Below are 144,179 nucleotides of genomic sequence, written 5' to 3'. Positions count from 1 at the left end.
CCTGAGGTGCAACAGTTATATGCCTACTGCCAGCTTTCATTGAAAGTATATAATAAAACCAAGTTCAAGAGCAACCCTGTGACACAATTATTAGATTAACTAGAATTATTATTCAAGAGGAATAATGACAGCCTCAGTGATACCATTAGCAGGAAGTTGTTCTGATTAGCCTATTTTAAACATTGTTTTCTGTAGCAGATTCTTCCAGTCAAGGAGAGAACTAACCTTAGTTTGCTTTAGAGTTTATTAGGAGAAAAATCCCCTGTCAGCCAAACAACTGTTGTTTAAGACAGAAGAGAAGTAAGGTGTGGCTACCGCTGCCGCCTCCTCTGCAGGAGATAAGCACACAGAACCCGCTGAGCTCTCTGCTCCAGAGAGTCCAACATTATATTTTGTTCTATTTTTAAAGAAATGTTCTGTGCACAGGTGAGACTCATGCTGGGATTCTGATGGATTTAAGGTCTTAGTATGCAGATTAGTATGGAAACAGGAAAAAGAGGAGGGAGCAAAATGTATTGTTCTCAACACTGCAGAAGTCTGCTCACATCGGGGGCTTCTCAAATTAGCATTGTTTAGAGATTAGTTTCCACTAACAAAGCTAAAAAGTGCATGCTACAGCACATCTCATATTTTTGAGAAAAATAGATACTTGACAATACATATCTGTTTATATTTACCATGGAGTAATTTTAAATATATTGAATGGGATTTACTGCCATTCAATCATGTATAGAATTGCAGCAAAAGTATGTAAGGAGGAAACATATTTGTCGAGTCCATTTTCTTCTTTGCCTAGACTTGGAGACTTTTTTCACATAATAAAAGCATTTTGAGATTAGCTGTTATTGGTCAAAGGTCATGCATTGCTTTATAGTAAAGCATTAGTAACACATTTCTCTTATGCTGTTTTGCCTTTATTTTTAACCAGCATTTGTATTTTTTAATTATTAGAAATAGCAGGATCCTAAATCTACTCCATATTAACATCCTAGAAGAGATTTTTTTTAAAAAAAAAATGGTTGTAAAAATGTTACTCATCTTGTTTAAAACTAGCCGCATTAAAGACTGTTCTGATACTTCACACACATATGACATGTTCTCATTGTCACAAAATGTAACACGTGAAGGTAGAATAATAACTTATGAATGATAGTTCCAGTTCTTTATTATGAAAGACACTCCCCTCTTGCAATGCCCTAGAATGATATAACATCCACTGCATTCTGAGAAAATAAAAGGGTGGTCACTAGCACTTTGGGTGAATTCGGTTGCCAAATATATATTATTTTGTTGTTACAATGTGGTATGTTACTTTCCTGATCTGAACTTGAAGCAGCAGTTTCTGGTGGTAAATTCTATTCTGTTACATTTCATACCCAAGAGCTCAGCATCCTCGCTCCAGCGCCGCCATGAGCAGCATGGCACAGCATGTAGGGATCCGTGCCAAGAATATTAGAAAGAAAGGGTGGGATTGTAGTTCCATGATTTGCATTTGTTTATATGTTTTATTTCAAAAGGCCCCCGGTGGTGCAGTGGGTTAAACCCCTGTGCCGGCAGGACTGAAGACCGACAGGTCACAGGTTCAAATCCGGGGAGAGGTGGATGAGCTTCCTCTATCAGCTCCAGCTCCTCATGCAGGAACCTGAGAGAAGCCTCCCACAAGGATGATAAAAACATCAAAAATCATCCGGGCGTCCCCTGGGCAACGTCCTTGCAGACGGCCAATTCTCTCACACCAGAAGTGACTTGCAGTTTCTCAAGTCGCTCCTGACACGACAAAAAAAAAATTCAAAAGGTAACCACATTTATTGCCTGTTTTTGAAAAGTAATAAATTTTATTTCCAATTTTTACTTTTTAATGTCTAGTGCTAGAAGACTCAGTGGTGCTACTTTTAGATGTCAGGCTCAGATTGGAATGTGATGAAAGAGGACATATGACATTACTGGATAGTAAAATGCCTCTGGCCACAAGCAAACCTGTCCTTGTTAATTTTATTTCAAACCCATTAGTGATTTGTCACTGCCTCTGAATTCTTCAATCCATAAAAATGCCGTAATGTCTCTTAAATTCATGTATGCCATTGGCTTTTATGACCTTCCTTGAAATCATACTTTTTCTTATTTTCTGGCCTGAGTGAAACAGCTCTCCCTCAACAAATTCCCAGCTTGCCCTTAATTTCCTAAATTTAGTTCTGTGGCTGTGTGTGCGTAGTTACCAATGGGAACTTTTAGTGCAATGGTTTTTTTTTTACCTGACTTGACACAAACTTTCTCTCCACTGTGTTGAAATCTTTTATCAATTCATTGTTTACCCCCAAAGGATTAAATCCAAAAACAAGACAACCCAATCACAGACTATAACAAAACTCAAACACAAGATCATTCCAGTTAATTTTCAAATGTCTGTTTAAACAGAAAGATAGTAAAAGTGAGAAGTCACCAAAAAATCCATCTCACATGTTCTCATCAGTTTGACTGTGAAAGTGGTGAAAGTGGGCAAAACTCCTCCCCTATAGATTTTAAAACTGAGAAAGGCTCTTATAGGGTGGTTCCACACACAAATTTAACCAGTGCGCAATTGGGATTCGTAAACCCGACTGGGCGCTGGTTAAAATCCAGACACCTCCCCTCAACATCCGTGCTTTCCTGGTGGAAGGGAGCTCTCCTGGTGTGTAGGAGAAGGGGGTGGGAATTATTTTCTTTCTCCCCCCTCCCATTATCCTAGTATGTCTTTTCTACACACCAGGAGAGCTTTGGAGAAGGGGGGATGGTGGCCAGGTAAGTTATTGTTGACTTTTATGGCTTCTTGGGTTTTTTGGGGGAGGGGGTTACAGCCCTCTGAGTTTTCTGGGCTAATTCAGCCTGGAAAATGCAAGAAAGCTTTGCGGACATTCCCCTTGGAAGTCCCAGAACTTCCAAGGGGGCAGCCCAGACACATCCCATATCCAAATCTTTACAGTATCAAATCACTACAGGATAAAGCAGGTTTTTCCTACTTTGTACCAATTGAATTCACTTTTACCTGAGGCATTATTTGGATGCCCCAGGCAAGAATCCAGGAGGGCACACATTTTCCACCCTGAGTGGATGTCCCCATAGAGAGACACAGTATTTAAGATAGTTTGAACTCAAACCTTTAGTATTCATTTCATAACACTTGTTGTATTGATCAACAACAACAACAACAGCAAAATCTTGTTCCTGGAATGGTATTCAACTTGGTTGTTACCCTCTCCTACATATTTTACTAGGATGTTCCACTGGCTGAGTCAAAATTCCTATAGTTGCTTAAGTTATGATCCAACAGATGTGGGAAAATAGTTTCTGAGTCTGTTCTACTGGACTAATAGTGAACTATCTAACATGAAGTCAAACAGTGTTTCAGGTTTAAACGCTAGTCACTTTTATCCTAGAACCTTTATATTCTTGGATTTTATTAACAGCAGCAGTCACCAGCCAATCCCTCTCTAATGCCAAAAATAAAGCTTAATGGTATAACATTAGAAAATGTTGACCATTTCTGCTACTTTGGCAGCCATTTCTCCACAAAAGTTAACATTGACACTGCAATACAACACCACCTGAGCTCTGTGAGTGCAGCAATTTTCCAAATGAAGCACAGAGTGTTTGAGGACCAGGACATCCGTAAGGAGGGATACCAAGGTGCTTGTTTATAAAGCTATTGTCCTCCTAATCCTGCTATACACCTGCAAGATGTGGACGGTCTACAGATGTCACATGCAACTCCTGGAATGATTCCATCAGCGCTGCCTCTGAAAAATCCTGCAAATCTCTTGGGAAGACAGGTGGACAAATGTAAGCATGCTAGAAGAAGCCAAGACTACCAGCATTGAAGTGATGGTCCTCCGCCATCAACTCTGCTGGGCAGGCCACATTGTCTGAATGACTGACCACCATCTCCCAAAGCAGTTGCTCTACTCCGAACTCAAGAATGGAAAATGGAATGTTGGAGGACAGGAAAAGAGATTTAAAGATGGGTTTAAAGCTAACCTTAAGAACGCTGGCATAGACACTGAGAACTGGGAAGCCCTGGCCCTTGAGTGCTCCAGCTGGAGGTCAGCTGTGACCAGCAGTGCTGCAGAATTTGAAGAGGCACGAATGGAGGGTGAAAGCGAGAAACATGCCAAAAGGAAGGCGCATCAAGTCAACCCCGACCAGGACAACCTTCCATCTGGAAACCAATGCCCTCACTGCGGGAGAACATGCAGGTCAAGAATAGGGCTCCACAGTCATCTTCGAACCCAACACCAGTACACCGACCCTGGAGGAGAATCTTACTCGGACAACAAGGGGTCACCTAAGTACGTAAGTTTATTAACTATTTGAAAGGACATATATTGTTGGACCAAAAATGCTAAAAATCAAAGTGAGATCAATTCACCAAGTCTTACTACCAGATCTAGGCATATCATATATAAAAACATATTTCAAAATTAATAAATGTCTTGAGATATCAAATCTGTAGACATGTCAGCTAAATTTTCAAATAATTGTTTGATACTTAATTGCTTGTTTGTTCATGATACACAGCATAAATCAAGGTTTTTCTGCACTCAATGAGACTTCTAAATGCAATAGCCATACTGCTGTAAATTAATGTCTGTGGTTATAAAGAAACAAATATAAATAAATTAAAGTTCAGAGCCAAGATACCCTGAGAAATAAATCAGCCTTTGAGTTCACTTTCTAAAATATACATATTTATATGAGTAAGGGAAACAAGTAGAATAAAAATAAAATTAAATACAAGACTCCATGGCTAATAATGTCAGGCAAATAATAAATTTACAAAACTAATCTGTTCTACACAAGCTGAGCTAATGAGTGTCATATGGGTCACATCCTCAAATTGCAAATAAATGTTATCATTTATCAAATGAACATGTTATTCAATAAATCTTCACCAACACTGTTTGCCCTTATCTTCTGTATCATTTCATATTCTTTCTGATTTAAGTAACCATTTCCTATGCCTGACCTCATATAATGGAAAAGTACAGAAATCAGACAGTAGCTTATTCATAAACTATATGATTTAAAGCAAAACAGAGCCAGAGACTACTGTTGATGTACCTCTTTTTTCATTGTGCTGCACATATGCACAGATCTTATGCTGTGAGTAATTCAGAAGACAAAACACTGCTCCTTTTTAAAGACTTCCAAATACACCCAGCTCACACAGAAAGGGCACAATGAGGGGTAATGCTCTGTTTCCCCTAAAGCAAGGTTATGCAAGTATAGGACACTTTTAATTTCTATTGTTATATAAACATTTAATTGGATCTACTGTGTTTTGTTTCATTTTAATGACTCTTAACCATTCTTGACGCTTAGTGTGGAAACAAGGAAATAAATGAAAGGGCTATCACACAAAGTCTGAGATAAAAGAACCAAGATCAAAAACAGTCTCCCACTGGGATCCCTCAGTTTTGCCTCAGACAGCATTTTGCCAAGGGTATTATTTGACAGCATCTATGGCGTGCACATTAGGGATGAACAAACCTGTCGTTTTTCCTCTGTCACTTTTTAAAAAAATGTCCAATTCTCTCCATGCTCTTTATGAAGACATCTGCAAATTTCAGGCAGTTTTTTTCAAAATTAATTAACCCATTTGCCTCGGCTAAAAGTGATACGAATATTCTATGGTTGATGCACAGAAAGGACACCATTATAGCTGCTAAAGATAACTAGGGAAGGGGGAAAATATTATATTCATATTTCCACACAGAGGTAACCACTTTTTAGGTCCTGTGACTAGAATGAAACAAAATTGTGAATAACTTTTGAAAACTTTGTGTGTGTGTTTTTTAAAACTTTCTCACAATGAAAAGAAAACTGATGAGAATACTCATTGCTGCCTTTGAGATGGAACTAAGTGAAGGATTGTATTCCTACCATGAAGCAGCCTTGTTTTCTTCAGGCTCCATGGGCTGCACCCTCAGAAGTGGAAAGCAATTTTGTAAAACTCTACAGTGTCAACAGAAAAAAAACTGTTTTTTATCTTTTGACACATAATGTAAGAACACATGTCAAAAGCACACATACATTTGTGAAGGTTAGAGGGTAATTCTGAAAAATAAAGTGTAGATTAAAAATGCACATAATTTAAAATATGAATGACTAAAATGCACAGAAACACAATTTACTCATATATCAGGGGAAACTGAACAAAGGGGAGTTTCCCACTCCTGTGCAGCTGGGGAGGAAAGCAATTTGCCTCCACCCCCACAGCCAGAGATGGAAGGTTCCATTGGAACCTTCCTGAAGAATGGGAGGAAGCAGCCTCCCAATTTGGCCTGCCTTCCTCCCTTATTTGGTTCCTGACCATCATCCCACCACACCCGCCCATTTCAACAGTATAATTATTGGTCACCAGTTGGGGCTGAGTAGGAATTTTTCCTCTTATGTTCTAGGAAGGTATTTGCCTACCCTATACTGTTTAGGGGCTAGATGGCCTGGTGGTTATAAATAAGTCTTAGCGAAAAATAGATAGGGAAAAAGATCAGAGTTGGTAAACACCCAAGGCACCCCCTTCAGGGGTGAAGGCCTTAACCAAATTACTCACCTGTCAACCTTTCTTCAAGGTGAGGGGAAATCAAATGGCCTTAAAAGGGAGAAAGTCAAGCCTCAATAAATTTGAGGGAGACTTCTCCACACTTTTCCCTTAGAGGTTGGCCCGGGTTTGGAGTGCCAGGGGACCCAGGTATTTTTGCCCAAACAGTCGAGGGGTAGGACAAATAAGGATGCTACCTCGGCTTAGACATCAAGTTCTATACACACATTAGTTAGAGATAGTTGCAAGTTAGGTAACAATTTAATAAAGTTGCCCTCAATTTAATCCAATTATACCTTTTTGTGTCTCATTATTTCGGGGGTTGGAAGGCAAAAGGTGCCATGCAAATAAATACACACTGGAAAAATGTGAAAATTTCATTGCAGAAATGAAACACAATGATGCACCTACATTGTAGAGGTAATGCAGTTTGACCACACATTCACTGCTATGGAATGATGGGAGTTGTAGTTTACAAGACATTTAACCTTACCTGTCAAAGAGTGCTGGTGCTCCAAACTACAAACCTCAAGATATTGAGCCATGGCATTTAAAATATCAAATTGCATTCATTCTACAGCACCCTTAGAGATCTGTAGCATTTATAAATGAAAAATTCCACTAGTATTCATAAAATATGTTCAGATATTATTAAGAAGGTGTAGCTATATGATTCTTAACTGCTGAGATGCGTAGATGAGAAAGTTAACACAGTTGGATATGCACGTTACCCAACATGTGAATGCAGACACTTATTTTTAAAGAAGTAAATACCAGATACATCCTAAGGTGGCATATTTTTATGTGAGGGAAGAGAACAGACTCTCAGAGGATGTCAAAGCACGGGCAAGCTAATTTTAGCTTCCTAAATACTAAATTCATTGGTAAGTAGACTTAAAGTAGTAAACACCTATCCCAGCATTTATCTAAATTTGTCTAGGTAGAGCCACTGCAAACTGTGAACAGCAATCAACGACAGAAAGTGCAACACATTACTTGTGCTGGTGGTGATAGTCTCAGCTCTCCACATATCCATAACTGGCAACTGGCTTCTTGCACCTTTTCACATCTTCATAGTATTGTCTGCAGCACTTCCCCACAACCAACCTATGGTATTTCTGTTTGGTGTTAGGGATGCAAATTTCTTCCCCTTTAGACATTGTGGTATAGCAGTTGATAGTGTTACTGTTATTACTGTTACTGCTTTCAAGTTGACTTCAACTTATGGCTACCCTGCCTTAGGGTTTTCTTGGCATGACTTAATCAGAGTGGGCTTGGCATTGCCTTGCTCTTCAGCTGAGAATGTGACTTGCCAAGGTCATCAAAGAAGTTTGTATAACTGAGAACGGACTTGAATCCTGGTCTCCTGGAGTCCTGGTGTTAACAAAATCACTCACATCTGCTCTAACCTGGATGCTGTAGTTGATTTATTCCCACTGGATGTGAACTTGACACTTACCTATCATGCACTATCAGAGACTTGTTTGTGAGGACATGGGAAATAACCTTTTTAGTGGCTTATCGCACCTTGTGAGATAAGCCACATCATTCTCTTCTATGGGAAGTCAGGCTGATCCACCCCATGCTCATTTTCTTTAGCCAAATTTGCTTTACTGTTTGTGAACCAAGCCCTCCATGGGAGAACAGCAACATAAAATGCAATAAATAAATAAATAGGACAAGACTCAAACTGCTACACAGTGCTGGCATTGGTCAGACTGTCTCATGACTATTGTACTTAGCTCAGATATTTGGGACTCCAAAATGTTATATTCAAGCTGAAGAATCTGTCTGCATACAATGTGAGTCACATTTATATTTTAGTTTGTTAAGCTTTGGAGTATTTGAGTGTTCTTATTATTATTCCAAAATTACTGAATAAAGGTTGCAGCATAAAATTTGCCATTACAATTATGATTTCCAGAATAATTCCCTATCATTCTACTAATATGTTGCTATCTGGCAGGAAAGATTCCCTAAAGAAAATGGAGTTGCCCTAGGTCTGGAAGAAGCCATTGGGATCCTGGTCGTACCCCAGGTTTTCTGAACATCTGGCTCTAAAAACTGTCCTATGGTGACAGTAATATATTTCCAGACTAAGACCCTCTTAGGACTAATGACATAATGTGTCTAGTGTGCTGTGTAGCAGTAATAATGCAGGACAGGCTAATAGCAATCTGCAATGTCACCTTCCTGAATGAAGCTTTCACATTACATCACAACCTCTGTTTCATAAAATATGCAACACTTGTTGACCAATCTCGGGTATGGATTGTTGATTGTGGTTCTGCAATGCAAATAATATTTTGCCCACTGGCATAAGAATGAAAGGGCAAAAGGGTATGAGAATGTAGTCATGCTAAGAAAATTGTTTTTAGGATGTATGCACTTTTTGTCTTCCAGTACAGGAAAAACAAAGTAGGTTTTCCAGCCAAGACTATTGGCCCAGTCACCCCATTAACTACACCTAATGAGGCTCAGTTTCAGAGCTTATTTATAATGAAGCAGTTAATTAGAATTTACTTGAAAGCAATCCAGCAGAATTATCATTTTGACTCCTGCATATGACAAAAATCTTTGGTTAAGGTAGAGAATTACAATTGTGCATCCTACATATGAATATATAGTCAGCTTTCCATAACCACAAATTCTGTATCCATTGATTCATCCACTGCTTGAAAATGCTAAAACAAAAACCTAAAAGGAAACTTTAATTTTGTATCAGGGAAAAATTGGTCCTAGAACCAAATGGCAGCAACCACCAAGGACACACTGTACAAAAATTACGATACTCACAGATGCTATAAGGCTAATTCCAGTGGAAGTAAAGGGTTAAACTGCATTACCTAATCAGTGCTTTGAATTGTGTGAAGCCACACTACACTATGATAGCTATTTGATATCACTTTAACTTCCGTGGCTTTTGTCTCATATAATCCAGAGATTTATAGTTTGGTGATGTACTCATACTGCTCTATTAAACTCCCCTAACTATAGCAGTAGAATTTTCTGACAGTCAATTTAAAGATTGCAAGGAAGAAAACTCTGGCAGTTAAAGTGGTATTGAAGCACTGTAATTGTGTAGTGTAGATACCACCCAAGGAAAAAAAGAGATGGGAGAGAACACTGGTGAATTAATGAGAGAAAAATTGTGTTCCAAATTGCAAGACTTCTTGGAGGTGGGTGAGAGAAGCTTAAAGAAGTGATAAATTATCTGGGGGGGGGGGGTGGTCTGGTTGCACTGAAACACTGTAGGGCATGTACCAGTACTTGGAAATCTTCCATACAACATGGGCAGCATGAGAATGAGCAATGATAAAACAAGAGTGGGCTCGTTCAAACAGTACCTTTATCCCAGGAGCTCCTGCAGAGGGTGGCCAGACACTGTTCCCTGTATACATAGAAGCAATCACTACAAACGTCAAAAAATGAGAGATTTTTAAGTGGAGGAATATCCTGGTTCTGAGCCAAAATTCCACATCTTTGAATGTCTGTATGTCCCTGCACTTGGAAATAATGGGAATTTTTTTGTCTAGGTTTGTTCCTAGGTTTGTTCCTGAATGGTTGGTTCCTTAAAAGAAGGTAGAAGTTGAATACAACATGAAAACTTTGTTTTTGTGCTGGAAACTTCATGAAACATGTGGAGGGCATATTTTCTCTGGCCAGGACAAAGTTGTGGCCCCCTAGTCAATGTTGTACATCTTTTCACAATAAGAGCAATCAAGAACAGACATGTATAACCCAGGAACAACACCCTGTCTGCACAGATGGCCCTACAGCTTATATAAACCAGGAATGGAGCTTATACAATGATTCACTTCTTTGTATGTTCACATCTTGATATTTTTAAAAAGCCAAAATTTCTGGCGGAAGTCCCATGGTGGCCATCTTGGGAGCCTCTAAGTCCCACAATGAAGCAGCAAGTGTGGACAATGGAGGCAGAAATCCCAGGACCAACAGGTCTGTATATGGACCTCTTCTGAAGTCCCAGGATTTTTGTCCCTGATTAAAATCCCATGATTTGCTGCTGTCTAGAAGCACCCTGGGTTCAATATTTGTACAGCAGCATGTCTACAGGACACCTCTGGAAGGAGCAATCCCATGGTTCATTACTTCTGTATTAAGTGTGATGTCCTTACAATTTGTACAATAAATTCTATATGGAAAGAACCTCTGACTTGGTAGAATTGTAGTTTTTGAATGAACCAGCAGTGTTCTGATTTGGAAGAGTTGCTTTCTAGTAAAAAGGAATGGGATAAGAATCGGGAATATTTGTTTGACTTAGTGTGGTAAGATGACAGAGTAACCCAGTGGTTCTCAACCTGGGGTCCCCAGATGTTTTTTGCCTACAACTCCCAGAAATCCCAGCCAATTTACCAGCTGCTAGGATTTCTGGGAGTTGAAGGCCAAAAACATCTGGGGACCCCAGGTTGAGAACCACTGGAGTAACCAGTCAACTTTCATCTGAGATGAGGGAGAAGATAATCCTCTGTTGTGAACACACCAGTTTAATATCATTCCCTGACTGGTAATAAATATTTTTCTTGGCACAGAAAAATCTGTGGCAGTCTTGCTTGGCATTTGTTTTATTTGCATCCAGCAACCCAAATTGCTCAAAAGGAGAAGCTGAGCTGAAGAGGCATAAGCGCTGGAAGACAAGCCTATGTGCAATCAGAAAAGTCGGTAGGATTGACAAAAACAGTACGCTTAGCAGGTTTTAATTAAGATAACTCTTTGAAAAGTACCTCTGTTTCACATTCCTGTCTGCTGGTCATTTTTTCACCCTTCTAATACTCTTCTTTCAGTTCATCTGGTTTTGTGAGTAAAAAACCTCTTCTACAAAAAAAAAATGGCAAGAATTTAAAATGGAATTATTCAAGTCTCTAAATAATTACTGGGGAAGGGGGACCTCTCTCCAAGATGAGATCATTGTGCTACTTTAGAACCTTAAAACTAACCATCCTTAAGAAATGGGATGTTGGAACTACATGACGGGTTAAGAATACTGTTTCCGGAGTTGTTATCACCTAGCCAAAACAGAATGGCGCCAGAGGAAAGATTTGGCCTTGCTTGCCAGATTTACTTATTAAATTGCTTAGCAACCATTGCTTAGCAACTGTCTGTCTACCAGTTGAAAGCTTATCTAATCTATTGGAAAAGACATACTAAAGTGACACCTGGTGTTTGACTGGATTAATACAGTATATTACGATTATTGGTAAGGACACACTTTAGAGACACCTAGTTTTTGACTGGATTGCTACAGCCTATATAATGTCGAGACAAATTATGTGTTGTGCCTCTGAAGATATGCCTAAGCCATTAGAACTAACACAAATTTTGAAGAAATGAAACTTATGAGATGATATTTCCTCTGAATTTAAGGAGTTAATAAATTGTATGGATAAAATGATAAGAGAACTAAATAAAGGAAATGAGAAAGCTGCTCAGTTGGATTCAGAAAGCTGGAAACTAGAATATTCTTCAGATAAGATGGATCAAGACAATGAGAAAATGTTAGATGTACTGGCCTTAACTGATTTTCAGCAGAGAGGAAATACAATAATAATCAGAGGTATTATGGAAGAACAGAATGAAGATGTCCATAATAAAATCATTAATACCCTTGCTGATTTTCTGAAAATTCTCTGCAAAAAAACACAGTGAAAATATGTATAAGATCTTTCATCAAGTCTTATATTGCAAGACAAATAAACCTCCCTAGAGATATGGTTATCACCTTTGCAAGATCCTATCTATGAGATGTACTCCTACAACATTATCAAACAACTTGATTATTGAGGGTCAAAGGGTGCTATTATTTAAAGATATTTTTCCTAAAATCCTTCAGAAAAGACAAGACTATGTATTTTTGACACAAAAGTTGAAAATCAAACTTATCACATTCAGATGCGAGAAGTTGGAAGGATCCAAAGAGGATCAAAACGAAAAACAGCTAATACAAGACAAAACTGCAAAATGTAAATAAATAAATAGCCAATGAAATTATAAACACACATTTTGAACAATTGTTAAAAGCAAATTTTAAAGGAGTCTTTTCTCTATACATTTAGACATTTGTTGAAGATTATTTATTTATTTATTTATTTATTTATTTATTTATTTATGGTATTTGTACCCTGTCTCTTCTCTACCCCCAAAGGGGGACTCAGGACGGCTCACATTAGTAATGGTACAAGGCCTCTACATCACAATTACAATAATATAATCACAATCAAATACATAAACAATCATTAAAACCAGTCCATATAGCATTAATTAATCAATAAAACAAAATCACAATGTCATCTGTCGCAACGCCGTTCGAGTCAATGTCCACTAAGGTGCAAATTACATCTGCTGCCCAAAGGCCTGGTCCCAAAACCAAGATTTTAATTTTTTTCTGAAAGCCAGGATGGATGGAGTCGAGCTTATCTCATTTCGGAGTGCATTCCATAGGCGGGGGGCCACAGCCAAGAAGGCCCTGTCTCTCGTCCCCGCCAAACACGTTTACAATGTTGACGGAACGAGAGCAGGCCTCCTCGGATGATCTTAGGTTGTGAGATGAGACATAGAGGCAGATGAGTTCAGACAAGTAAGCTGGGCCAGAACCGTATAGAGCTTTATAGGTCAAAACCAGCACTTTGAATTGGGCTCAGAGGTGGACCGGCAGCCAGTGGAGCTGACATAACAGGGGGGGTGGTATATTCCCTGTATGTCACCCCAGTTAGTAATCTGGCTGCTGCCCATTGAACTAGCTGTAATTTCCTAGCCATCTTCAAAGGCAGCCCCACGTAGAGCGTGTTGCAGTAAGCTATTCGGGATGTAACTAGAGCGTGGACGATCCACTTTGTACTCCAAAGCTCATCCCCATAGAGTATACTTTCTTATTTGCCAGTTCTTTGTAGACAAGTATCCTTTTTTGTATCTTGATCGGACCTAATATCCTGATTCCCACCATACAAAGCTAACAAGTGCATATCTGATGAAGTGCTTTCAGATCTCAGCCTCTTTCCTATTAAGACAATGATGTACTATAATGCTTTCCTCTAAAAACAAAATCTAGTAAAGTATAGATGTCTTACAAATAATTTACATATAATTGATGTCACAGAACCTTCACAGTGCAGAGCCCAATGGCTGAAAATGTATTTATCTAACATTAACTGTTGTGTTTTCTACTATAATAGCTTAGATATGTTTAGTCAGCTATTTCTAATGTAGCATGAACCATTAAAGAACAAGTAAATGTGTTTACGACTGCTGCCTGCTTAAACCAGCCTAATATACCATTCATAACAAGCAAGATGTACATAAGAAGGTTAAGCAGTTTTATAAATCATTGGTATAACTATCACATGGAATAAAACCCGGAAGATAGTGTGGTGTATGCTACCAAGGTTCATAATTTGTTTTTGTTTTTAAGGGTAGCCCCATGACTGGCTTGTGACCCACTCATAAAACTCAGTTTTGCCTGCCTTTCCAATGCATGTAGAATCAAAAACAACAGATAAAAAGAAAGGTATGAAACATAAACAAGCAAGATGGTCCTCTGTGCATGACAAACATCTAAAGGAGGATTTAAAAGCTAACTCATAGCAATAACTCTTAAATGGAAACAGATGGTTTGCCTTGGTTGCTTTACTGATCTGGACTGTAAACACACTGTTGTAAAGTGCTTTTAAAATCCAGATTTTATGAACCCAGTGAGACACAGCATTAGGGCATTATTACTGTACAGTTCTTCTGCATATGGACAAACAGATTTTATCTCTTAATATAGTTTGTCTGGCCTGTTGCAATGCTTATTCAGAATTAAATTGGAAACTAAGCTAACTATCAACAGACTATGCTGATGAACTAGCAGTGTGGAGATGGGAAAATTGCATAAAGCAATTAGAAAGAGGAAGCTCGCACAAAGCAATGTGCGTGCATATGTGCTTGAATGTAATGATATGCTTTTGGCCACTGAATGGGTCTCTGAATGCTCCTGCTGGATATAGTTACTTTGTTTGTTCTAACAAAATATTTGTGCAAGGGTTGGTTCTTGTATCATGTGGGACTTTTCACATCATATACAGTAGAGTCTTGCTTATCCAATATAAATGGGCCAGCAGTATGTTGGATAAGCAAAAAGGTTGGATAATAAGGAGGGATTTTTTAAAAGCCTATTAAACGTTAAATTACATTATGACTTTACAAATTAAGCGCCAAAACATCATGTTTTACAAGAAATCGACAGAAAAAACAGTTCAATACACTGTAATGTTATGTAGTAATTACTGTATTTACAAATTCAGCACCAAAACATCGCTATGTATTGAAAAGCTGTGGATCCGGGCAGGAAGCAGACTGCATTGGATAATACAGAATGCTGGGTGAGCAAAGGTTGAATAAACAAAACTCTACTGTATTTCCTAGCATTTGGAGATGGGTGTTCTCTGTGATATTTTCCATTCCTCACATGGTTGGTTATTTTATAATTTGACATGATCTGAAAATAGCTACTAATAATTAGCAATTGTCCAGAGGTGGTAACTTGTTTATCACATCACAAGAGTAGCTGTAGAGCATTTGCCAAATTAAGAACTGGACCTCTGTTGAAGAGGTCAGTACTTTGAACATTTTATCCTCGGAGAGAAAGAACTCATTTATTTCCATGTAAAAGGCAAAAATCATATCTGTATAAGTGTACATTATTTTTAACCCTAATTATCATTAGCTATTGAATCTACACAAGTGTGCTAAATATTTTTGGAACTTATATGCACCGAAGGGCCTCCTGGTGGTGCAGCAGCATTGAAAGCTAACGATGATTCCTTTTGGGCTATACCAGGAGTGGTGTCAAGGGTGGCACATGGTCTACAGGAACCTCAAGGGGATTTTTCTGCCCAGATCTCTCTCAAAACCATGACACTCCCTATTTTTTTAAAAAAGGCAGACACCTGCTCCTGGTGTAGATGTTTACCAGTAGTTTCGTATGATTCACACCCTTTAGACCCCATATGTGTGTGGCCTTTGGAGATAGAGAAAACCAGCTTTTCTAGAATTAAAAAGTTTTGAACCAAATGTTCCAATTCTGTTTCTCAGCCATTGCAGATTCCTGGAAGGGGGGGGGGGGGGAGGAGAAGATTGAAAAATTTGCCTGAATCACAGTTGCACACCCCAGCTCTTTGTCTGTTCATTTGTTTTCTGCACCCATTCTTTCTGAAACCATTCTGGATCCAATCTTTCAGCTCATTAAGCCATTGAAAGCTTTGTTGATTCTTCCCTTAAGTCTGATCTAAAGTCTTTTGGAAAGTTTCAAGAGTTCATCCCCATAGGGTACAAATGTCTATTTGCTCAAGGTAATTTGGCTCAAAGTGATGTAGCAAATGATGCTTTCCCCCATTTTAGTAGAGGTGCATAATTGATAGTGAACCATGAAATAATGAGACCAGATAAATAAATTGGATTAAGCAGAGACCATTTATTGCTCTATACCTTATGTAAATTGTCAACCTCTTGCCACTTCCTCAACCTTTTTTGTGTGTGTCAGAAGCAACTTGAGAAACTACAAGTTGCTTCTGGTGTAAGAGAATTGGTCGTCTGCCCAGGGAATGCCCAGAAGTTTTTGATGTTTTACCATCCTTGTGGGAGGCGTCTCTCATGTCCCCACATGAGGAACTGGAGCTGATAGAGGGAGCTCATCTGCGCTCTCCCCAGATTTGAACCTGCAACCTGTCGGTCTTCAGTCCTGCCAGTACAGGGGTTTAACCCACTGCAGCACCGGGGGCTCCACCTCCTCAACCTGATCTTGAGGATGATAAACCACAATGGATTGCTCATCTTGACCAGTCATTTTACTGGCAGACCAGACCAGAGCACTCTCTCCCAAGTCCCACAAGTTCACAGAAATGAATAAGACCCCAAGTCTTGCCCCAAAGGTTGGCTCCTTCATGACCCCCAGGTCACATGTCCCTGCTGGTCACTATTTGAGTTATGACACATTCCCAGTGCCAGCACTGCTTTGAATGAACATATGAAATTGTATGAATATAATCACAGACTTTTGAAGGGACCAGAAAATATTCAAACCATTAAACTACAATATCTCATTTGACCACTAATTGGACAAAGTGACATTTGGGTTGTCTATTTGAAGTTCAAATATCATCACCTATACAGGAAAATTACAAACAAGTTACAGTGTGACACCAGAATAAAGTTATTAATTAGCTCTCCATATGTGTGGGTTTCACTTTTTCACTTTTGCAGATTTCATCCAAATTAGATCAATATGCACACTCTAAGAATTTCTTGGTCCTTCAGTAGACGATATGATCTACTTCTGCCATAGAGTTACACTAAAGGAGCTAGAAATCCCTAGAGAGAACATTTTTTCTAGGAATGAGCACATCATGCCTGTACTACATTAACTCCACTGTTTGCCAGTTACTTTCCAGGCAAAATACAAATACCTCACAACTTCTAAGGATGCCTGCCATATATGTGGGCGAAATGTAAGGTGAGAATGCTTCTGGAACATGACCATATAGCCTTAAAGCTCTAAAGATTTGGGTCCAGGTTACCTACAGGATTGTCTTCTCCCGTATAATGCACTCAGGATACTTAGATCCCAGAGCTCAACTGGTCATTATCATGCATAGGACCATTCCATCAGCTGCCTGAAGAATATGGAATAACCTGCTTGAAGAGATTTGACAGCTAAATCAGCTATTGAAATTTAAGACACAATTTAAGATCCATCTCTTTCTGCTGGCCTACTCAGTCCATTTTAAGTCACAAATGTCAATCTACATTTCATCATTGGATGAAATTGGATTGTATGTTATTGTATGTGTTTTAATAGTGCTTTATATCTTGTTTGAATTATGTTTCATCCCTCCTTGAACTGCCAATGTTGAGAATAGACACTTTACACTATGAATTATTATTATTAGAGGTGTGCACAATGCCAAAAACCATACTGTTTTCAGCTGTCCCAACTCCTGATATTGGGAGTGGGGTGCTGTTCTCGTTCTGGTAAGAATTTGTCCATTGGCACCAATGGGGACACTTTAGAGATTCGTTTATTATCCCATTTTTCTCTCTGAAAGGATACTCAGTGAAGAAGCTAGGCCCGTGGCATTAACTTTTCCTCCAAAAGTGTATATGACTTTATAATTTTTAACACTGGTGAAGTTTTGTCTTGCTTATAGCAAGGGTGGGCAAGTATGACACATCTGGGGCCCACTGTTCTGTGGCCTTACAGGACTCATGCTGACCTCCCAAAATGCCCAACACAAAAGTGGAATTTCTGATTTTTGAAACTGGTGTTTTTTAACAGAGGAGCTTGCACAACCATACACGCACACACACTTTCTCCAGAGGCATCTCAAAGAGATACTTCACGTTTTGCTATAACATGAGCTATCTGGTGGAGCTAGAGGAGTAAAGGATAATAAGAGCCGCATTGGAGATGACATATGGCTCAACAGTCTCACCTTTTCTATCACTAACATAGAAAAAAGGATTCATTCGTGTAATATATATGTATATATACCTGATATACATATCAGGAGAAGAAACCACATGGGCCTATTTAATAATGCACCTCTGTCCAGTTTTTCATCATATTCTATCCTTGCACTTCAGAGTAAGATGTGTTCCAAAACAAGTAAGTGGAAACTAATCCAGTGCTGGATAGCTGGCATGATTCATCTGCACTTTTCCTATGCCCATTGGCATAGAAAGAGAGGAATGGGCTGTCTGCCTCTGTGTTTACTGGTAGGATGAACCGTGACTAAAATGGGAAGAAAGGTTACTCAACAGTACATCTCTGAACATAGCTCTGTTATCCTGTTTCCCTATACTTTCCTATCCATTCTCCTTAAAAGTGGCAGTTATTCTTTGTTTTCAGTTCTACATCATGGCAGCCATTGTTTGCATGTATTGTAATGAATCCTTTCCTGTATATTCTGCAGCTCCAGCATTTACCCGTGGCTAACAATAGCTATTATTTTCATTGGGCACAATTCAGAAATAGAAGAGTAGAATGCCAGCAATAGCCAGTCAAGCACATGTTCCCTTTGGCATACTATCTATGAATGACTGCCAGGCCTTTAAAAAAATTTCAATACCCCAAACATGTTAAGTGTACCGATTGCCAGTTCATTTTCATTCAGAGCTGACAATCCTACCCCTCGATAGAGAATTCTGGTCATGTCATTCTTTGCAACTAAATTGGACACAAGGTTGCCCAGATAATTAATCACACTCTGAGCTTATTGTATATCATCCTCATTACGATGTGTGGGCAGGTTTTGCACAGCTTGCGTTTTGCTCATATCTGATTGTGTGAAAGCAGCCAGTTATCTCTCCTCCCATATAATCATCTCATCAGCACCTCCAGCTTCCTTTCTCTCTTTATTCTCTCAAGAATGTGAAACATTACTGGAGATAATACCAAAGGGCCTGTTGGGAAACAGGGCTCTAAAGAACATGAAATAATGCTTCCGATTACCCGACCTTAGTTACCACTGTGTAGCATTGTGCTGTTAACAGCCACCCAATATTTCCCTTTTCTTTCAGGTGGAAAATAGAGATGTAGTATTGTATTGTCACATTTTAGATTGTGAGATCTTACTCAGCTATGTGCTGCCCTTGCTGATAATCATACAATTATAGTACAGTTAACAGAAGTTACAAGAAAAGGATTTGATTCACTAACACAGAGCCTCAACTTGTATAACCAATGTACATTGTATATGCCTCTACAAAGGTTATCTAGGCATACGAATACACATATATATTGTATTTTAAAAATATGCTTTCCACAACCCAGCATTTTGGTTTTTCTGTAAATTAAAGATTGAGGCAGTCTCTCCTTTGCATTACTTTTGTCTTCCATATTTTCTTTGGGCTTTTAACCATAACATAGCATTTTGCAATCAGCATTAATCATTTCCTCATAATCGAAGTTTAGCAATTGACATTAAGCCTGATTTCAAATTCTGTATAAACCACAAATCAGGTTAACAGTAATCATGCAGAAATTCAGGCATAATATTACACTGTATTGAACCAAAGTTGTTAAGTTTGAACTTTGATTCTGTTCTTAAGAAATGCAATTTGCATTGAACAAACTATATTCCTACAAATTGAGATGTCAATGCTCATTCAAAAACCAACAGAAATAGATTAGGCAAAATTAACGCACCTCATAATCCTCACCTAAATCCAATTATTACTCACAACTGAATTATATCTCCTGCGATTTACTTGCCATTCAGCAATTGATTGTTTGGATATACTCCAAAAGAGGAAGATGGAGGCTGGGGGATTCCAAGTTTAGAAGTCTATCATGATGCGTTTCAAATCCAAAGATTGTTGGAAATACAGTATACAGGGGGAAAGAGTAACTATGGAAAAGATAATAAATAATACTAAAGGAAAAGAAATAAGATTTAGGGAATAGATGAGGAGAGAGGAAACAGAATTTAAGGAACCCTTTAAAGGAACAATAAAAGTGTGGAAAAAGAAAGAAGAAGTGAAGTCCAGACAGTGGGAATAAGATGGCAACTATTTGACAAATTAATTATCATAATGAAGAAATTATAGGCAGAACATTGAGATTAATTGAAAGTAGAGGGAAAAGGTTAGTGGAGGATTGTATTCAGAAGATCGGAACTCTGTAGAACAAAAAGACATTCACAACTGGATAGGGCCAGGGAACTGGATTCAAAGCTGGGCTATAAGACAGGAAATCTTTAGACAGAGGAGCGAAATGGAGAACAGGATAGTCCATTTGAGAAGATGATTAGGAAATGTTTGAGAGAGGAGAAGAAGGTGGTAGGAGATCTGTACGAAAAAATCATAACAGTAAAAGAAGAAATAATAGAGGAAATTTTCCAAACATGGAGAATGGACATGGGAATTGAGAGGGAAAACATCCAAAGGGAAATAAGTAATATAGCAAAAGAAAAGTACAATGTATTAAGGGAAGCAAGAAGTCAAATGTTACAAAAACGGTACAGTACTCCGTATGTTGAGATGGTAAGTATCTCTCTCTCTGTGTTTCTAGCTATACGATGCAACAGTAACAAAATAAATCACTATGAATTTTCTACCCTCATTATGATATTCAAAATCTCTCTGAGACAACTGTCTTGCTTTGCCTTATATAGTCTAGCCACCCTCTTGATAATATGCTGGCTCTTGTCACAATAAGAATCCTTACCACTATGCTATACTTGTGCCCATATTTATTCAGGACTTTAATTTTTCTCCTCTCCTTTCTTATGTCTTCCTCATCTCTATTCCCCACCATTTCATCTGTTCCAGTCATAGCCTAAGGGGAAAAAGGTACAATTACTACTGAATAAACTGGTGTATTTTTAAAAATTCAAAATTAGGCACATAGGCTTCCATGTCTTGCTGGCTTGTTGGGAGATCCACAACTCCTGTGAACTTGGCCAAGTTGTTCAGTTATTTATATGGAGAAAGATAGATGGAAATGGGGGAAGTTAGTAAGTCATAACAACAACAATTCTTTATTGATTAGTCAATTTTGACCATATCAAAACATGCAAAACATACAAAACACACACATACAGTAAAACCATATATGAATACAAGGCATCATGGCCTACTGGCCTGTCGACCCACTCCTAAATAATTGAGCAATTACAAGATAAAGAGGTCAAAAGATTAAACTTTGATTAATTCCTTAAAATAGGGTTAGGGTGGGGGGCATGGGTAGGTAAAACTAGTGGCGTGTCCATATTAAGTTTTTAAGTTTGAGTTTTGTTGATGGCAGCAAGGTCGCCTCTCTCTGCTTCCATCTTCTCATGGATGGCCAGCGCTTTTTTGGGTAAAAAGGGTCAATTTTAAAATAGAGTTTTTATCTGAACCCTGAAGAAGGATGTGCAATTTCTCCTTATTCTCTGAATAAGTATGGTTCTCCAGCAGAGGCTCTAGGTAGTAAGACCGGATCCTGTTGTAGTAGCGACATTTTAAGAAAAAATGTTCGGAGTCCTCCACTTCTGCATCTACCTCACAGCACCCACAGGTTCTCCTCGTGTAGGGGATATTCTGATGTCGTCCCAACTTGGACTTAATGTCGAGCTGCTCAAATCTAGCCCGGGTAAAAACTTTTCTAAGATAGAGTGGAAGTATAAAAGAGAGGTAAGGTTCCATGCCCACATTACATTTAAATTTGGCCAGGTATGGAGTGGCTCTAGCTTGTGCTATGTTCATTAGATCATTTTGTGCAACAATGTCGAGAGCTCTTTGGTATACAATTGAGCATACATTTGCCCCAAAATTTGTTAACTCGTGGGGGGCAAAACCTAACCTACTAACTTTGTGGCCAAATCTGCTAAGCCAAGATGACCACTCTTTGTAAGTCATACATAAAAAAAGAGATTTGGTTAAAGAAGAACTATGCCTTTGGGGCTTTGGGAATTAATATAAATATATAAAATAGTGAGTGAGTAAAAAGTCAATTTCCTAAATACATTTAGGCTACTGGAAACAATGTGACTGCAGTGAGTCTTTGAAGTGAACTATCCTGTCAAAATTTAACATTGCCTACCTGTTAAGAAAGCTGAAAGAAGACATTATGTTCAATCACAGATGTGATCACAGGCAGTCTTTCTTTTCTTTTTTTCTTGAGGTTTGTAAGTTTAAGCCTCCTGTGATGCACAGTATTGTCAGATGGTGGTGTTTTATATTTCTACATTTCTATGAAGGAACGTCTCCAAAACAAAAATTGCTTGGAAATCATTGTTGGGAAAAACACTTCAAAGAGATACTGCCACATAGGGCTGTCGTTCAATGTAAATGACATATTGTATTAGCATGTAATTTCAGTCTGCTAATAACAATACCATGGCTATTTTATTTATTTTTCTTTTCCACATGAACAATGAAAGACTCAATATAATAAGCCATTATTTAGCTTATTTTAAAGTTTTTGTTTCATTTTCATTTTCATCAACATTGAGCTTAAACCTGATTGAATAGTGCTTTAATTGGGTTTGTTATCTCTATGTCTGAGTAGAATTTATAAAAGGAGGGATAAATCTTCATACATGATCCACATACACACATACACTTTCCTGTGAGACAGAAGGGGCTTGGGTGGCCTTGACAAAAAATTGTGTATTTGTGAGAGTGATTTTTTTAGCGCAATGCCAAAAACTGCAAGAACACCTGGTTCAATTGATTCCTTTTTTCAAAAAGCATGCATTGAATGAGCTGTTTGTTTCTTTTGATCCACCAGACAATTTTACCTGTGTCTTGGTTGTATGCTTTGATTCACAAAAGGAAAAGACATTTGCTTTGAACAAAATATGGAAAATTTAGGCCTAAATCCTATTGTTAATCCCAACTAGACTAGACTAGACTAGACCAACTGTATCAATGGGATATATCTATTGCTGTGCTGCCATTCACCACTCAACAATTGATTCAATAACTCAATTGTAGTTATATTTCACTAAAATGTTCTCATCTTGCTAAGAAGTTGAACAGTCCTATGTGAATTAGCAATTGTAGAAAGCAAGCAAAATATGCCTGCAAGATATATAGATTCCTATACAGTTCATTTAGCACATTTACAACATCGAACATAACTAAATAATCCAGAGGAAATAATCTAAATAACCATGAGCAACAGGATGGCAGCTCTTATGAGCAGAGTTAGCTAAAGTTCTGAAGCTTGTTGGAGTAGACAGTGTTGTGGGATTTGCTAGTACATGAAGTGATCTATAGTTTCCAATTGTGACCTCCTTGAATTGGATAGCAAGTATCCCAGAAGCAAGTAAAAATACAGCAGAGTTCTTTCTCAGCAAGCACATTTACTCTTGTCTATTTGCAGATTCCAACTGCCAGCATCTGACCTTATCTACACACACTGTTTAGTGAACTCATAGATTAGGTTTTCACCAAAATATCTGGAAGCTTTAATCTTCAAAGTTGCAATATATCCAAAATGTACAAACAGGACTCACAGATCTGCTTTCTTTGTACTTGCAAACAATCAGTTATCAAAGAGTCACGTACAGAACATAGGCAGATACTCATACCAAGTCACACAGGAGAGAGAAAGATGGATTCTTTCATCCTCTATACTATAGCCAACTATTGATAGGTCATTAGTAAGGGACATTGGCTGATGCAACCTCTTTGCAATAAACCTCACATGGTTATGACTCAGCCTTTATCACATTCCCTTAGGTATTGAATCATGACATTCACAGTCATACCCAAGTGCTAGCAATCAACCACATGTTCATCAAACAATATTTTCTCTTTGGGTAGAAATGCTTTGCCATTTCTATCTAACAGAGAGTGAGTATGGACAAAGATCCTATATCCAGCTTCATTTTTGTTATTACTCTGAATCTTTACTGACCAAAGCAGAGATGTGACTCCAGATATTGCTGAACAGTAATCCCCAGCATTCCCAGTCTGATCAAGCTTGGACTTTAAAGTATACCAGGAATGGGAAAACGTAAGATGTTCGAATATATTGAATCAACTCTCATAAGTCCCAGCCAGCAGGAATGGTGCTAAGAGACCATGAGAGGTATGACCCAGAATATCTAGACTTCCCAAAGGTGACCTTTCTGAGCATTGACTGAAGCCTCATTATGTGGGTTTCAGAGTCCATCTGAAGTGTCATAGCCTATAGCCAGGTCTTCAGGTCAGTCTGATCTTTATAATCTTATAAAAGCCAAACATTTGGAAGCAGACTAAATCTTCTCATCTATGAAAGTTTCTTTCAGCTTTTTTTGTAATGCATCTAAAGCAGGATTTCAATGAATATAGGAGTGTACTATAAGTATTCCTCACCCTCCTTTCTGCTGCACTGTGTATTGGTGGAGCAGCACACAATTTTGGAAACATCAAAATGTATTATTCAAGTAGCACTCCCATTTGTAGTTCTGCTTGGCTTCTGATACTGGTAACAGTTCCCATTGGATCTCCTTTAGGCATATCAGATCTATCCCAGATTTTGAGTACTCTTAAATCTTTCCACCAGAAGATCTCAATTTGTTATATTCTTAGTTCAGTTTCTGTCACTCCAAAACATCTATCCCTGAAGTAATTAAGCTGCAGAAAGACCTGAATAATTTTAAAATATCTGCTCAAAATGTACTCAGTATTAAAAGATATACTCTTGCACAGTACAAGTGAAATTCCCCAGGAGCAAAATATTATCTGTGATTTGAGCACAATGTTCTCTAACCATTATACCATTATACCATCAAGCAGAAACTGCCAATATTCATTTTAATCATTGAGTGTCCCACAACATAATAAAATGTGGTTCTTATTAGTTAAATTATGCAAGTTGCTTATAAAGAAACAGCCAAGTTTATTTTGAATAATTCAGATAATTTTTATTTAAATTTCCTGATTTATTACCATTTGCAAATGATTTATTACCAATGCTCAAAATAAATTAAAATATTTTCAGTCTATCATGCCTCCATGGGCATGAAAACTCTATGTTCATTTTTCTAAAAATAAGCTTGTTTGCTGTTACATTGCCCAAGCTGATTTACATAAATAGTCCCAAATTATTTTCTTTGATTGGGTTGAATCAAGCTTTGGCATTCAAACCACAAACACACAGTAGATCAGAAAGGACTGGTACCAGGACAATTATGCAACCTTTGTGGACTCAGCTTTAATGACCTCCCTGGTTCAATTATCCCCGTAGGGCAGTAATCAAAGCATGATAGGGCAGGAATTGAGGAGCTAGGGTTTCTCCATCCAGTTCCTTTTTCCATCTCTTATGGAGAGCACACACTCCCTTTGTCCTTTTTGCCATATCCTCAGATAATTGTTCAATGCTGATGACATTTACCTATCAGAAGCAAGTTATTTTCTATTCTTGGGAGATTTGCCACTGGGAGTTAAATAACTTTTCGATAGTTGACAAGGGATAGGGGCTAAGCAGACACTTGCTTCTTATCTATGGTGAGTAGTGGAGGAAGAAAAGCAGGAATTTGGTGAACACCTATGGTACTAATTTGGTATAGAGGACTGCCTTTTTATGACATACACAACTTGGAAAATGGAGAAAGGGACTTCACTTGAGGGTGAACTAAAAGCTCAGCCCTCACTTTAAGTCATGCAACTTGGAGTAGAGATTCTTGGATTGGCCTTCCACATATGGTCTATATCTATATCTATATACAATGTCAATACACAAATGTCCTATTGCTATACAATTCAGCAAAAATATCAATTAGAATAATGATGAAAATACCAAACTAACTCGTATAGTACACAAGTGTGGGAAACAAACACATAGGGGCTATTTAAAACGGTGTAACAAAGGTCACGTGGACAAACTTCAACATATCCAATATTGTCCCTTGTGAATTCAAGATGTGGTAAAAAGTCTTGGGAATACAGCAAGGGTGTTTATAGTCCTTGTTTCAGTCCTTCTTCAGGTTTCTTTCAAGGTTTCTTCATTTGTTCCAATACTAGGCTGAGGACCCCTTTTGCAGTTCTCAAGGGATAAATATTCAGTAGGATAACAGCTAAAACAAAGTGGTCTGTTTCAGTTCGCTCTCTATGTCTGTTTTCTCTTTTTTTCATAGTTAGTCAACAAATGAATTCATCCATGAGGAGACTATTTTCCCACCTTCTGTTTAGAATTATGAAAAAACAAGTTCCTAACAAATTAATTATCCAGGAAGTAAAAGAAGGAAGAAAAGGCGGTTATAGTGATAAAAGCTTTCCCTTTCTTGCAGGGTTGGGGGAGTTAGTTCATCTGATTAATTTATTTCCCTCAAGTAAGATTATGGAGTTGTTACGATCAAAACAGAAACAATGTTTCATACTTTGTAATTAACTCTCAAGGGTGTTATGAGCCCCAGTTAATAAATACTTGAAAAGCACTTGGAGTATTCTAGAAGAAAGGTGCTTTGGGAATTCGAAAGATCACAACTATCCTTACAAATAGTTTTCTATCAATGCAGAAAGAATAAGGGAGAACCTCTGGATTCTTTGACACTTTGCTAGAAGCCAGTAAGACCCTTGCAGTTGTAAATTATCCCTTCCAGAGGGGGTTTGTGTGTATTTACATTCAGAATTACAAGTGTAATTTCTTATATAAGTAAACAGAATTCTATTAATAATGCTCATGCTAATGTGGGTTAAGCTTTTTACCAGTATGTAAGAATGCAATAAACTAAATAAATATATAAATACTATATTGTGACAACGTTTTTCTTTGTTTTTCTGAAAGCCAAAGGCTTCCAATCCAAATCTATCCTTTTGAAAAGCATGCAGTAAAGTTTTTCAGTCAACTTGTTAGATACTGAATAATTCAGGTAATGCAAAGCCTGGTGATAATTTACACAACTCTTGGGCATATAGAGATGGCTGAGTTCTGTGCTTACATTGAATTATCATTTAGTATGACCCTCAGCACTCCAGATGTTATGAGACTTCAGTTCACATAAGTGTCAGCTTGTTGGGGGATGGCAAATGTAAGGATAATTCAATAACATCTGGAAGAAAAAGCCAACATGATATAGTGGTGTGAGCACTGTATTGCTACACTGGAGGTGAGGACTAGGCTTGGGTAACCACGGAAAAATTTGGTTCTAAACTCGTTTTGTTTTTAGGGGGCCCTTGCGTTTCGTTTTTTTAATAATTCCGAAATTTTCCTTTTAAAAATTTCGAAATATACGAAATGTTGTAAAGTTACGAATCGATTCGTTAATGGCGGACACGATTGCGCAATATGCTAAAAAAAACCTCCAAATGGGACAGGGGGAACTTCTGAAGCTTCCCTCTCCTTCTGTTGTTGACTGTTGGTGTGATAAAACAAACAACAACTATAAAACTTGCACCAGACATGCGAAAATAATTACAAAATAATTACGAAATAATTACGAAATAAATTGAAAAATTGTTTCGAATCTAATTTACTCCTCACACTATTCCTGCATGGCTCAATATTGGATCGTAAGCTAATTTAAATACGAATTAATAACGAATTATGAAATTAACGAACGAAACCGCCCAAGCCTAGTGAGGACCTTATCAGAAGCTGTTTTCATTGCATCTTCACCTTGTTTCTCCATGTTCCCAAAATGAAGCCCTATGAAGCCCATAACATGATTCAGAACAACTTCTGGGGGGACTCCATCATGCTTCATTTTGGCAACATGGAGAAATAGAGTCCAGGGTGGTTTAGAAGAACATGAAGAGGAAATGGGGAAAGGACAGGGAAAGGGTAGGAAACTAAAGGAGGTGGAATGCCATCTTAGAAGACAGGGAAAGACCATAGGAAACTAAGGAGGGTGGTTCCCTTCACTTTCTCACTCTTCCCCCTTTCTCCTCCTCTTTTCCATTGCCCATCTGATGAGGTCTTGCCCAAGTCACACTCTATACAAACTTGGCCAAGTCACACTCTTTCAGCCTTAGATGAAAGCCAAAAGGAAAACCCTCTCTAAACAAGTCAACAAGACTTGACAAGAAAACCACATGATAGGGTTGCCTTAGGGTTCCCCTGTCAAAAACAAACATCTAGAGGGTACATGCTCACCACGCCTGATTCAATGACTAGGAGAGCTCATCACAAACTCATAAGTTCTACAAGGCCTATTTTACATTTTATGGAAATTGAAAAAGGACAACTCACCTACATTTCTTCCCGTGTTTACTTGGGTTGCATTTTGAATCTGCATTTTATGGACAGTTTAGGTTAAAATGCAGGTTAACTGCATTGAACTGCATTATATGAGTCTACACTGATTATATAATGTGGATTAAAACTGCATTATATGGCAGTCCAAGTTACAGGTAGTTGGGAAAAGATGTGTGATGTGATGTTTCTCTACTTTTTTTTATCACCTCTATGTTTCATTTCATCTGTGAATGGGTATGAGAAATATTAACATGATGAGCACATCATTCATATTCTCGCAATGTGTTTCTAGGCTTGGCACAAATGAAGGGAGATAGTGCAGTTTAACAAAGAGTTATTTCTTGCTATGCTTGTGGAGTATCTGAAGAGGAGAACAGATTAGTACTTTATTAACTGTACATACAGTACCTGAATTCAAGTCACATATTGAAGTTATTGTGGGAATAAGACTAGCCATGTTTCTCAATGATGCTTTGTGCAACCTTAGGCTGACATCAGGTTTCATCTGAAATAAAACTTAAAGAAAATTCTGAGGTTCTGAAGAAGTTCAAGGAAAGCCAAAATCTAGGAAAAGCTGGCAACATTTCTTAGTGTATGGGCGCAGAGGGAGAAGAATTCTGCATAATTATGAGCAGAGCTTTTTTATGTTTCATTAAGAGGGGCAAAGCAATTTCAGAAAGGAGTAAAGTCTGGAAAGGTCAAAGGCCTTCTGTTGAATAAATTCATTTAAATTGCCTCAAAGCAATGCATTATATGTATTTCCTATGATTGCTCAAAATCTAACTCAAAATAACCAGCCATACTCAGTCCTCTGAGATTTAAGGATTTGAAACTAATGCTGGGGGCTTAGTTTGTGGAGAAAAGTGAGAGGAAATGATTGTATGTTTTATAGAATAGGCAAAGTATGTCATATAGCTCTTATTCAAGTGTTTGCCCCTAAAATTATGGCTTGAATTACCAGTTATGAATATGTGTGTATGTGCATAATATCCACAACCCAATTCATCTCACTAAAATGAATAGGAAAAATACTATGCTCCTAGGCAGCTCCCACCATATAACTGACTTATACGCCAGGGGATATCTTGCTGAATTGTGCCCATCGTCATCACTATATTACATTTATGATACAGAGAAAAGGAGCTTTATGATATTTTTCCTCCTATGCCTCATTTTTAAATGTTAGACTTTACAAAAATAGTGCTGCCTAATTATGTTTTTTTTTTAAATTAGAAGCATCACACCAGCTGGGAAACATAAAAGCAAACATTCACGCCATTATTTAAAATGGGAATGCAAAACAATAGAAACTTTGCTTTTCATCAGCTATCAGCAGAAAGAAAGCAATCATTAAACACTAAGTACACAGGACATTCCTTTTACTATGGGCTCATCTACACTGACACTATAATACAACTTTAAGACAACTCAAAATTGGCAGTTACAAAAGACAAGCCACTAATGCACACTTGCAGCACACATCCAAGGGTATACAACACAAAAAGCTAGATGAGGGCAAACAAATTGAAACTGAATCCAGACAAGACAGAGCTACTCCTGGTCAGTTGCAAGGCTGAACATGGCATAGGGTTACAAGCCTGTGCTGGATGGGGTTACATTCCCTTGAAGGCACAGGTTTGCAGCTTGGGTGTGACCCTGGATTCATCACTGAGCCTGGAACCTCAGGTTTCAGCTGTGACCAGGGGAGCATTTGCACAGTTAAAACTTGTGCGCCAGCTGTGCCTGTACCTTGGAAAGTCTGACTTGGCCACGGTAGTCCATGCTCTGGTTACATCCCACTCTATGTGGGGTTGCCTTTGAAGACTGTTCAGAAGCTCCAAATTGTCCAATGGGTGGCAGCCAGGTTGCTAACAGGAACGGCATTCAGGGAGCATACCACTCCTCTGTTGCACCAGCTCCACTGGCTGCCAGTCTGCTACCAGTAAAGAGACACTGAGGATTTATGTTTTTATTGGTTTTGTATGGCTTTTATATTTGCTAACTGTTTTTAAATGGCATTTTATGTTGTTTGGGCATTGAATTGTGCCGACTTTAAACTGCCTTGAGTTGCCTTTGGGCTGAGGAAGATGGTATATAAATATGATAAATAAATTAATAAGAAAAGTCCAAGTTCACCAACAATATGTGCTGCAGCAGATATCAGTATATCCCAGATACAGGATGAAATCAGCTCCACAAAATACAGAGTGCAGCTCCCCCTTCTGAAGCAAAATACAGAATACACCTCCCCCATCTGAAGCACAGTAAAAAAAAATCCTAAATGAGGGTTGCCAACAATGCTGCAAGAATATGGTTGGGTAGCAGAGGGCTAATCAGTCTCTGGGAGGGATACTTATTGTCACTTTCCCCCTTTTCACCTGTGTGCCTCTGGTGTCCCGAAGCATATCTCTCCAGAAAAGGGGAAAAAACCTGCGAAGCAGTTTGAGGTCAGGCTCCGTGGTAAATGTACTCATCATCCTGGCCTCAAACCAGTTCCAGACATGGTGATATGATGATGATGTTGATGATGATGATGATGATGATGATGATGATGATGATGATGGTGATAATAATAATCATTGTCATCGTCGTCATCGCAATTCCAGGTGACAACAGGAATAACTCAGCCATTATCAAGACCTCAAAATCGAACTGCAAAGGCTCTAACATAAACCAGTACAGGTGGTCCCAGTGGTAATCGGCACCTTGGGTGCCATGCCAAAAGATCTCAGCCAGCATTTTGAAACAGTAAACATTAACAAAATCACAATCTGTCAACTGCAAAAGGCCACCTTACTTGGATCTTCGCACATCATTCGAAAATACATCACACAGTCCTAAATGTTTGGCAAGTGTTCGATTTTGCAAGTGTTATGATTTTGTGATACGAAATCCAGCATATATATCTCGTTTGCTGTGTCATACTGTGTTTATATGTCAGAATAATAATAATGCCACCCTATCTCACAAAAGGGACTAAGGGCAGCGTACAACAAAAGATCGTCAAACATTCAATGCCTGAGAAACATAACATAATAAAGCATTTTAAATAATAAACAATCAAATAGACAGTGTCAGAATATACTTATAAAACCATGCAGTGAAACCAATTGTTTTCAAACTGGTTCCAACCTGTATTATAATATCAGTATAGAAGCACCCAATGTCAACCTTTCATGACATAAAATCCTTCAAACTGTGAGCTTGATGTGTATATAAGAAATGGACACTGACCTCTATTGACTTATTCTTCCTACTCTAGGCGTGGATTTTTTATTCCTCCCACTGTCCATCTAGCTCTTCTATTTTTAGGGGAGGAATTGATCATTTCACTGAGCAGAAGGTGAAGGCTGGTTGGGACTACAGAGTTTGGTAATTTGGATTGAATCTGTTAGGACTAGCTTAGTACACAAACTAGCTCAGTCTTCAGTGTCTGTTCCATACTCTTGCCCCACCATTTCATTCTGCAATTGAAACAGTTTTCACAAATATACATGGAGGCAGTAAAATGGCAGCAGTAATTGGCAAGATTTTGTGAGAACATACTATATATAGGTAGTATCCATGATTTCTGCATCCATGGAATTAATCATCCATAGCTTGAAAATACCGCTAAGAACCAAAATTAAGATTTTTCTAAAGTGTCGAACCTCAATAGGAACTGTAGCACAGAAATAAAATATTGCCACCAGCACTATAGCAATCTTGATAAAAATTTCAATACTTGAATTCTAATTAATTTTGTTCTGAAAGCATTTGAAACAAATAAATGGGGCATAATGAACTTTGATTTAGCCTATTGATTCAGGCAGAATAGTTTTCTTCTTTTAATACAACTCTAACCAATTGTATACATACTCAAACCTGACCATCTCCGTGCAATGTCTGATAGAATTTAACATTATTGAGGGGGGGGGGTGAATTAATTAATCCCCCCCCCAAATAAATGAAAGCTCGCTTCTCTCAAAAAGACATGAGCTGTTCATATCCTTGTTTTGATCCCAAGAGTTACTCCATCTTGGTTGGTATACTATTTAATTTATGGAGCAGTATATTTCATATTCTGTTCTATAAAGCCTGAGCAATTGTCTGTAATACTGCAAGCTTGAGAAAAGAAAAATAAGTAGCTTTAAAGATGGTGCAGAATCATAGTGTATCTACAAAAAAAGTAATCGTATCAAAGAAGAAGAGATTTGTTAAGAGTTAAATATTACTGTCAGAACAACCATTCAGTAAAGCTCGGTTTTCCTAATCTCTGGATAACAATAAGCTAGCCCTTTACCCTACAGAAAAGGTTCTTGCTAGTGCAAGATAAACAAATAAATGTCCCTGCTGAATGTTCTTTGCCTGCTGAATTTTTCAGTATTATACCAAGATGAGTGAAGACCATTACAAAAATTAAGACAGATAGACTAAAATGATATTTTTGCCTTTTATGGAGTTTATTTTCCCCTCAGGAGTGTATGTTTCAGTGCTATCTAGGGGGAGCATCCTGTATATAGACAAAACAGGGCATCAAGGGCAATATTAAGGTGGCCCCTTGTCTTAGAGACACTGATTTATTTTGAAAAATATAATTTTTTTGCAGGACATTTATATCCTGAGGGGACCTCATGCCATACCTTCCATCTTCATGCTGAAGTAGAACTATTTGGGAAAATGTTTCACTTCTTGTTTTTGCCCAGCTGTATGATCAGATTGACCTTGTTACACAGCAAACTGTCACAGCTAGAAAACACAGCACAAACAATAAAGCCCTCTCTGACCACAAAATTGGTGAAAGGAAAAAAACTGTTTGTAAAACAGTAATATAAAGCTTATGGAAATAAAGCACTTCTCTGACCAAGTACTGAACAAAGCACACTTTATATCTCTCATGTGTTTCAAGATTAAACTGGCATTTGTCACACCCCGTATGTGTTTATAGACACATAACTTTCTTTTTAGTCATGGCCATGCGGCAAATACACTGGAAGGAGTTGTTTGAAGCAGCCCATAGATACATGGCCAGTTTACATGATGACCAGATGTCTGCAGCTTCTTGTCTTTGTTGGGCCACAGTACAGTCAGCCCTATGTATCTATGATTTTGCTACATTCCAAGCACTATGTTGATGTATAGAGTAATGGAATAGCCTACCTTGAAGGGCTGGTCTAAAAAGAATGCTGAATGTATAGGCAGGAGCCAGACCCCAGCTTGCTGTAGCTGAGCAGGAGTTGAGGGGAGGAGCAAACAGGCAGTCTATAAGACCAAGGTGCAGCGTGATTGGCTGTCAAAATTGGAAGGAAAAGTTCAGCGACTGGAGGTGGGCAGAGCCAGAGCAAGAAGACAGCAGCCATTTATTTTAAGATGAGTCAAGGAGAGGGAGGTGAAGAAGAAGGACATGGAGAAGTGAAGGGAGGAAGGAAGTGAAGGATCATAGAATCATAGAGTTGGAAGAGACCTCATGGGCCATCCAGTCCAACCCCCTGCCAAGAAGCAGGAAATTCGCATTCAAAGCAACCCTGACAGATGGCCATCCAGCCTCTGTTTAAAAGCCTCCAAAGAAGGAGCCTCCACCACACTCTGGGGCAGAGAGTTCCACTCCTGAATAGCTCTCACAGTCAGGAAGGTCTTCCTAATGTTCAGATGGAATCTCCTTTCCTGTAGGTTGAAGCCATTGCTCCATGTCCTAGTCTCCAGGGCAGCAGAAAACAAGTTTGCTCCCTCCTCCCTATGACTTTCCCTCACATATTTATACATAGCTATCATGTCTCTTCTCAGCCTTCTCTTCTGCAGGCTAAACATGCCCAGCTCTTTAAGCCACTCCTCATAGGGCTTGTTCTCCAGACCCTTGGTCATTTCAGTCACTTTCCTCTGGACACATTCCAGCTTGTCAATAGGAAAAGAATTGAGAACTGATTGTGGTTTAAAAGTTACCTCATTGAGGATTAACTGTTTGTAAGCCTCTGAAGTGCTTAGAGAGCTCTGAAGGAAGGAAGGGAGTTGTCAAAAGTTTTTTTAAAAAAAGATTCCAGTTTGAATCTTTTGTGTGTGAAATCTGTTCTAAAGAAACTTAAGTTTAATATTCCATCCTTTGAAACCAGAAACACCTGATGAGATAACTGCAACCATTGTGCTTACTGTTTGTTCATAAATAAACTACAATCTCCTGTTCATTCCAACTAAATTTCTGTATGGCTTTTACACATTTCCATAGAGGAGGTGCCCTGTAAAGATCATAAATTGGTGGCAGCGAAAATAAACTTTAATAAATATTTTGGAAGGGGAAAAGGCAGAATATAATTTTCAGTGGCAGTTTCCCCACTGTTTGGCAGGGTACAAGTGGGTGTGTGTGTGCTCTAAATTCCCTCACGGCCTCACCTGGGTTGCCTTATTGGTCCTCCATCTTATGTGTGAGTGTGCCTGATGTAAATTCTAACTACTGTCCCTGCCTAGGTGGCCATTGTTAAGGGCAGTTGGTTATAATTGGTGGCACTTGGCGGGATCTCTGTAATAACTGGTTGGAGATCTCTATACATAGGCATAACCTACTGTAGCTTCTCATCATTTCATGAATCCTCTGGCTCTTTCCAGCTCTTAAGTCCAGTCGTGTCCGACTCTGGGGATTGGTGCTCATCTCAATTTCTAAGCTGAAGAGCCGTTGTTTCACATAGACACCTCCAAGGTCATGTGGCCGGCATGACTGCATGGAGCGCCATTACCTTCCCACCGGAGCGGTACCTATTGATCTACTCACATTTGCATGTATTCAGACTGTTAGATTGGCAGAAGCTAGGGCTGATAGCAGAAGCTCACGCTGCTCCCCGGATTCAAACCTGTGACCTTTCGCTCAACAAGCTCAGCAGCTCAGCGCTTTAACCTACTGCGCCACCGGGGCTCCATTTTAGTACACCACCAAATATAACAGAATTTGAGCATCCATTGACCTTGGTTTCCATGGAGGGTCCTGGAACAAAACTATAATGTGTTTTGGAGCATTTAAAACATTTTCAGGTTTTGCACTTCCAGAATAACTGCTGGATGCTTCTAGACAGGAAGGATTATAAAGCAGTTGAAACCCCCTGCCTCTGTTTTTAGAGTGTTTTTAGTAATTAATTTGGGGCATGGTCCTTTTGCTTTGATTCTCACCTACCTGTTCCATTCCCAAAGCCCTTCTAATGTCTGTCTATGGCTCAGAGTCTGAACCCCAGAATATCTGCTTACATATTTTATAGCCTTTCTGTCCACGATGAGCTGTCCACAAGCTTTTTCTACAGGTTTAGTAAACATGTTGGTTGAATTTCACATTAGGTTTTGATATCTAACAAGCTCATAGGAAGTGAACTACTTCATGCAATGATTTCAAGTGCCAACCAGAGATCCACTGTCTATTTTCAGAAACATGGGCTTAACAGTATTTTTGTGGTTGGTGAAAGTGGAGCATCTTCAGGGGGTCTTGAGCCCACTGATGTTCACTGACAAGGTTTGTGTATGGTTTATATTCAATCTATTTTGAGAGATCCAGAATTAACAATTACTTTCTATAAAGGTTTTCAGAATTTTTTATGTGAGTCTGGTCACAGTGTCCCACCAACTGTTCTTTTGTATCTACATTAAAGACATACACATTACCTCCTACCAGTGCAATTGCTACAAAAGCGTTTGCAACAAAGCACCCATCAAAAGCATTAGCAAAATAGTCCTTAGCACTGGATTTCACTTGCCATTGATGTGCTTCCCCTTTCATGTCAACAGCAAGTCACAAATATATCATTGGCATTGCTAGGATGCAGTCTGCATTGCTAAAATAGAGGGTGTCAGGAAGGACAGAGCAGATAAAGGCATCCTGAAAACAGTATCACAATATCACAGCAAGAATGAGAGGTTAGCATTTTTGTACACTTGGAATAGCCGATGCCCCACAGGAGGCCCATGACTGATGAGAGACTGGGCATAGCCTCTAAAATGTCACAGATGAAAACCAAGATACATGTGAAGTAACTGACTAAAGATTGGGCATAGCCTCTAACACAACACAGATTAACGCCAGGACATGTGTGCAGTCATATCCCCAGGGCTGGTGTCAGCCAGTGCATTAACCTCCTCCGTTACCAGACCATAATACAATTTTGTAGCTAAACCAACAACATTTTTGATGAAACCAGCAAAGATAACTACAATTATTTGAAAAATTGTTATAGTTCGATAATAATGACAGCTCTTACTTGAGTGCATGTGCATTATTACAAAATGGAAAAAGTAAATTAGCACAGACTTGTAGTCTTGTAGGTATATTGATACAGTACATTTTGGTTGGATGGATGAAAATGTTTTCATAGTTCTATCTAAATACAGGGGTTTCTTTAAAAGTATTCTGCCAGTCATTTTGGTGTCACCCCTACAAAGGATGTCACCGAGTGTGGTCTGCACTCTCCAAATTGGGACAGTTGAAGAGCCAAGAAAAAAAACTGCTATTAACATTTGCCCAAGTCCCCCCTCCAAAACAGATAAACATAGAAACATCATGATCTTTTTAAAATTTAGCAGTATTTAGAAAGAGATCACAGGGATTTTATATAATAACAAAGGCCTATAGAGCATGCAGGCCTAACAGGATAAATCAGCAAAACATCCTAGGACCACGGGATATAAAATGCTAACACTTCCTTCTGGTACATTTGCTTCCAGAATGCAGATATTAGTGAGAGAAAATGTGGAAGTTATTCCAAGCTCAGCATTTCAGCCTGAAACACACTGCCCATATTTGGTGAATAACACTCGAAAATTCATCTAAAGGGGAGACAATCATGACGAAAACAGATTAAATTCAGAGACATCGCTTCAAAACTACATATATTATTAATTCTATATAGCTCTTCTTGTGAATTATTATGCACTTTCCCCTTCAGACGTGCTTGCAAAGCAGAATGCTCGGCAAATTGAAAAACTCCCATTTAGCATGAAAAATAGAGTCTGCTTATGTTGATTTATCCAGTCTTCTTTTTATTTTTCCTAACCAAAAATAGGTATGTATTTGGTGTCATTTATAGTTTTAGAGTGCAATCCAGGTTAGGACTGAAATGACACCAGTTAACTGGAAAATTGCTGAATCCATTCCTTCTCTATTTAAGGGTATTGAAAATATTTGAGAAATTAACTAAAATTGGAAATGGCCAGGGTTGGAGGAAGTTTGGATTTGGTGTAAATTAACTCCTCTCCCACTCCATCCCTTCTTAGAACTACCCCCTTCTTAATTGTACTGTTAGCAGTGGAGTTTTGCTGGCAGATTGACCTGCTACCAGATCCTTGAGAACACTGTAAATTGTCATTTTTTAAAAAATAGGATTGGAATATTCCAATATTCCAATCCTGTTCCAATATTTGTAGAAAAAGTTGCCCAATTAATCTCATCGACATAACCCTGTTGTGTGAGAAGTGTTGTGAGATCTCTGCATCTGTACTACCAAGATACAATTATATACAAATATATGTTCTGAAATAGAACCTATTTATAGGTCTGGCTAAGGATGGAGGAAGGTTAGCTGTGAAGGCCTCTGGTTAAATCTTGCCTATTTCTAAAAGAATGTGATCCTATTCATCACCAGGTGTCAAGAACACTGATTTAGCAACTAAAATACCAAATATTTAAATACTTATTTTCCCATTTTATATTTAATAAACCACACATTATATAAAAATAATATGATAGTGTTCTTTTTGGGCAAAATGTAATCAGCTAAATACTTCTGTGACATTTTTCTTAAGTGGGTGTTTCCCTGATGCATTATTACTACTTGCTAAACAAACCACTAGGTAATATTTCTTAGGAAGCCTAGCTGGACGTTCTTTGTTTGAAAGGTCTCTTTTATTTTATGGGAATCTCTTGGCCTTCAAGAAATCTTTTTCTTCTGTAGCTGGGGTCTATTGAAATCTTCGGTGAAGAGCTGTGAGGGATACCGATAGAGGTGTCCTGTTGAATATCACTGCCCAAGCCTCATTCCTTTTCCCACTGAAATAACTTTTTCATAAATGTACAAGTTAGGATGTCTTCTTTGTTTTGGTCCAATTAATTTGGTCCAAAACTCCAAGTTATTTCAAGAAAGTTCCATGAGACCACAGAAAAGTCACTTTTGTGACCCCTAAAACCTATTTTTCAGGGAATACTTTGTTTGAAGATTGCAGTTACCCAAGTCTGCCCCTCTTTCTCTGATCTACATAGCCAAAATGAGTCAGATTGGGGTTGAATGGACCCTGTGCATCTACATGGTGCACAGGGATTGTTTGCTTTAGTGCAGCAGAAGATTGCTTAATGCTGCCTTCACCTGCTTTTAAAAAAAAATGTTCTGGGATGCTCTGGATCTTCCCTGTATTTTGGGCCAGTATTCAGAAGTGTCTAGGCCACAGATGTTCATATGACAATAATTTTTCCCAGCGTCAGGCAGATGGAAGGTAAAGGGATGACACTTACCTTCCCCCATAGATCTAAACTTAGAGGCTTCCACTGGGCTCAAAATTTTCAGTGGTGGTTTTTTGGTACCTGTAATTATTTTATCTGAATATGTAATTGGTGAAGTAAGGAGGAAACCAGGGACTAATCCTCCCTCCTCCACTGCTTTACTGCTCTAGCTAGCATCATTAAAGGTGCTGAGTGAGTATCACAACCCATTTTGTGCCCAGTGGCTACTGCTATAGCTGCATCTGTGGCTGAGGGAGATAAGATGACAGTCCAGCATCACGAAACAGATTCTGGAACCAGGGGGCCATGTTGATGTGACTAGATAGCCATGTGGATTTTGGTAGCACTGGGCTTCCATACACACTTCAGATCAGCACATAATTTCCTGTTTGTGGAAAGTATCATAGGCCTTATTTTCTTATTCTCTTTCTTTTCATCATCTCCTACTTGCCTTGCAAGTTTTCTCCTTTGAAGTTAGTATTTCTTCACTCTAAAACAAATGTGCTCTTTGGGTACTTATCTGTATTTTAGCTGTACTTTCTGTAATTTATGAAGCTCTATTATAATGTTAGCTATTCCCAATGCAACTGTTGTGTTCACTTTGATTTTTGCTTGTCCAATAAAAAAACTATTTTAGAAATTTCTGTGTGAATGTGGTTTATTGACTACAGTCATGAATTACTGCCAAGGTCACAAAATGCTTTATAGGCATATGTACTCAAAACATGTTTTGAGTGAGAGCTTATCTGATAACAGAAAAATGTGCATGCAATGATATAGCTTTCAATCTAAATTAACAAAAAATCTTGCACATGTTCAATATTTCTATCAGAATTAATAAAATATTTAGATGCAATCTCATAGGAATTCACATCTTACCAATCAGCATCCAAACCAATACATCACCATTTTTCAAAATTCATACTTCTTTAGATCTTGCAATACAGCTCTCAAAAAACAATGCATACATATAGAGAAACATATTTTATGTAATACAGGCATATAGGTTCATCATACTATAGCTCAAAATTCCCTATTTTTTTTTAAAATGTGTATTCTTGCTCTGCAGTTTGGTTTGATACTGCCCCTTAAATGTCATTCTTCACATTTTTATTGAAATGAGGATTTATTTTTACCATCTAACATTGGACTCACATGGCTGGGGAAAACAGAGAGCAAGCAAACATCACTGGAATTTCTTAATATTGAAAATGTCAGAGAGCTCATCAAAGTCTGACTTTGTAATCCTCTAGTCAAGTGGTGGAATTAAATCTTGGCAGAAGAATTATTAATATTCCTTCGTGTCATTAGCCTTGCTCAATAATAAACTCAGGCAATGCTTCTTTTCTACTGCAAAGCTGACAGACTCAACACTGTCTGATTTGGATATAGTTAAAATAAACTAATCATTACAATATCTATTGGATGTCCAAACTTAATGTGGTTTTAGTTTCAGCTCTCTTTTGGAGCTTGGCAAAAAGTATACATTTCCCCATAAAAATCTTGTTGCAGACCTTTTTTATGACATCTCTATTCATTTGCTCTTTCAACTTCCTTATCACCATCACCTATATAATGCTTTTCTCCTCTGAATGAGGACTCCAAGAGGCTCACAAAAAGATTATAAACAGCTCTAAATAGAAGGTAAAATAGTTATTGTCGAAGGCTTTCATGGCCGGAATCACTAAGTTCTTGTGGGTCTTTTGGAAAAGACCGAAAAGACCCACAAGAACTTAAAATAGTTATAATATTATAGTTATAATATTATAGTTATAATAGTTATAATATTAAAATATTATATAATAGTTATAGTATTAAAATATTATATTAAAACACATTTAAATCAGAATACGGAGGTAAGTATTTTAATGTGCAATTGTCTGTGGAAACTATATGCTTTAGGATTAAACTATACATGACAGTAAGCATATATTTGTATTTAATATGTTGATTTTTTTTAAAAGTACAATGAAACAATTGGAAGAATGGAATATTTTATTTTATTATTTCATTTGTACCCTACCTTTCTCATGACACAGGAATATTTCCTCTCTGATGTAAATGCCCACCAGAGAGTATACATTTTATTCTTCAACAGGAGAAAGAAGTATTAAATGCAGTATGACCACCCCACCCACATATTCAATATTTGTGTTTTTCTTAGCCATACTCCAAAAACTTACTGTCTTAGAAGTGTTTGTGGGTCCCTCTAGATCCTCATGTACAATTCTATGGTATATTTATTGCCCAAGTATAATCAAAATATGGAGTTTGCTATTGTTCACAGTATCAGGTATCCATTGGGAGTCTTGAAATGAATCTCCCATGGATGTGGGGGTCATACTATATTGCCTAGGTGTTTTCTGCGAATTTTTAGTTGCCTTTTTCTGGACATAGCCCCCCCCCCCCCCCCGGTTCAGTTCAAGAGGGTTTAGTTTATCCCTTAGCAGAGGATACAGATGGATATACACTGAGGAATTCAAGGATTCAGGAAAGATAGAAAACACTATTTATTTCCCATCTTAAAGAAGGTGTATAAATTATTGAGATGCATCAGGGATACCAGGAAGTTTAGGAAGTGCATTTCTCATAATTCATAGTACAGTTTGATGTCCCTACACTGATATCAACCCTGAGGGTTATGGAATATGATTCACCTTTGGAAGTATTCGAGTTAAGCTGATAAAAATATATTTATTTTTTAAATTATGTTTTATTAGATGATTTCCTGCAAATAAAAAGAAGAAAATACATATTCTGTTCACATACATTTTTAGTTGAAACAACTGTATTAATTATCAACACTTACTACCTCTGATCATGCTTGCCATAGATGCAGGTGAAACGTCAGGGGAGAATGCCTCTAGAACATGGCCATGTAGCCCGAAAAAACCTACAACAGCCCAGTGATTCTGGCCATGAAAGCCTTCGACAATACATTGAACACTTATTTATATTTTCTGTGCAGAAAAAAATGTTTTATGCACAGAAAAAAGTGCAATTGGGAATTTGTGCTTCAACTTCAGGACTTTGTTTGTCCAAAATTTTGCACACATTTGGTTGGCATAGAAAACAGTATTTGCCATACAAAAGAACAGATGTTCTGCACAGGAATGAATATCTTTGTATAGAAACATTTTTTTTCCATTTAGAAAATGTTATTACCTTTGGGCAAAATGCCAATTTCTGTGCAAAAAAAGTGTAAATTTTGAACAAAATACGTCTTGAATTGTGAACAGCCTTTGAAAACTGTATAATCTTTGAAGACTTTCTCACAATGTGAAGAAAATTGCTGAAAACAGTAACTGATGTCATCAAAGAGAAATCCAATGAGGAATTACATCCGTAGTAGGATTCAATCTAGAGATTTAAATACGGGCTCAAAGCTAACCTTAAAAATTCTGGCTTAGACACTAAGAACTGTGAAGCCCTGGCTCTTGAGCGCTCCAGTTGGAGGTCAGCTGTGACCAGAATTTGAAGTGGCACGAATGGAGGGTGAAAGAGAGAAGGCTGCCAAGAGGAAGGCACGTCAAGCCAACCCCAACCAGAACTGCCTCCGACCTGGAAACCGATGCCCTCACTGTGGGAGAAGATGCAGATCAAGAATAGGGCTCCACAGTCACCTACGGACCCACCGCCAGGATACTACACTTGGAGGACCATCATCTTCGGACTACGAGGGATCGCCTAACATAACACTTTAGAATTGGCTTGCTGGTTATATAGCTTTGCACGTAAATGTATCAAATCTAGAGAAATTCCACTGTGATTGTGCTTATGTTATATCGTTATGTTGGCCAGTTTAAACTTCCTGTAACAGAGCTTAGGGCTTATATTTTAAAATGCTGTTCATAATAAAGGAAAGTCAACCCATGAGGTGAGGTGGGTAAGAAAAAATGGTTGTTGTTGTTGTTACAATCTGGTGAGATTATAACTGAAGCCACAAGGACCACTTAAATTACTAAGAGCTCACAAATTATTTTTAGCTCTCCAAGGCACAAATATATATTTTTTAAAAAGGACAGATTAGACCTAACCACTTCTTGACTAGAGATAAAGTGGCTAAATAAATAGAGATAAAGTGGATAAAGTGAAGTTCTCCCAACATGTATGTTGCTGTCGTGCATTATACTAGGGATATTAAATGGCTTTGACTGGGGAGCCAAAGGGAATGAGTCCACATGGCAGTGATAACATTCCACAGCAGGTTCATTTCAATATTGCTGTCATTATGTTTTTTGCTGCAACCTAAAATATCAGAAAGTGAATTGGATCATTCTCAAATCTCCCTTCAAACATACTATATAATGTTTGGCAGGTTGGTATTCAACCCATTTTTGTTATTACAGGGACAATTAAATTAATTTCTTACCTCTTAAAAACACCTCTTTAAAAGATTATTGAGGTTAGCACATCATATAGAAGTAAATATTATGCCCTATATGTTTATGTATAATCTAAAAGTTTTAGTCAAAAACTCAGTCCAAAGGAACTGGGTTGACTTATATTTACGGATCAATGTGAGAGTTATATCTTAACTCTTCTGAAAAAAAAAAGAAAACATCCCCTTCTCTGAGTACAATGTCAAAAGGCAAGAGCTTAGTCCATCCTGGGAGAATCTAAAAGAAGCACTAGCCTCCGCTCTACTCTTTATTGCCCAATGTTACTTGTTGCCTTTTTGAATGCTCGGGTGGGAAAATGGTAGCAGCAGTGAAGGTCTGGTGCTCCTCTGAGCTGGCATTGATGATTCCCCCTCTCCATGGAATGACTTATCCACAGGTCATATCAAAATCCACAGTTTCAACATGACAACCTGCCCTTGACTTTTACATGAGTATATATGGTATTTGTTTACCTGCTGGGTGGACTAGATCTTCCTTTTGTAGTGTGTGTTACATTGTTAAAATCAGTAGTTAGAATGTCATAATAGTGTCAGGGAGATCCTTGAGAATATGAGAATGGATCTTCCTTGTCTTATTCTAGCAATTGAACTGTTCACTGAGCAGCCAGCTCTAATTATTATTATATGAGTCTGTGAACTTGAAGTTTAGAGACTTGGTTTCTTATCAATCATAACTTTTTGTGTTATAAAACTGGGTGCTCTCTTTTGAATTGAAATTTTGCATTGTAAATGTGTATTCTCTGGTTAGTAATTTGGAAAGACAGAGGATTGATGAGGTCATAATTGCATGACAATCAGATATGGACCCTGACCTCAACACAAAATAGAAAATAAAACATGCTTCTTTCAAGATAGAGGTGAGATTCTACAGGTAAGATGAGGTCAATGAGATTTAGATGGCAGTCCTATCTATATTTAATTGAAAGGAAATGCCAAAATCACCTCTGAGTATCCCTTGTCTAAGAAAATCCAGTGGAATTCATGGGTCACAGGTGATTTGAAAGCGAACACACACAGACTACTTCCACTTAGATTGATTTTGTGATCCATGTTAGGCCTGTGCAATCAATGAAAAAAAGTTTAAATACTCATTATTAATTAAGGGGGTGAGGTGGGAATCATTTCTAAAGTAATTTTGAAATTGGACAGGGTCCGTATCATAACTATAAAGAGGTGACTGCTTTTTTGTTAATGTTGCCGATTAGAAAACTTCAGCGGAGCCTTTCTCCTGCATTGTTAGAGTTATTAGCATGAAACTTCCTATAATGGTAGAACACATTTACCATTGTTTTCTCTCCTTCACTGATTTTAGGGAATTAAAAAATATGTATAACATTTTAAAAAAACTACAAAAGCTATTTCCTTGAATTTTCTATATAATGACACAAGACAATAGGGGAATGATCCCCAGTTTCAGAAATATTCACACGTCTACTGATTTTGGGGAATTTTTTAAAGTTTTGATAAAATGGTCTTTAAAAAAATAAAGCCACAACAGTTATCTTGACACACAATACAACATAACCCACAGAAATTCAATTTAGGGATTTCCTCCTAGTCCAGCTCAGATTTCTTTACTAGTATCAGTCAGTTCTCTTTGCAGATTCAAGAATTTATTGGAACTCTGACTGCTGCTAGAGACAGACATTGGGGATGAGGGTAGAATTCTGGGGAATGTAGTTTAGGGCAGGGCCTTTTGAATTCTCTGCCACAGGGCTCCTTGTCTTTCCAAACTACATTTCCCAGAAACCTCCATTCTGTCAGCCTCCTTCTCAGCTCACTCAGCTCCAACCTCTCTTCCTCATGCTGATCTCAATAACTTGGAATTCCATCCACTTTATTTCCTCCTTCCTTTGGAATTGCTTGTTGGCTGCTGGGGATTCAGGGGGATTCAAAAGACTCTTCCATTTCTGATGATCCTTTAATTACACCTGTCGTAATTCACCTCTGTAATACAACAGCTTTGGTGGACAGCGTCATCAGTAGCAGTCCCCAAGAATCTGTACTGGAAGTAATAATTTTGAATGTGCTTATAAGGTTTACTGAATCACCAACTTTATAGATAGCCTAATTATTCTATGTGGTTAAAAAAGTGGTGGAAACATACTACAGGGGATCTCTACAAAGTAGTAATCAAAATGGCAAATGAGATGTTAGCAAGTATAAAAAGATGTTTATAAGGACACAATATTTTCTAACTTCATACATACACTGATGAGGTTTGGTGCCTAAACAGGAAAAGGAACATTTGGGTTTTGGCAGATAATGAAAACATTGACACAGTGTGTAGTGCCTGTGAAAAAGACAATTGCCTTTTTAAAAAAGAAATAATTAAGATAGATGTTCCAAGCTGCTGATATCATATTAATGGAATATTGTATAAAGTTCTGCTTGCTACATTTCAAAATGGGTATTGATGAGCTGCTGGAATAGACTGGCCTCCTGGATGTTCAGAAAGGCAACTCACTGAGGGATGAAGTTTACAGCATTTAAGTAATTGTTTATGATTTACATAAAGAAGACAGAAGGTCAATAACGCATGCAGGATTCAAAGACTGATATGCTTGGAATGTTTTTTATTTAATCATGAAACATAGTTTAACTTGATGCTATAGAGAAAATTTAAGACATTTTTAGATCTACTTCTCTCAGTTGGAGGGCGAGAAGCCAATTTTTATGCATTTTGTAGTGGGGGGGGGTAGCATAGTTTAGTTGTTGGTGTCTAGTGTTATTCTTAGTGTTAGTGCTTATATATTAGTGATGGTTTGAAAGGCAACTGTCTAGATCTGTCCCTAAACTATGGCCCACAGATTAAATCTGATCCACCATGATCATTTTTCTGGGGGTCCATTACCACTACACAAACATGCAGTGGAGGCAAGTCCATGAGTGTGGTGGTGAGTTTTTGGCAGCAGCAGGATGTGGCAGGGCCAGCACATGCATATGTGCCTGCCTGCAACTAAAGTCCAGTCCGCCAACAGTCTGAGGGACTGTGAACTGGCCTTCTGCTTTAAAGGTTTGGGGACTTCTGGCCTTGATATTTGTGTTATTTGTTGTGTTTTAAAATAAAATTAACTAAATTTTGAAAAATAAAATCCACAACATTTAGGACAATTTAAATTAGAAAATGGCAAATAAGGGAAAGTAAGAGAAAAATGTATAACATTACAGATGCTGTGAAGAGACAAATAAGATTTTTCTTAATCCATCTTTTATAACACTAGAAATTATTAGTAATCCAAGGAATTTTAATTATGGAATATACAGAAGATACAAAAGGAAGTACATCTTCATACAGTTCATAGTTAAATAGTGGAACTTCCACCCGTAAGATATGTTAAAGGTCAAAAGGAGATTGCATGAATTCACAGAGGATAACATTGACAATGGCTCTTAGCAGAATGGTTATTTGCCTCTTAACCCCTGAAATAATGAGACAGACAACAATGGTATGGATTCAAATTTGGGCAACTTTATTAATTGTTACCTATTTAAACTTTACCTGAACTAAACTATGTGTCTAGGAACTTGGTGGCAAACCGAGGCAGCGTCCTCGGCTATTTAGTGTGTAATATCTGTGTGCTCTGGATCCCCAACCGGGCCACCTGAAGGTAAAGGTCTGGAGAACCCTGTCTCAGATTATTGATATCAGCCTCTCTTCTTTCTGTGCCAAGTGATGTCCCCTCACCCATTTGCTGACCTCTAGGTGAGTGTTTGTTGCACAATGACCCCCACCCTTAAGGGGTGCCTTGCGTATACCTCCATGTCTGTGTTTTCCTGAGCTATTTATGCTAGCCTAATTAAACCGGACCACCCCAGCTAGCCCCTAATAACAGTATAGGGTAGGCGAAAAAAAACCCCAGAACATGAGGGGCAAAAAATTCCTACCCGGCTCCAACGGGCAACCGAAAGTTATACTGTCAATGGGCGGGTGTGGTGGGTAGAAAGTCTTCAAAGACTGAGGGAGGAGGCTGGCTCGATAGCTCAGCCAGCCCCCGCCCTCCTTCCAGGAGGTTCCATAGGAACCTCCCATTTCTCTCCATTCAGGGGGAGGGGCAAATCGCTCCCCCCACCAACTTCATTGGTGTTGAGAGTCCCTTGCCCCTTAACCTCTGAAATAACGAGAGAGACAACAATGGTATGGATTCAAATTTGGGCAACTTTATTAATTGTTACCTATTTAAACTTTACCTGAACTAAACTATGTATCTAGGAACTTGGTGGCAAACCGAGGCAGCGTCCTCAGCTATTTCGTGTGTAATATCTGTGTGCCCTGGATCCCCAACCGGGCCACCTGAAGGTAAAAGTCTGGAGAAGCCTGTCTCAGATTATTGATATCAGCCTCTCTTCTTTCTGTGCCAAGTGATGTCCCCTCACCCATTTGATGACCTCTAGGTGAGTGTTTGTTGCACAATGACCCCCACCCTTAAGGGGTGCCTTGTGTATACCTCCATGTCTGTGTTTTCCTGAGCTATTTATGCCACGGATTGGGGGCAAATGTCTATTTTGCCCCCATCCCCCACCAAGCCCCTTAAGACCTCCTTAATCCCCAACTGCAAATCAGCCAAAAATTGAGAGTTACCCAAATCAGATAAGTGTACCCCATCGTAACGGTAAATTGCGCTTTGTCATGCATAATGTTCTTGTGATGTATGTGAGATCATCTACCCCGCGCCAGCATTCGTGCGCATGGCCTGGTTCACACGCTTTCTGGCTTTTTTGAGTTTCCTGACATCACCGCCTCCTAGCCACCGAAGGCGTGGAACGATAGCCGACCAAGCGATGTGAACCCGAGGCCATGCCTGCCATATCTTAAGAATGTCAGCGCGGGCTTGCAGATACAGAGCCCTACCGTTCAGCAGGCCAAGGTCGTTACCTCCCAAATGGAGCACTAGAACGTCAGGAGGGGGCCCACTCCTTTCCTGGAACAACAAGGGATCCAAACCGTCCCAACTAAGGCCCCGAACACCCTTCCACTCAACCGAAGCAGTGGAAGCAAAAAACCCCAGGTGCTGGCCAAAGGAAGAGTTCCAGGCGTATCTCTCCGCCCAGTGGACGTAACTGTGCCCACAAAAAAGGATCCTCCATCTATGCACCAGCCTGGCAATCTCTGCATGATAATAACAAATTCAAAACAGCACCGAGCAAATATAGCGCCTATAAGCTTCAGATTTCCACCTGCCAATTGATATTGGTAAAGCCAAAAAGATGAATCCATCTGTTTCAAAAATTGTGTCTTGTAATGGTTCAAGAAACACTGAGTAGCCAGCGAGCCCCCCTTTCTCTTGGGTCCGCACAAAAAACACCTGGCTCTCATCTTGATTTAGCCAGCTTCAAGACATCAACACCCTCATGCCACCCACGGCAAGGATTCATTGATGAGCAGGACATCTAGTGGGCTCTAAAAACCCGCCTCCCTTAACCAAATATGTTGGTAAAAACAGAAAGATGGATCCATGTATTTCAAAAATTGAGTCTTGTAACGGGTCAAAAACACTGCCAGCGAGCCCCCTTTCTCTTGGGTCCGCACAAAAACACCTGGCTCTCCTCTTGATTTAGCCAGCTTCCGGACATCAGTACCACACAAAAACACCTGGCTCTCATCTTGATTTAGCCAGCTTCAAGACATCAACACCCGCATGCCACCCACGGCAAGGATTCATTGATGAGCAGGACATCTAGTGGGCTCTAAAAACCCGCCTCCCTTAACCAAACATGTTGGTAAAAACAGAAAGATGGATCCATGTATTTCAAAAATTGAGTCTTGTAACGGGTCAAAAACACTGCCAGCGAGCCCCCTTTCTCTTGGGTCTGTACAAAAACACCTGGCTCTCCTCTTGATTTAGCCAGCTTCCGGACATCAGTTCCGCACAAAAACACCTGGCTCTCCTCTTGATTTGGCCAGCTTCCGGACATCAGGTCCGCACAAAAACACCTGGCAATCCTCTTGATTTAGCCAGCTTCCGGACATCAGGTCCGCACAAAAACACCTGGCTCTCCTCTTGATTTAGCCAGCCTCCGGACATCAGGTCCGCACAAAAACACCTGGCTCTCCTCTTGATTTAACCAGCTTCCGGACATCAACATCAGCATGCCGTCCCCGGCAAGGAATCATTTATGACTGGTACATCTGATGGGAATTCACCCCTTACTGTAACAACAAAGGGATAAAACCATCCCACCCTCAGCCTCTCCTCATTCAAGTTAGACAATGAACGAAGCCTGCAATGGTCATCATGGATATTACATTGGCTCAACCCTGTGGGCATAGCAACAGAACTATACCAAAAGTGATGGGACTTCCCTCAATGACCAATGCAACTCATCCTGAAACCAGTTAGTGGTAAGAAAAATTGACATGAATATCGATCTTTGAATGAATTGAAGTTCTGACTCTCTCGGGGTTGAATGAATTTAAGTTGTGACTCTCACGGAGTTGCCTCACATTCTGCCCAGTCAAATAACTTTTTGGGCACCCCGATGGATATAAATATATCTCACGTTATGCCCATAGAGAAGGGCCTTAATGACCATTGTCCAAACATTATTTGTTAGCTGACCAATATCGTGGTTAGAAAGCTGTCACAAAGAAAAATTTCCGAATATAGATTAGGTGATGGCCCCCAACTGTGCAGGTGGTCGTGTCACATCCCAGGTAGCAGCCCGCACTCGTACGCTGAACATGAGATCTTTATCAACTGTCCTGCCCCTGGCTTGAAATGTCCGACCCAGGTGTTTTATTTTCAGGCGATGCGGCACATCATGTCCCATGTCCTTCTTATCATATGAAATCATGGGGATAGAATTATTGGTGACTCTATCAGTAGCCGAATTATCGACTGAATTGTAGATACGATTAGCCACAGTCTTTGGCACATAACGCCGCAGCCTCCTGGGTGAACGAACTTAAGAGTTGAATATACATAATTAGTGGCTTAGATCTCTAGAGCAGCCAGCTTTAAGTCCCCATCAGCCATTGAAATAGACTCTAATCGTAATGGCCCGGGAGCATCAGGGACTGACTAACATCTTTGGCAACTAGTCCTGTCTCAAATTAGGAGACCGTCGATTTAGGTAAGTCTAGGCATTGAGCAGGTCAGCTCTAATAGAGGCGTTGGTGTGGAGAGTCCCATATTATATTCAGTGTCAGAGGCAACTTGCCACCAAATATCCACCACTGGATAACAGGAGTAGGAGAGGGCTTTTGCTCTAAAGTCATGCTTGGAGGTTTTCTATAGACATCTAGTTGTCCACTGTGGAAACAGGGTGATGGATGATACAGGCTTGAACCTGATTGAGCAGCATTCTTCTTATTTATGCCCACTTATTCTTGTTCAAATATGATGTAAAGTTCATTCAAGGCTGGGGACCAGATCCCTGATCAGCCAAGGAAGCCCACTGAATGATCTTAGGCAAGTCACATTGTCTCAGACTTTAGACACTGGCAATAGCAAGTACCCTCTGAACAAATCGAAGGCAAGAAAATACCATGATAGGTTTGCCGTAGGGTGGGCACTCTGGGCAGAAATTAGAAACAACTGGAAGGCACACAACAACAACAACAACAGCAACAACAAAACCTATTATTAAATGGTAAGAAAATAGAGTAGCTGTGGAGATAAAATCGGAGGGCAAATACGTTATTCAATACTTATTATAAGGATGATTGAAATATAGTAAAAAAACATAGTGGTCAATGTGAACTCAAAATTAGTTAGTTATGATAAAATTTGGAAACACACATATTTTGCAACTTTGCACTTCAGAGCATTCTGGGGTCACAACAACAGCCATTGTAATGTCCTGAATATATATACACATATACACACACTTACACACACATATGGTCTTATATCACGTGATACTCAGTTGTTATTTTAAATAGCACACTGTGTCTTTGAAGGTTGGTTAGTTCAAAAAATTGATTTTTCAGATGAATATCCAGGAGGCAAGTCTATTCAGATTACTCTTTAAAACACTATGTGCTTAGTCAATTTTTGTTATTGATTGCACTGTGTTAGTTTAATGTGTCAACCCTTGAGTATTACAACTTACTTCACGGTTCATTCTTTATGCTTGTGGAAATCCTTCTTTTTTAATTGCAAAATAGAAAAAAAAACCTGCTTTATAGTGGAGCATGAATATAGATGGGTCCCAGCTGCAAATCTGGATTTATGATCCAATGTAGATTCATATATACCCAGAGGTTTCCTTCAAGTTTCCTTCTTGCACACTTTCTAAAAAATATGAAAGCAGGCAATGCCCAGGCTAATATTGTTTATTTTTCTTATGATTAGATTTTTTAAAAAAATCAGATTTAAGGGACAGCAGATGAAATCCTTAAAAGAAGTGTACACCAAGGGCACGTCTACCATGACCACCTAGGTCAGTATGAGGTTGGATCAACTCTGTGGCAGCCAAACACTACACAGAACTGATCTGTGGTAATGTGGGGCAAGGGCATCTTAGTGAAAATTGCTGGAAGAAACATTAACAACCTCAGATATGCAGATGACACCACTCTGATGGCCGAAAGTGAGGAGGAGCTGAGGAGCCTTCTAATCAAGGTGAAAGAAGAAAGTGCAAAAGCTGGGTTGCAGCTAAACATCAAAAAAACCAAGATTATGGCAACAAGAATGACTGACAACTGGAAAATAGAGGGAGAAAATGTGGAGGCCGTGACAGACTTTGTATGTCTAGTTGCAAAGATTACTGCAGATGCAGACTGTAGCCAGGAAATCAGAAGACGCTTACTTCTTGGGAGGAGAGCAATGTCCAGTCTCGATAAAATAGTAAAGAGTAGAGACATAAAACTGGCAACAAAGATCCGCCTAGTCAAAGCCATGGTATTCCCTGTAGTAACCTACGGATGTGAAAGCTGGACCTTAGGGAAGGCTGAGTGAAGGAAGATAGATGCTTTTGAACTGTGGTGTTGGAGGAAAGTTCTGAGAGTGCCTTGGACTGCGAGAAGATCCAACCAGTGTATCCTCCAGGAAATAAAGCCCAACTGCTAATTGGAGGGAAAGATACTAGAGACAAAGTTGAAGTACTTTGGCCACATCATGAGGAGACAGCAAAGCCTAGAGAAGACAATTATGCTGGGGAAAGTGGAAGGCAAAAGGAAGAGGGGCCGACCAAGGGCAAGATGGATGGATGGCATCCTTGAAGTGACTGGACTGACCTTGAGGGAGCTGGGGGTGGTGACGGCCGACAGGGAGCTCTGGTGTGGGCTGGTCCATGAGGTCACGAAGAGTCGGAGACGACTGAACGAATGAACAACAACATGATTCTTAAAACTTGAAAAAGTTTGGTTTGTGTTTGTGTGTGTGTGTGGGGAGGGGGGGAGCCTTTTTTGTTCATTCCTTTCACATGGAATTTAAACTGATCCCGCAATTCAGGGCTCATCCAGCATGGCATACACTAGATTGCCCCCAGTATGAGTCACATAGGGGCTCCCTCAGCTTCTGAGGGCAGAAAGGAGTCCTGACTCCAGAGTGGCACCAAACACAGTTCTATACTACCAGATAGCTACTCTAACTGTCACCTTGGCCTCCATTTTGCAGTGGTGTCTGGCTATGACATGCCATCGCAGCAGTGACATCAGCCAGGATGGTGAAGAAAAAGACGGAAAAGGTATCTCCCCTCCTCTTCTCGCTTCACAGATCATCCCATTGCCATGGCCAACATCACTGCAGCTGATACACAGCCAGAAACCACAGTGACATGAAGGGTGGGAGGGTATAGTAATTACCATCCCATGACCATAGGCTGCCAGAGCCTGGTAAACACAGGATGGAAGAGGTTTCAAAATCTTCAAAGAAGGAGAATCCAAATGAGACTCCGCCATATTCTGAGATTTCAAATTCCATGGTTGAATAGCTCTTACTGTCAGGAAGAACAGATGAAAATTATTTTCTTTGAATTTGAATCCACTGCTCCATTTCCTAGTCTCTGCATCAGAAGAAAACAAATTTGAGCCATATTTAATGTAACATCCTTTCAAATATTTAAACATGGGTTTCATGCCACCTCTAAATTTTCTCTTCTCCAGGCTAAAAATACTCCCTTAGCTGCTTCTCATAGGGCATGGCTTCTAGACCTTTGGCGATTTTCAATTTGACATTTCAGCCTAAGCGTAATATATCATTTGGTCAAAATTGTTTCACCATCTGTCCAATTGAGGAAAACAAACAAACCTGGGCAGGAATCCTGTTAAATAATTATAATGACATATACTGGACTTCGATTTCGCATGATACAGATGCCACAATATGGCAATTTCTATGTTGCAAGGAATCAAAAGACAAGATGAGATATGTCTAGCTATTTTTCTGTGATGCTAGGGCACCAAGGATCCAGTAGGTGACTGCAGATGCTTGTTGCATTATTTCAGCTACAAGAAAATGGCAGGACACATCTCCGCTCACTGCCTGCCCAGGCCCCCAATTCACCAACAATATGTTAATATCCATGTTGTGGCATCTGTGGATTTATCATGCACACCTTTTAAGTAGGTAACCTGTGGTTTAAGAAGGCTTGATGAGGACTTGATATATACTGTATACATATCCATACCCGGATCTCTCTTTCCTGCATCGAGAGAGCAGTCTGAGCAATGTATCAGTGTACCAGTGGTTATCAAACTGTGCTCTCTGCTTCCCTCCTCCCCCTCTCCCTTGTTGCTCCTCCTTCCCTTCCTCCCTTCCCTTCCCATCCTCCCTCTCTCCCTCCATTCCTCTTCCCCAGAGAGTTGGATTTGGGGTTGGACTGGATGGTGCTGGGGACTTCCATTGATAATATGTTAAGTTTATGTTTGTTGAAATTGTTCTTCATTTTAAATATTGCATTGTTCTTTCTTTCTTTCTTTCTTTCTTTCTTGCACTACAATTGAGATTTGTGCAGTGTGCATAGGAATTTGTTCAATTTTTTTCAGTTCGTGCACACAAACCTTCTCCATCCATCTGGCCCAGCCCATCTGTCAAATTTGAAAACACAATGTGGCTCCTGTGTCCAAAGGTTTGCATGATATATATCCATTATATATAATATAATATATAAATATTTATTGGGGTTAAAAAAAAAACCTTTCCTTCAAAAAGGGCTCAGCGGCTAAAAAACTTTGAGAACCACTGATCTAGACCAATCTTGGCACACATATTCATACCCAACATGGCCAACTTTGGGTACTGGTGGGGCTTGTGGGGACTGAACTGTAATTTTAAGAATTGTTGTTCACCTGCGTCCAGAGAGTACTATGAAACCAAACAACAATGGATCTGGACCAAACTTGGCACTCATACCCAGCATGGCCAACTTTAAATACTGGTGGGGTTTTGGGGAAGCTGACCTTGAATTTAGGCAGTTACAGTACACTCCCATCCAAAGAGTGCTGTGAACCCAAATGATGATGGATCTGAACCAAACTTCGCATACAGACCCGACATAGCCAACTTTGAATATGGCTGGGTTTGGAACAATGCCAGATGGTGATGGGAGTTGTAGTTTATTCTTATGCATTTTCTAATGCATAAGAAGGGTCCATTCTTAAAATCCAAAAGTCAACAATGAATACTTTTTATATTTATTGTTATAAAAGACCCAACCCAGTCATCACCGGATACTTAAGCTAGGAGGAGGAGGAGGAAGAAGAAGAAGAAGAAGAAGAAGAAGATAAAAAGAAGGAGAAGGAGAAGAATTCATACATGTGGAAGGGTTCATAAGTGAGTGTTAATCTTTTCAGTACACTGCAGGTGAAACCAGCATTTTAAAATGTTGGTTTCAAAATCAGAAGTTGACTCATATCCACTTCCAGTTTGATGCCTTCCCCCTTCTCTGGATCCTTTGGTAGTTTATGCAGATCCTAGAAGATTCCAGTGGCAGAAAATTAACTCATTTCAGAGATGCTGCCCATGGCTTCTTTTAATTATAATATAGATTCAAGCTCTTGTTTGTTTAAGGATTGGGAAAATGCCAACCATTGTCTACAGTCCTGTGCACAAGTACAATGTTTTCTGAAGTCAAGAGGATTTATTTCCAAACAAAGTTATCAGATCCACAGTGCCACTTTGCAAATAGTTTTACTGAAATTAATTTGCACAAAATTTAGATTGATAGTCTTGCTCAAGAACAGCAGTACTTACTGGACTCTGACTTATTATACTGACCAAGCTCTATTGAAATGGATTTATCTTGCATGGCAACACTACATAGTGGGTTATGCCTCATGGCATTTACATTTTCACATTCTTCTACAGATTACCTCTGTAGCAAATTGAAACTCAAACAACCAAGTTTTATTTGTATCCATACTTACAGAATACCTTCTCAGGTCAGTATCTTTAAAGAATATTCCTCACAGGTTAACTATGACCATAAATTGCCTATCTGATATGTTTAAGATGACTTAATACAATGAAAACTATGTATCTTTGTAATACTAGCATGCAATATATGATCTTGAAAGAAATAGAGGATAGAGTGGAACTTGTGAGTCATGCTTTACATGCAACTGTTCAGTTATTTTTATTTACAGATGAATTCAGAAATAAAAGGAAAATCTCAATTGATGGGAAGTTCACATGGAAGACACAATGATACAACAAGCAAAATAAAACTATTTCAATACCAATTAACATTAAGTTGAAATTTTTGTATAAAAATAAAATTATTTTAAAATGTAACTGATTAAGTTGAATTTTCAGAAAAAGCCAGACTCCAAAATTAAGTTATCAAGGATCAGTCAATTTACATTTCTCAGATGATACTTGGCCCATATAGTATTTCTTTTGCATTTTTGCCAAATTACCACTTGATTTTTGTCAATCCCTTAAGGGCTGAGAAACTCCCATTTTATTTTAGAAGATCCAAACCACTTATTAAAGATTCTGTCCAAACAACTGCAAAGAAGTGGCAAACCAGACCGGGGTATAGGGTGGCAACCTGTGTTGGACGGGGTTACACTCCCCCTGAAGCCACAGGTCCACAGCTTGGGAGTCCTCCTGGACTCATCGCTCACGCTTGAGGCTCAGGCATCGGCGGTGGCCGGGAGGGCTTTTGCACAACTGAGACTTGTGCGCCAGCTGCGCCCGTACCTCGCTAAGGCTGATCTGGCAGGGGTGGTCCATGCCTTAGTCACCTCTAGACTGGATTACTGCAATGCGCTCTACGTGGGGCTGCCCTTGAAAACGGCTCGGAAATTCCAATTGGTCCAACGGGCAGCAGCCAGGATGCTAACGGGGGCCCATTACAGAGAGAGGTCAACCCTTCTGTTTAAGGAGCTCCACTGGCTGCCGTTTATTTTCCGAGCCCAATTTAAGGTGCAGGTGCTTACCTACAAAGCCCTGAATGGTTTGGGACCACCCTACCTGCGTGACCGCATCACAGTCTACGAACCCACACGTTCCCTCCGGTCATCAGGAGAGGCCCTGCTCGTGATCCCGCCCGCGTCGCAGGCGCGTTTGGTGGGAACGCGGGACAGGGCCTTCTCTGTGGTGGCCCCCCACCTCTGGAATGCCCTCCCGAAAGATCTCAGACAGGCCCCTACTTTGGCGGTTTTCAGAAAGAACCTGAAAACCTGGCTGTTCCAAAGTGCCTTCTCAGATTAGGAACCCCAGTACTAAAGCCCAGAAGCACCTTAGTAGAGTCAAGATCACCCTCACCGCACACTGCACTTATATTTTAATCCCATATCCCTCCGACACTTCAGCACTTTTTAATCCTGTACCCCTACTCCGGCCGGCTCAGTTTTTAATAATGTCCTGTTGTATTGTTATTGCTATTGTTTTCTGCTTTAACTGTTTTATTTGCTATGTATTGTATTGTTGTATTGTGTTGGGCTCCGGCCTGTTGTAAGCCGCATCGAATCCCTTGGGAGATGCTAGCGGGGTACAAATAAAGTAGAAATAATAATAATAATAATAATAATAATAATAATAATAATAATAAAACCGTAACTTATTACTGGTTGGGACTTTCTGAAAAAATGTTTTCAATACACACAGAATGCAACTATAGTCTAGATTCCCCCTTGTCAATGATTCAAAAAATACCCCCTCCCCCTGTAAAAAAAGTTTGTGGGGCTATCTAGGTCAGTGATACTCAGCCTGTGAGTCCCCAGATGTTTTGACCTTCAACTCCCAGAAATCCTAACAGCTGGTAAACTGACTGGGATTTTTGGGTTGTAGGCCAAAACACCTGGGGACACACAGGTTGAGAACCACTGATCTACGTTCTCCTCGTTCTGTGGCTTGTATCCATCAAAGGACAATCAAAATATAGGGATCACTATTATCCATAGCTTCAGGCATCCACTGGGTTCTTGGAACGTATTCCTCACAGATACAGAATTGTACTGCAAATGTATTTTGTACTTAATTTCCTCATAAATACCTCAAAGATTAAAATTATTTTTTCAGATTCCAAAAGACATAAAAGGGCTATACTTTTTATTAGGTGAGCTGCACTGGCACAAGACTGTGAATCAGCTTTTAAGTTCTTCAGAATTCTTGGTTAGAGTAGATGTTAAAGAAAATGGGATGCAGAAAAGTGAGGTAAAAATAATGCTAATGGATTTTGAAGTTATGCAGCCTGCAGTCAGTGCAGTCTTAAAATGAAATGTGGAAGGCTAGCTTAATAAAGGTACAGTCCAACTAAGGCTTTTGACATTTTCCTTATGACCCTTATGTTTTTATTGCTGATTTTAAACTTGGGAGAGATTTTGTATCAGCTGCTAATGCAAGAATGGCAGATGAGAGAGAAGGTTGACACCTGGGTCTTTATCAGTCAGTTTCCCAGTAATATGCTCAGATGTCAAATACAACTTGTATTCTCCTCTGGAAATGTTTTCTGGTTGGAAGGATTTCTTCATTCCAAAAAAAGCATTTACCTCCTCTTGAGTGCAGTCAGTGGTGCCAATTATATTGGTAACCCAGTTGAGCAGAAACAAGCCTCAACTCTCTTACCCCTTTCTGGCAAGGCTTGTGCACTGAGCAAAACTTGGATTATATATTGATTTAAGGCATCTTCTCATCCAGTCATGTGTATTCACACTGAAGTGGCTGCCTGGATATTATTGGGCACATGCCTGAAGTAAACTATTTAATTCAGGATGCAAAACAATGCACCTAAGACCCACTATCAGGTAAAGCAGACAAAACAACAGGGCTCAGAATATATTTTTCACTGAAAAGATTCCAAATTGGTTCTATCAGCAGCAGTGGAAATAAGAAGGAGTATTCCTTAGACCCATCTACACTGGTCACCTAGATCAACGTGAAATTGGAGCAGCCCCCAGATCACCATACACCACATAGGGGCTGATCTGGCTTAACCTGGGGAAAGTTGCTGGAGGCTGCTTGCACCTCAGGTTAAGCTAACTCAAGGGAAAAACCTGACTCCTGAAGTAGGGAATGAGTTCTCTCCAGAGTTAGGGACTGTACCTGGTCCCTTAGCTGAAGCAGCTGAAGCAGTCTCAGCAGCTATCCCTCACTTCTGGAAATGTTCCCACTCCAAATATCCATCAATACCTGAAATGCTTAGGATTTTCCATCCTAACTTCAGGCTTTAAACCAGTTTGATGGCACACTCATTCACTACATCTTCCAGAAGTGACTTCTACCACTCTTTGAAAAGAAAGAAAGTTTTTTTAACCTTCTCTGTTTCATGATTTTTACAATATCATATTTTACACTACAGTTCATGGAGCTGAAATATGCTTAGTCAGGTCATTTCAGTCATTTTATGTGCAGTGCTTTGGAGTGCTTTGTTAGCCACCCAGAGTCCCTTCAGGGAGATGGTGGCTGGGTACAACAAATTATTTATTTATTTATTATCCACTCTAATTGTGAGAAATTCTTCAGGATTTCAGGTATTTACTAGCCTTACTTGGGGAAATTCTGCAAACTGAACCTCTCCAAACCTAGAGGAATATTGAATCAATGGAGAAGAATTCCTTTACATGTGTTATGAATAACTTTCCCAACTTGGAAAAGAATATCCCACTTCTGACCCCAGTTATGTCATGAATGACTTTTCAATAACTTTGAAGCATAAGTTCTTTTTATTGCAATTTCCAGTGTGAGAAGGTATATCAGATTACAGAAAACATTTAGACAAAGAATGACATTTGACATACAGACATACAGATTCTATGCAACTATTGGATTTACAATTACCTTGGTTAACAAACAAACAAAGGGGAATTATATTTTTACTCAACATTCACACACATGTACACACATTCATCCACATGCATCCAAAATATTACCATATCATTTTCTCCCTCCTTGGAGAAACACCTGTTAGGCTAGACCCTGATTTCCTGCAGCCTGCCAAAGTACAATTCCAAAACTTCCATAATGCCAAAACTTCAAAATGCTGAAATGCCAAAACTTCTTCTCTAAGAACAATGTCAAGGACCAGATCTCTATTTTCCATACAGCAGAACCTGACTCCCTGCACAAAATCTAAGACTCCAAAAGCGCACTTCTTCCTCTTCCCTTGAGAAAGAAGCCCCAAAGTGCTTCCATGCAGATCTGCCACTATCTGGATACACCACTCTCCTTCCATGGAGCAGAGCATGGTGGGTGAACAGCATCTCTGTCTGTCACAACTTGAGCATTATTACACTTGGTCTTTTATAGGAATATTCTGTTGATGTAGTCCCAAAGTTGTAAATTAATGTTAGACGTCTTCCATCCTGGATCCATCTCAGTGTTGATCTTCTTGATTGGTGTTAACAAACACAAGGCTTGTGTTGACTTCCTTCTTAACATAAGGAAGGTTGCAAACATTTCCTTTATCACTGTCCCATTCTTATCAGGGTTTCTCATTAGCAAGTCCAGCAAGCAGGTAGTTAGTCATTGCAGGCCTTAATATTATACTGGTGTCTCCAAAATTATTAGCTTCATCCATACAACTTTCCATTCTTCCATTCATTCCCACACATCATATTAAATCCATATTTGTCAAATCTGCACATTGAATTTCTTGTGACACATGTTTTCAGTTAACCTCTAGAAAGTTCAAAATAAATGAAAACTATCAGTCCTCTATCATCTGATTTTTTTTTTTATCTGCTTTCTAAAATGAGCCACTTTGTCTCATCTTCTCTAACTTATTTTTTTTCTTAACTCACTCCAGTTGCTGAAGGGGCAATGTGGGCGCTTAAGGATGGTTTCCCCCCCTGCCTGATGGATTTATCCTACTGCCTGATGGACTCCCCCACTGTCCCCCAGCTTAAACTGGGGGTAGTGGGGGGGAAGGGGTCTACATTGTTATATTGCAGCAATATCATAAGAGAGATATTGACAACCTGGAATGTGTCCAGAGGAGGGCGACTAAAATGATCAAGGGTCTGGAGAACAAGCCCTATGAGGAGTGGCTTAAGGAGCTGGGCATGTTTAGCCTGGAGAAGGCTGAGAGGAGATATGATAGCCATGTATAAATATGTGAGAGGAAGCCACAGGGAGGAGGGAATAAGCTTGTTTTCTGCTTCCTTGGAGACTAGGACGTGGAACAATGGCTTCAAATTACAAGAGAGATTACATCTGAACATGAGGAAGAACTTCCTGACTGTGAGAGCCGTTCAGCAGTGGAACTCTCTACCCCGGAGTGTGGTGGAGGCTCCTTCTTTGGAAGCTTTTAAACAGGGGCTGGATGGCCATCTGTCAGGGGTGATTTGAATGCAATATTCCTGCTTCTTGGCAGGGGTTTGGACTGGATGACCCATGAGGTCTCTTCCAACTCTTTGATTCTATGATTCTATGATAACACATAATAATTGGTTTTTAATGCATATATGTTTTTTTCTTAACTTTTATAGTTTAATATATATGCTTGCTGTTTTTATATGTTTGTTCATACGGAAATGAATTGCTACCAATTTGTAAGCCTCTCTGAGTCCCCTTTGGGGTGAGAAGAGCAGGGCATAAATAAAGTAAGTAAGTAAATAAGTAAATAAATGTTGCTTGGACACATATTTTCCGATTTTCATTTGTGAAATGTTGGGAGAGTAAGAAATTATCCTTATGCACAGTCAGAACAAATTTTACTCTATCTTTTAAAGAAATTGTCACATGTCCACCATCTGCTTTTTTTTATAACTGAGGTTCTCATTTATACTTTTCTTTTCCTTACCATCATGCTTTCCATATGCTATAGAAGTGATTTACCTATAGCAGTAACATTTTTGCAACTAGTTCTTTATACACCAGCAACTTCTTAATTTACAAACCAATCAATCCTACACATAACCCCATGAAAACCGAAGGTATGTTAATAGTTCATACATAAATCTAAATTAGATTAGCAATATTATAAGTAATAGCAATCAAGGCTTGGGTCATTTCATGTGGCTTACTGACCAGCTGGGGAAAGCAAGCAGTCCAGGAAATAACCAGAGATGCAGTTTCCATTTTATTAGAGGGCTGTTTGTTTGATTTTAATTACAAACAAAATGTAAGTTCTTTTGCTTGACATCATTACCCACAAAGGAGCACAATCATACTGCAGATTCTGAATATTTCTACAATTGTGGATCTGCTCAATATACCCTATTTCAGTGTGTATGTGCATAATTTGACTTCAGTGAGACTCCACGTACTGAGAATTACTACCCAGAGTTCAGGTTACTCTTAAAGGAATGGGATTTGGCCATGCTGTTCTGCTAAAATCCCATTGAAATCAAGTGGGCTGCTATGGCTAGCCAATTTCCTCATTGGTATTTTTTATTAGCTAAATCACTAAGCACTCCAGGACTCCTTATTGTGAGCAAAATTAAATGCAAGCATTAGCCTCTGTAACATCAGGCCCTTCATACAAAATCATAGTCATACCACTCTTGTTGCTACAGTGAAAGGTTTCAAGCAAAGATGAACAAATTATTTTCAGTGATGTTAATCTCCATGAAATTCAGCAGCTCTGAATGAATTAGATGCTGAACGTGACATTCTATTCATAGCCACACTTTCAGGACATTTCCTTTAAAAAAAAGAAAAAAGAAAGAAACCCTCTCTACAATTGAGTAAACTAGGAGGAAAAAGGGGGAAAGGAAAGAAATAGTGCAACAAAGCACAGTATGATTGAGCAGACTGTTGAAATATGCTGCAGCACAGACATCATCTTTTCACAGTCAGATCATGTCACAACTGAAGGCTAGTTTGCACATGCACATACATCACTTGATTGCTCACCATTGGATCATGGCGCTTCTCCTGACAGGCCAGTCAGTAGTTGAATGATTGGGCACTGAAATACTGCCTTGGCATCGACTTTGGGGATATCTATAGTTTATTCACATGCAATCACTTGATGTTGCAGTCATCACAAACATAAAACATCTATGGTCTGTCTCTTAATGAAGAAGGTAATAATGGTACACATCTACCTCTTCCACATGATATCTAATATACTTACTTATTTACTTAGGTGATCCCTCATTGTCCGAGTAGGATTGTCATCCAAGATCGGTGTAATGACTGTGGGTACGTAGGTGACTGTAGAGCCCTATTCTTGATCTGAATGTTCTCCCAGATATCTAATATATCCAGTCCTACAGGCTGTTAGGAATTGTGGGAGTTGGAGTCCAGAACACCCGGACGGCCCAAGTTTGCCTGTGCCTGCTCTAGTTAGTCCATAAAAATATTTATGAAAATCTTAAAAACCAGTTTCAAATTTCTTTAATGTTCTTGTGCTTTTTTATTGGGTTTTGTTGATTTCTTCCCCTGCTGTGTTTAAACTTATATTTCAAAATAAAATTCATTGAGGAAAATGAAAACACAGCTTCAATTACATACTCTGTAGTTTAGCAATTCATTTGTTGTATACACTTTGCTTTTTATTTTCTGGCAAAGTTATCATTTGAATTCTATTCCTTTCCTGACTGAACTCCATTTTGAATGTGTTCCATAATACTTATCTTAGCGTGCTATTCATAGCACCTATATATTTTGTATGTGAAGGAAACATTCAAATTTATTAATGGTAAAAAGGAGCATGTTTCTGACATGTTCCTTTTAATCATTATTTTCAAGACTAATTGATCAATGATTTTGTTCATCTAGGGCACCTAGCAGCAAGGCAATTGGTACCCCTTCTTCCTTTCTTTCTCTTTCAAACTCCCATACACTTTTCACATCATGTCTACTGGCTCCTACTACGTCATCAGATGGGCAAAACTGCCTATCATACCATGCTCTCTCTTCACTTGTGGAATATAGCCCGCCACCTCCCATCCAATGCTGTAGGAAACAATGGAGGAAAGCCAGCCAGTAAATGTTTCCCACTGTCATCTGACTGAGGGGGAAGCTGGGTGATGTGGGGCACTAGGTGATGGGTTCCCCACATTCCCTGCTGGGCCCCACTGAGCCCTGCTGGATTTCTCCTGATGCATGATGAATCTCAGTCTTAATGTGATGGCATCCTTGGTCTGAGTCTCTCCATGTTAATGCCTGTACTGCTGACCTTTATTTCATATATGTCCCAACTTACTCAGATGTGTAACTATGGAAGAGGAAAGATGAAACATTTCCTCTGAAATTTTCTTCAGATCTCAACATTTCTTCAGATCTCAACATGTCAGAAAATGAGATACTGAAAAATGTTCTCATCTAGAACTCATTTATTTGTTGTGTTCACATTCCCTTGGCAACTGTCCCTCACCTTTTGTTTGATTACTAAATTGTATTTCTAAATGCTCGACTGAATTGTTAAGATACTGCACTGCTAGTAATTTGAGGACTGAAGAGAAATTTCATTGTAAGGGCACAATTCTTATTTGCAACATCTTTGGTTTTTTGTTTTCCACACCCATAGTTACTAATATGGGTTGTTTATCATTCCCTCTAATGGTAGAGTTACTGAAAAAAATCTGTCCCCAACACAGAGATTGAAGTTTTATTGAGCAGAAGATGTACAACAATTATTTGAAGACATTGGGAAGGAACTTCCTCGTGCCACAAGTTTTGTAATACTTGTTTAAACCCAGGAAGCTCCTGCCAATTAGTGAGGAAGAAAATGGTCTAACTCTGTATAAAGCAGGCAACTTCCTCTCTTTTTACATATACCACTATCTGACCTGGGAAATAGAATTAATAGGAAAGTATGATTTTGATCTGTTCTTCTGTTGTTAGCTTTAGAATGAGGAATGCAATGTACAAATGCAGATAATAGTACAACTATGATTTGCAATGCTGAAATGTATCTGCTATATGAAAAATCTATTCCTGTGGATGCTCGGTTTTTTGGAAAGTGACTTGCCACCACATGTGAAGATGATCTGTCAAAAATAATAATAATACTACAGAGTTTGAATTTTGCACTTGAATATTATTTCCTGTTCTCTCTCCATGCTAACAGATCAAGCTGTATAGGTTGGAAATGCTGTGACTGAAAAGCTTTCTGAACATTATTCCCTACTAACTGCTGTTAGTTGCTTCCTGAAGCCTGACTTTAACAGCATGAGGTCCAAACTTTCGCAGCATATGACTGTGACTTGTCCAGTAAGTGTTCTTCTTGTCAGTTTCTCCTTGGTTTGAGCTGAGTGGGTAACTGTGAAAATAGAAAGGCTACAATTATAAGGAAGAATGAGGCCATGTGCGATGAAAGGTCTCATGCAACTTATATTTTACTCATCACATCACTGACATCTAGTCATCAGATTTGACAGTTTGTGCAATGTGGTTTAGCTGTCTGGGGGAAGTGAGGCTGGAAAGGGGATACAGAATCTAAAAGCTTATGAGATACCATGAAATACTGATCTGCAGTGAGTAAGAGGAAATGTGTATATTCATGCAATTAATTTAGATTTATATATTGATGCACATGTCACTTGCAGCAGCTGACATCTCTCTGAAGCCAGAGTTATGCAGGGAGCATTTTCTTCAAGCAAAGAGCTTATCGAAGGAGGTATGCCCATGCTGGGAAATTATAGGGAGTTACCCACAAAACTGGCACCAGTCTCAGAATAATAAAAGAATATTCAAAAGCAATGGAGAGCTGGAGTGGATGGGCAATTACCTTTCTTTCCATTTACTTCAGTGTCCACTTTAATCTTGAAAGGCATCTTCAAATCAGAGATTTAGAGTGAACATTTCAATATGCCAACATAATTTGCTTTCTAATGAAGAAACCCCCAAAATACATCAAGAATATTAACTTGATCTGAATTAAATGCTAAAAAAACATGCTGTGAAATTATTGAGAAGAATGTGGGTTAATGTCAGAAATGTTTCTGAGAGAGAATGATAAATGATGCCAAGCTCCCCATTGCAGTCCAAATCAAGATACATAGTAGGTACTTTAGTTTGATACTGGCCCAGATGATTTTCCGAGTGCCTTACTCCTCAGCACCCTTTGTATCATGACCATAATTCACAACACTCTCCCTTTCAGTGATGATCTAAGTCATCTGGCTAATGCATCCACTTCCCTATGCAAAATAATAGCAAACATTTTGAAAAAAATAACTTTATGGTTTATTTTATTGCCTTAAATGCTAATATTCCTGGATATTTTTTCCTACCCCAAAATAATTTGCTAACTGGGGGCTCATATTTGAATTCAACAAGGCCTGAAAGTCTAGCAGCTTTGGTGCAACTACTGACACTGTGTGAGCAGACAAAATGTTCTTGTATATGTGCCTTCAAGACAGCTGTTGATTTATGTGATTCCCCCATCAATTTCATAGGGTCTTCTTAGGCAAGTAATACTCGGGATCTGTTCACACCTTCTTCTGAAATACATGCTACAGCACCTAGTATTCATTGGTGTTCTCCCATTCAAGTTCAAATCCAGATCTCTTTGCTGAGCTTCCAGAATCAGACAGAATCTGATACCTTTAAAGTACTTAGGCATGCTCTTTGATTTCTGCACTGGAAATGGAAATGGTAGCACTGACAGAAGATCTCTTTGCTTTTGGGGAGGCACAAGTTCTTTTGAGGAACTGAGGTATGCAATAAGGGAAGCTCTGCCTCACACTCATGCCTTGAATGGTTTTATATACTTTGCTGCTTACATTTAGAAAACATAGTGTTTAAAACAGCCATGGGCAAACGTTGGCCCTTCAGGTGTTTTGGACTTCAACTTCCACAATTCCTAACAGCCAGTAAGCTGGCTGGGATTTCTGGGAGTTGAAGTCCAAAACACCCAGAGGCCTGAAATTTGCTCATGCCTGGTTTAAAACATATCCTCTGCTTGTTTTACTGCCTTTAAAGATTTGCTGGCAAATTTCAGCAGTGGAGCTGCAGAAAGTCCATGGCCCATAAGGGAATTGGCTCAAAGATCTGCAAAATTTGCTCGCCACAGATTTATGAGAAAGTGGAAAAAATGAACCATATGTTCAAACTGTCTCAATTTGACAGTAGCAGTTTAGATTAATCTTCTATAGTCCCACATTTTCAACTGTTTATAATAATAATAATAATAATAATAATAATAATAATAATAATAGTAATAATCCTTTATTTGTACCTCGCTACCATCTCCCGAAGGACTCGGTGCAGCTTACAAGAGGCCGAGCCCAAATACAACAATAAAACAGCAACAGCAACAATAACACAATAACTAAAAAAACAAAGCAAGAACAATTAACAACACCCAATGACACAATTAAAAACAATGGCTGGGCCAATTGTAACAATTAAAATTAAAAAGTGCTGGGCATGACAAGGTGGGGTGTATGTTTATAAAATGTTCTAGTTTCTCTCTCTCTCTGTCTCCTGCTGCTGCTGCTTTCTCCGTGTCCTCGACTTGTCTTCAGTTGCTCCGATCTCAGTTCACAGGTCAAAAGCAGCTTGAACTTAGTTAATTTAGCAACAGGGAGAAGAGAGGAAAATGGAATCTTACCTTGCCAGTCAGTTTAGACAAAATCAAACCACTGCAACCTGTACTATCTTATACTAAGAATACAGTAGACCAATGTGCATCTGGAGAGGAATGTATTTTATTAAAAATAGATAAGGAACTACAGGATGGAATGTGAAGAGCAAGCACAAATTTGCAACCTGATAAATAAAAAAGTAGCTGAAAATCATACAAGAGAAAGGAATGAATGGGTTGAATGAATGATTACTACTTTCTTGTTTTGTTCTCAAGAATGTAGTAATCATTTTCAAACTCTCACTACCCTTAAAAGATTTCAAGAAGGATACTCTGTCAGGAGGTACCTGCTTATCATTTACTACCACTTCATCACACTGGGACTCCCCCCCCCCCCTTTGAAGCACTTTGGAGACAATCCCAGTGGAGACCATCACACAATGCTCTGCAGGACCCATTTACCTTCCAAGTGCCGAAGAAGCATTGTAAGTCACCTCCTCAGCAACAACAGAGAGGTAAGTGGGTTTGGGGTCGCTCCAATGAGGATACCGGCATTTTTGAACTCTTTCCCCTTTGTGATTTATTTATTTATTTATTTATTTGATGCACTTATTAACCGCCATTCTCAGCCCATAAGGGCGACTCATGGTGGTGTACAGTACACATAAAAGACAATTACAAAAAAGCCAGTTTCAACAACATATAAACTATACAACAATTACAGACTACACTAAAAATCCACTTCGTCTCTTAGTGGAATCATAGCCAGTCTCATATTCCTTGTTCCATTCCAGTTCTCATTACCGTATTGTTTAGCACTTAATTAAATGCCCTCTCGAACAGCCATGTCTTAAGGCTTTTTCGAAAGGACATGAGGGAAGGCGCCTGTCTGATGTGTGCAGGGAGAGTGTTCCACAGCCGGGGGGCCACCACCGAGAAGGCCCTCTCCCTCGTCCCCGCCAGCCGTGCCTGTGAGGCAGGCGGGATCGAGAGAAGGGCCTCCCCAGACGATCTCAAGGTCCTCGTGGGCTCGTAGGCCAAGATGCGGTCGGAAAGGTATTTTGGGCCGAAACCGTTTAGGGCTTTGTAGGCCAAAACCAGCACCTTGAATTGGGTCCGGTAGCAAATCGGCAGCCAGTGGAGCTGGGACAACAAGGGCGTTGTGTGCTCCCTGCCACCCACTCCAGTTAGTAACATGGCTGCCGCGCGCTGAACCAGCTGAAGCTTCCGGGCCGTCTTCAAGGGCAGCCCCACGTAGAGAGCGTTGCAGTAGTCCAGGCGGGATGTGACCAAAGCGTGTACCACCGTGGCCAAGTGAGACTTCCCGAGATACGGGCGCAGCTGGCGCACGAGCCTGAGCTGTGCAAATGCTCCCCTGGTCACCGCTGAAACCTGGGGGTCCAGGCTCAACGATGAGTCCAGGGTCACACCCAAGCTGCGAACCTGCGCCTTCAAGGGGAGTGCGACCCCGTCCAGCACAGGCTGTAACCCTATACCCCGTTCAGCCTTGCGACTGACCAGGAGTACCTCTGTCTTGTCTGGATTTAGTTTCAGTTTGTTCGCCCTCATCCAGACCGTTACAGCGGCCAGGCACCGGTTCAGGACCTCGACAGCCTCCTTAGTAGCAGGTGGGAAGGAGTGACAGAGTTGGACATCATCTGCGTACAGATGACACCGCATCCCGAAACTCCGGATGATCTCACCCAGCAGCTTCATGTAGATATTAAACAGCATGGGGGACAGTATGGAACCCTGTGGCACCCCACAAGTCAAAGGTTGTGGTGCGGAACAGGAGTCCCCCAATAACACCTTCTGGGTGCGGCCCTCCAGAAATGACTGGAGCCACTGCAGAGCAGTGCCCCCAAGACCCATTTCCGCAAGGCGCCCCAGAAGGATACCGTGGTCGACGGTATCGAAGGCCGCTGAGAGGTCCAGGAGCACCAACAGGGACACACTCCCCCTGTCTAGCTCCCGGCGCAGATCATCCACTAAGGCGACCAAGACCGTCTCGGTACCATGCCCCGGTCTGAAACCAGACTGTGCCGGATCCAGATAATCCGTGTCTCTCAAGAATACCTGGAGTTGTGAGGCCACCACGCTTTCCATGACTTTGCCCAAGAAGGGGAGATTGGAAACAGGCCGAAAGTTGTCTAATTTAGTGGGGTCCAGTGATGGCTTCTTCAACAGCGGCTTTATGATAGCCTGTTTTAGGCTCGCTGGAATCTTGCCTTCCCGAAGGGAGGCATTCACCACCACTGTTACCCACTCAGCCAATCCCCCTCTGGCCTCCCTCAGAAGCCAGGATGGGCAGGGTCTAGGATGGACGTGGTGGGCCTCATTCCTCCAAGTATCTTGTCCACATCCTCGGGTTTCACAAACTGAAAAGAATCCATCAAAATAGGACAAGCAGGTGCTCTTGTTACATTCTCGGAGTCTGCATCTAACGCGGCGTCCAGCCCAGAACGGATCAAGGCGACTTTGTCTGCAAAGAACCGAGCAAATGCTTCACAGCGCGCGACCGAATTGTCAGGGCTCCCACCTGCAGTGGTGGGAGTTAAAAGACCTCTGACAATCCGAAACAACTCCGCCGGATGGTTCTTTGCAGACGCAATAGTGGCCGCAAAGAAAGTTTTCTTTGCGGCCTTTATTGCCGCGGCATATGCCCTAAGAAAGGACACAAACCGTGCTCGGTTTGACTCGCTCGGATCCGAACGCCACACGCTCTCTAGTTCCCTCTTCCTTCGCTTCATCACTGCCAGCTCCTCAGTAAACCAAGGGGCTGGTTTAGCTCGGCTACTTGAGAGGGGACGTTCCGGAGCAATCATGTCAATAGCCCTGGCCATCTCCCCATTCCAGAGAGCCACCAAGGCTTCGACATGGTCACCTACCGAGGTGGCGGGAAAATCCCCAAGAGCCGTCAGGAATCCATTCGGATCCATCAGCCTCCTGGGGCGGACCATCTTAATAGGTCCTCCACCTTTGCAGAGGTTAGGGGGCGCAGTGAGCCTAAATCTGATCAGGAAGTGGTCGGTCCATGGCAACGGAGAGATGGACAGCTCCTCCACACCACCACCCTGTTCCCATCCCTGGCAGAAAACCAAATCCAATGTGTGTCCAGCACAGTGGGTGGGGCCAGATATTTGTTGGGACAGCCCCATGGTTGCCATGGCAGACATGAAGTCCTGAGCCGCACCTGTGAGGGTCGCCTCGGCATGGATGTTGAAGTCTCCCAGCACAAGGAGCTGTTGAGACTTCAACGCCAGGCTCGAGACCACCCCCGCTAGCTCAGGTAGGGAGACTGTAGTGCAGCGAGGTGGACGGTACACTAACAGAATCCCTATTCTGTCCCGGTCACCCACCCTCAGGTAGACGCTTTCAAAATTTGCGGTCTGCGGGATGGGGCACCTGGTCAGATGGATGGAATCTCTATAGACCACTGCGACCCCGCCTCCCCGCCCTCCGGATCTCGGTTGGTGCTGCATGGAGAAGCCCGGAGGACAAAGCTGGGTCAGATTTACTCCTCCAGCTTCATCCAACCAGGTCTCCGTGATGCACGCCAGATCTACCCGCTCGTCCAGGATTAGGTCCTGGATCCAGGTCGTTTTTCCGTTGACAGATCTGGCGTTCAACAGCACCACCTTCAGTCCAGAGGGTCCGCTCACCTGGTTACACCAATTTACCTTAGGAGACCGAGTTGGAATTGTTAATGTTTTGGATAAATGGTCCGAATTTGGCCGAATTTGAGGTCTCCTTTTCCCGCATCTCCTCCTTCCCACCACGACCTCTATGGGGGCCCCTCGGCTAGTGGAACACCTCCCCTCCTCCATGCCGCAGTTCCTGACCAGGGTCTTAATCTCTATTTCATCAGATGTTTGAAATGTTGGTGTTTTTTCTTGCCAATTACTTTGGTCTTCTTTGTCCCCCCTCCCTTCCTCATTGTTCTTCAAAGGCTCCAGCCCACTTCCTCCCCTGCTTCTTCCACCAGTCAATAGTATCAGAGACAGTATACATAGGAGGGTGGGGGACCACATGGATGGGAACAATACACTTCGGTAGATGGTAAATACAGATGGTAAACGTTCAACCGCAAAATAGGGTGGTCCCTAGAGTGCTAGAGTCTTAAGTGCAACAGTAGTAACAGTAGCAAAATCCACGGCTACAAGGGTAGTTCTTAAAGTGCAGGAACTTAAAGTGCGACAAGATATTAAAGTGCAACAAGCCCAAAACTTGGCCCTCAATGCTACTAAAGTGCGGCAGGGGGACTCGGGGAAGGGACAAAGTGCAAAAACAGTTGGCGACAGAGGCAGGCGCCTTTAAAGTGCTATGCTATGCTCTTATTATCACATTAGCAGCAAGTTAGGATGGAACTATAACGTTCGATGTTGGCAATATGTAAACACAGTAAACAAGAGATTGACAGTTGGCACAAGTGCTATGATTCAGATGTAAAACAGACGATTGATGTAAGATAGCGGATGGACCTCCGGAGGTGGTCGACACGGTGGCGGTCGGCCCAGTTGGTCTCTATCTGGTTAAATTGCGCAGGCAACACAAGGCCAAGGCAGGTGCAACACAGCTTTATAGTCACTCCCTCCTTGGAGGATTGCTGAGTCGCACCCAGTTGGAAAGGGCCTGGGGCTTCTCCTACTCACAAGTAGTCCAGGGCAGCCAAACTGGATGGAAGGATTCAGGACCCCTGTGGCAGGAGCAGCAGCAGTCTGAGACTAGGCCAAGGCAGGTGCAACACAGCTTTATAGTCACTCCCTCCTTGGAGGATTGCTGAGTCGCACCCAGTTGGAAAGGGCCTGGGGCTTCTCCTACTCACAAGTAGTCCAGGGCAGCCAAGCTGGATGGAAGGATTCAGGGCCCCTGTGGCAGGAGCAGCAGCAGTCTGAGACTAGGCCAAGGCAGGTGCAACACAGCTTTATAGTCACTCCCTCCTTGGAGGATTGCTGAGTCGCACCCAGTTGGAAAGGGCCTGGGGCTTCTCCTACTCACAAGTAGTCCAGGGCAGCCAAGCTGGATGGAAGGATTCAGGACCCCTGTGGCAGGAGCAGCAGCAGCAGTCTGAGACTAGGCCAAGGCAGGTGCAACACAGCTTTATAGTCACTCCCTCCTTGGAGGATTGCTGAGTCGCACCCAGTTGGAAAGGGCCTGGGGCTTCTCCTACTCACAAGTAGTCCAGGGCAGCCAAACTGGATGGAAGGATTCAGGGCCCCTGTGGCAGGAGCAGCAGCAGCAGTCTGAGACTAGGCCAAGGCAGGTGCAACACAGCTTTATAGTCACTCCCTCCTTGGAGGATTGCTGAGTCGCACCCAGTTGGAAAGGGCCTGGGGCTTCTCCTACTCACAAGTAGTCCAGGGCAGCCAAGCTGGATGGAAGGATTCAGGACCCCTGTGGCAGGAGCAGCAGCAGCAGTCTGAGACTAGGCCAAGGCAGGTGCAACACAGCTTTATAGTCACTCCCTCCTTGGAGGATTGCTGAGTCGCACCCAGTTGGAAAGGGCCTGGGGCTTCTCCTACTCACAAGTAGTCCAGGGCAGCCAAACTGGATGGAAGGATTCAGGACCCCTGTGGCAGGAGCAGCAGCAGTCTGAGACTAGGCCAAGGCAGGTGCAACACAGCTTTATAGTCACTCCCTCCTTGGAGGATTGCTGAGTCGCACCCAGTTGGAAAGGGCCTGGGGCTTCTCCTACTCACAAGTAGTCCAGGGCAGCCAAGCTGGATGGAAGGATTCAGGACCCCTGTGGCAGGAGGAGCAGCAGCAGTCTGAGACTAGGCCAAGGCAGGTGCAACACAGCTTTATAGTCACTCCCTCCTTGGAGGATTGCTGAGTCGCACCCAGTTGGAAAGGGCCTGGGGCTTCTCCTACTCACAAGTAGTCCAGGGCAGCCAAGCTGGATGGAAGGATTCAGGACCCCTGTGGCAGGAGCAGCAGCAGCAGTCTGAGACTAGGCCAAGGCAGGTGCAACACAGCTTTATAGTCACTCCCTCCTTGGAGGATTGCTGAGTTGCACCCAGTTGGAAAGGGCCTGGGGCTTCTCCTACTCACAAGTAGTCCAGGGCAGCCAAACTGGATGGAAGGATTCAGGACCCCTGTAGCAGGAGCAGCAGCAGTCTGAGACTAGGCCAAGGCAGGTGCAACACAGCTTTATAGTCACTCCCTCCTTGGAGGATTGCTGAGTTGCACCCAGTTGGAAAGGGCCTGGGGCTTCTCCTACTCACAAGTAGTCCAGGGCAGCCAAGCTGGATGGAAGGATTCAGGACCCCTGTGGCAGGAGCAGCAGCAGTGATGGGGAAAAGGGCAATGCAGCAACATGTGTTGCCCCCCTTTCTCCCATCTGATGGGGACAACACACCTTGTCCTGTCCCTCACATGTGTTGGGGGAAGGAGGGAGGGCATCAGCAATTTCCAGCGAAATGACAGAGCTCCCCTGACATGTGAAGACATCCTTACACTTCCTTTCATCATTCATAACATAATAGATACTAAACTGAAGGATGATCTGTAAATCTATTCAGAAGTATGTTTTATTGAATGCAGTGGGGTTATGATCAAGGAAATGATTGGAGAATTGCTGTCTTAACCCTAATTTTATAGTACTGACTTTCCCTTGCACACAAACTCAACATTCTGCCTATTATTATTACTAATTTGGCCTATTATTTCCATCCAAATCACATTAGAGGAATAAAAGGATTACTCTTCTCTTAGTAAAGTACATGTGAAATTTAGCCCACTTTAGATAAGTAATGAGCCTAGGGGTTATCTCAGATTGGTTGTGTGCCATGTTTAAGCAAAAATAAATATGCCAGACATAATGATTACAAATCCCCCAAAGCCTTCCTCACAAATTAGTTTTTGAGAAAGCCATTTTTAAAGTTTCTCCATTCCCTATACCCCCAGCTAACAGAAGCTCATCATCTAAGATTCTTGCTATTATCATCTTTGATTCCTATTCATTGACTACAACCTGTTCTAATATACAGTGAAATAATAAATAATTTTTCCATGTAATATGTATAACCATTGTTCAAGGAAAAGAACAAGGCAAGTTATAGATTGTCAGTTTGAAATAAAGAATAAAGGCTTAAAGCTTGTCTAAATAGTTAAAAAACACTGTACCTTGATCCTGATGCATGACATACGGCCCCTATAGCAGTGAAAGCACTTCTTTTAGGCTTTCATACAATATATACCCAAACTTGTTTTCCTTCGCATTTTCCAGGAAAATCTGATCTGTTACTGTATTTTGCTACCTGTGTACAATCTAGATAAGACTACCTTCAGGGGAAGAAAGCGGGGCTGGTTGCTGGTGTGGCAAGCATCACTATTTATGCTTACATGATACTTGCTGGGATATGTGCTCTGTAACATTACAGATACCTTTAATTTTTTGTGAACACCACAATTCCAGCTCAGAGCAGAGAGGGGCATATACTCATGAGTAAGTGAGTGGATACCTATTCTTCTCTCTCCCCTTTGCTGCTATCTCACCAGGCAAGATCCCATGCTCATTCACCTGTTTTGGCTCATTGTCTGACTCTGGCAGAAGTGCACCACCTTCATCTTCCTCCTAAACAATATGGTTGAGTTCAAGGGCTGACATCAGCATCTCCAGAGCAGCCCTCCAAGCCACCCAGGTGCCAAGAAGCCAGAAGAGAGCAACACATTGTGGCCCCTGGATGAAGCAGGGGAGGGCAGAGATCAAAACAATACTGATTCAAATTTAGGATTTATTTGGAGTTGAATTTCCTTTGCAGTTAAGAGGGTATCACTTTCCCAAGGTCAATCAGTGATTTTCTGTGGCTGAATGAGGAATTGAACCCAGGTCTCTCAGAGTCCTACTGTCGTCAAACCACCGCCCCCCCCCCCAAAGATATGAATCAACCATATAGTTCTTATTAAATATTTTTTATTAAATCAATACAACTCCCTCTGCTGCAAAAGTCTTCCATTCCATAACTTCAAAAGAGTCAGTTCCTGCAGCTGCTTGAAGCCTAGGCATTCCAAGAAGGATTAATTAATCTTATGCCTAGCCCAAAAGCCCCAGGGGAGGTAGAAGGAAAATGTTCCTGAACAATAGGTTAATCCCAAATTCTTTCACCCTAAAACCCAGAACAGTGCACCCTGAGTTTTCCCTTTTGACTACATTCGTGGTTATGATCCACAGGTGGATATGAACAAGTGGAGATTCTTACATGTATGTGTTATATTAAATGTTACTAGGGTGTCCTGGCAGGGATATGGGCAGATACAATTCAGTGTTCCCAGAAAAGCCCCGGAAATATAATATTATGCTGTTGTTTATGAAACCTTTCCAATGTCCTGCTGAGAGGTGAACTCACTCAGGTAAGCAGAACAAACAGGAAAGACCTCACTTAAAACACAAAAAGGATCAGAATCCTGAGGGTATCCAGGTGGTGAGAAATGTCAGACACAAACAACACCTTGATGAAATCTGTTTTGTTCCATATGCTTTCCATTGAGTTATCTTTAATTGTATAAACCTCTCCATTATCTCAGAGGCTTTGTGTACACTGGACCTCACCCATAATATAATCTTGGACTATTTACATATTTTCTTAAACTAGAACAACCCCAGCTTCAAATTGATGAACAGCTCTATTCCCACCAGGGAGAAACTCCATCCATCTTGGATACAGTAACATCCATCTCGGATGTCCTAACTTGACTGCTTTTTAGCCAATCAGAGGAGGTCTTGCACTACATTGCAAGGGTATTTCTAATTGTTTTGAGTGGAGACTGTCTCAGATATCCATCCTTTCAGGACTGAAAGCTAATAAACCTTTGTTTGTTGCTTTCAGACCTGGTCTGTGTTTCATCATCTGGCTGTCAGGGTAGCAGGGTGTGCCCAGTGATGAATCTACACCACTCCTTAAGCCAGCATTTCTCAACCTGGGAGTCAGGACCCCTGGGGATTCACAAAGGGGTGCCAGAGCGGTCACAGAGACCATCAGAAAACACATTTTTTCTGTTGGTCATGGGGGTTCTGTGTAGGAAGTTTGGTCCAATTCTATCATTGGTAGGGTTCAGAATGCTCCTTGATTGTAGGTGAATGATAAATCCCAGCAACTACAACTCCCAAATGTCAAGGTCTATTTTCCTCAAACTCCACCAATGTTCACATTTGGGCATATTGAGGATTCGTGCAAGGTTTGGTCCAGAGTCATCATTGTTTGAGTCCACAGTACTCTTTGGGTGTAAGTGAACTACAACTCCAAAACTCAAGTCAATGTCCATCAAAACCTTCCAGTATTTTCCATTGGTCATGGGTGTGCTGTGTGCCAAGTTTGGTTCCATTCCATCATTGGTGGAGTTCAGAATGCTCTTTGATTATAGGTTTCAGCTTCACTAGTCCAATCCTCAAATCACTGACTCTAACCACAAGATCCCAAATTTTGTAGTAAGAGTAACCTTCCTGGAGCTCACCCTTATGACATGGAAAAGATCTGTCCCAATGTCTTATATTTTAGTTTCGAAATGCCAGAGTTTTGTGAAGTTCCTGGCAATCATTCCTGCATTTCGAAAAGTAAATAGTGGGTGTCAGCCTGAGGGCTTGAATTCTTCCTGCACAGGATGGCGAAAAACATTTTGAGCTCTGTTTGGTCATTTCAGTTTGCCACTATGTGAACCAAGGAGCCTGGAATGCAATTAGGAATGAATCAACTCTGGATTTTGATTTGTTAATTGAAATGAGACAGTATCTCAAGTATCACATCAATTCTTTGAAGGTCTTTACAAAGGTGGACACAGTTATAGCTTAAAACTGCTAAAAGTAATACTACTAAGATAATAAACCATGAGGGAACTGCTGATGCATTGAAGAAAGCAAACCAAACAAGACAAGGATTTAAAAAAACATAAAATCCATATTTTTGTGTGGGTTACTGGATTTTGTCTTTGGATTGTGCAATGTTTTAACATGCAAATGTTTAATTAGCTACTGACAAGTTATTTAATTAAAATGAGATAAGAAGAAAGTGAAGAAGACAGGAGGGATGTAAAAGCAAGAAAGTAGAGAAAGTGTAAACCAACACAGAAAAATTAGCAAGGCTGTATGATGACCTCTTACTGTTCCAGAAACTCTTATGCTGTGATGTTTCATATTGAAGGCTGCCAAACAGATGGCACTGTTATGCAGTCTCAAAAACACTAATAGCATATACACTTCAGGAAAAATCCCGAATTTCAGATGAAATGCTATGGGTTAGCTATGATCAAAAGCAGCTAACAGTGAAATCTTTAGAAAGGTTTTTGTGGGGTCTCCCACCCCTAACAATCCAGCAGGTTTCAAAAAGACACAGATCTAAGTCATCTGCAATTTTTCATGGCCTCATCAGGACAGAGAGGATGTGAATATCTCTAAAGAGGAGAACCATAAATTGGCAAGTGTGTCCTGAGTACAGTCCATATAAAAAGTTATGTGTAAGTGAGGCCAATTAAAACCAAAGAAGGTATTTAAAATAATGTCAAAATACTGCTGGTTTAGATAGTCATATTAATGCATTCAGATTTTTCACTGGACAAGTAAAAAGAAAACCTTCTTCTTCTTCTTCTTCTTCTTCTTCTTCTTCTTTGCTTGAGACTGAACCTTCAAACTAAAGGTATTTCAGCATAATTTCATGGAGAAAAAACTTTGCCTGTCACTCTTAACCAAAAAGGGGGGAAAAGCTGCAACGCAATGCCAATCATTTTGTTTCCATAGAAAAAGATAGGCCCTTCATCTGAAAAATAATGTCTCCCTTTAAACTTGAACACATCTAATATGTTACTATGTTCAAATAAAAAAAATCAAAACCCAAGAATGATAACAGCACTTTAGGCACCTTGAAATTGTGCTAACTTCCATGATAAAATGATATCAAGTTATAATGGAGGTAGAATTCAATCCCAAAATTCAACATGACAGTTTAACAGAATGTACCCATCTCATGCAAAGTGCTGCAGATTATAACCTGAAAGAACCAAATGAAGGGCCATTCTTGTGTTTTGATAAGCTCCAATGTGATAGTAACTATGCAATAGAATATGTCAATGCCTTTAATTAATAAATTAATAAAGGTAAATTGATGTCATACCTTTCTTTAAAAACTGGGTGCATTCCAGTCTCACTTCTTAATTTGTGTTTCTCAAATGGAGTTCAATACTGAATTCTTTGTTTAAATATTCAGCTACAGGTTAGGGCCAAATTCAGTGTTGGCTTTATTGGGTCAGACCTGTTGAAATCAATTAGACCTTAATTAGGTGTGTCATTAACAATGCCCACCTCTTTCATTGGATGCATTCAAAATGGGGCTAATATTGGATTTAGCTTCCAAATGTCAATCTTACTTGATACCGTATCTGATATTAAGGGTCTCAGCTGACAGAGAAGATTTCTACCAGTGGAGAGCTCACATCCACCCTGATGGATTTTGGGATCTTACTCAAAGCTCCTCCATAATAAATCTACTAGGACAGATCTATATTGACCACTTAGCAGGAAGGTCCAGGGGACCAGCTCTGTGGCAGATAAATGCACAGAGCTGATCCTAGTTAATGCGGCCCAAAGCTGCTAAACACAGCCTCAACTGCATTAACCAAAGTTGCAGATTGCTTCAAATTCTCTGCCAGAATCTGGAGCAAACCACAACTTTGAACCCATATAAACAGGGCAATTGCGAGATGAACCAGCTGCAACTGTTTACACAGTTATCCCATATTTCTTGGGCTGTGGCACCCTGGGGACACAAATTGGCATTCACTATCTATTCCTGTTCTCCTTTTTGCCACACACAGCAGTGCAACATGGATCATGCCAGTCGCCCATTGCCTGGTGTGATGTTGGCTAGTGCTAGAAGGTGATCAGAGAAGGAAGGAAGGAGAGGAAAGGGTAATTCCTCCCCTTCCTCATCCCCCTATGGTGCCCAGACAGTTTCTCTCCAGAAGTCAAGTGACAGGCTGCCTCAATGAAGAGAACAGGAGGGGAATGGTAAGGGTGGGGATTCAGCAGGTTCGGCAGTGGTTTGACTCTCTCCTTCTTCCATATCAGCTGGTTTATGTGTGAGTGTTTTTGATCTAAACCATCCTGGAGGGCGATCTGCGATTCCTCAGGTTCCTTTAAAAAAACTTGAGACTGGTCTCTAACTATGCTGGTCTGTCATTGGCATAGCCTCTCATTCTTTCTTTTTAAAATCAGTGGGATGGAAAATAGGCTGTGAAGACAGCGAAGTTTATCTGTCTATCTGTCTGTCTTTCTCACACACACCTACACACACATCCTTGTTGGAATATGTTGGCAGTATTCTGGAAGTGATAAAAAATCTGCCATGCCCCAGTATTCCTCCTTCCCCCTTTAAATCGCTTTCCAAGTCCAACCTCTAAACCTGTACATCAAAGTCACTAATACTTAGATAATACTAGAAATAAAGATGCTAATAAAAAAATAAAGTACATTACTGGATAGCTAAGTATGACCAAGGTTACAAATAGGAAAACGGAATAAAATGATTAGATGAGAGTGTTGTGGAATACACACAAACACATATATGCATACACACCTCTTCTAAGTAGCTTCAGGCATTCATTCTCACTTTCTTTCAGTGTAATTCTGACAAAGCCTCCTAGAAGGAATTCACTCAAATAGTCACCTCTGTTCTTTGAATTATTGTGATTGCTAATTTGATTTAACAGAGGCAATTCTCTCTGACAAGGCCAATCTGTATTTAAGGGAGGATGGAATATAGTATTATCATTCCCTTTGCTATCAATAAAAAAGGACCAAAGGCACCCTTGCAGTTTCACCCTTAAACGATCACTCCAACACGAAGAAGTAATTTAATATAACATAATGATTAAAGACTCACAGATGACAGCATCATAAGAAAACTCATATAGCCCTATGACTTGGCATATATTTTTTTCTGGCTTATTGCCTGCCCTTGTGTACAAAGAATTTTGATAGGGAATGCTGGAATGAAATCATCCAGAATGACCTTTACAGAATAAGTCACAATTTGCAAGGAGGCTTTGAAAATTATTTTTATTAATGCAATTCCCTCTCCTTCATGTCTGAAAGGTCTAATTGATAATATAAATAAAGTACATTTGTATGGTAATACACGCAAATCATGGGTCATGCTTTGCAAGTTAAATGGTCCCATATATGAATGGAAAATAAAATCAGTTCTACAAAAAAATAACAAAGACAATAATTGAGGCCTGGTGAATGCAAAGGTGAGTGAAGTGTAGGTGGATGACATACACCATACTTTCCAATAGCCATGAATCAGTTGGGACAGCCAGCCACAGCTAGTCATTTGCATTCATTGTTTTTCCATTTGCTTTTTTTAAAGTCCTAGACATCTTCTCTAAGGGCAGGAGAGCTGGCTGGCAGTGCTCGTTAAGCAAACACTGACATTGTTTGTGCATTTCTTGCATGGCAGGAGGTTGGACTAGATGGCCCATATGGTCTCTTCCAACTCTATTATTCTATGATTCTGTGTTTTAACCCTTCTAAACAACTGTCTGCAGCTACTGCTAACTTCAAAGCTCTGTTTGTCATCCAGTGTATTTTAGAACATCTGGGAACTGAAATCCAACCAAAGAAGGTTTTCCAGGCTCCATTTTCAACAGTAAGCAAACTACAATAAGTTTTACAAGGTGACCTACAGCAACAATTCAGGACAGAATACTGTTCTCATTTTGGTACTGACCTGAATTCCTCATGGTTAGTTCTTGTTGTTGTTGTCATTATCACCTTCATCATCATCTTTATTTCTATCCCACCTTTCTCCTCATAGGTATGCAAGGCGGCTAACAATAACATGACACAACCAAATAAAATGTAGAAACAAGACAAATATAAAACAATTAAAAAACAATTAAATATTTGTGTCTCAAAATTAAAATAGAGTTAAAATATAAAAATGTAATTAAAATTACATTTAAAAGCTCAATATCCCACCCACATCCTCCTCAGTAGCCTGTCCCCCATCACCCCCAAATGCCTGGTGGGATAGATATGTCTTCTGTGATAGCCTCTGTGTGTTGCAAATGTACACTCTTGGGTGTTTGACCACTTTAAAAGAGGACTAGTGGGACCACGGAGGCACCATGTTTTAGAACAAAAAAAAACCATATCCTGGGATACATGAGGTTATGGAGATCCTTTTGCATGGGCAACCAAATTTTCTGGTCTGGGCTTGATACATAAACCTTTGAGAGACCTTGAAATACTGAAATTAATTGTTGATATCCCAGCCAGGTTATATTGTGTGATTTCATATAGGTTATGTCTAAAAGTTTCATATCTAGAAAAGGGAGAACAATTCGTATCATTATTCAAATCATCATCAAGTCTAAAAGTAGTCTTGCCCAAATCTATTTAATTTAATTTATTGACTGGTTATGGTGTGTTTTCTAAAAAAAAAAGAGTTTAAATGTGTTCTGAGATAAAAAAAACAACAAAAACAACAAAAGGAGCACCATTAGAGCTCAAAGAGGTCAAGTTAGTGTACTACCTGCAGATATTCATTTGTACTATAGAAGTTTCATCCCTGTTGAGCCCTGATGTTCATGTACTCACTCAATAAATTGCTACAAAAAATGTAGGTGATATGTCATATATTTGTGAAGTGAAAAGAAAGAAGTCTTCTAAAAAAGAATAGGAAAGACATATGGGTCAAAATCAAGCAAATTAGAAAGAATTGTATTATTGTTAATTATTGCAGCTTCCTATGTGCAACTAATGACATATATATTGAAGCTTTGTGTATTACTACTTTCCTTTTTTTTTCTACTGAAGAAATACTTTTTAGTAGTCTACATAGCTGGTGTGAAACAGTCATTCCCAGTCTGTGAAATGTAGAAAAGGTGGCCTCCTGTTGTGAAATTTAACTAGCATCCATATGTTCCTGAATGTCAGAAAGCAAAGCTAACCATTCCCTGGACAAGGACTTCATTCCTGGCATGTTTTTATCTTCCAAACTCCAACAGATTTCTGGCCACACAGTTCACTCTGATGCAGTAATGAAGATATTTAGTAATTACTTGAAGTCTATTTCAGAAGAGCCAATAGCCTAGCTTTTGGGACCTGGAGAAAGCAGTACGGAAATGAAGACAGAAAAGGCAAAGCTCAGAACAAGCCAGTGCTTGCTGGAAAGGTTAAAAATAACATAAAGAGTTTCCTGCTTTTTTGGCTATGTTCAGAGGAGGAGAAAGAACAAGGAAATGGTAGAGCCAGTCTGGGGAGAAGGTAATAAGGCAGAGAGAAGACCAAATTATTCAATACCTTATATGGCTCGGGCCCTACTCCCCTGACCCTAAAAGCAGGCTTGATCTAGATTCCCAGATATTAGATCAAGCTGACTTGGCAGCCCAATAGAGACCCCCTCAGCCACCTTGGAAGTGGCAGGGAGGCCCCACAGCCTAGCCTCACCAAATATGCTTCAACACCACTGGGCAGACATCCTAAGTGGGATCACCTTCCCCTCATATTGCAGCTGTCACTAGCCAGAATTCCCCCACCTACCATAGTCTTGCTATGGCAGCTGGGAGGCAATGGGGAAAAGCTTACCCTCTTCTTCTACTTTGCTTCCTCACTGAAGAGAAGGTCTGGTTAAGGACAACCCGGTCACCAAGAAAAAGGTGGGTGTCATGGCTGCTGCTAGCCATGACACAGAGAAGGAGAGGGGACTCCCATCTCACGTCCTCAGGCTTCCTGACCCGGGAAGCATAAGATAGCTGTCAAGACAGCTGCCACTGGTTCTGTTTAGAAATCAGCCCAACTGACTTGACTGTCCCCAATTTTCCCCCAAGTTAGCTTAATCTGGAGAAGCCCAGTGTGGCACTGCAAGAAAATAAATTCCATGAAAACATTAGGAAGCATTTTCTGATGGTAAGAACCATCTGATAGAGTTGATTCCCTTTACCTGGTGTCTTTAAACAGAGGATATCTCACAGGATTATTTAGCTATACATTCCTGCATAGCAGGTAGTTGGATGAAATGGTTCTTGGGAACACTTCTAAATTTGTTGTTCTGAAATAGCAACCACAAAACATGGAAATTGGATAATTCTAGCAAAATCTGATTGCAGACACTACTAAGAACCTGAAGACGTTGTGGACTGCTGCTTCTTGCCAGCAGCCACACAGGGGGCATGGGGGCTCATCTCTCCATGCTCCATTCTGTTGCAGCTTCCCCACTTCCCCATCACATGGGGGAAGCCCTTTCTCAGTGGCTCGACCCATCTTTCCTTACGGAAAGACAGGGAGCCTGTCGTTGTCTGCTGTCACTATTGTGACATCCCGAGCTCTAAAGATCACCTGGGAAGGAATCCCACTGAAGCATTGCAGCGCACCCAAATACCTCGGAGTCACTCTGGATCATGCTCTTACCTACAAGAAGCATTGCCTGAACATCAAGCAAAAAGTGGGTGCCAGAAACAATATCATACGAAAGCTGACTGGCACAACCTGGGGATCACAACCAGATACAGTGAAGACATCTGCCATTGCGCTGTGCTACTCCGCTGCTGAGTATGCATGCCCAGTGTGGAACACATCTCACCACACTAAAACAGTGGATGTGGCTCTTAATGAGACATGCCGCATTATCACGGGATGTCTGCACCCTACACCACTGGAGAAATTACACTGTCTAGCTGGTATCGCACCACCTGACATCCGCCGGGAAGTAGCAGCCAATAGTGAAAGGACCAAGGCAGAGACATCTCCAGCTCATCCCCTGTTTGGGTATCAGCCAGCACGTCAACAAATTAAATCTAGAAATAGTTTTCTAAGATCTACAGAGACACTCGCTGCAACACCTCAGCAAGCGAGAGTTCAAAAGTGGCAGGCTCAAACCCAGAACCTCAACCAATGGCTGACTCCCCCCTGGGCACACAGAGGACTGGGCGACTTGGAAGGCGCTGAACAGACTGCGCTCTGGCACCACGAGATGCAGAGCCAACCTTCAGAAATGGGGCTACAAAGTGGAATCCACGACATGCGAGTGCGGAGAAGAGCAAACTACAGACCACCTGCTGCAATGCACCCTGAGCCCCGCCACATGCAACATGGAGAACCTTCTTGCAGCAACACCAGAGGCACTCCAAGTGGCCAGATACTGGTCAAAGGACATTTAATCAACTACCAAACTCACACGTTTTGTATTCTCTCTGTTTGTTTGCTTTGTTTTGTTAGAAATGTAATATATTTGACTAGCTGCCCTGACACGAGAAATAAAACTATTGTTTTGGTGGCAGCATCACTCCAGCCATAGAGCCACTCCGGAAGTACTTGGCTGGAGTGTGATGGAAGCCATTGGGCTCCATGACTGACGGATGAAAATGCAGTCAAACCCCATAAAATAAGTACGTGTGAAGAGATCCTAAAATTATTATTATTAGATGGTGCTGAAACTACCAGAAGCACTTGGGCAGTTGCCTTGGTGCATTTAGGTCATATATGTATGTCAGTGTGATTCCTAGCTTGGTTTATTAGACCATCAAGATATATGTAACCATATAACCCTCTTAGAAGACAGAAGCAAGTGAACATAACAATACTGCTGCCAAAATTGTCATTGGCTTCAATACATATTGCAGAATATCCACTCCTCTGAAAGGAGAATCTTAGCTTGGAATAATTAATGCTTTGAAATTAGCATGCATCCCACATGCTTGAGATAAAAGTTGTTTTCCATTCAAGAGCGTAAATACCAAGGTGCATTGAAGTTCCATTTCAGCCTGCAATATCTGTAGTTCACCTTCAGAAACTGTATTCCTTACCTCTTGTTGGCATGAGATAAAAATATAAGCATGGCATTTTGACAGACATTATTGATAGCTCTTTTGTTTTGTCATGGGACACTAAGATTATATATCATGCAATCTTATGCTGAATGTCCCAAATGCAAGTCTCTGCATTTCAAGACAAGCTGACAGGATCACTGGGATAACGGGTGACCCTGAAAGTTGATGCTGTCCTTTTCACATTGTTTTATGGAATGAATGCTTATTGCTTTTCCTATGAAGAGCACTGCTTGAAGATACAGCAATTATGTTGACAATGAAATCAACAACTTTCCTCTTCTTCATCTGATCCTTCCCCTCGTTTATGCCACCGATTTCATTACTGTATGCTGGACTTCCTCCAGCTAAAATTTCAGAAATTTCTGAGGCATTGAATGCCTTGATACATGCACTTAAGACCCAGTGTGATTATGATGCTGTAACAATGTACAAGGCCTTCATCCACCAACACCATAGAAGCCTCCACTTTTTCCAGAACCTATATCTTGGTTAGAGTGAAGATAATGGCATCTAAATACATATTTGATTCTATAAAGTGAACAAAACTTTTGACAGATATTTGGTGAAAATCCATGTCTAGTTATTTGGTAAATCCAAGTCTGACAAACATATTCCTGGGACGAATTATGGAAAAGACTTTTTGTAGCACTTCAAAGGATTCTTACTTTGGAAAGAGTCTCTTTGACTCAAGAGAGAAAGAAGAAATAATGAATTGGTTTGATCTGGATCGACCATCCCAATGTGACTTACTTTATATACCGGGTCCTAGAGAAGTGCACCTGAAAAGGACCAGACGCAGAGCTTTTTCTATTTCTGCCCCTGCCTTGTGGAATTCCTTGCTGCCCTATATGAGAGCCATTCGTGAGTTAGGGCCTTTTGCCCTAGCACTTAAGACTTGGCTTTTTACTAGAGTTTTTGATCTATGTTAATTTTATCAATATCTGTATGTATGCATTTTTATCCTTTACAATTTTAGCTTGTAAATCGCCTAGAGCATCTTGGATGGAGGGCGATTAATAAGTAATTAAATGATGATGAGGATGATGATGAATGATTATCACATTCAGCAGGTAAACTGGCATTGCAACCACATCCCACTGCAAATTCTATAGCTCGCAATCCCACGATGTTCCCATCATCTACCTTGTAGTCCAATCTGTCTCTACCAACAAGATGACATCACAAATGGGCTTCTCCTTCTCTTCCGTTCACCCCCCACCCCTCTATTCCCGAGTTGTCTGAATTCTGTTTCTGTTATATTTTACAATTATATTTGTCTTTTAGTGTTTTTCATTGCTAAAATTGCTCAAAAATTATGTTAAAAGATTTCACAGTATCAAATGTGCAGGAAGGAGAGGTTGTGAGGGTATATGGAAATAATTATTCCAGGATCATCAGCCGAACTGGTGAAATTGCATGAATGAGATGTGATATTGAAGGTGTACATCCCAGTATGTTTCCATGATCCATGATAGTATGACTGCTGTGGAATAGCAGTCCTTAGTCCTGCTTAGGGAAAACTCATTAAAATAAACAACATTCCTTTTTTTGTCATTAAGAACTTAAGTCCCAGTGATTTACTAAGTCTACTGCAAGCATTACTGAGTCAGCATTCAACCTCAAATTGGGTGATAATAATTTTACTATCTTTGATTTGAATGTGAACGAGCCCTCTACATTACCCTAAGGGCTAACTAAAATGTGGTTGCAGAGCAAATAAAAAAACCCTCATCAGTTTGCAGAAGCATGTTTGCAGAAAGATTTGGTGAGATTAGGTTAGTATGTGACACCTGCACTCTACAACAAATCATAATTTGGCTACTCTGAGCTGCATTTGCAAATGATATTTATTCTATCATCCATTTGCAACCCATCTGTCAATCCTAGATCTTTTGGGTAGGATAATTTATTTCCATCCCCATAAATGACACTATCCTCGAGACATCTATTGTGTGTTCAAGAGAAAGATGATTGCAAAACTGATCCATATTATTTCATTTGACACCAAACAATGAAATGTCGACTATTTCATAAGTGCCTGGTGAACACAGCTTTGAAAAGGTGAGAAAAATTTAATACCAAAAATAAATATTACCAACATCGCAGTAGTTTAACTAAGTGGCAGCACAGCTAGGCGCTCACTACTTACGGTATGAAAGCTTTTCTTGTAAGAAATCTTGATTATAGTGCTTATTGCTAATTACTCATTAAACTAGAATAGCAATGCAAAAATGTGGTCTGTTCTTAACTATGCATAAAGGTTAAGGTTAAGGTTTTCACCTGACATGAAGTCCAGTCATGTCCGACTCTGGGGTATGGTGCTCATCCATTTCTAAGCCAAAGAATCCGGTGTTATCCGTAAACACCTCCAAGGTCATGTGGTCGGCATGACTGCATGGAGTGCCGTTAACTATGCATAATATATAATATTATTCATCAATTCTTTCCTGTTTTACTTTCACAATAGTTGTATTAAAACTTAGTTGTGTATAAGAAAATTGAATCAGGAAGTCTTATTGACTTATCTTTGAAAACATTTGAATATTCTGCACATTGCTTGCTTTACAGTATGATTTTATGAACTACTGCCATTTCAAGATATGGATTGAATACAGACTTTGCCCCCAATCTAACTTGATACTGATGTTGCAGCACCAGCCATGATATTTTATCCCCTTTCCTTTTTTTAATCCAGCCTTAAAAACTGCTCCAATATCAGGACCAGCAATTTTCTTATGGGCCACAGTAAGGAGAGGAAATGACCTAGATTGATTTTTAATGTTACTGGAAATTCAATTTTAGACTGGTGAAATCAGTGTGACTTAAATTAGTAAAGACTAACTTGTCCAGATTATTTGAATAGGTTTCATCTAAGCATAACTAAGCTAAGAATTCTTATTCAAGAATATGACTTTAAAAAGAAAAACACATCCCGCTATTGAAGCTATCTTTGGGCACCTGGAGGTTTTTTCTACTTTCCTGTCAGAGCTCCAGTGATGCTCTCTTGATGCTCTCTTCATTCCCATCACCCCCTCAACTTACCAGAGGTGTTAATTCACTTGCCAACATAAAATAATTGTATTACCACCAATTACTATGGCTGAGAATGCTCACTGTGCTGCTCTTGCATACATTTAAGCTTTAATTGAACTGTCACAGATTGTACTTTTGCATTTCATTAACATTTAACTGATGTTATTTATTTTTCACTTCCAGGTTCATGCATGTAATATACTTGCTGACAGTTCATCAGATTTATTTCATACATTGCTTTATCTGGCATATTTCATGATTAGTTAAATGTACCGGATGAAATGATTTAAAGTCAAGTGACGTCTGTGCCATTTAGCAGTATTCAGGGATGTTGTTAAGTCCAGACCTGTAGTCATAGATCCAGGATCTTGTAGGCCGAATGTAATTCTATTCACCATATGATTTTTTTTTAAAAAAAAAAAATCCCAACAAGTCAGTAGTGAGATAATGCTCCCTGCCAATGTACCTTTCCTTCCATGCTGTCTCCCTAACCATAATATGTGGCAATTTCCGTCTTTTTGTCAATCTTTATTTTAACCTACACAGGATGTCAGGCATGCTGTGGGGGCAACATGGATCTCATTCAGGTTATGTGGAAGTAGAGTTCAAGGTTGCACTTTGCTCTACAGTAAAACACAACTTATCTTGGAAATAATACCTTGTAGTGAATGCACTTCTCAATTTCTCAGTCTGTAATGAAGTTTGGCCTTATGGGTTTTGTTTTTTTTTATCGAAGGAGTTTCCTGTCATGAGCAGGCTCCCATGTTTGGAGGTAAGCTTCCTAGGACTCTTTCACTCCAGTTGTGGGCAGGGACTCCACACACTGCCCATCACACAACATCGCTGGACTGGGGGTGAAGTGTCCTAGAATGCTAAAAAAAGCCCAGTGTGATGAAGTGGAAAAAAAGGTTCCACCTAAAAATCAGGAAGAACTTCCTGACAATAACATCAGTGGAATATGCTGCTGCCTTGTAGAGTGGTCTAGTCTCCTTATCCAGAGGTTTTTAAGGAGAGGCTGAATAGCCATCTGTCAGGAATGCTTTGATTGTGTTTTCCTGCATAACAAAAGAGGGTTGGACTGACTGGCCCTTGTGATCTCTTCCAACTCTATGATGCTATGATTCTGTGTGTTTGAACTGCTAGTCAACCCTTAGCAGAAATCTTTGAATCACAATGATATATTGTTGTCATTGCTCTTTAATTCCATGACTTCTTTAAATATCAACACATAATGCACAATAGAACAAATAAAAATGTCCTACTAGCTTACTATAATAATTGATTTTTTTCACATCCACTCATGATTAATGAACCACTCCAGAATGAAAAGAAAACTAATTGCAAAAGCTTTGGTTGTCCTAAAGCAGGAATTGAAAGAGATTAATGTATCTACAGATATAGATGTAATGATATTGTTTTCCCTTTCAAGAATAAGTATACTTTTTGTTGGAATATTGGACTGGAATCCCAATAAATAAACCACATACTGCCATCTGACCAGTATTTCTCTCAATCTGTTCTTTTTGCACTAGAAACCTTGTAAAGTTTGGCATCTCTAACCTAAAGGAAAAGGGCATGTGTATTTTGCTCCTGACCTTGGAAAATTCGCTTTAAAAAACACTCACAGCTTCTCTAAGTTTTTTTCCCAGTGACTTTTGACTCCAGTGTCACTTAAAATGTCTATTGAAACAGTGATAGATATTATACAGTCCCTATAAAATCCCTTGCAATCACTGTAGAAATTGTCCTGAGGGATAGGTTAGCCTAAGCTATAAGCACAGAAACCACAGCTAGAGAGAGACACACAGAGGGAGAGGAAAAAATAGGGTGAAAAAAGGTACAATGGACAAAGATTTCTTTTTATTCTTCCAAACTTTGTGACTCATGTGTTTCTTGCCCAAGCTTGAGATGAAATAATTGGACTCAAAGGTCAGGTCACACAAACAGCTTCTCACATTTCTCTTTGGGATAGTGAAATCAGTCACTAGTCAAGATCCAGCATCTTCATATGTCCATTGTTTTCAGAGCAACAGAAGGATTTAAACTCCTGTTCAAGTCCAGTTTCTCTCTTCTGTTCTAAGAACAATTTAAAATTTCAGTGGCAGCTTCAAATTTTGTAAAAGAGACTAATTCCTACTCTGCTAATGACCATCCTCTTCTTGGCATTACTCATCTCTTACCTCTAACCATTTTAAAGTAATAGAAAGAGGGTGATCTCAAAATGTTTCCTCTCAACACAAGATAATCAAAACTAAAGAGGTTTTGCATGCCTTCCTCCTTGATGTTCACATATGAATTAAAGTGTTTTTCAAATCTGCTTAATATTTTCATGTCCCACCTTGTGAATTATGAAGTGTTTATCTTTGCAAGGAAATCAAATTCTGTGCTATTAGAAGATGGAATATATTTTCTGAAAAAAATATGTCATTTATACATATTATGAAATCATTCCTGTTGGTTTTGAAGGCTCCTTTGGGCTTTAGAAAAGAACTGACCAATTCGTCAAAAGCGCTGTGGACTTCTGCTTCTTACCAACACTATTCTACAATGTACAAAATCTTGTTCATGAATGAAATAACTGGTAAATGAAGACTTCAAACTGTGCTACCTACAGGTATGGAAAACTAGAACTATTATGTACAATGCTAAAGCATGGATATTCCATGTAAACTAATCTCGGTTAATATAGCTCTGAATAAACTCAAATCCTAAACCTGGGAAATTGGCAACTCAACATTATTCTACAATGTATATGTTTATACCCCTTTGTGTTTCATTTAGACTAATTTGGAATGCTTCTAATGATACAGCTTTCCCCATCCTCTTGTACAGTTCCCTCTTCAGAGGAGTTTTTCCGCAACCCAACACATTTAACAGTATGAAAATTGCCACAGCTGTCAACAACCTGTTTCCATCTGTTAATCATTTGCTCTTATTCCTGGCACTGCAGTTTCTACGATGCTATAATTAATTCTCTTTGTTTTGTGCTTACTTTACATGAATACTTTCCCCTTGGAATTTTCTTCGTGAAGATAAGAGATGCTGATTCAAGTCTGCAGAATCTCACATAGGACAGTACCACCTCACAAGGCATACAGGGTAGCTCTTTGATTAAAATTGCTCAGATATTCCTCCTTCTAAACAGGTAATCTCTCTACAAGTTGGCGTTATATAGATGCTGTCAAAAATTATCCTGCTTTGGGGATGAAAGTGACATTCATCAGATCCATGCTTCCATATCAAAATACTGTTATCTGTTTTGCACTTGTGAGACTGACAGAACAGAGCACGCAATTCCTTACTTGTCTATGCTTGTGAGACTCATAACACATTTTGAGCAAAACCATGTACATGAGTGAAGAGACTTATTTCAGATAACACTTAGCTACAAATATTGAAATATTTGAAAAATACACCAGTCAGTGAAAAAAAAACATTGTAAAAAATATGAAAATCAGAAAAATAAGCACATTTTGAAGACACACATCAATGCATGTACACATTTCTCAACAGCAAACCCACATCTTGAATATCTGATAGGTAAATTGGAAACAGAGAAACACAATGAGAAGTCGATTGGCAAATGACAGATTTCCACATCCCTATTCTGTACACATAGGGAAGGAAGATAAGGTTCAGTGAAAGAATAACATTGTTAGAATGTTTGAACAACCTCTGTTCTTTTCATGTCTTTGGATAATTATTTGTAAAATAAATTACCTTCTTTCCAAACTACTGTGCTACAAGTAAAACAAGAGTGCTCTTCAAGCAGAACCCCTAGCACTGTCGGTGGAAAAGTGCTCTGCTCAAATTCCATATTGTTTTCTTCTCCAGTGAATGTGACAAATGATGAGAATTGCAGCAAGTGAACACAGATGCAAACGGAAGGCTTTGATCAGAGACAATGAAACAGTGCAATTCTGTTAATTTCTAGCAATAATGTTTCAAAGTAGTTTCATGATGTTTACAGAGAAAATTAGATGTCTGCTCTGATTCTATTAATTCTAACCTGGTGTTTAAATATATGTTGCATTATCGCACTACAACCCTTATCGAGTGAAAAATCCACCAATCCATCCAATAGTTCGAATTGGTTATGGAAACCCACTACACAAGGCACACCCTGCCACAAAGGAAGGCAATGGTCATCCCACTCAGAACAAAACTTGCCAAGAAAGCCCCCATGATAAATTCACTTTAGGGTTGCTAGAATGCATTTCTGACTTTCCTATCCTAAGACGGATTTCCTGAAACAATAAATGCATTTTTTAAATTTTCTTTCTGCTTTCTCATGTTCTTCATATAGTACATTTTATTATTTATTAGCTTGGGGACCCAGCAATGCCTGAATATTTGAGCAAGGCATTGTTTGTCGTCTGTACTTCAAGTATGGTTTAAATCCAATGTTTGCTGGATTCAGTGGGTGTGGGTGAAATACAACTCCCATATGCCAAGTTCAATCACCCCCAAACCCCACTGTATGCACAGTTGGCCATTTTGGGTCTGTGTGCCACATTTGGTCCAGATCCATCATAGGCTGGTTTCAGTGCTTTCTGGATATGAGTGAACTACAACTCTCAATTGCCAAGGATAATAACCTCCAAGCCCCACCTGTAGGCATAGTTGTCCATGTTGGTTCCGTGTTGGTTCCAAGTTTGGTCGAGGTTCACCATTGGTGGGATTCACAATGCTCTCTGGACGCAGGGGTGAACTATAACTCCCGAATGGGTGAGTCAGACCCACCCCCAAGGCCTTCCACTATGTTCTCTTGGTCGGGGGGGGGGGGATCTGTGTGCCAAGTTTGGTCCAGGTGTATCAGTTCTGGGAGTCACAGTGGTCTCTGCAAGTGAATGAAGGCAAACAAACTGCTGAAATACCAACCGGGAAGGACCCCTCTGAAGCCTTACCAGAATGAAACACAAGCCGCTTAATCTTTTGGTTAAATTTGGGGAAGATTTGTTGATTCCGACTTTTCTTCATGATCTTTCTCCACTGCCCCAGGAGTGGGGCCTGCCGGCTGCTTGCATAATTAATATGAGCAGCTGCATGTAGTTTTTTTCCTCATTAGCCTAGCCATAGCCAATCAGAAGAAGGAAGCAGATCACATGTCTTTTTACAAGGCTTGGTCTATATATAGCTGTGCAAGGTCTTCCATTTTCAGTGGGTGGTATGCTGTTGAAAAGAGAGAATGTGTGTGTGTTTTAGTTCCGTTTGTTTTTTTTCCTCAGTGTCTACTGCTGCCTGCTTTTGTTTAGCCACATCACATTCATTAAACACTACTGAGCCACCCACTTAAGAAATGACAACCTACTGTGTTCATTACATGATGTAGGTGTCAAGCGTAGGGTAGAGATATCTTGGCATTTAAAAAGGGTTGCAAAGGGTTATCTTTTCAGATGGCTTCTGTTTGGCAAGTGACTTTTGTGCAAATTTTCCAGATAATGTGCAAAATGGCCAGTCCTGTCTTGTGATGTTATTTGTCATTCTCAGCTTTCAAATGACATGGTTATGCAATTTGTGGGAGAAGCCAAAATGCCCCTTTGAGAAAAAGCTCCACTATTACCTTTTGCTAATGGAGGAGGAAGGATCAGCAGTATGTTGTGTTCATTTCTATCTCATGCACTTCTGGGGGCTTACCTTCTTTTTTTCTGTCTTGCGTGTGACATGTGTTACCTTCATCTCCTCTCCTTATTTCCTCCCTCCTTCCTTCTTCCAACATGGAGAAAGAGAGAGAGAGAGGAGGATCACCAAAATGGAGGCAAAGGGAGAGCCCCCACATGCCTTTTCCCCTCCTGCTCCTCCTTCAGGTGACACCAATGTCCTTTGTTTGTTACTTGTTAGCTTAGATCTGTGACTCTGTTGTCCTATTTTTTTCTGGTTTCTGTGGGCATGCTCTGCATTCCAACACCCCCCCCCCCCCCCCAATTTAAAAATTACAAAAAAGCCCTTGGTTGTTACTCTCACTGTGCCTTCTATCTTTTTTCTCCTCCTCCTCCTCCTCTTCTTCTTCTTCTTCTATCTTTTCTATTTTGTGTGTACTTTTGCACAAATAGTACACACAAGCATTTCACACATATAATAAAAATACTCTATTTCACTCTCTCTGTCTATGTGTGTGTGTGTGTGTGTGTGTGTGTGTATTGAGGGAGCCTTTCAGTCTGGGCTGGGAAGCACACTTTCTTAGAAAAACCTTTAGAAATTTCCTAAAAAGTCAGTGGATGATCAAAATGTCCTGAAACTTGTGACCTACAAGTGTCACAACTTTTATCTCAGTAGACGTAAAATGGTGAAAAAACAAGCATTGCCATTTTCCCCATTGTCACAAATAGACTCAATCTTACCAAAATGGAAATGAAACTCTGGATTTTGAATTCTGAATCTGAATGCCCCCCCTCACCCCACAATCTCCCAGAATCTACCTGAAAGTAACGGTGTACACCCCTAGTTTCTTCTGACCTGTCATAGGTTTCTTGCTTTGTCTTGCAATGTACATTTCTCACCATGAAATGGCAGTTTTAACACCTATTGGTAAGACATTGCATTTGCTAGCATGGAAGCTGGCCAAACCACATTGTATGAAACTGTGCATTGCTAAAAGTAACTGTGGGATAAAAGTACCAGTGCCACTTCAGATAACACAGGAAGCAACTGATTGCTAGAACAGGAGGTTAAATGAAGACAAGTTCAAGGGAGGAAATTTTATACCACATTTCAGCAGCATAGCTTAGGAACGACAGCTTCTCAAGATATGAAGTTTCTAGATGCATAAAAGGAAACATAAATTTTCACACATCAGTACTCTAATATAAAGGCTTCAATGCAAATGACTGCCCTGCAGAACCTTATATGAATTTGGGGCTTTTAAAAAGGGATTTAAGTTTCATTAGAGAAGTCTCTTGGACGTTTGAGATAGACATAATCCTGGTCTTATGATTCACTTTCCTCTCTGAAGCATCTTACTCGTTCTAGGGGGGCTGACATTTTTTGAAGATAAGAAGTGCACTGCTAATCAGTGAGAATATACTGTAATGTATAAATAAAATTGAATTGGAATATTGAAATGTAAGACTCCAGGGAAAAGAAAAATGAAGATAGTTTCTTTTTTATTCTTATAAGGTTTTTCTTTGCCTAGATCAGAATAAAATGCCCTGATATGAAATGTGAGATGAATGTAGAAATAATCTGAAGGTTTACCTCAACTATCAATGCGAATCTTTTCATTTAGTGCTATTTAATTTTTTCAACCTAACTAAGCATTGTATATCTATGAGCTGGATAATATATACACTCATGTATAAATTGACCACATATCTAAGTTGAGGGCATGGTTTGGGGCCAAAATTATGGAAATTGATATATACTATAAATTCATCTATAAGTCTAGACATTTTAGTCACATAATTGTCCTAAAAAGCCTGGGTTGATATCCATGGGTCAGCGTATGTACTGTACTTTAGCTCTTATCAAAAAGAAATTATTCTCTTCACTGAGTAGACTGGTAAAAGCTGAAGGCTTAGTATGTCCTGAAGCATCTAAAAGAAGCAACAATCCTCTCTACTCTCCTTGCCATGGTGCCGCTTTTGCTTTTTTGAATGCTTGGGCAAGGAAATGGTAGTGGCGGCCAGGTGTAAGTGGTCCCACAAAGCAATGCTAGTGCTTTCTGCTCTCCATCAAATAACACTTGGTTTATCCATGGGTCTTAACAGAATCTATAATTTTGGCTTCAAAATCTTCCCTCAACGTAAATGTATGCACAAGTACAGGCATTCCCCAAGTTACAAAAATCTGACTCACAAATGACTCATAGTGAAGAACAGGGATAAGACAACAGGAAGGGAGAGAATACTACCACTAGAAATAGAAATTGACTTAGAAGAGTTAACATGGAGAAAAGATTTCTCCACCGAAGCTTTCTCACCAATCCTTGTTTCCACATCCAGCCAATTCTGGGGGGCGGGGGGGGGGGGGGGTGATGCTCAACTCTATTTATAAACTTAAGAGCCAGCAATCAGGGGGAGACATTAGGAGTACCTGAGGTGAACAAAGCATGGCAACTATTTATAAGAGTGATTTCTTTTTTCTTTTTTTTTTGCACAAGCTTCCTGCAGAAAAACCATGGTTATAATTTTAATAGAAAAGTCCCTGGTTCTTCCTTTCTGCTGTCTTTTTGCTCCCAAACAGCATATTGGCAGGGCCCTGATGGGGAAGTCACTTGCTCGGAATGAGGTGCCCAGGTTCAATCGGGTCATTTCCATAGCACTGATCACATGGCTAGGCACTTCATTCATAGAATCATAGAATCAAAGAGTTGGAAGAGACCTCATGGGCCATCCAGTCCAACCCCCTGCCAAGAAGCAGGAATATTGCATTCAAATCACCCCTGACAAATGGCCATCCAGCCTCTGCTTAAAAGCTTCCAAAGAAGGAGCCTCCACCACACTCCGGGGCAGAGAGTTCCACTGCTGAACGGCTCTCACAGTCAGGAAGTTCTTCCTAATGTTCAGATGGAATCTCCTCTCTTGTAGTTTGAAGCCATTGTTCCACGTCCTAGTCTCCAGGGCAGCAGAAAACAAGCTTGCTCCCTCCTCCCTGTGGCTTCCTCTCACATATTTATACATGGCTATCATATCTCCTCTCAGCCTTCTCCTCTTCAGGCTAAACATGCCCAGTTCACTAAGCCGCTCCTCATAGGGCTTGTTCTCCAGACCCTTGATCATTTTAGTCGCCCTCCTCTGGACACATTCCAGCTTGTCAATATCTCTCTTGAATTGTGGTGCCCAGAACTGGACACAATATTCCAGATGTGGTCTAACCAAAGCAGAATAGAGGGGTAGCATTACTTCCTTAGATCTAGACACTATGCTCCTATTGATGCAGGCCAAAATCCCATTGGCTTTTTTTGCCGTCACATCACATTGTTGGCTCATGTTTAACTTGCTCATGTTGCTCATGTATGTACTGTCAGCTCATGTTGTCCATGAGGATTCCAAGATCTTTTTCACACGTACTGCTCTCGAGCCAGGCGTCACCCATTCTGTATCTTTGTATTTCATTTTTTCTGCCAAAGTGGAGTATCTTGCATTTGTCACTGTTGAACTTCATTTTGTTAGTTTTGGCCCATCTCTCTAATCTGTCAAGATCGTTTTGAATTCTGCTCCTGTCCTCTGGACTATTGGCTATCCCTCCCAATTTGGTGTTGTCTGCAAACTTGATGATCATGCCTTCTAGCCCTTCATCTAAGTCATTAATAAAGATGTTGAACAGGACCGGGCCCAGGACGGAACCCTGCGGCACTCCGCTCGTCACTTCTTTCCAAGATGAAGAGGAAGCATTAGTGAGCACTCTCTATGTTCGTCCACTTAACCAATTACAGATCCATCTCACCATAGTTTTGCCTAGCCCACATTGGACTAGTTTCCTTGCCAGAAGGTCATGGGGGACCTTGTCGAAGGCCTTACTGAAATCCAGGTACGCTACATCCACGGCATTCCCCGCATCTACCCAGCTTGTAGCTCTATCGAAGAAAGAGATCAGATTAGTCTGGCATGACTTGTTTTTGATAAATCCATGTTGACTATTAGCGATGACTGCATTTGTTTCTAAGTGTTTGCAGACCGCTTCCTTAACAATCTTTTCCAGAATCTTGCCCGGTATCGACGTGAGGCTGACTGGACGGTAGTTGTTTGGGTCATCCTTTTTTCCCTTCTTGAAGATTGGGACCACATTGGCCCTCCTCCAATCTGCTGGAACTTCTCCCGTTCTCCAAGAACTCTCAAAGATGGTTGCCAATGGTTCCGAAATGACTTCCGCTATTTCCTTCAATACTCTGGGGTGTAGTTGATCTGGCCCTGGGGACTTGAACTCATTAAGAGCGGCCAGGTATTCCTGGACGACTTCTTTCCCAATTTGGGGTTGGATGTCCTCCAATCCCTCATCCACTCCATCTTGCTGAGGTTGAAGACTCTCTTTTTGTGAGAAGACCGAGGCAAAGAAGGCATTAAGTAGTTCTGCCTTTTCCCTAACCCCTGTCAGCATTGCCCCATCTTCTCCTCGAAGAGGTCCTATCGCCTCCTTGTTTTTCCTTTTTCTACTGACATAAGAATAGAAGCCCTTTTTATTGTTTTTAATGTCCCTGGCAAGTCTGAGCTCGTTTTTTGCTTTAGCCTTGCGAACCTTTTCCCTACAGGTGTTGGCCATTTGTTTGAATTCTTCTTTGGTGATTTCTCCCTTTTTCCACTTCTTGTGCATGTCTCTTTTGTGTCTTAGCACAGTTAGAAGTTCTTTGGACATCCATTCTGGCTTCTTTGCACTTGTCCTATTTTTTCTCTTTGTTGGCACGGTTTGCAATTGCGCCTTGAGTATTTCACTCTTGAGAAATTCCCATCCATCCGTAACTCCCTTGTCTTCTAGTATCTGTGTCCACGGAATGCTGCTCAGCGTTTCCTTCATTTTTTGGAAATCAGCTCTCCTAAAGTCCAAAATGCGAGTTTGACTTGTCTTAGTTTTGGCCTTCCTTTGTACCTCAAATTGCAGGAGCACATGGTCACTTGCCCCTAAGGATCCTACCACTTCAACCGCATCGATCAGGTCCTCCGCATTTGTTAGGATGAGATCAAGAGTAGCCAATCCTCTTGTTGCCTCTTCTACCTTCTGGACCATGAAATTGTCTGCAAGGCAAGCGAGGAATTTGTTGGACCTTGTACTCATGGCCGAGTTTGTTTTCCAGCAAATATCGGGATAATTGAAATCGCCCATGACTACTACATCTCTTCTCTGTGCCTGTTTGGTCAACTGTTGGCAGAAGACTTCATCAAGTTCTTCCTCCTGGCTTGGGGGTCTGTAGTAGACGCCTACAACGACATCTTTTTGAGTCCCAGTTCCCTTGATTCTTATCCAGATGATTTCAAGCTGGTTTCCCAGATTGCTGTCTTGAATCTCTTCTGCAGCATAAGAGTTTTTGACATATAAGGCTACTCCGCCTCCTCTCCCCTTTGTTCGGTTTCTGTGAAAGAGGTTATACCGCTCGATATCTACATTCCAGCGATAGGAGTCATCCCACCAGATTTCAGTGATGACTATGATATCATATTTGTGGTGTTGTGCTAAAAGTTGGAGTTCATCTTGTTTATTTCCCATGCTCTGTGCATTAGTATAAAGACATGTGCATTAGTGTAAAGACATTCTGATGAAAAACAGTTTGGCTGCGAAGGCAGCAGCAGGCAGATAATTTTGGAGGAGGAAAAATAAAAACTGTGCTGATTTGAATTTGTGGTATAGAGAGCAATACAAGTTCAGTGTGGTATATTACAGGTAGATATGGCATTATTGGGTGAATCTGGGCCAATTCCAGCACTGAATATTCAGAAATACCACTGGATTATTTTTATGATGTTGATTTATTTCAGTAAAAACATCTAGTGGGTTCTTTTTTTAACTATTACTTAATTCTTCCTTTCTTGTCTCCTAATCTACATTGGCTCCTTTTTAGAATACACAAACTTTGGAATTTTTTAGTGCATTATTCAACAAAATGACAATTTCTTTTGGATGAAAGACGGAGTCTCACATAATATGTGGTTCTTTTACAGATGTCATAGAAAAACTATAAAATACATTTTATTTTATTTTGCTTTAGATTTACCTCTTCTAAATCTACAAGTTGGTTTCTTCTTACTCCCCCATATGCTAAAACCCTTCAAAGGTTTAGAAAGAAGATTCTAGGAGACTAGGAATTTCATTTCTCTTTAGCCACGGAAACTAAGTAGGGGACACTGGATAAGTCACATTCTAAACAAATCTTACCAAGAAAACCCACAGACCATTCACACCACAAAATTATAGCATTCCATCCTGTGGGCTACTGTAGCTTATAGTGTGGGCAGAGGCACTAGAAGATTGAAAAGTCTAATGGTATCCTCCATAAGTTGACAATCCCAGGAATCTTTAGAATGGAACCATGAGAGTCAAAGTGAAATCATAGCACAATAATTATATAGTGTGAGTGCCCCTCCATGATAGATGAACCAAGGGTCGACATGATTTGAAGGCACACAACAATATCATCATCAACCATGACCATCACAGAGGTTTAAAAGAGAATGGAATGAAGTTTATATGGATTTGGAAAATTTAGTGCAATTTCTCCCAGCCAGTCATGCTGGTTCATTGTTTTTTTTTAAACATTAGACCCTTTGGACCAGTAGGCAGAACCAATGCCTTACTAAAGGAATGGATGCCCCTGCTCTTCCAGACCTTCCCTGCTTAGAAGTAGAGAAGTTTAGTCCTTATATGACTGATGTATTTCACCCTCTGGAATCAGAAGTTTTACACACACAAAAATCAGAATGCCAGGAATTTATAGCTCCTCATGACACTCAGATTCTGACGGACTGAGGCAGACAGGAGCCCTATTCCACAACAGGAGGTGGCAGATATTGAGGACACATTACCATCCTTTGCAGAGAGATTGAGAGACAAGGCGAGATTACACCAATCTAAATGACTGTTAAATAATTTACTAACTAGGCACCCAGTGACCCAGAGACAGCTACCTATATATCTCCCAGCAGCTCCCTAGAGGATTTGTTGCTTGCAACCATTCTATATTGGTGACTAGCAGTATTTTGACATTCATGTTTTGTTGACCTTGGGCCTGCTATAATTTCTGCCTCTATCTTAGCCCTTGATGGCTTTGTTTATTTTGACTATTGATTTGCTATATAATGTCTGAGCTAACTACTTCCCCTTTGCTTCTCCCTATAGCCTACTGGATAATCTATGACTGACTATGACTAAATTAACTTCCTGATAGCCCTTCCACTCCAACCACCTGGTTCCTTGGTCATTTGCTGACTGGAACATAGGAAAATGAGCTGCATAATCACATCATGAAAAGGAAGTGGTGACATATTTTGGAGTATATAGAACCCTTGATGTCTTTTCAAGATGTGTTTATGGATAAGAAAGTGCCACTCTCCTAGTTGTTATGTTTCACTATACTGATGCATGAAAGGCTTGGAAAACCTTGATGATCACAGCCCTATTGATCCGTAGGGTAGAGTTCCAAGGGCTGCTGCTTATTATTATTTTTACATACATACTAGCCACATGGGCAAGCTAGATGATAAATATCAGATCTAATCAAATGGAAATAATATTTTAAAGAGAAAAAACTTACTTTTCAGTTGTGTGAAGTTTACCAGCACAGGGTCTGGCATTCTACATGAAGGAACATCACGCTAAAATAATTGTGGATACAAAAAAAAAATCAGACTGTGGGAAACTAGTTTGATTTTTTGTTATGAAGTTTCAAAGAAAACAGAAAGGGGCTCAATGGAATGAAGCAAGCAAAAGGTAATTTGGTCTTTTGATGTGTAAACAGATTTAGTACAACAAAAATCAATGAGGAAATCCTCCTCAGGAATATGTACTTTAACATATTATCATATTTCATTATTTTACAAAAATCAATTTCAATTACAGACCAGTTTTCAAACAGAGTTATGTCTTTCAGGAAAGCATATAGCCATCAAAACTTCAATCAAAGTCTCTCATAAAAAAATAAATATCCATAAAGCGGTGTGTTATTGTCCTTTTAATGATAGTTGAATGCCTATAATTCTTCTCATGTCCGCTTATATGTCAGCTTCTTGACATTATCGGTCTTCATTTCAAACTCTACTCTTTGAAGAGAGTGGTACAGAAAATGCTGATATGATCTCGGGGATTATTTTAAATTGCCAGATGGGTTCATGGTTAAAAAAAATTCTTCTGAAAAAATAACACATAGAAAACCATTACTATGATGATGGGGGAGGAATGTTGGCTTTTATTTGAAAAGGACATGAAATGGACAGTTCTGGGGTGTATGGCTTCACTTTTTCTCAGAAAATTCCTGTCCATCTTAAATAATACCCACCAACATTTTACAGATGAAAAGCAGAGCATGTGCGGTCAAACAACATTCTAGCATGGTTAAGATGACAAAAAATATTAATGAGGGGAAATACACAAGCTAGGACATGCGGTAGCAGTTTGCTTTTACCTGAGTCTACAGGGAAGGCCAAAATACAGCCTTCTCTTATCCTCTCCCTTCTGCTAAATTAACAAAGTGTGAAATAATTTTTGCACTTGTATTGAAGTAAGTCAAGGACAAAAAAAAGTGCAGGAAGAGAGAGAGACTGGCACATTTTTAAAAGGTGGTGAAAAAGCGGGATGACAGATGACTAACTGGGACTGTCTGTTCCAAACTGGGATGGTTAGAGAGTATATAGATAAAAGTACTACCTCTTGCCTATAGAGTAATTCTGATTTCCTGGGTATCATTATTGATGGGATCTACTCATACAGAGAAGATGAAATCTTTTTAGAAGTCAAAGGCATCAATTTAGTCACCTGCGAAATTTATCATTGTCACTGTGAATCAGTATACCTGAAAAATAAATGAGAAAAGTATCTGTAAATCATATTTTTCTTACACAGTGCACTTTTTGAATGTAATCAGTAATTGTCAGACAGCATTCATGTGTTAAGAGCTGCATTTTTATTCAAGGCTGCCACATGTGGAAAGTAGGTTTGTGCACGGATTCATTTTGGCCATTTGACTTCGGCTTCTTCAGGTTGTTCGGCTTGTTCGGATGCTCACGTGGCTGACAGTTGTGGTTACCTTCTCTTCTATTTGAGACCATGCAGTGCACGGAGAGGCTGCTGTGTGCTCGCATGGGGTTTCCCTGTGAGCCCTGCCTGCTGGGCCAATAAGAACAGAAGAAATATGAAGTGTCTTATGCAAGCTGTGTATATTTAATGGGGTGAGCACCTCCATTGCTAAGTTGTGTCCTAGCTCTAGAGAGAGGTGCTTCAGTTTGATTGCCTTGCCAACGCTCACTCTCAGCTTTAGCTTTTGGCTTGGCCTGGCCTCTCTCTAGTATTGAATCTTTTTTGATTTTCCTATTTTTTCTTGATTCTTTATTTAGTGGAACTGGGAGTTGTAAAGTGTGGGCAGGTGGGTGTGTGGTATTTGGGGACTTGTGGATGGGTGTGTTTGTCTTTTAGGGTGATTTTGAGTCAACCTTTAGCCTTTATTAAAGCCTTTAGCTTTTTCTCTTATCTCTCTTCCCTCCTCTCTTAAAATATTGTTGTTATTAATAATTACAAGAATTCTAGCAAACAGCAAATCCTCATTCTCAAAACAACCAATCTAAACTTGATCTATGTTTTATTGTTATGATTTTATGGATGTTAATGCTTTTTTAAATATTGTACTTCTGTTTCTATGGTATTGAATTTTGCCTTGTAAACCGCCTCGAGTCGCTGGAAGGCTGAGAGGGGCGGTATACAAATACAGTAAATAAATAAATAAATAAACTTGAAACCAATATCTAAAAATTTCCTTCTTTTGCAATCTCAGCAGAAGTTTTCTCTGTTGCTTTATTATATTTCTCTCAGTGCTCTCTGCCTTCTTTATTTCACTGAATAATAATATCCTCTAAAAACATTGTTTTTTTTCCAAACATGGCTAGATTTCCAATGATACATTTTGAAAAAAAAATTCACTGGTGGATCATAAAGGAGTGTTTTTTTCTAATACGGGGACATGCTGATGGCTTGCTTGTGGATAATGGGCTGCTGACCTTTTCCAGTATGTTGTGAGAACAAGAAATGCAAAACTTTGGGAAAAGTTGCTATTTCTTATTAGTAAAAAAAGTCTGATGTAGAAGTGCATCTTTGACATTTGGCAGGAAGGAATGGTACCCTGCTGCTGCTCCTGGAGAAGTTACAGGGTGGGGCTATCAGGGAATACCTTTTTGGGATTTTAAAAAAGATTTTAAATCTAAAAAAAAGAAATTCTTATAAATCAGGGGATGACCCAAACATTCTGAAACATGGTGGGTCAACAGTGGTATGTTCTCCAAGTGTGGCCATTTTCATCCCGACAGTCCTAAAAATGATGGGAAGGGGAGCCCGGGAAACCCCCTTCCCATTGCCACCAATGAGCTGGATCTACCTGCATTTTTTGGCTGCAGACTGAAAACAGTCATTCAGATGCCCATCCATTTTTGGGAGGTGTGCAAAATCAGAACTGAGATCCCTCAAAATTCAGATAGCAGAAACAGATTGGGATTCAGCTGAAATGCACAAGCCTAGTGGAAAGTTGTATGCCACTGGTGCTACCAGAAACTGTTTTGAAATTCCTGTACTGCAGAGTCATACACTCCAGCAAAGGATCACCGCCTTGTCGGGGCGCTGGAGCTTGAGCACCTCAATGATGTCATGAGCGAAACCGTGAAGGGCCACCCAAGACGGGACGGTTGTGGCAGAGAGGTCAGACCAAGCGTGATCCCTGGGGAAGGCAATGGCAAACCACTCCAGTATCCTTGCCAAGAAAACTAAATGGACCAGTACAACCAGAGATATGTCGGTATGCCATTGGAAGATGGGACTCCCAGGTCGGAAGATGGCCAAAATGCTACTGGGGAGGAGCAGAGGATAAGTTCAACTAGCCCCAGATGTGATGACGCAGCTAGCTCAAAGCCGAAAGGAAGGCTAGCGGCCGACGGTACTGGAGGCGAACGACGAATCCGATGCTCTAAAGATCAACACACCATAGGAACCTGGAATGTAAGATCTATGAGCCAGGGCAAATTGGATGTTGTTATTGGTGAGATGTCAAGACTAAAGATAGACATTCTGGGGGTCAGCGAACTGAAATGGACTGGAATGGGCCACTTCACATCAGATGACCACCAGATCTACTACTGCGGACAAGAGGAACATCGAAGAAATGGAGTAGCCTTCATAATTAATAAGAAATTCGCTAAAGCGGTGCTTGGATACAACCCAAAAAATGACAGAATGATCTCAATTCGAGTGCAAGGAAAGCCTTTCAACATCACAGTGATCCAAATATACGCCCCAACCACAGCTGCTGAAGAAGCAGAAGTAGATCAGTTCTATGAGGATCTGCAGGACCTACTGGATAATACACCAAAAAGAGACATTATTTTCATTACAGGAGACTGGAATGCCAAGGTGGGAAGTCAAATGACAACTGGGATCACAGGCAAGCATGGTCTGGGAGAACAAAATGAAGCGGGACGCAGGCTGATAGAATTCTGCCAGGAAAACTCGCTGTGTATAACGAATACTCTCTTCCAACAACCTAAAAGACGGCTTTATACATGGACCTCACCAGATGGTCAACACCGAAATCAGATTGACTACATCCTTTGCAGCCAAAGGTGGCGGACATCCATCCAGTCGGTGAAAACAAGACCTGGGGCTGACTGTAGCTCAGATCACGAACTTCTTATTGCCCAATTTAGAATAAAACTAAAGAGATCAGGGAAAATACACAGACCAGTTAGATATGATCTCACTAACATTCCTAGCGAACATACAGTGGAAGTGAAGAACAGATTTGAAGGACTAGATTTAGTAAACAGAGTCCCAGAAGAACTATGGACAGAAGTCCGCGACATTGTTCAGGAGGCGGCAACAAAGTACGTTCCAAAGAAAAAGAAAACCAAGAAGGCAAAATGGTTGTCTGCTGAGACACTGGAAGTAGCCCAAGAAAGGAGGAAAGCAAAAGGAAACAGGGATGATAAGGGGAGATATGCCCAGTTAAATGCGCAATTCCAGAGGTTAGCCAGAAGAGATAAGGAACTATTTTTAAATAAGCAATGCATGGAAGTGGAAAAAGACAACAGAATAGGAAGGACAAGAGACCTCTTCCAGAAAATTAGAAACATTGGAGGTAAATTTCAGGCAAAAATTGGTATGATAAGAAACAAAGATGGCAGGGACCTAACAGAAGCTGAAGAGATCAAGAGAAGGTGGCGAGACTATACAGAAGATCTGTATAGGAAGGATAACAATATCGAGGATAGCTTTGACGGTGTGGTGAATGAATTAGAACCAGACATCCTGAGGAGTGAGGTTGAATGGGCCTTAAGAAGCATTGCTAACAACAAGGCAGCAGGAGATGATGGGATCCCAGCTGAACTGTTTAAAATCTTAAAAGATGATGCTGTCAAGGTGATGCATGCCATTTGCCAGCAAATATGGAAAACACAAGAATGGCCATCAGACTGGAAAAAATCAACTTATATCCCCATACCAAAAAAGGGAAATGCGAAAGACTGCTCAAACTTCCGTACAGTGGCCCTTATTTCTCATGCCAGTAAGGTAATGCTCAAGATCCTGCAAGGAAGACTCCAGCAATACATGGAGCGAGAGTTGCCAGATGTTCAAGCTGGGTTTAGAAAAGGCAGAGGAACGAGAGACCAGATTGCCAATATCCGCTGGATAATGGAGAAAGGCAGGGAGTTTCAGAAAAACATCTACTTCTGCTTCATTGACTATTCTAAAGCCTTTGACTGTGTGGATCATAATAAATTGTGGCAAGTTCTTGGTGGGATGGGCATCCCAAGCCACCTCGTCTCTCTCCTGAGGAATCTGTACAAGGACCAAGTAGCAACAGTCAGAACTGACCACGGAACAACAGACTGGTTCAAGATTGGGAAAGGCGTACGGCAAGGCTGCATACTCTCACCCAACCTTTTTAACTTGTATGCAGAACACATCATGCGATGTGCGGGGCTGGATGAATGCAAAGCTGGGGTGAAAATTGCTGGAAGAAACATTAACAACCTCAGATATGCAGATGACACCACTCTGATGGCCGAAAGCGAGGAGGAGCTGAGGAGCCTTCTAATCAAGGTGAAAGAAGAAAGCGCAAAAGCCAGGTTGCAGCTAAACGTCAAAAAAACCAAGATTATGGCAACAAGAATGATTGACAACTGGAAAATAGAGGGAGAAACCGTGGAGGCCGTGACAGACTTTGTATTTCTAGGTGCAAAGATTACTGCAGATGCAGACTGTAGCCAGGAAATCAGAAGACGCTTACTTCTTGGGAGGAGAGCAATGTCCAGTCTCGATAAAATAGTGAAGAGTAGAGACATCAGACTGGCAACAAAGATCCGCCTAGTCAAAGCCATGGTATTCCCTGTAGTAACCTACGGATGTGAGAGCTGGACCTTAGGGAAGGCTGAGCGAAGGAAGATCGATGCTTTTGAGCTGTGGTGTTGGAGGAAAGTGCTGAGAGTGCCTTGGACTGCGAGAAGATCCAACCAGTCCATCCTCCAGGAAATAAAGCCCAACTGCTCACTGGAGGGAAAGATACTAGAGACAAAGTTGAAGTACTTTGGCCACATCATGAGGAGACAGGAAAGCCTAGAGAAGACAATTATGCTGGGGAAAGTGGAAGGCAAAAGGAAGAGGGGCCGACCAAGGGCAAGATGGATGGATGGCATCCTTGAAGTGACTGGACTGACCTTGAGGGAGCTGGGGGTGGTAACGGCCGACAGGGAGCTCTGGCGTAGGCTGGTCCATGAGGTCACGAAGAGTCGGAGACGACTGAACGAATGAACAACAACAACAGAGTCATACATATATTTTTTAAAAAAAATACAAAACATTTTCTCTGAGCACAGAGGATACATGCTTGTGAGGATGTGCTGCATGTGCGTGTATTTCTGTTTTGTAAGCAAAAGCTTTCCCTGTCCCAGGGTACGTCTATGCTTCTCTGCATCTCCATGTAAGGAGCAATTTCAGGGCATGTGGTGCTAGAGAAGAAGAAAATTGATTTTGTTGTGCCAGGTGGCTTCAAAGCCTATGAGAGCTATCTCTTCCCCCATATCTGGGTTGAGTTGCTCAGCACACATGTTGTATGCATGTTAATTTTGCAAAACATTGAAAATATAGGAAACATGAACAAGGGAAAGAATTGTTGAGAAAGTCCATGGGTAGGGTTGCCATATTCCCTTTCCTCAAATCCAGATGCCTAATTTGCATATTATGCTAATTATTCTAATTGTACAAAATGTTCTAATTTGCATCCTAATTATGCAAATTATGGGTATTGATTGTTGCATTTCCCCCTCTACTATGTTTCAAACTTCAGATTATCTAAGCAATTCTAATTCTAAACTGCTGGACTTTGAACAGGGAAACCCAAGTTCTTATTTCATCATGAAAATTACCATGTGATCTATGCCTGCCTCACTGTGGTGAATGATATTCCATTCTTATGCATATTTAACTTAGTAGGACATATGTGTGAATAAATGGATTAATATTCCCAAGACAAATAAATGTGAAGTTAGCCCAGTAAAATAAGAACTTATGTTTTCTTTATCATCATTATTCACTTACATTTGTCACAAATCCGATTATTTATTTCAAGTATCTTTCTTAATAAGATTTTATCTACTTGTCTTCTCTTGCTTTTTTACAATTCTCCCTTCATCAGAATAGCATGATGAGGAGGCAGCATCTGGAACAATGAATTGCATTGGTCCCCTGCTCTTCAACAATGAATTGCATTGGTCACTGCTGCTAGCTTGTTTCCTTCACTGCTATTCTAACTTGCTCCACTTTGTTCTTCCCCCTGGTCTCAAATACCCTAAAGTCACAGGATCCCATCTAATATTGGAAGCCAAGCAGAGTCAGTCGTTGTTAGTACTTGGATGGGAGACTACCAACTCTTAAGGATTCCTTGCCTAAGTGACTCCTGTGAAATTCATGGGGTCCCAATAGGCTTGACAGGTGACTTGAAGGTACCTACACACAATGTAAAGTTTCCTCCTCTTGTTCTTAGCATTCTGGAAGAGCTTTCTGGAACCCTAACCCTTCCCTCATTATTTCACCTGGTGACACCATATCTCCCTCCCTTGCATCTTGCCATTCATCATATCTATTTCTGTTGCCTATTGCCACTGCACCTTTCTCCCTTCCCCTTATTCACTTTCTCACCTTTCCTCATGTTTTCACAATGCTTCTCCCCACTTTTTTTCTTGGGCAAGAATATATATTAGACCACTAAAGCAGAAATCACCATAATTCCCATGGGAGACAAAAAAAGAACATTTCCAATTACTATTTGGTTGGTAAAAGAAGACCAACAAAGTCTTTAGTGGATTAAGAAGGTTGATCTCACCTCTAAATCTAGAGAGAAATGATTGAGAGACTTGTCAGTCAACTGTTGTTTGGAAGAGGACCTGGAGACCACAAGTACTGGCTAATGGGATCAAAAGTGAGAGGCACATAGTGAAAAGTATAGCAAAAATATACTGTGAGGTAATGATAAAAATTTATTTCAGGCAGTACAGCCTAGTACCACAAACCTAGCCAGGAGTGCAAGTTCAAATAGTTCTTGAATCATCTGGACTATATTATATGATAGAAGTAGAAGAAAGAGCTTGAGAAAGAAGAAAACTATTCCAGGTAACCTTGTTGTGAGTAATTGTCTGGGAACAGGATTAAGGTCATGACTGGGCAAAAAGTATTAACAGGATGAGGAGACTATGAGGCTATAGTTCTCTGGAAACTTACAAATTGTCCTAAGAATGATGAAGCCCACTGAAGAACCAGATGTGCCCTGGAATAAATGTAAGGTCAGCTAGCAGCTGGATATTAAAGAAACAGCACAGACTGCATACTATAACAACAACAAAAGATCAAAAACTTTAACAAAGGATGAAATGAGAAAGGAGGTATATTCACTGTGAACAACATAGTGTAGGCTAGACTGGCAAACCTCGTAGGCTCAATTTGATTCATGAACCACTTTTACACCATCCTTGCTTTATGGGAATAATTTTGAAATACAATCAAATGTACAAGTAACAGACTCCCTCTCTCAAAACTGCCTTCTTTGGTTGCCAGAGATAAAACGGAGCTATATCTCAGGTAGCAGGTTTTATTATTGATAACTCTTATTCAGAAAATGTAAAACCAAACCTATAAACAGATGAAAAATAAGAATATAAACCATAAGAGAAAATACAAAAACAGTCAATATATATTTTCTTAATGTATTAAATATATTATTGCTACATCCATTAGAACCACCCACCACTATTTCTTTATTTATCATAACAAAAACTAACCAAGGGTACAGTTGTAATGTATTTTTTTTTAAAAAAAACCCACAGAGTTTAAAAACTTGGCATTATACTAAATGTTCTTTGACCAGTAACTGACCACTTGGAGTGCTCTGGTGTTGCTGTAAGAAGGTCCTCCATTGTGCATGTGACAGGGCTCAGATTGCATTGTAATAGGTGGTCTGTGGTTTGTTCTTCTCCACACTCGCATGTTGTGGATTCCACTTTGTGGCTCCATTTCTTAAGGTTGGCTCTGCATCTCATGGTGCCAGAGCACAGTCTGTTCAGCACCTTCCAAGTTGCCCAGTGTTCTGTGTGTCAAGGGGGGGGGGGGAGGTCTCTCATTCGGTATCAGCCATGGCTTGAGGTTCCGGGTTTTAGCCTGCCATTTTTGGACTTTCCTTTGTTGAGGTGTTCCTGCCAGTATCTCTGTAGATCTTAGAAAATTATTTCTTGATTTAAGACATTGGCGTGCTGGCTGATATCCAAACAGGGTATCCCCACTACTAAACACTGACGACACGCAAATCTACATTACTTAGTCTATGGGCTTTACATTCTCTGCCAGATGGTTTTATTTTCCACACCCAATAAATGAGGAAAAACCATAAATTCATCCTTTCTCTATAAGATGACACTCTTCTAGTTAATAATAATAATAATAATAATAATAATAATAATAATAATAATGGTTCCATCTTTGCTGAAGTAATGTAATAAATGTAATAAGTAGGCCACAGTCTTTCTTAAAATTGATTAGAGGCTTTTTTCCCCCTTAATCAACTTCATGACTGTGTATTTCTGCTAGTTCACACATCTTCGTAAGCCATATTTCTTGCATTGGGGTGTTTTATTCTTTGAGCATAGATTATTCTCGTTGCCTTAGTCATACATAACATTAGTCATCCACAATTTATACTAAGCAATTTAGAACACTATAGTATCCTCTAAGGCTCCATCTACACACACCATTTAATTCGGGGCCAGTCTGAAGCAGACAAGCAGCCGTATAGACACCTCCAACCTGTGGTAGTAGGAAGGATGGGCAGATCCCACACAATTCAGCCAGGCCAAGACTTCTTCAGCCAGGCTGGACCATTATCTTACTGTGTGTTTCACCACTGCCACTCCTAGACAGTTGCAGAACTTAAAGTATGTGGTTGTGTTGTTTGTGTATGCCTGCTTTCAGTCACACAAATAAGATTGCAATACCAGCAAATGATGTATTTTAATATAGTTTTGCCAGTCATTGGGTTCCTAAAAGTGACAGTCTGATTAAGGTGTTTGTATGTGTATCATTTTATAAGCTTCTCTCTAGTAGTGGGATCACTTCCTTGCCAATCCCACACCATACAGTATTTATTTTTGTGATGAAAGTTCAAAGTCTATGAAGGCAACACAGTGTTTCCTAACTGAGACAGGTATCTTGGTAGGCAGTTCTATATACCCAAGCCAGAAAGGAAACATATGTGGAGTGACCACATTTCATTGCTATATCCATTCTCCTATATGTAGGAACCTTATCAGCTGCAGTCTTCTCTGCATCTTCTCTCAGGTTCTCCATGTTGCCAGAATCGAGTCCCACAGAACCCATCACAGGATGCAGGCTAACTTCTGGCTGTACTCTGTGGGGCTCCGTTTCAGCAGCATGGAGAAACACAGCCCAGAGTGGCATTGGAGGACCCCAGTGATACCTGATTCCTCATTGAGGAACAGAAAGAGAAAGAGGGAAAAGTAAGGGGAAAGAATGAGAAACCATGTGGGATGGGAAAACATTAGGCCTGGGTAACAACGGAAAAATTTGTTTCTAAAATCGATTCGTTTCTTGGGGGGTTTTGCGTTTCGTTATTTAAAATAATTACAAAATTTTCCTTTTAAAAAGTTCGATATTTACGAAATTTCGTAAATGTGAAAAAAATTACAAAACATTAACGAATCGATTTCCGAAACAATAACGAATCGATTCGTTAATGGCGGACGCGACCGCGAAATATGCTAAAAAACCTCCAAAAACTTCTGAAGCTTCCCTCTCCCTCTGTTGTTGACTGTTGGTGTGATATTATAATTTTTTTTTCACTAATTAAACAAAAAATTTGCCCCAGACATGCGGAAATAATAACAAAACGACCTCAGAACAATAACGAAACGAATACAATAACAAAATACGAAGCATTTACAAAACGTGTTTAAAAATTCGTTTTTTTAAAAAATTGCTCCAGAATGGTTCGTTATCACTTCGTAATCAACAAAATTAACGAATTATTAACGAATTACGAATTAACGAAACAAAACCGCCCAGCCCTAGAAACCATCCCAGAAGCCAGGGAAAAACAGTAAGGGGAAAGTGGAAAGTTCTCTCCACTTTCCCCCTCTTTTGCTCGCTTTCCCCTCTGATGAGGTCCTGTCTGTACAGTAGTAAAACACACACACACACACACACACACTAACATACAGAGACAGCTAAGAATTACACTTGAGCTGGGGGGGAAAACATGCTCCAAATAGAATACATCTCAGGTAGTCCTGCTGTTTGAATTTCCTGTTTGGTCATATTATATGCTTTTATTTCTTAATAATGCTACAAGCAAGTGGTTTCTCTTCCTTAGAAACAAGCTCCTGGGATATATTCCAGCTTGCCAGTTCTGGCCAAACAAATTATATTCTTATTGGCATTGCCTGAAGAGGCTAAAACATTTCCTTGTAAGCCATATGCTTCATGCTGCCTGAACAAGAGATAGCAGTATAGAAGAATGTGGAGACAAAGGAAGGAGAGATGGAGGGAACCATACCTTCTTCTGATAAGGTGCAGCCATGTTGAGCCAGACAGCAGTTGCAATTTACAGTTCTCTTTATAGAGTCAGCTTACTCTGTTAGTAGCCTAGCCTGACCTTTGTGTTTATGTGTTCTAAAAAAGAATTTGAGGTTTCCAAGTGATCCACATACAAAAGGAAACAAAAGATGCATTTTGTCTTTTTAAAACATTAATTTTTAGTTAATTATTTCAAGCCAAAAATGCTCTTAAAGATAGTGGCAGAGTCAACCTCACTGTCTGGCAGAATGAGATGGTTGCCTTAAGATAGAGATTAGGAGTATGAGGGAAGGGCAGTAAATTATGAATTATTTAATTTACCATGTTATATTTTTACTGATAAGATGTTGAAAAGTGTTTGTGGGTCTTTCTACCTCATGCACCAAAGTAATTTAGCTGTTACATCATATCAAAAATTGCATCATACCAAAATAATGTAGTATGTTGCAACTTGGGCTTGCTGGTGGGGACTTTGCTCATATGCTCAACATAATGTCTTGGACAAGCTCTGGTGTATGAATTTTTGCCCCACCACTACAACTTATCTAGTGTTCATTTTTCATATTCCTCTTCTACATTTCCCTTTGTCTTTATTTACCTTACTCTTTTCCTATACCCTTCTCTGAACTCTCAGTGACAGTGCTTCTCAACTGTTGATCTTCTAGATGTTTTGGACTTCAATGCTCAAAGGCCCCAGACAAATAGCAGTAGTCAGGGATCAGGGAATCAAAGTCACAAAATTTAGAAAACCACTCATCTCAGGAACTGATAAACCAATCCCAAATGTATCCTCTCAGCTCAATCTTGAGATTCCAAAAAATAAATGGCAACCATAGTGGCTATCTCGGACATTTATGAATCTGCTGTGGAGTGTTTACAATGAACTCTACAGAAGATGCTTTAGCTGTGCTTCATAAAATGGAAAGTTGCCTGTTAACAAGCCTTGTAAGTGCTGACTTTTTATCAGTAAATGTTTTGTTTTATAAACCTACTTTTATACTGGGGATCAAGTAAACATTTCTCAGGTGAAGTGGAGTAGTTGAAGAAGCCCTGATCTAAGAAACACCCCCTCTCCTCAATGTGGTTAAGCCGTAGCTCCCAGTAATCTTAACCAACACAGCCAGATATGAAGATCTCTGGGAGATACTGTTCAAGAATGACCCAAGCACCTACCCATGGCTTCTTGATATTGTGGTTTACTCCACTATTGGGAAGTGACTTAAATGCTTCATTTTGTTGTACCATTTTCCCACAATATAGCTTGGATCCGATGTGGTGTCTGCACTGGCAACCTTACTTTGTGAGTGTTTCTATATCCTTAACAGTAGCATAACAGAGAACACAGCAGCTGAAACTTTTAATCTTATTTGTTGAAGCTCCCCTTGCATTTTTGTCATGCACTCATTAAAGGCAACCTTTTCACCTTACAACACTTACTGCTACAAGAAAAAGCTTCCCACTATTGATCGGAATACAGGCATTTTCAGCAGCAAAGAGAATACAACTCTAAAGAATACAACTCAATAAATGAGCGTGTAAATTAGAATTTTAATTAAGGCCACAATCCTAAATATTCTGGACCTAATATGTTCAAAATATGGGATTACTTATTATTATACTGTATTTATGGCTGGAACAAGAGCAAAAGACAGATTCTTTTTCTGAGAATATTTTAAATGTGAGCTAGAGCTTATATCTTCAGAAAACACTTTGATTTTCCTTCCACTCCCTCCAATGTTCCACTGAAGATGCAGCTAGATATTCTCTGGGAGTTGTATAAACAATGTTAACAGCTTGTTTGCTTATTTTTTAACAATAGCAGTCACAAGGAGCCTTAAGTACCAGGAGGGGAAACATTAGATTCTTACTTCTTTTTCCAACATAACTAACCCCTCCTCTGAAGTTGCTGTTGGCCCTTAGCTTTGAGGAAAACCTACAAGTATTTTTCATCTGCAGATCAAATAACATTGCAGATTTTTTTTTTTTGGGGGGGATGTAATATTAATCCCCAGTATATTCCTCAAATCCAGCTCATACTTTTTGTCTGCAATTACTCTCCAAAAAGCTATCAGCCATCCTATCAACAGTTCCTCTATAGTTTGTTCTTCATGTCAGGAGGAAATAATAGTTTTCAAAGTTCTTTTGTTATGTGATTTCAGAAACGTCAAAATTGCAGGTTTGGAAGTCTGGTGTGCCTTGCTATTCCAGAAGGCCAAATCAGGACATAGACAGGTTAGAAGGTGAAAGTGGAGGTTTATATTCTTCCTGGCCAAAAAGGATGAAAACAGAGAAAGGACTCCAAAGTATTGACATAGCACAATGGGGTATACAAAGTATTTTCATTTAATTTGACATCTATTCAAAAAACACATGCCAGCTCCTGAATTGGCTGAAAAATTGTCCAGCTAGGATCCTTGCTCCATTTGACTGAAAACTCCGTGAAATGGCTTTGTTGACAGCGGCGGGAAATTCAATAAATTGTCATTCATTGATTTGAAGTGTCCCCAAAGCATGTTCCCCTCTTATTTGCAGATGATGCAGCCCTACTATCCCTCTCCCATGTGGGTTTAAAAAGACTACTGCACAAATTTGTTGACTTCTGTGAGACGAATGATCTGCAGGTGAATTATGATAAAACCAAGATCCTGGTTTTTGGGAAAAGCAATAACAAGTCAGGAAGATAAAGGGCCATTATATAGAACAAGTACAACGTTTCAAATACCTAGGACTTTGTTTCAGTAACAACATGTCATGGTCCACTCATTTAAAATACACACTGGCCTGGGCCCAATTAAGCGACAGTGCTACCAGGAGGTTTTTCCATTCCAGGGGCAACCAATATGTCCCCACAGCTCTGTAAGTTTCTCAAGCAAAGGTGATGTCACAGCTACTCTATTAGGGGTCAACCCATTTGGTTAACCCCTAATAACAGTGCCATCAGATCTTTCCACTCAAAATTCCTCCACAAATTATTTGGTGTCCCAAACTGCGTCCCGTATGCAATTCTATGTCTAGAATCTGGCCAATACTCTATAGAGGCCACTCTCTAGCTAAACATCATTAAATTTTGGTTATCTGTCCACTATCAAAGCCCCAGCAACTCTCTGACCCAACTCACCTTGAGTGAACTCCACCACTCAAAATGGTGCTCAACCATTCTAGCAAAGATCAGGGAATTGGGCTATGATAGCGATTTCTTGAACTTACTAACTTTCACCAAGATCTTTACCCTTATTAAAAAGAGGCTGCTAGAAAGGGATTATAATGAATTGTGGAGCTTGACCAATAAATCCTGTTCACCTATGAACATGGAAATTCCATTCAGACAGGGAAACCCAGCCTTTTATCTTCCAGCGCTCACTAACCTCTCTTACAGGAGAGCCGACATGCTGGCTAGATTTAATATTATACCATTTCCGCTCCATAGAGGAAGACTCAACAGTCTACAGAGCAATAGGAGGCTTTGTCTCTGTAGCACAGGACAGCTGGATTTTATCTTGCATATTCTTCTGCACTGCCACTTTACCAGGATCCAAGATCTAGCTTACTACCATGCGTTATAGATGACTTGAAAAACCACAGTGACCCAGACAAAGTAATTATGCTTTTAAATTGTCAAGATTTTAACTGCTACCTTTCCGTTGCAAGATTCCCAAATGAAGTCTGTAAACTGAATGTGTAGCAAATGTGAAGTTCCCTTTTTATGGTTTATATTGCATTTTATTCCTTTTTGCTATGTATATGCCAATAAAGGCTTATTGGATTGGATTTGAAGTGTCAGTCTGTGTAATGGTCCACCTCTGTGAGAGATGCCTGGGAAAGGAATGTGGTGTGGCAATATGAAAATATTGTCCATGGTGGGCTTAAAGATTTAACTGGTGAACACAATAGAGTGAATTAGGGATCTCTTCACATGAGCCGCTGGAATCGGTCAGTTTCTTAATGGATTGTGGTGATGTTGGCGGTGCCCACTCAGGAAACATGGGGACCTGTTGCCCATGCCCCACATCGTTCTAACTTCCCTCCACCTTATCACACTGGAGGAAGCCTCTTTAAGCTGGCTCAACCCACCTTTCCTTATGTAAAGACAGGGAGCCTTCTGTCATGTGCTGCTGGCAATTGTTCGGCAGTGCCAAGCCCCCCCCCCCTCCATTTGTTCCAAGGAGAGACCCCAGAAATACTTTTAATGTGTGTGATGGAAACCAGTGGACTCTGTGGCAAAAGTGGGAAAAGCCCATTGCCACCACAATTAAGCCCATGTGAAAAGATCCTAAGTGTACACAATGGATATTTGTGAATGATGACTATTTCAATGGCAGAAATCATCTAGAAGCATGGGTGCCAGGTCCCATGTAGACATATTCCTGATTTTATCAATGAAACCAGGAAACATGTCAATGGAGAGAAGAGATTTCTCACTTGAAGGCAGGAGATTTATCAGTGGAAACAGGAAACACTCTGACGTGCATTCAATGAGTGATTTCCTCTCTATTTCCTGGTCCATTGCAAGGGGATTATGGAAATTGAGGCAGATGACTTGGGTGTGACTGGACAAATGTCTAGGGGTGATAGCCAAGATTAAGGAAAAGAAAAAGGTGTAACATGCTGGGTTTCGCCGAGCCATGGGGTTCAATTTTTCAATAATACTTTAATAGCTGTCCTTGTGTCATTGCAACCAAGGTGTAAATTAAAGCTGCATTTTATTCTATTTTTTGTTTATTGCAATTTTTGGCTGGAGGGTGATGTATAAGTAATTTTAATCAATAATAAATACATAAAATCAATGTAATTTACATCTCTTTGCTTTCTTTCCATGATACTTCTCTTCATGCTACTCACTCCAGCACAAAATATTTGTTCTTTTTGATCACTCTGATGGTAAATTGTTGATACTTATGACAGTGCTAATAATTCTTTTCATGGCCACAAAAATAATTGTTTTTGGACATTTGTTTAACACTCGAACCATATTTGATTCATCCTGAACTCTCAGGACATCCATTCAATGGGACGTTCATTAAATCATAATGCAGAAGTATATAAATGATCTCTCCTTGCTTTAAATTGACAAGAATACTCCCACTGAGGTCAATCAGTGAACACACCTGTTCCTGGAGGTGGTGATGTTTCACACAGAGTTTGTGAAATTACTAATAACTTCAGAATTAGCCTGAAGAAATGAATTTCTTTCTAGATATGACTTCAATGGCATTTAATAGTAGAGGGCAGGGAAGAGTGAGAGTTGTGTACTTCATGCTAGAAAGGCCCCTGATTTTTAAATGACAGTGTGGTCCAGCCATAAAAGAATTGAAAAGGCAGTGTGGTGGATCTCTCATTTGGACATCAACCCCTGGAGTTGTTGTCACTCAACTTGCCCTTGTAACCTCCTTATAACCAGGCTCCCCTTCCTGTCATTTTAGGCATTGCCATTTAAGCTGTTTCTACACTAGAGGAGAAGTGCTCAGCTGCAGGCGGATGTGTGCTTCAAGGAGGCTTCTTATCTATTTCTCTACTCTAGAAGAGAGCTGTTCAGCTGCAGGTGGATGTGTGCTTTAAGGAGGCTTCTTGTCTATTTCTCTACTCTAGAGGAGAGCTGTTCAGCTGCAGGCAGGCAGACACGCTTTCTGGGCTTGCATGCCACACATTCATGTACTCTTTCCAGAATAAGAAGACAAGTTCTGTTTCTTACTCCAAGGAGGCACTTGGCTGGAGACAGACATGTTCTTTCTGGGCCTGCATGCCACACACACACTGTTTCTAAGACAAGGTGGCTGCTCGCAAAAAGCAGGTGAGCAGGCAGGATCAGCTCCCACTTGCTCTCGTGTTGAGCTGATTTTTGTACCAGGAGGAGCCATCCTGTTACGTACTCCCAAAGGTAATGAAAGTAATGAAAGAACAGATGAAATGAAAGCAAATGGTTCTGCGCACAACTCTGCTTCTTACTATTTGCCTCAATACTTTATCTGTTCTTACTGTCCTTTCTCATGCTGTTTCTATACCCCTGACAGATGAACAGTCAAATCCCCATTTTTATATTCTTTCCCCAAAGCCTTCATTTCTCAGCATCCCAAGAGCTATGATTGTTTCACTTTGCTCAGGCCATGGAGGATAATGATTTAACCTTTTCTCACAAGATGATAGTCAAATTGTCATAAGGATATAACAGAAATATTGATTAACGAAAACAAAAGATAGAAAAACTTATTTTGATGCCACAAAATTTGTTCCCAGTATTGATGAGGCGAATTACTTTGGAATGAAATTGGTGACAACACAAAGCAGTAGTCAATATGGCAGACAAGCAAAGCCCTGTCTAATTCACTTGGTATTTATGCTGGAATAATTTCTAGTGCTAAAAATACAAGCTAGCATTGAAATTTCAAAATATCATTTTCATTGTTGGTGAAAATGGCTCCAATAGAAGTGCTTGCCTGCTCTTTGCATAAGCAGTTCCAGGTTAGATTACTGTGATACTTTGCATTTAGAGATTCATATGAAGATAGTTCATGAAGCTCAGTCTAGAATGGGTTGAAATACTATGGTGTTATCTCTGAGCTTGACTGGAAAGCATTGATTTAATCACCAAATTCCCAACTAGAATATCTTGTATGGAACATCTCCACTCTATGAATAAACTTGTCCCTAAGATTTACAATAACTAATGCCATCTTTCATTTTGGAAGATAGGATTTTACATTCACAACATATTTATTATTTGCATTTATACCCTACTTTTCTGCCAGTTTATATCAGTACACGTCTTTGGGGCAATTCTGGTCTTAATTTCCAGTGGAAAAACAGCCCCTTCAACTTTGGAAAAACATTCATTGTTGGCACATAAGGCAGAATTGACAGATGATTAAAACTCCACCATATTTTCACTGTGTTTTCTGGAAGCCCATGTGTACTTGTAAAATAAACTACAAGAACAATACTAAATGGTTAAAGAACATGTCCCAGATGTCCTAGACATGAAGTTTCTAGTTTATTCGCTGGGTAACAGGCGCTTTTTGTTTTTTGAGAACTGTTGCTGGTCAGAGATAGACAATGGTCTGACTTAGTGTAAGTAGTGTTTATTTTATAAAAGATTTCATGGCAAGGGTGGCTCATATCAGCAGAAAACTGTTTTTACCATACCTCATGACCCCCTGTCACTAGTTATGTCTTTAATAACAAAAGGAGTTCCTTCTTGATATATACATTTCATCGTATATATGTCCCTACCTCCAAACCCATACATTTCAGATGTCTATTCTATGTCTTTAACAATCCCTTTAAGATAACTATTGTATTCAGCAGTAAGAATTTTTAGTCTGTATTTAAAAGGGAATGAATACATATAGTTCTGTTACTGAATCCTAACTTTATTCTGTTCATCTTCAATGAGGCCATTAAAATGTGCTAAGTTATTGTGAAACATGCATTGTGACAGGATGCATTACCAGGAAAAAAAACATTATTCAGGCATGATAGTGCATGAATAGGTAATAGTTCTCTAAAAATATTATGGAAAATGAAGCCCTCTCCAAAAATAGAAACCCAATCATCATTCATATATACATTAGGCTCCAGGACATTTGGATTATTTGTAGTTTTGTTTTTTTACAGATATTTTAAGTATATGTGCAAATCAGTTGTTTATATGTTAGGCAGTAGTGATAATTAGTACATAATTGTCCTAATTGTTGATACTCATCCCAATGGAAGAAGACCATCTGAATCAGTTGCTGAATGGCATGAAAACTATTCATTCATTAAACATTTAAGACTGTCTCTTCTTATATGAAACCTTTCTGAGGTTTGAGATCTACATGAGATTTTTTTATCTGTCAACCACCATTTCAGGCTTGTTCAGTGAGGACACAGAAGAAAGCCTTCTCAGTGGCTGCTCTTACCTTCCAGAATTCCCTCCTATGGAAGGTTGGGTTGCCAGCTCTCACTTCCCTGACAGATGAAGACATTTTTGTTTAAGAAGATTTTTTATTCTGTACAAGTTGAGCATCACTTATCCAGAATTCCAAAATCTGAAATACTCCAATATCTAAAATTGTCTACATGCTATAATGCCTTTACTTTCTGATGATCCAGTGTACACAAACTTTCTGTAATGACTGAAATATTAAATATATTGTATGAAATCACCTTCTGTGCAGGGGGTTGGGCTGGATATTTCTATGATTCTATGATATAAATAAAATAAAATACCATTTGATTCACTCTGTCTAATGTAAATGGGATTAGATGTAAGACCAGGTATCTGAATGGGATTAGATGTATTGACCAGATATCTGAATTGGGCCAGATGACATGAACTTCTGGCCCTTAATGCATTCTAAAATTGGCTAACCCAATTTTACTCCATATTAGCAGAAGTTGGACAATATTCAATTGTGCCAGTTCTAATTGCTTCAGACCAGCCCTGTGTATAAATAATCCTGGATTGCTGGGGAGATGTTTTTCATCATCAAACATAGGAAAAATTCTATTTTCAGCACAACTAAAAGTAAACACTACAGAGCTGTTCCTGGGTGACAGGTGAAGAAAGTGTATACCTTGAACAAGTATGCACGGAAGTCATTTTGAAGCATTTAAATAATTGCAAAGCAAGAGAGTACATATGAAGCTGTCATATACTGAGTCAGACAGTTTGTTCACTGATTCATTTGACATCTACGCTGTCAGCAACTTTCAGAAAAGAAGTCTTCCTAGCGCTGTTACTGGCTAGAATTCTTTGGATGGAGAGTTGGAGACTGAATCTGAAACCTGATAACAGTCATAACTCTGAAGCACATTCCATCACAAAACACAGTGGTAGTAGGTTGGAATGATCTGGTTTCATTCACATAAGAATTCCAAGGGTATGACAGATAGAATAATTATTTTATACACTTTACACTATGATAATTTCAGAGCAGTAACCATGTTTAGACCATTGCAAGAAAACCATCACAAATGTCATCCAGATGGCATATCTATGTAAACACTTTAACACCAGGGCAGACAAGAATTGACTCTGTGGCATTCACATGATTCACAGGACCTTCTCACTCCCATGCAGGGGTAAGGCCACACATTAGGAAAAGCTGGAAAATGCTATGGAGTTTCTGCACTTCTGGGTACTATGAATAGGTGGGCTGGTTCTGATTCGCTTCACATGACCATTCCATTTTCCCCAGGCTCTGCACCTTGGTGACAGAGCATGACACTTACCTTTGTCATCTTGCTTTTGCCATATCAACTCCTACAGAGCTCCAAATATCTATTGGCTGTATCTGGGCACCGTTGCTGATGTTAACAAAGGTACACATGGGACTTGGTGAGGAAAGAGGAGAAAGGAGGGGCAATCGCCCTTCCCTCGCCAAGGTGTACGAACACATTTGATAACATTAGCAAGGGCACCTAGGTATAGCCAGAAGTTCTTTGGAGCTCTGTGGTCACCACTGTGATAGCAGAAGGATGACAAAGGTAAGGGTGACCACAGTGGGATGGAGGCGGACAGTGTATCTGTCTCCAGGGCTGATCCTGAATAGTGTTCTTCAGATCAACAAGGGTTTTTTTTTGCCAATGTAAATGCACCCTAAGTATAATAAATATGCAACAGCACATGCTTTAGAACTGCACAGAGAACTCATAAATATTTGCTTCCTATGTCTGCTACAAAACTAGAATATTTGAACTGACATTCTGCTTCTAACCAATTTCTTGGTAATTTGACATGCCAAAATTTATCATTATAATCCTCTCTTTTGCTTTATACAATAGAAAAATATTATAATTTATTTAATATTGAAATTAATTAATATTTGGAAATAATATCCATTAAATGTTTCTATTTTAAGTCAAATAAGCACAGACCACGTAATTTTTAGACTGGTGTGTGAATACTAGTTGTTTCTGCAGATAAATGACACCCCAAATATACCCCATTTTTCCTCCTCAATAAAGTTCAATAGGATTGCTACATATCACCCAATATCAGAATTATTCTCATTATTTCAAAAGCCTTCATAAACATAATCAACATTTGTATTTTGTCAGTGTCAAGGCTCTTGCTGCCAGGAAACTTGAGGCAATAAATGTATTTGTTCACTAGATTTATGTTGTTTTCATCTCTCAGCCACTGCCTTTCCTCTCAGAGCAGTGATTATGAAACAAAACCTAACATAAGTTAAAGTCCACAGCAGAGTACATATTCATTACTCTGTGTGTGAGAGTGTATTCATTCAAAACATTGTCCTGTGAATTCAATATAATTCACCAACAATGCCAGCTTAGTGAAACTGAAGTATGAGAGGAGTGAAGTTCAAAATGTCAGAGCATCCCAGATGAAAGCTCCATCTCACTTAATACCAAAAAGTTTCTCCCTCTTGCCTAACTGCCATTGCCCTAGCCTTGGAGAGAGAGGAAAAGAAGCAAAAACAAACCCCATCATACCTAGACTCAGAAGCAGACCCATTCTAACCACCACTGTTATGTTTTTGAAGGGAAGAAAGAAGAGACATGCTTAGGCCCAGAAGTAGACAAAAAGCCATTTCTCCATCCCAATTGCCACTGTTCTGACTTAGGAGGAAGAGAAGAAGAGGCAGTGTCTGCTGGACCTAGCCTACTGCCATCCCCATTTCCTTTTTGTGCCATGTCTTAATTAAATGGTAAGCTGGAAGCAAGTAACTATTTTGTATTTCTTTCATTGGTAAAGTGCCATGAGCATTGACAATTCTAAATTTCTTTTATTCCAAGGTACACATTTTCATATATAAAAAGTTGAAGGTGCTCCACCTACCTACCTACCTACCTATTTTGTGTTGTTGGTACTGAAACTAGGGTGCACCTTAAAATTGATGGTGTATTAGAATGAAAGAAACATGGCAATAATTTTCACACAGGATTTAATCAAGACTTAGGACCTCATCACATTGAGGTCCAAAAAGTGGGTGACAGCGGGAGGATTTACCAAGCAGTGTGGCAAATCTGGTGGGCTGTAGGGGAAACCATCACCGTGTCCTGCACCACCAGCATGGCCACTTTCCCCATCATACAGGGGAGAGTGTCACAACCCAGCTTCCCCTTGCACTTGCCTCATCCTAATCAATGAGTTCCTTGGAGGTTCCCCTGTGTTCCCAGGGCTTCATCCTAGGACGCTTCCAGGACTGAGCCAGGGCAGAGCCTCACCGGAAGTAGCCCTGCATCATGTGATGGGCTCCATCCTGGAATTGTCCTAGGAAGGAGTCAAAGCCCAATGTAAGGAGATCCTTAGGTGCAAGTCTACACAATTAGATGACTCAGTGATTGGATTGAGTATTCTGAATAGTTTTACTTGGAGATATCAAGGACTGAACCTGAATTTTTTACAGCAAAGCATGTATTCTACCACTGAACTAGCATAGTTTTCATAGAAAATGTCTCTAACACAGTGGCTATTAATTTCATATTAGTACACTAGTGCCCTTTGGACATAGTGCCGAACTACAGTTTGCGACTTAGGAAACATTTTTCTTTTCTTTGGTAGATTTGTGTTCAAATATTTTTGTTTCTGTTCTTTAATGACTGCAACATGCATCATCTAGATCTTGGCAAATTGCAAATAATCTTAATTGTAGCTAGGGGAAAGAAGCCATTTTAAACCCACAGTTGGCTTGTTTTCATGGATTATAGTTAAAACAATCCATAGTTATTTAATATGGAATAGAAGCTGCCAATCTTTTTGGCTAGGTATTTCCTTTAAATGCTCAATCATGGTTTAGAATCAAACCCAAATGCAACTGCTGAGAATGCAGTGACAAGATAATCGATAGATCTATTTCACATATGGAGCACATTTTGGCACAACATTTCATCTTAAGTGCAAAAAAAGTTATTACTCTTCTAGTCGGAGTCATCCTAATATGATTAAAAACATGTTTATTTTTCCTGTATGTAGACTTCAAAGCACAGTGTGTCTTTAATCCAAATGGTTTTATGATGCCTTTTTTACTCCTTTGCTGATTGCTGTAAAAATGAACTTAACTATCAAAGATCAAAGTGGTTGTTTTTCAAAAGAGAATTTGTAAGTGTCTTTGGAACTTAGATGAGGCAGAATATTAGAAAGTATAGCTTTTTAGGTACATGTCTTGTGAAGGACGCAAATACAACGTGTGGAAAGTATCCCTTCCTATCCAATTTGTCATTGATCTACTCCTTTGGGCTTGATGAAATCTACCATTTGCCAAAATATACTATCCTGTGCTTTTTTTCCCATTTCTGACTGAATAGCTTAACCATCGGTCAATCCCACTGAGTATGAGGTCTGCCCAAAAGCCACTTGTGATCTCTTGGTATCCAATTCTTTAGTCAACATGTCCATTGGTTTGTTCATGCTAAATGCCCTGCCCATCTCCTTTTTGCCTCATAGATTTCATTGACCACATCATGCACCCTGATTCTTTGATGCAGCTCTTTATTGCTGAATTTATCTCTTATTGTCATGCCACACATCCTGGGAAGTATGTAGCCCTCCAAATATTGTGAACTGTCCCAATCAGTTTAGTTAATATAGCCTACATTTCTTCTGAGGTAGACAGAGAAACAAGTGACAAAGATGGTATTTTATATTTTTATATGGAACTAGGAGTGTAAATCTAATAGCACTGGTGTGGGAACAGCATAGTAGGAATCTGATCTCAACTCTTTGTGGTTCATGTGTAGGCGTCTAAGGATTTACTGGTGAACATATACTGTAACTGCTAACAAGCCCTCTTCAAATTTTTTCTCAAATATGTCTGGCAACAGTAGAGACAGTGGCGTGTCACATGCTATTAAACAATCAATGAAAACTTAGCCTTGATAGTCTTCTTTTGAATAGTTTTTCAGTAAATAAGAAGCCATTCACAGTTGGGTCTTGTTTTCTCCTTTTGAAATCTTGCCAAAGAACATGTCATAGGATGGTGCAAAAATTCAAAAGATAAATAAATTGTGGTGAAATCAGGCTTTAAAAAAGTCTTACATAAAGAGTTGAGTTTCGAGGTTTGTTTTCTGCTATTGGGATCATGCCTGGTTCAAGTTTGATGTAAAGGTGTCCACTGAATAAAGGGGGTGAGCACAAACCTACAAACTTGGGTGTAGTCTGTAAGTTATATTCAACCCATATAATCATTGAAATATTTTTACTGGTTTGGGGATTTTGAGGGCCATCTGGGTGGTTATTGTTTCTTTTGATATGATAAAAATGAAGTAGTCCTTGTAATTTTAGCACTCATTACATTATGTTTTGGTGTCAACTGGAAGCTAAATCTGCTATCTTTGAAAACAAAGGAAATAATTAACTGTCTTCCCACACACACTTTCCCACAAGTATTATTTAGCTGAACTAAGAGAGCACAGAGATAGTTTGCAGAATGAAAAACAATATAGAAAGGTTTATCTATTTCTTAAGTATGTGTTTACCTGGAGACAATACTGATAGCTATGGCTGGATTTGTAGTGTTCTTGGGTTGCTGTTTTTCTGCCCTTGACTATTGCTCCCCCCCCCCCCCCCCGTTGCTATGGTATAAAGACCTTGGAAGTCTTGCTGAAGTGTTTTATAACTTGCTAATTCCTGATTCTTTCTTTAAAGAACTTGTATTTTTTTTTGTAAACGTTTTCTTTTCAAAAAGAGCAGATTATTGCTGTGCATTTAAAACTGTAATTTAGTTCTTTGAAAGCTGGATTCTACAAGCAGTTTGGTTGACTTTTAGGAGTTTTAAAAAGTATTTTAATGTGTTTTTAAAATGTTTTCACCTTTGTTTTAATTGCTTTCTATTTGTTCATTGCTTTGGGAGGCCCTGTGGACTAGGAATAGATACAGATGTAAAAGAAAGCAAGATTGTTCATTGCAGATTTTAAGGTGTAAAATGAACATCAACATCACCTGTCATTATCATTATCGTTATTTTGCCTTAACATTACTAATATCGGATGTGACCAAGTAGGTGATGTTCGATACAGAATTATGATGTATCGTTGTATCATATGGCAAGTGTTATACCTTGACTTGTGAGGGCTAATCAATACTTTTTGCAGTTTCAAATGTTCTCTGTTCTGTTTTTAGTTGTTAGACCAATGGCAAAGACCATTTTGAAATCTAGACTTTAAAGACCATAACAACCTTCCTGATTAAATCATTTACCTTCAAACATATTGGGAGGATGTTTGTTAGGTTAGAAGAATAGTGGCTTTTCTTTGGATGTTCACACTGGGAATCATATTCAGAATGTTGAAGGATGGACTAACAGGTAAATAATTTTTCTGCAGTGATGTTTCCCTTTAGGACTTTAAATATACATCTGGTAAGTGTGCGGTGAACTTTTAATAAGCTGCAACCAGGGGAGCAGTTGTGCTTTCTGGTTAACTAAAAGATGGGAAACATACTAACAGAATGCTGCAAAGGTACCTTTGCTACCTGCTTGCCCTACGTCAGTGGTTCTCAACCTGTGGGTCCCCAGGTGTTTTGGCCTACAACTCCCAGGAATCCCAGTCAGTTTACCAGCTGTTAGGATTTCTGAGAGTTGAAGTCCAAAAACATCTGGGAACCCCAGGTTGAGAACCACTGCCCTACATGGTTAGTACTATACAAGATCATTTTTTCAGACAATACTTGGATAGTGATTTGTTTCAAGGTACTGGGGAAACCACACAAAATGACAGAGGAACTTTCTTTCTTGGCAATAATAATAATAATAATAATAATAATAATAATAATAATACACAACACACAAAAGACCAGACATTATGGTTGTTTAAAAGAAAAAAGTTTGGATTATTGATGTTTCCATACCAGGTGACAGTCACATTGAGGAAAAGCAATAGAAAAACTCAGCTGTTATCAGGACCTCAAAATGGAACTTCAAAGACTCTGGCATAAACCAGTACAGGTGTTCCCAGTGGTCATTGGCGCACTGGGTGCCGTGCCAAAAGATCTCAGCCAGCATTTGGAAACAATAAACATTGACAAAATCACGATCTGTCATCTGCAAAAAGCCACCTTACTTGGATCTGTTTGCATCATTCAAAAATACATCATACCATCCTAGACACTTGGGAAGTGTTCGACTTGTGATTTTGCGTTATGAAATCCAACATATAGATCTCATTTGCTGTGACATACTGTGTTTTTGTATCAATGAAATAACAATACACAGTGCTCCTGACCTCATGATCATGTTAAAAAACAAAGTATGAATTTTCGATGTTGCAATCCCAGGTGACAGCTGACACGATATGAGGATTTAAAGATTGAACTGCACAAGCCAGTCAAGGTGGTCTCAGTGGTGATTGGCACACTGGGTGAAGCACCTAAAGACCTTGGCCTGCACTTAAATACAATCAGCACTAACAAAATTATTATCTGCCAGTTGCAGAAGGCTATCTTACTGGGATCTGCACACATTATTCGCCAATACATCACACAGTCCTAGACACTTGGGAAGTGTCCGACACGTGATCCAATGCAACAGCCAGCAGAGTGATCTTGTCTGTTGTGGACTCATCTTGTTGTGTTTCAAATAATAATAATAACAATGACAACTTAATTTTTGTATCCTGCCACCATCTTCCCGAAGGGACTTAGGGTGTCTTACATGGGACCAAGCCCAGTCAAACACAATTCAAACATGGAACAATAAAACAATAAAATACATGTAAAAACATCATAGAAACATAACCATCATAATCAGCAATCAGTGGCCGAGTAATACGTTAGAATACAGTAATCAATGATAAAGCTTAGGGTTTTTTAAAAAAGCTTTGTTGAGGTATTACCCCAACAGCAAATTATTCTCCATGCCATTGAATTTCAAATTCTGATTGGAATTCAGTTCTATTTGCTTATTTGCTTAGCCTGTGTTGGACTCTTGAGTTATTTATGAACTTTATTATCAGAAACTCTACAATTGCACTACCCTGGTATAATTATTATGTGTGTTTGAATTTTTTGTATTCAAAAAAGTCCCTCTGAGAATAGCTCCTTGTAACCATGAGCTACGGGAACCAATCTGCCTAGATGCAACACTGCCAAGGTTTCAAGGTCTCTCACAAACATGCACTCTATAAATCTTTGTATAGATGGCACATGTTGTAACAAGAAGAGTGAATTTTAGGCAGAAATGATATGAAAGTGTTGTCCTGAAATTGGATTAGTTCCTGGCATACCAGCTCCAATGTTTCCCAATCAAGACATGCAGTGATGACGGCAGAATCACAGGTCAATTTTATTGCTTTGTTGATGAAGGAGGGATGTCAGGAATAAGAGATCTGACATGTTTTCCCATTCATGGCTATCAGTATTTTATGGTCAACTTTGTTCTGATTGGTTCAAAGTTACATTCTGTTGTCTCATTGGTTAGATGAACATTCATTGTTGGTGTGTTTTATAGCTGTAATTGGTGGGTTGTGTAATGGTAGGAATTTTAATAAAGCTTTATTAGAGAAATCTGATTTATTTTTTATTTGCTAGTATCCATCCCCCTTCAGCTATCATAAGGATGGCATGTTGCTTTAAGGAAACATGCACAGTATTTTAAAGTCAACTTGCAATGAAATCTTATATTAGGTGTTTTTATTTACCTAATTTTTTTTTGAAAATTTGCTTAATTAAGCAGAACCTACATCAAGTTTTTTCTACTATAGAAAGTTGAAATTTAGAGCATCTGGAAAGTCATGATTGTCTTTTAATTTTCATAGGTAAAGAAAAAAAAATGAATTAAAAATAGCTGATAAGATCCAAACAGAAGTTACTGCATATGTTTGATCTTGAAATTAATGGTATAAGTTTCCTGTTTCTTTCCATTTTTCCGTGATATAAAGAGCATCAGAATTTTGTTTTGACCACCAATATTTTAAATTGGACAATTAACACTTTATTCATATTACATCTTACATTGCTTAGATATAGATTTCTTTGCTGTATCACATTGAGAGTCTGGGTTTTTATATTTAGAGTTTATCTTTGGTTCACAATATCAATTTTATCTGAAATTTCATGTTATTCCACTGGGTCATTAGCATCAAGTTGCTAATGGAGTAATTCATCTTAGAAAATTACAAATGCAGCATTTGGGCTCCATATCTGATTTCACAACAAACATCAAATAGTTCAGTCACATGCATTGTTATTAGTCAGTCTTTAAAATGTTGCTTAAATGATATGTTCAATTAGATTTAAATTGATAATAGGCCACTTTGTATTAAAAACATGTAGCTTCTATCAGGGCCATCATAATCCCAGTCCCCTCCGTTTTTTTTCTTTTTAAAAAGGATGAAAATAACTGAAACTAATTACTAAATCTCCGATTAACTTCTGCAAGCTGTGTATTCTGTAGCTATTTAAGGGGGCCACCATGAATTCTGGTGCTTATTGTAGGTAAAATCATTCCAGAGGCTAGCTGCCCAGCTTTGTTCATTAGTGTTGTATTTCAAACAAAAGTGTTATATTTTAAAGTGTCATTTACTTAGCTTGCTGTTTGTAAAAAAAAATAATGATTATACCCTCTGGGTATATAGTCCCCACTACTTAGCAATCTTGATTTTATTGGAAGATATTAAAAGCATGAGTAAAACCGCTGAGCTGCTGAATTTGCTGACTGAAAGGTTGGTGGTTGAATCCAAGGAGCGGGGAGAGCTCCTGCTCTTAGGGACAGCTTCTGTCAACCTAGCAGTTCGAAAACATGCAAATGTGAGTAGATAAGTAGGTACTGCTTCTGCAGGAAGGTAGCGACGCTCCATGCAGTCATGCTGGCCATATGAACTTAGAGGTGTCTATAGACAATGCCGGGTCTTTGACTTGGAAATGGAGTTGAGAGAATCGGACATGGCTAGACTTAATGTCAGGGGAAACCTTTACTTAAAGACAAAAAGTGGTTCCACTCAGGGCTCATCTACATATACACCCAAACTTGGAGCTGGTCCAGAGCAGAAATTATTTGGCCTGGTCCTGGATTCAGTGAAGCTATTCAGATTCTCCACTGCAGCAATGGTGGCAGCAGAGTCCAGACCATCCAATCAGGCTGGAATTAGTTCCAGCCCTATTGGATAGTTACCTTTACCTGACTTCTTGCATCTGTTGCTGGTCATGGAGCAAGTTTCCTTTGCTGGCATCAGCAAAGGTGCATACATGTCCAAAGAGAAGGAAGGTGGATTGACCAAGGAGAAAGAGTGGCAATGTGGACAACATGACTGTAATTCATCCTCTTTCCCCTGTGCTCCCAAGTGCAGAGAAAAGGACATGGTGGTGCTGGCCCATGGGGACAGTAGAATGGTCCAATCTGAAGTTTCACTGAAACTCTGGAGCATTACCTAACTTCTCATAATGAAAGGTACAATTGGGTTAACTCATTTTATCCTTGAACATCATTTGTTCAACTTCCAGTCCAATATGGGGTTTGGGGCCTGTGTAGCCAAGTTCTAAGGAAGTGTAAAAGAAGAAAATAATCACCTGACATCTTTGAGAAAATGATATTTACACCATGTCTGCAGTAAAGGAAAGTATACAACTTATTATTTAAGCAACACTGCTCATATTGCAGCATTGTAAATAAGCCCGGAAAATTTAGTAGTCAGCAAAAGATTTTTACTTGACGGTTAAGATGCAGTAGTTCTTTGTTGGGCACATAGGAAGAGAGCTCCTTTCTCTCTGACAGCTTCAAAAGGCAGAGAGCTTCCTCCCCCTTTTTCAGTTTGGACTGGCAGAAGAAGGAAGTCCATGAGTAGCCTGTCCTTTTAATCCATCCAACCACAGGCATTCCCATTGAAGCTGCAGGGAAGGGAAAGCCCCTTTTTTGGCAGTCAGCTTGGAAACAATTGGATGGGTGGAGAAGAAAGCAAAACATTGCTTCTGTCTTAGCCTTTTCACCAACCTGCATGGAATGCATTCTTGACCATGGCTACAATGAACATTGGCTTAACTGTGTGAGGGGAACATTTGTTTGATTGCCTCACAAGAAATAAGGCCGGGATTAGACATGGGCACTTTCCGCCATGATGGGGTGAGAGGCAGGACTACAATTGAGCCTTCTTAAGGCCATAATGCCCACCCCAACCCCCAAGTTATTTCCTGACTGATTGCTGAATCACTCTTTTCCTTATGCAACAGTATGAGTTTTCATTATTTACTTCAGGGCCAGATAAGGATTTTGAAGGGTATTTTGCCTATGCCATACTGTGAACTGAAGAACTGGACAATTAGCTATGTGTGGTGTCATAAACAGGGAATTGAAGAGGAAGTTATATTTGATGAAACCTATTACACTCCCCCCTGAAGTCACAGGTCCGCAGTCTGGATGTCCTCCTGGACTCATCACTGTCGCTTGAAGCTCAGGCATCGGCGGTGGCTGGGAGGCCTTCGCACAATTAAGACTCATGCGCCAACTGCGACCGTACCTCGTGAAGGAGGATCTGGCCAGGGTGGTCCACGCCTTAGTCACTTCCAGATTGGACTAAATGCACTCTACGTGGGGCTGCCCTTGAAAACGGCCCGGAAATTTCAATTGGTCCAATGGGCGGTGGCCAGGTTGTTAACTGGTGCTCCTTACAGGGAGAGGTCAACCCTCCTGTTTAAGGAGCTCCACTGGCTGCCATTCATTTTCCAGTCCCAATTCAAGGCCCAGGTGCTTACCTACAAAGCCCTAAATGGATTGGGACCCGCCTACCTGCGTGACCGCATCTCTGTGTACGATCGCTTTGTTCATCTGGAGAGGCCCTGCTCACGATCCCACCTGCATCACAAGTGCAATTGGTGGGGCCGAGGGATAGGGCTTTCTCGGTGGTGGCCCCTCAACTCTGGAACTCTCTCCCTAAGGACATCAGGCATGCCCCGTTGCTAGCAATCTTTAGGAGGAGCTTAAAAACGTGGTTGTTCCAATGTGCCTTTCCAGAATAAGGAAACTCCTAGCATTATGTCCCAACACACTTTATCAGAGATTCAGGATATCTGCATGCCCATCCCCCTCCAAACACCCCACCTTGTCATGCCCAGCACTTTCAATTTTAATATTTAAATTTGGCCTGGCCATTGTTTTTAATTGCGTCATTGGGTATTGATGTTATTGCTTTGGGTTTTTTTAGTTATTGTGTTGTTGCTGCTGCTTTTATTGTTGTATTTGGGCTCGGCCTCTTGTAAGCTGCACCGAGTCCTTCGGGAGATGGTAGCGGGGTACAAATAAAGGATTATTATTATTATTATTATTATTATTATTATCTCTTTTGGGTGAAAGGAGGACATCTTGAGACTGGTGAAATGGGTAAAATTGACTTCTTTGAGGTTGGCCTGAGATTTAAACCTTAAACATGGGGGGGGGGGTAGCCTTGCACAAGACTCCCATATGCAAACTACTCTATTTGTGTCTCCCTAACTGTAGAAAATGGCTACAGTGATAGATATTCTCCAGTCATATTTGAAGAACTCAATAATAGTCATGTAGTATTTGGCCTTCAGATTACTCTGCATTTGCAGGTCCTCCTGGGATTCTTCAGGTGCTTAATGTGTTTCAGCACTGATATTTGTAGCAAAAATGTCAAATCATCTTTTTTGTCTTGAATTGGTCATGTGGCCGTTCACCTCAGAATACATTTGTAGTGCTTTCCATTAACATTGATTTTTTGTTCCTAAATGATTGTGAAAGAACTGCGCTCTCTTTTTCTATCTACATTTTCAACAAGCAAATGACCTCTTCACATAAGGTCCTTTTCGGCGGCATGCACATGTTCACCTATACTTTTAAGACAGAGCCTGCCAGCGCCCATTCCATGAAATAGAACAACTTCCGACAGAGCTCCATCATAAAAGTATAGTTTAACCTATACATGACTCCTCCACAGCAACACAAGAGGTTTTGCATGTTGAATAGAAGTCAACAAGGGGAAGCGGTGCAGCTGATGTTTCCCTTCTTGCAATGGGGACTCAGATGAGTTAGACAATGCGGTGCATGGGGCAATGGATTCCCCACGCCCCCAATGGTCACTGCCGGATTCCCCACAATGTGTGGCGATTCTGGCAGCCCATCTAATGAGGTTGCTAGTTTGGCTTCAGATACTCTCATATATGGAGAGGTGGCTACCTTGGCAGCCACCTCTCCACAAAAGCCAACATTGACAACACTGCCTGAGCTCTGCAAGTGTAGCATTTTTCCTAACAAAGCAGAGAGTGTTTGAGGACCGGGACATCCATAGGGAGACCAAGGTGCTTGTTGATAAAGCCAATGTCCTCCCAACCCTGCTATACACCTGTGAAACATGGCTTGTCTACAGATATCACATGCAACTCCTGGAACGATTCCATTAGTGCTGCCTCTATAAAATCCTGTAAATCTCTTGGGAAGACAGGCGGACAAATTTCAGTGTGCTGGAAGAAACAAAGACCACCATCACTGAAGCAATGTTCTTCTGCCATCAACTCCTCGGTCTGGCCACATTGTCCAAATGCCCAATCACCATCTTCCAAAGCAGTTACTCTACTCTGAACTCAAGAATGGGAAATGGAATGTTGGTGGACTTAAAGATTTAAAGATGGGCTTAAAGCCAATCTTAAAAACTGTGGCATAGAAACTGAGAAGTGGAAAGCCCTGGCCCTTGAGTGCCCTAACTGGAGGTCAGCTGTGGAGGGCAAAAGGAGAAATGTACCAAGAGGAAGGTACATCAAGTCAACCCTCACCAGGACTGCCTTCTGTCTGGAAACCAATCTCCTCACTGTGGGAGAACTTGCATATCAAGAACAGGGCTCCACAGCCCCCTGTAGACCCACCACAAAGACACCACATCTGGAAGACCACCGTCCTCCAACTATGAGGGATCACCTAAGTAGGTAAGTAAGTACTCTTATATTTATAAGATCAATGTAACCCTCTATTTTTTGCTTTGTGGTTTCAGATGCAGTTCTGAGATATATCTTAGGAAGTATGGGTCATTCTGAATTGCTAAGCTGTGGTACTGTTTATAACTGTGTTCTTACTAATGGTATGGCCTGGGCCTCTTTAGCATATTAAACAGTGCATTTCACAATAACAAGCCAAATCTCCATACTTTTATTTCTAGCTCTGTCTATATAATCTCATACTGGAAGCTCTTTTTAGTATTCTAGTTTTGATGAAATGAATGCATGAGTCTACTGTGAGTCCGGATGCTTTTATTTGAAAAGACTTTATGGATTGTTCCAAAGAAGTACTTGCTTGCCCATGACCATTGTGATTATGATTCTCACTTTTGGTATGAATAGTTGCTGAACCTATGCTTGATGGAAATTCTGAGAGGTAATTTGTTTATTTGAAAAAACCTAATCATGAAGGAAACATATTTTGAATAGAAACTCCTGTACTCATATTTAATGCCAGCTGTATCAACTGAAGTGAAGTGATATTCCTAAAATATGAATATCAGAAAAACACAGGGTTGGTTTTCTCAACATCTGGCAGAGAGGCTTACAGTGTAACAATTTGTTTTGCTTTGGACACAAGTACTCTATATTCTATGCCTGGGGGAAATGTGGTTTTTGGACTGGATATATATGCCTTAATAATTTGATGGGTTCCACCACCCCCATGGATAGAAAAAGACTGAATTTCCCTTTAAGATCAAAGCATGTTGAGGATGTGTACCTTTTTAAAGTTGTATTTTTGGAAGCTCCCAATAAGTATGACTGTGCTGTAAAACATGACACATGCATCCAGAGCAATGCAGCTTTATTTGCCACTGCTCTTGCAAAAGTTATTGTCTATATGCACATGTTAATTGTAACTTAGTGGAGAAGCACATATATATTGTATGTGATTTGTCTTTTCAAAACCGGTCCTTTCAACAGGTTTTCAATGACTACATGCCGAGAGTGGAGGTGGTGGTTGTGGTGGTGGTGGGGGGGGGGAGGAGATGGAGAAGATATTATAATGAACATACTAAAAAAGAAATGAGGAAGAAACAGAAGTGACAGCATACATCTGGTTCATGATTAAGAAAGATGAATTGGTGTCACAAATAAAATCCCAGATAAAATACTACCAGAGGGTAACAGATTTGTTTTAAGTATAGTAGTATCTGGATAGCCATGATTTTTTTTGTACCATTCTGTTCCTTTAAGCAACTAGGCTGGTTTTTCAATGGTGACTTCTGGACTTATCCATTTTTTTTCTGGTTTATCCATTTTTTGGTAACCTTATGGCTAGATCATGCCAATCTGTCATATGTAGAACTGATGAAAGATGGTACATAAATGTTTTTTATAGGCATACCATTTGAACAATGGAGGAGGGAAGGAAAACACACTTTTGTCCAATCATTGTAAAGCCTTGTATTCATGCATACTGTCTTAAATAGCAGTATCTGCCATATTTTGCAAGGAGAGACAGAAATTAAAGAGGACAAGACATAATCTTGATTGAACTAAGGAAAGAGTGGGAAATATATAGTCTTTGGCCCATGTGTAACCCCCATGATATTTTTGTGCATCCAGGGCCTTCCAAGAAAATTTATATCTAGGGGATGTTGAATACTTTCTACCATGCTTGAAGCCCCTCATCACATTTGAAGCCCTTCACAGAGAGTACTCTGCACAAGGTCAAAATGAAATAGATAGTCAGAGAGATAGATAGATGATAGATAGATAGATGATAGAAGATATATATATAGATAGATAGATAGATAGATAGATAGATAGATAGATAGATAGATAGAGATACTGTAGTTTCCGGTCCCAATTCAAGGTGCAGGTTATTACCAATGAAGCTCTAAACGAATCAGGACCTGCCTATCTTTGTGACCGCATCTTTCCTTATGAACCCACATGTTGTTATTTATGTTGTTTTTGTACTGATGTTATGCATTTTAAATATGCTATGTTTTAACTTTGTGATTGGGCCTGGCCCCATGTAAGCCACCCAAGTCCCTTCAGTATAGTCCCGGTGGCGCAGTGGGTTAAAGCACTGAGCTGCTGAGCTTGTTGATCGAAAGGTCGCAGGTTCGATTCCGGGGAGCGGCGTGAGTTCCGCTATCAGCCCTAGCTTCTGCCAACCTAGCAATTCGAAAACATGCAAATGCGAGTAGATCAATAGGTACCGCTCTGGCGGGAAGGTAACAGCACTCCATGCAGTCATGCCGGCCACATGACCTTGGAGGTGTCTATGGACAATGCTGGTTCTTCGGCTTAGAAATGGAGATGAACACCACACCCCAGAGTCAGACATGACTGGACTTAATGTCAGGGGACTACCTTTACCTTTTATACACACATACATACATACATACATACATACATACACACATACTGAAGGGACTTGGGTGGCTTACATGGGGCCAGGCCCAATCACAAAGTTAAAACATAACATATTTAAAATATATGCTTCAAATGAGGTACAAGAATGACCCAAAACATACCACCAAGTCCTCTAGAGGGTGTTTGGGAAAATTCATTTTGTGGGAGAAGGTGTGGTGGTGGCTGAAGCCCTCCAAGTTCCCCTGGGAATTTAATTGTGGTCCCCGGTCTTCCACAGTTGCCTACTTCTGAAATTGTCCCACAATTTATTAAAACTAATGAGAACAATCAGCAGAAAAGAACTGACGTGTGGTTGTAACCTTCCCAAAACTAAATACCAAAGCCTGTCAGAAGGGCTAATACCCCCAGCCTAGGGAAGGGAGTGAAGCAACATTTCCACTTCTCTTCCTTAGTCACACCATAAATGTGAAGGATGATCTGGCAACAATTACCGCCATCCAATATCTCACATCTCTGGACAAATGCTGATGGTTGAGTATATCCAGCCATATTCTGCATATGGGTTACATATTCCTAGAGTGCAGGTCTGTGGCCTAACCAGTCTCTGAAAAAGAACCTCCACACCTACATGTTCCTAAATTCCACCACCTGCCCATACCAGCCACAGAAGTCAGATAAATAAATCCATCTTCTCCCATCTGTTCAGGACAAAATCCTGAAGACATCCCTGCACATCAGAGTGAAATTAAGTTTGTAGCTATAAATGAATGAACTATTTCTACACTATACATTCAACTTCAGAAGATAAAAATTCCCAGATAGAATAATGACACCTTCCTGTTGCATCGAAGTTAGCAAGTTTACACTTTTTTTCTTATCCTGTTTAATCCCTTAGGGTCCTCTTTCCTACACCAGGAGTTTCATGCCAATGTATCTGATATACAAACTAAACACCTGCTCTGGTCTGCAAAACAAGAGCCCTTCCTTTGATTAAGCCCAGATCATTACACCTCAAATGAAGCATCAACACTTGACTGTGAAGAAGAGACTCAAATTGCTGCTGGAACAGGGTTCGGAGAAGGCAATGCCTTCTCATAACAAATTTGCCAAGCTAGTAAATGGAGACATAAGGACTCATTCTCAGCTGGGTGCCATAAGCAGATGCTGCTGCTTTGTGTTTGATCCAACAGAGCAAGCTACACCCACAGATAGGACTTATACTGTTTCAGCAACCTGTATGAAATAAACAGCAAATTTAACTACAAGGAGACTTACGTGTCTGTAATAAATCAGCCATAGGTATGCTGCTGAATGATTGGCTTAAACGCTGTTTGATGCCAACTTTTTTCCTCTTTTCTTGGTTGGATCATTCTTGATTTGTATTCTTCCAGGCTCACTTGTAAAAATGTCTTGCCATTTCTGTCCAAAGTCTATAGGAGTCATATAGTAGTAACTCATTTATTATGGCCTAAAGGTAAAGGTAAAGGTAAAGGTAGTCCCCTGACATTAAGTCCAGTCATGTCTGACTCTGGGGTGTGGTGCTCATCTCCATTTCTAAGCCGAAGAGCCAGCATTGTCCGTAGACACCTCCAAGGTCATATGGCCGGCATGACTTATTATGGCCTAGATGCATAAAAATGAATTTGCAACTCAGTTCTCTAATTTCAGTTTTGTTGTTGTTCATTTGTTCAGTCGTTTCCAATTCTTCGTGACCTCATGAACCAGTCCACGCCAGAGCTCCCTGTTGACCGTCACCACCCCCAGCTCCTTCAGTTCTGGGGTTGTTCTATTTTGGAATTAAGTAATTCATTTAACAGAAAGGTACAAAGGAATTAGCAGATAAAGCTATGAAATCAGATGGAACCTATTGTCGCTTTGATAACAGCTGCTTATCTTGAAGTGGAGAGGTGGTGGTGTTTTTTAACTATACATTAAGTATACATTTAACCATTCTTAAACTAGACCTTTGCTAAGATTGGGATGTAATTAGAAATGAGCACTGATTTTCTGCTTTGGAAACTCTGAGTCAGGGCACTACAGTACTTTAAAATTAAACTACAAGGCCAGGAAAAATGATTGCTGCTGTCACTCCCTCACACTTCACACAGAGAATCTGAACTGTAATTTGTAATTCACAAACAGTTCTTCAGAAAGCATGACAATAGTTTTGAACTGTCACCAAGTAACTGGCTCAGCATCTTGCTGTGTTCTGATGACCTTGCATGCTTAATCATAATTGAGAGTCAAGTGACTTTTATGGGACATGAATTTTAATTAGACTTCACATTAGCACTGACAATACTTTGTCTAGAATTCCTCTGATTGTGGTAATTAATTGGCTGTGGTGAGTCAGCTCCTGTCTTACAGAATCTATTGAACAACATCTTTTCAAATATTTATAAAGATATTTTAATGTGCGTTATAGAAGACAACATTCTCATTTTAACTGCAAATGGAAATTGTGCAATTATCACACATGGAAATGTGATACTTTTAAGTCAAATCTCTAATCCACAATCACCTGCCTATTCATTGTGTTCCAAATTGAAGATACGGTTATATTCTAACCATATGGTTGCCAAGAACCTGGCAGAAGAGCAGATGAATGGAATACTTACTTACTTACTTAGGCGATCCCTCGTTGGACGAGTAAGATGGTCTTCCATGATGGGTTTCCTTATGGATTCGTAGGTGGCTGTGGAGCCCTATTCTTGACCCGCATCTTCTCCCACAGTGAAGGCATTGGTTTCCAGGTGGAAGGAGTTCCCGGTCAGGGTTGGCTTGACACGCCTTCCTCCTGGCACGTTTCTCTCTTTCACCCTCTACTCCTGCCTCCTCGAATTCTGCAGCATTGCTGGTCACAGCTGATCTCCAGCTGGAACCCTCAAGGGCCAGGGCTTCCCAGTTCTCATTGTCTATGCCAGAGATTTTAAGGTTGGCTTTGAGATGAGTGGAGTAGAGTATTTTATGATCCCTGGAAGGCATTGTTTGGGCTAATCTAGACTGGTCACATATGTCAAGATGCAGTTGTTATCATTGCTGTATTTACCATTTTATTTTTGAAGATCTGAGTGCTATTTCTCTTGGCCTAATGCATATCCCAGGAATTTCTGCCAATTATCACAGCCTTCTTAGGAGTCAAATACATTGGCATCAAAATCTAGGGTGCTGCTTCAAAATGTCCCTGGATCCAATTGAGATGTTTACATGCTCCACTTCCAAACTACGGCAGTGGAACCCAGTTCATCAAGTTTATTTATTTATTTATTTATTTATTATTTATTTATTTATTTGGGGTTCTTTTACCCCACCCTTCTCACCCCGAAGGGGACTCAGGGCGGCTTACAAAAGCAAGGCACAATTTGATGCCTGCATCATAAAAACAATCACACACAAAATTACATCAATACACAGTTAACACCAAATATACATTATAACCATAAAATCAATAAAATCAATAAAACCAAATACAAACCCAGTTTCTCCTCTTACATGGTCAGCGTTCGCTACTCATAGATCTAGTTTTACGTTCCACTTCATCAATCCTGCTGGTCTTACTCGCCTGGTTGTCTGATTTAATTGTCGGAGTGCCCAAAGGCCTGGTCCCATAACCAAGTCTTCACCCTTCTCCTAAAGGCGAGGAGGGATGATGATGCCCTGATTTCCCCCGGGAGTGAGTTCCACAGGTGAGGGGCCACCACTGAGAAAGCCCTGCTCCTCGTCCCCACCAGCCTCACTTGTGACAGTGGTGGGGTCAATAGCAGGGCCTCCCCAGATGATCTCAGACTCCGAGGTGGGACGTAGAGGGAGATACGTTCGGACAGATACACTGGACCGGAACCGTACAGGGTTTTGTAGGTCAAAACCAGCACCTTGAATTGTGCTCGGAACTGAATCGGCAGCCAGTGGAGCTGGCACAGCAGGGGGGTGGTATGCTCCCTGCATGTTGCTCCTGTGAGCAATCTGGCTGCCGCTCGCTGGACTAGTTGAAGTTTCCGAACAGTCTTCAAGGGCAACCCCACGTAGAGTGCATTGCAGTAGTCTATTTGGGATGTAACAAGAGCGTGGACCACCGTGTCCAGATCAGACTTCCCGAGGTACGGGCGCAACTGGTGCACAAGTTTTAATTGCGCAAAAGCTCTCCCGGCCACCGCTGAGACCTGGGGTTCCAGGCTCAGCGATGAGTCCAGGATCACTCCCAAGCTGCGAACCTGCGTCTTCAGGGGGAGTGTAACCCCGTCCAGCACAGGCTGTAACCCTATACCCTGTTCGGCCTTACAACTGACCAGTAGGACCTCTGTCTTGTCTGGATTCAATTTCAATTTGTTAGCTCTCATCCAGTCCGACACAGCAGCTAGACACCGATTCAAGGTCTGGACAGCCTCCTTGGTGACAGGTGAGGAGTGACAGATCTGGACATCATCTGCATAGAGATAACATCTCAGTCCAAAACTCCGAATGATCTCCCCCAGCGGCTTCATGTAGATGTTAAATAACATTGGGGACAGAATCGAACCCTGTGCGACTCCACACAACAACGGTTGTGGGGCCGAACAGGTGTCACCCAGTAACACCTTCTGGGACTGTCCCTCAAGAAATGACTGGAGCCACTGCAAAGCAGTACCCCCAAGACCCATGTCCATGAGGCATCCCAAAAGGATACTGTGATCGACGGTATCGAAGGCCACTGAGAGGTCCAGCAGAACTAACAGGGACACACTCCCCCTGTCCAGCTCCCTGCAAAGATCATCTACCAAGGCGACCAAGGCTGTTTCCGTTCCATGTCCCGGTCTAAAACCAGACTGTGCCGGATCAAGATAATCAGTGTCTACCAGAAATCCTGGAGTTGTGCTGCCACCACACGTTCCAGGACTTTGCCCAAATAGGGGAGATTGGAAACTGGCCGATAGTTGTCTAATTGAGTGGGGTCCAGTGATGGTTTTTTCAACAGCGGTTTGATAATAGCTTGTTTTAAGCTCGCTGGAATCTTGCCCTCCTGTAAGGAGGCATTAACCACCACCATCACCCACTCTGCCAAACCCCCTCTGGCTTCTTTTATCAGCCAGGATGGACAGGGGTCTAGGATGCATGTGGTGGTTCGCACCTCTCCAAGGATCCCGTCCACATCCTCAAGCTGAACCAATTGAAATGAATCCAACAAAACCTGACAAGCAGATGCTCTCGTTACATTCTCAGAGACTGCAGGTAAAGTGGTGTCAAAAACCGACCGAATCCTCACAATTTTATCTGCGAAAAATCGAGCAAACGCTTCACAGTGAGCTCCAGAGCTGTCAGGGATCTCGCTTTTCGACGAGTTTAACAGACCCCTGACAGCTCGGAAGAGCTCAGCTGGACGATTCTTCGCAAATGCAATATTGGCAGCAAAAGATGTTTTTTGTGCTGCCGCTATTGCCACATCGTAGGACCTTAGAAAGGCATTCAGATGTGTTTGGGCTGATTTGGTCGGACTCCTGCGCCACATGCGCTCTAGCCACCTTTTCTTTCGCTTCATTGCTGCCAGCTCCTCAGTAAACCAAGAGGCCGGGTTAGCTCGGTTACTCGAAAGGGGGCGTTCCAGAGCGATTGTGTCGATTGCCCTAGTCATCTCGGTGTCCCAGTGAGAGACCAAGGCATCGACAGGGTCGCCAGTCAAGGAGGTGGGAAACTCCCCAAGAGCCATCAGGAAACCATTTGGATCCATAAGCCTCCTGGGACGGACCATTCTAATGGGTCCACCACCCCTGCGGAGGTTAGGAGGTACAGTAAGTCTAAACCTAATCAGGTAGTGATCGGTCCATAACAATGGAATGATGGTCAGCTCCTCCGCCCCGACACTATCACCCCATCCCTGAGTAAAGACCAAATCCAGTGTGTGTCCGGCAGTATGGGTGAGACCAGATACTAATTGGGACAAGCCCATGGTTGTCATGGCGTTTCAGATACAGCCTGTTTCAGATGCAAGTTGGGCTAAAACTGGTTTCTCCTTGTGGTATAATCACCCTTTCCTTTGTGGCTGTTTGTCACAATGGCAACAGTCATAGAACTCCAGAGAGCTTTAGATTTGGCCAGGCACCTTTGCTGACATTGGATGGAGATCTGGACTTTGATTGGGTATTGATTGCAGATTTGGTGCAATCATCTTCCTGGAAGGTGAACTATTCTGCCAATCTCAGCTTTCTTGTGGGTTAAGCAGGTTTGCATTTGCACCATCCATATTGACATGAGTCTATACCAGTTTTAGATTACTTCTGGAGGCATAGAGTTGCACCAGAGGAACATCATAGCAAAAATGTTGACTATTATGCAAGCACCAAAGGGCAGTTATTTTTTGTTCCAGAGTTCAATTGTTTTGCAGTTTGTGTCAAATATCCAGTATATATCATGTATAGTGTAAGACTAATCTATTTCAATTCTAGGTTGCAAGACAATAAATGGTAGGAAAGCCAAATGGTTATGTTCCTGTGAACACTTTTGTGAGGTCTTGTACACCTGATTACACATCCAACCCAATCCTTGCCCAGACACAATGTTCAAACCCCCTTGCAGTTATCCCTTTTCATTCCCTGATGGTTATAATATACTTTTAATTCAATATAATGTTTTAATCCAAGCATTTGGGGGAAAAAAGTCCAAGTTTGCTTTTTAAAATGTGTTCTGCAGGTTAAAATTGGGATGGCTGGCTGGCAGGGGTGGGTGAAGATTGTACCATTTTTGTTTCTTTCTGTACCATCTCCCTCCAACTCATTACAAATTCACATTATACAGCCTCATCACACTAGAGCATGGATCCACTTTAAATCCAGTTTCTGCCTCCTGCAGAATTCCAAGATTTATAGTTTAGTGAGGCCAGGGTCCTGTCTGGCTGAGCAGTTTAAAGGCCCATTTCTAAACTACAAGCCCCATAATTCTGCAGAAGGCAGAAACTGGATTTAAAGTGGACTCATGTTCTTTTGTGATGCAGTCCTTAGAGTCAGGTTACTAAATTTGAGAAATTGTGACATAATAGCTAGTGTTGCTTTTAGCAGGAAAGAATTAACAGGGGAGTAGAACATCCAAAAGTATCTGCATCCCAAAAAACAAAATTCAAACCTTATGAAGAAGCTCTTTTGATTCTGTTCAAGAATCAGGGATTGTCTCCAGTGTAAATTGGAGGAAATCTGAGGAGGGATGTGACATCTAACATCATAACCTATATCATAATCATAGTAACGAAAAATGAACCAAGTTTTTTTAAATGAGTTTTAAATAGAATCTGAGGATGATATTTGGATAGGCAACATGAAGGCATGGGGCACAAGTTGACAATCTGAATGAGCCCTTTAATTTTCTGGTTACCTTTTTGATAGCAAATGTTAAACCGAAACTCAAGTAGCAGTGAAGTGGATCTCTTAATTAGAAAAAAAGAACGAACCAAGCAGTCTGTTAACCTTCATCGGTTGTGCTATTACTTCTGATATCAAATGTATGTGTGTGAGAGAGAAA

Source organism: Anolis sagrei, chromosome 1 (genome assembly GCF_037176765.1).
Source record: "Anolis sagrei isolate rAnoSag1 chromosome 1, rAnoSag1.mat, whole genome shotgun sequence".
NCBI lineage: Eukaryota > Metazoa > Chordata > Lepidosauria > Squamata > Dactyloidae > Anolis > Anolis sagrei.
The sequence above is the reverse complement of the archived record's forward strand: the minus strand, read 5'-3'. Positions refer to the sequence as shown.